This window comes from Sciurus vulgaris (genome assembly GCF_902686455.1).
Source record: "Sciurus vulgaris genome assembly, chromosome: 2".
Classification (NCBI taxonomy): domain Eukaryota; kingdom Metazoa; phylum Chordata; class Mammalia; order Rodentia; family Sciuridae; genus Sciurus; species Sciurus vulgaris.
Genome location: NC_136462.1, coordinates 9,991,606 through 10,107,713, shown reverse-complemented (window position 1 = coordinate 10,107,713; position 116,108 = coordinate 9,991,606). Strand labels below are relative to the sequence as shown.

Here is a 116,108-nt window from a genome sequence, read left to right as displayed (position 1 = left end):
GCACCCTACCACTGAGTTATCTCCCAATCCTGTAGCTAAGTATATTGCCATGTGCTTGTTGACCATTTGGATATCTTCCTTAGAAAAAATTAATATTCAAGTCCTTTGCCCACTTTATTTTGGGTTCTCTCTTTTTTTCCTGATACATATATTTGTAGTTGTTGATGGACCTTATTTTATTCATTTATTTATATGTGGTGCTTAGAATTGAATCCAGTACCTCACACATGTCAGACAAGTGCTCTACCACTGAGCCACCCCCCCAGCCCAGCCCACTGGGGTTGTCTTTTGTTGTAGTTGAACCATAAGTTGCTGGTTCAACTTTGAAAGCATACCCTAAATCTGTTTCTCATCCCCCCACCACTACCTCCCCTGGTGCAGGCAACATGGTTGGGGGTTCTTACCCAGATCACTGCTGTACCCCCTTCTCTTGCCCTGTTCCTTTCTGTGACTACTCGTAGCTTCTCAGTCAGAGGCATCTTGATAAAACAGAAAGCAGAGCAGCTCAAAGCCCTCCTGCCTTCCTGTCACACTTGGAGTAAGAGGCAAAGTCCTGTGTTGGGCCTGGGAGGTTCCATTCAACCTGACCCCTTTGACCTCAGTGTCCCCCTCACTTGGCTCCTCACTGCCACGCTCACTGGATTTGCTGCCCACACACATGCACTGCTTGGTGTCACTTCATCCAGGCTCAGCTCAAATGTCACCTGCTAGGAGATGTCTGCACAGAGCGACCTTTCAATGATGCCCCACTCAGTTCCTTTCTCTGCTCACATTGACAGGACTTTTATATCTATGTGTTTATTGTCCATCTCCTTCACTAAAATGTAAGCTCTCTGAAGGCAAGGATTTTGTTTTTCTGTATCTCTAGAAATTGGAAGAAAACATAGGGCAGGATAGGGTACAATAAATATTAATCAGTGAGTGAAAATTATGGAAGTGAAATGTAAATCATTGACACACACCTGTGTGTTTACAGATGTATCACTAATTCAAACCTCTAGTCATTCAACAAAGTTTCCATTCTCATTTCCAGAGGGCTGTAATGGGACACTTAAGTAACAGGGTCACCACGAAGCTACATTATGTGGCACTAATCCTGGCAAATTCACTATGGATTCTACCTCTCAGCCAAGTCATAGTGGCACCTGCCTGCCAACGTCCCAGCCACAGGGGTTCAAGGCCAGTCTGGGTAACACAGTAAGACCCACCTGAAAAGACAAAAAAGTGAAAGAAGAGAGACAGACAGACAGACAGACACTGGATGCTGACTTGTCTTCACTGATTGACCGAGAGCCCAGGAATGACGTCAGAGCACCGCTTTACTTACACCGAGAAACAACTGGGAAGAGGGCTGAGCTGACTCCAACACCCTCTTCACCGGTACCTTCTCTTCCAGAAAGCACATTCTTTGAGAAGCCAAATGGCCAGAGTTGCTTGGGAACGCACAACCAGGACAAGGCAGGTCCCCCTCTAGCTTGATACACACGTCCTGGCCACACCTGCCGTGGGGTCCCAGCCCTCCTGACAAAGTGTACTTTCCCTGCCTTTGTTTGGATAGGCAGTGATCATTTACCTGCGTGGCTCTTCTTGACATATTCCCTCTCCATATTAATATATTCACTCTTGCAGGCCTTGTAACTGAGGGGGCTTTTCATGTTTCTGGTCTGTTCCCTTAAATGTCATTTTACAATAGCCCCCTGAAGGCAATCTATATGTTCTTCGTCTACCGAGCAGACCCACCTGTCACTGCCAAGCATCCTCTCTCTATGCCTAAAGTTTGGATAGGCATACTCCCATATTACTTAAAAGAGCTGGTGTCACAATAAATAGCTAGGGACAAGCTAAGGAATGTGTATAAGATCTCTACACTGAAAACTGCAAAACATTGCCGAGAGTAATTAAAAGTGAAATAAATAGAAAATGGAAGGATAAACCAGGTTGATGATTTGTAAGCTCAGTTTCAACTCTTCCCCCGAATGTCAATGCAATCCTAATCAAAATTCTAGCATTCATCTTTCTTTCTGCCTATCTCCCCTCCCTCCTTCCTTCTTTGTTTCCTTCCTTCCATTTATTCAGTATTAGGGATTGAACCCCGGGGTGCTCTGCCACTGAGCTGCATCCCCAGCCTTTTTTATTTTTGTTTTGAGAGAGGGTCTCACTAAGTTGCTGAGGCTGGTCTGGAACTTGCAATTCTCCTGCCTCAGTTTCCCCAATTGCTGGGATTACAGGCATGCGCCACTGTGCTCAGCTATTCCTTCCTTTTTCATGCTGTGTATGGAAATTTCTAATCTGACTCTAATATGCATATGGCAATGCAAAAGATCTAGCATACTCAAGACGATCTTCAGGGCTTTTTTTTGTTTGTTTTTCTGCAGGGGTGGGGATAGAACCCAGGGCCTGGTGCATGCTAGGCAAGCACTCTACCACCAAGCAACCTTAAACAACACACCTGGAGGGCTTACATTCTCCAAGTGTCATGTCTGATCATAGAGCAATAGTAATTAAATTAGGACAGACACATGAATCAATGGAACAGGAGTCCAGATATGGATCTACACATTTATGATCACTGGATTTGCTTACACCTGATTTACAGCAAAGGTACCTTGTCGATTCAATGGGGGAAAGTGTGGTATTTTTCATTAATGGTGCAGGTGGTTTGCAGGTCCACATGGTAGAGCTCAGTGATAGAGCACGTGCTTAGCATGTTCGAGATCCTGGGTTCAATCCCCAGTACCCCCCAAAACAAAAACAAGCAGCACCTTGACCTCTACTGTACGCAAGTTGCTTGTTTGAGACGGAATCTCCCTATGTTGCCCAGGGTGGTTTCAAACTCAGGGACTCTAGTGATTCTCCAGCCTCAGCCTTCCAAGTAGCCAAGATGACAGGCATATGTCACCATGCCTGGCTCACAATTTGCTTTGAAATGGATCATATAACTGAGTAGGAAAATCAAAGTAAGGAAGTTTCTAGAATAGAATAAAACATAAGGGAAGTTTTTCATAACCCTGGGGTGGGCAGAGAGTTCTTTTTCTTTTTTCTTTTTTTGAGGTGGGGTCTCACTGTGTTGCCAAGGCTGGTCTCAAACTCCTGGGGTCCAGCAATCCTCCTGCTTCCACCTGCCCAGTAGCTGGGACTATAGGTGCACACCAGGACCCACAGGTAAAGGTTTCTTAAAGGCAATTTTAAAAGACTGAAGGCCAGACATGGTGTTGTATACCTGTAATCCAAGCTACTCAGGAGGCTGAGGCAAGGATTCCGAGTTCGAGGCCAGCCTCAGCAATTTAGTAAGAACCTATATCAAAATAAAAAAAATAAAAAGGACTGGGGATATAGCTCAGTGGTTCCAACTCCCAGAACCAGCAGAGCAAAAAGGAAGGAAGGAAGGAAAGAAGGAAGGAAGAAAGGAAGGAAGGAAGGAAGGAAGGAAGGAAGGAAGGGAGAGAGACTGAAATGGTAGGCTGAGAATGTACCTCAGTGATAGAGCTTGCCTAGCATATGTGAGGCCTTCGGTTCCATCCCCAGCACCAAAACAGAAAAATAAAAAGAAGACTGAAAAGTCAAGTCTCAGAATGGGAGATGATATTTGCAACACATATATGTGACAGACGTCTTATAATCAGAGTATAAAACAATTCCTACAAGTCTATAAGATAACCCAACTTAAAAATGGAAAATTTGAATAACAACTTCATAAAAGAGGATATCTAAATGAACCATCAGCCTATTAAAAATTATTCAAAACCATTAATCAGCAGAGAAATGCAAATTTAAACCACAATGAGCAGCCACTATAACCCCAGCCAGATAGATAAAATCAAAAGGACTGATATTACCAAGGTTTGGCCAGATGTGGAGTCAGTGAAACCCGAATACCTTGCTGGTGAGGATTTAGATTAGTATTATCACTTTGGAAAACCATTTGGGAGTACTCCCTAACCCTTAATATGGGCATACCTCGCCATTCCACTTGCGGGCATGTAGTAGTCTCCCTGGGTTGTGGTTTCATTTTCTGTGGTTTCAATTACTATGGTCAACTGTGGTCTGAAAATATTAAATGGAAAATTCTGGAAATAAATAATCTATAAGTTTTAAATGGTGCACTCTGCTGAGTAGGTTGGTGGAATCTTGTGCTGTCCCCCGTCTGGCCTGGGATGTGAATCATTCCTTGGTCTGGTTTCTAAGCTGTTTATGCTAGGTGCCCATTAGTCACCCAGTAGCTGTCTCAGACGTCAGACTGACTGCCATGGTATCATGGTGCTCATGTTCCAGTAACCCCCTTTTTTACTTAATAATGGTCCTAAAACACTAGAGTAGCATTAGTCAGCTTTGTGTCACTGGGACAAAATTCCTGAGAGAAATCAACTTAAAGAAGGAAAGGTTTATTTTAGTTTCAGAGTTTTCAGTCCATGGTCACTTGGCATTGTTGCTTTGGACCTGTGTTGAGGAAAACATCATTGCTAGCCAGGAGCGATGGTGCATGACTGTAATCTTAGCAACGAGGGAGACTGAGGCAGGAGGATCATAAATTAGAGACCAGCCTCAATAACTTAGGCCCTGTCTCAAAACAAAAATAACAACAACAACAACAACAAAAAGGGCAGGAATGTAGCTTGGTGGTCAAGCACCCCTGGTTTCAATCCCTGGTACCCACTTCCCCCCAAAAAGTCAAGGCCGGCCTTGGCAATTGAGGCCCTAGGCAACTTAGTGAGATCCCGTCTCAAAATAAAAAGGGTTGGGGGTGTGGCTCAGTGGTTAAGTGCCCCTGGGTTCAATCCCCAGTATGGGGGTGTCGTGGGGGGGGGAGGTGTCAAATGATTAATTGCAACAAATACGAGCTCATTTTAGAATCGGGCACTTCATTTACAAAAATACGTGTTTTCATGGGCTTGTCACTAGAGAAGAGATATCACCAGAAGAAGGTGCATCTTAACTCAGGTCAAGTGGGTTCTTAAATCACACATGACGGAAATTACTTTCAGCATGCGTCAGTGGACATGGAGATTTGTTTCGGAAAACAGGGAACACACATTCAAGGGAGACTGTGGCCATCTCCAGAGGGACTCTCTAGGGTTCCTCAGCGTGCTGTTTTAATATGTGTCTTTATAATCACTTGGTTCTTTTTAGCTAAACATGACAGTGGAGTATGTTTTGACATATCCTATATACATGGAGTATACTTCCCATTCTTATGGCTGAACATGATACGGAGTTTCCCTGGTTGTGTGTTCCTATACGAACATAGGAAAGTCATGTCCAACTCATTCCACTGTCTTTCCTATTCCCATCCCCCTTCCTTTTCCTTCTCCCCCCCTTTGTCTAATCCAATGAATTTCTATTCTTCCCTCCACCTCTCTTATCGTGTGTTAGCAATCTCATATCAGAAAGAACATTTGGCCTGTGGTTTTTTTGGGACTGGCTTATTTCACTTAGTCTGATAGTCTCCAGTTCCATCCATTTACTGGCAAATGCCATAATTTCATTCTTATTTATGGCTGAGTAACATTCCATTGTGTATATATGCCACGTTTTCTTTATCCAAGTTGTGGGGTGCAACTTAAGAACAGATCAATCATAACCAAGGAGTCTGAATTTGAGAGTCTTTATTAAGCCAGCTGGCTGGCTGTCTCACACAATGCCCTAAAAATGGCTACTGGGAGAACAGCCCTGACCATAGGGTTGAAGGGATTCTTATACCAAAAACCACATCAATCATAAGCATCTGTTGCTATGATTCAAAATTACAAACTAACATCATGAAATCATCAGTGGAGGGGGAAGGGGGTCAAAACGGCCCTTACCTACGTACAAACTAAAGAATGGTTACTAACATCCACACAATCATTGTTGGCATCACTGTTCACATGGTACATTGTTTAGGAGAAACAGGAATCAAAAGAGAACAATTTGCATCATAAAGAATTGTCATTTTGTATTGCTAAACATGTCACGCTAAGTAACTGATGATGGGTACAGAGGCAGGCATTCCCATGGCAGAAGCTCATTTCCTACATAACATGGAGTCTTAGAGCAAAATGGAGTCTGTGTAGTCATTGCCCATATAGCCTGACCTGTAACGTTTCCATGGAGCTGAATCTGTCAGCCCGTCACAATCCATTCATCTGCTGACGGGAACCTAGGTTGTTTCCACAGCTTAGCTATTGTGAACTGAGCTGCTTTAAACATTGTTGTGGCCTCTACTATGCTGATTTTAAGTCCTCTGGGTACATACCGAGGAGTGGAATAACAGGGTCCAATGATGACTCCATTCCATGTTTTTATCTCCATACTGTTTTCCAGAGTGGTTGCACCAATTTGCAGTCCCACCAACAACGTATGTGTGTACCCTTTTCCTACATCTTTACCAACATTTATTGTTACTTGTATTCTTGATAATTGCCATTCTGATTGGAGTGAGATGGAAGCTCAGTGTAGTTTTGATTTGCATTTCTCTAATTGTTAGAAATGTTGAACATATATTTTTTCCATATATTTGTTGATCATTCATGTTTCTTCTTCTGTGAAGTGCTTGTTCAGTTCCTTTACTCATTTATTGATTTGGTTATTTGTTTTTTGTTGTTGTTAAGTTTTTTGAGTTCTTTATATATCCTGGAGATTAGTGCTCTACTTGAGGTGCAGGTGGTAAAGATTTTCTCCCATTCTGTAGGTTCCCTCTTCACATTCTTGATTGTTTCCTTTGCTGTGAAGAAGTTTTTTAGTTTGATGCCATCCCATTTATTGATTATTGATTTTACTTCTTGTGCTTTAGGAGTCTTGTTGAGGATGTCAATTCCTAACCCGACATGATGAAGAGTTGGGTCTACATTTCCTTCTAGTAGGTGCAGGGTCTCTGGTCTTATGCCTAGGTCCTTGATCCACTTTGAGTTGAGTTTTGTGCAGGGTGAGATATAGGGGTTCAATTTCATTCTGCTATATATGGATTTCCAGTTTTGCCAGCGCCATTTGTTCAAGAGGCTATCTTTTCTTCATTATATGTTTTTGGTGCCTTCGTCTAGTATGAGATAATTGTATTTATGTGGGTTTGTCTCTGTGTCTTCTATTCTGTACCATTGGTCTTCGTATCTTTTGGTGCCAATACCATGTTTTTGTTACTATAGCTCTGTAGTATAATTTAAGGTCTGGTATTGTGATGCCCCCTGCTTCACTCTTCTTGCTAAGGATTGCTTTGGCTATTGTGGGCCTCTTATTTTTCCAAATGAATTTTATGACTGCTTTTCATAGTTCTACAAAGAACGTCACTGGAATTTTAATAGGAATTGTATTAAATCTGAATAGCTCTTTTGGTAGTATGAACATTTTGACAATATTAATTCTGCCTATCCAAGAGCATGAAGATCTTTCCATCTTCTAAGGTCTTCTTCAATTTCTTTCTTTAGTGTTCTGTAGTTTTCTTTGTAGAGGTCATTCATCTCTTTTTTAGATTGATTCCCAAGTATTTTATTATTTTTTTAGTCTATTGTGACTGGGATAGTTTTCCTAATTTCTCTTTCAGTTAATTCATCATTGGCATATGGGAGCACAATTGATTTACGTGTGTAGGCTGCTCTTTTAATGAAACATGGCGAGGGGTGGGCATGGTGAAGTATGTGAGGATGTCATCAGTCTGATTGGTCTCAGGATCCTTTGGCTTATCTGACTGATAGACAGCATTGGAAAATCCCCTAAATTAGGTTCCTTTAAATGTTGTATCCTCCCCCCAACTACCTTTTTTTTTTTTTTTTTTTTTTTTGGTGCTGGGGATTGAACCCAGGGCCTTGTGCTTGCAGTACTGGGAGACAGAGTGACTTGGGGAAAGACAGGCCTTGTATGATACGCAGAACCTCACATTAAAATTATATTCCTTTGTGTTTTTGTCTCCATTCTACCTGTTTTTCTCTATCTTGCCTCATGCTAAACAGTTTTTCTTTTTCGACATGCCCGGAATGGAACTCAGGGTCTCACCCACATTAGACAAGTGCTCTACCACTGAGTTACACCCTCAGTCCCTAGATGTTGGTTTAATAGAGAGAAAAGGGCTGAAAAAGCAAAAACAAGGACCAAAAGGGGATTGGTCATTTCAGAGTTACTTTCCTTTAAGTAAAGGACAAGGAGCCAGAACAATAGAAAACTGAGTGGTTAACCTCAGGTTACTTTAGGAGTTCTTGGTTTTTAGTTCATAAGGATGAAAGCGGAGGGAATTTTTCATTAGCACGCTGCTGGAACTGGCTTGTTGGTAATTTTGGCTTCTGTCTCGACTCCTGGGAAAGTCAGATAATTGTTTCTTCTGATGGAACTTTAGCAGCACTTTCATTCTAGTCTGTTGGGGCTACTGCAGGAGTTTAGTCTAGAACAATGACCTCCAATAATTTTTATTTAACGAAGGGGATGAGAATTTAATGAAAGGACAGCTCAAGAGTATAGTACTCATTAGATGAAAGTGCTTATGCTATTATTTTTATCTTAGTAACTAGATCTTTTAAAAAAATATTGAATACTTCATGAATTTGTGTCTCACCCTTGGGCAGGGGCCATGCTAATCTCTTTACTGTTCCAGTTTTAGTATATGTGTGGCCAAAGTGAGCACTGCTTTAGCAACTTCTAAACTCAATTTTTGATTAAATTCTTAAAGTATCAGCCAAATGAACTATCAAAGTTTATTATTAATAAAAATCTCCGAATCACAGAGTATCTCCCAACTATTACCTCCTAAATGATACCAGAACACAATCCAAGTAGTTCCCAATATATGAGGAGGTTCTACTCTCAAAAAGAGTTTTTTTTTTTTTTTTTTTTTTTTGGTTTCATACACTGTGGACTTTGTAAACCAGCTTTGGAATTCATCTCTATGACCTTGTTCTGTGTAAAATGCTACCTGAGGCAGGAGGATTTTAAGTTTGAGGCTAGCCTCAGTAACTGAGTCCCTAAGCAACTTAGCAAGACCCTGTCTCAAAACAGAAAATAAAAAGGGTGGGGGATGTGGTTCAGTGGCTATGCGTCCCTGGGTTCAATTTCTAGTGGGCTGGTGGTGGTGGGAAGCTACCTGAATAGCACTTAAGATACCAGTAGGACAACACCTTCTCAGTAGCCAGTCGGAAACACTGCCAGTGCAGCAAAGGGGCCCTGGCAGTGGACACCTGGGGCAGCTGGAGGGAAGTGAGGACAAGCAAGGCCCAGGTCACTGTATGGTGAGCGACTATTATGTACTGGTAACTGGCCCCATCACTCCTCACTTCCTTGGCTAAAGATATATTCTTAATTGAATCCTAATGTGATATGTGAACACCTCCTGCATTACTTACTTGTGAAATTTGAGTTGGAGTAGCGGGTGGGTGTGTTTAAGGTCCTTGCAGCACTGAAACATGATTCCAACGTATGATTCTTGCCTTTGGAGTTCATAATCTCTATTTTTGGCCCAGACTTCTCTACTCAGCTCCCAAAGCATATTTTAACCGCCTAAAAGCCATTTCCAAAGGCCCCACGTCACTTTCAAATCAATACTTAGTCAAACTGCTCTGGACCTCAGGCGCTCACCTGGTTCCCTTCCTGTTTCCTGATTCATTTGCTGGTAGCTGCATCCATGGCATCACCTTTCCTAGAATCTCTGAAGTCATCTTTGTCTTCTCCTCTCCGGGATGAACTGTGCCTCTCAAATCTCTCAAATTGTTCCCTTCTTCCTAATTTCAAGCTTCATCATCCCTCACCTGAACTGGGTAAGAGCTAACTTATACCTTCAAAACCTCTCCCAGTTCAAATTTTTTCCCTATACTTTAAAAAATACAACTTTAATTGTAACCTCTCGTTACAAAAACTTTCCAGAGCTCTCTTATTCACAAAAAGGCAAAATCTACATCTTTTAAGGTAGCTTCGAGTCTCGGCTCAAAGGTCAGCTCCTCCAAAAAGCCTTGACTTGTTTAACTTGTCGACCTCCCCTGCAATTCTATCACCTTGCTTATTTTTTAAGAATATTTTTATCTTAGTTGTAGGGGACACAAAACCTTTATTATTTTTCCTTGGTGCCGAGGTTCAAACCCAGGGCCTCACGCGTGCAGGCGAGTGCTCTACCACTGAACCACAACCCCAGCCCCACCTTGATTGTTTTATGGCTCTTAGCACAATCTGTAATTCCCTTGCCTGTTGATGGACTTATTTTCCCTCCCTCGCCCTTTTTATAAGGTCTATGAGGTCTGTGATTTTGTTTTTCATAGTGGAAAGTAACAACCTACTCTCCCAGCACAGTGATGGCCCAGGCCAAGCCCACAGTGACCAGCTGTTGAATGCAAGGCCCTCATCTTCCACCTCTCACTTAAGTTTCAGCTTTATTTTGGCTACTCCCCACAGCATTCCTTGTTTAGTTATTTCAAAAATCTCTTTCTCCAAATAAATGTAAAATTATTTGCCCTTTTCTATTTTTAAATTTCCTTTCCTTAACATGCCCTTCTTGTCTGGCTGTCCACTTACCAAACCCTAACTTTTTTTCTCCTGCCTTAGCCTGCCCAGTTGCTGGAATTACAGGTGTGAACCGCCCCCACCCAGTCCCAGTCTGGATATTTCTAGAGACATCTACTTTGATTCCATCCCCTTGGATAGTTCCTTATAAATGTCTTCAGCAAGTAGAATGGTACCCAGCACATTCTAGGAACTACATATTCATCAGTTTTGCTATATAGCTATCTTCCTCATTCTATGGAAGGCTGAACTAGCTTATTTGGAACTATTGTAGACCAAAAGAACAGGGGTTTATCCATCTTTCTTTTTCAATGTTTTCTGAGATGCCTGGCAGAGGTGAGCATGAGTTGAAGTTCCCATTCTTTTAATTCATAAAGCACACCTTCATACATACTGTTAAGGGCAACTTCAGTAACAAGGATTTAAGATTCTTTGCTTTTTGTCTGCAAATGTTGGATGGATGGCTAAAAGCAGTTTTAAGGACTTGGCAGCTCTGCTTCCATTTTGCATTCGTCTTCTTTGCTCCCAGTCACCTTGGATTCCAAGAAAAAAGGTCTGGTAGGATAATCATCCTATGCTGAGTCAAAGTTACCACCCTCTCCCCAACAGCAACTTTCTCCTCTGGTAGAGGGCTCTGCTTGCCCAATCCTGAGATGACAGACCTCACCTGATCAGTATCACCTGCTTTGGCAGCTGTGCAACTCCTCCAGGTATGTAGACCCCTCACTATTGCCCCTATTCCCCTATAAAACTTCAAAGTCATTTTCAGTCTCTGGGCTAAGGGCATGGGTCCCCTTTGTCTTCTCAGTGTAGCCATGCTTTAAAGATTAAAGTTCCTTTCATGTTTTTCAATGTTACCTTTTCATTTTTTGGGGGTGAGTGGTCCAACTGGATTTGATCGATGAGGACCCTGACCCAGGACTCCACTGAACACTTTTAAGAACACAGCCTTAATACAGTATCAGTTTCTCTGAATCTCAGATTTTCAACATTTTTTTTTTGAGATGCCAGCCCCCCAGGTGAGATTAATTTTTAATAACATTATCTTTAATGCAACAGAATCAAAAACATTATTTCAATAGGTAACAAATATAAAATAATTGATTGTGGTATTTCACATTATTCATTTGTGCTAAAATCTCTGAGATCCGTGTGTATTTTGCACTTATAGCACATATAAATGGAATAGCCTCATTTCAAGTGGTTTACAGCCAAACAGTTACACATTGGATGATAAGAGTGTAGAACCTGTGCTTTTACCATTCTCAAACCATTAGTCCTGAGAAGAAATCCTTTGTCAGATATGAGGATTTATAAGTGCGTATACAAATATTTAGTTTTTAACTCTGGTTAGCGCTTTCCTCAACGTATTTGATCCCCACCCCACCCCACCCCACCCCTATTAACATGTGTAACACTTTGGAATGTCCATTCCGATTTGCAGAGGGAAAGAGCATCACAGTGCAGGGTCTGCCTCAGGCACTTTTTCAAGCTTTTACTGGTGGCAGGAGGGCAGGTCGAATTCTAGGTTCCACCACAGAGAGATTAAGGGCTGGAAACACAGCCTGGGGGAAATTCTGGTCAAAACAGCCTTTGCTAAAATTCCAGTGGTTACTGACGCTTTATCAAGTAGTTTCTGTGCACTACTTAAATTAGCTCGTGTTGCAGAACTGGCTGTCATCACAGTCGGATCCTGAGAAATTTATTCATTCAATAAGTATCTGCGGAGAGCCTGCGTACAGACATCAGGACTATATCCGTGGACAAGTCAGACGAGGAGCTCCGACCCAGCGGAACGCAGTCCGGCGCGGAAAGAGCGAGCGCTAGCAACGCGGTGGCGCGCTCGGCCAGGCTCTGCGCTCAGCACCTCTCCTGCTTCATCGCATTAAAGCCCGGCAACCCTATGAAGTAGGCGCGACTCCCACCTTCGGTAACACGCGTAGAGCAAGTTGTCAAAACCCACCGGCAGCGACCCACCCGCGCCCCCAGCAGCACATGGTGCACGCGCCGGCGCCTCGGAGGCGAGAAGGGCGGGTTCACACGGTGCACCGGAAGCGGCGCCTCGCGGGCCGGGGTCGCTGCGGGCCCTTCCCGCGCCGTCGGAGCCGCGTCGCCCCTACTCGGTCACGAGGGTTTCCCCGCCGGAGGGCAGACGTGCCACCCGGAGCCTCCCAAATCGCGCCCACCTTTCCCCGACACCCGCCGCGGAAGCGTGAGAGGCTCTGGGTAGGAACTGCGGACCCGCCGCCGCCTCGCGAACTACGCTTCCCGTGAGGCGGCGCGGCGCCGGGGGGGCTGGTGCGCAGGCGCGCGCACAGCGTGCGTGGCGGCGTCAGCGGTTCTAGAACGTTGCTGTGGTAGCGCTCGGGCGCCATGTTAGGACGAAGGGGAAGGAGGAGAAGCGCTTAAAGCGGCGGGAGCGGGTGCGGGAGTGGGGTTGGACCCAGGGCTGAGGCAGGCCCCCCCCTCCCTCCCGCCTCAGTGGATCATGCCCAGGGCGGCAGCGGCGGCGGTTGCGGGGGGGAAGTGACTGGGCGGTGCCGGCGCAGGAGACGATGCCGTTGTAAGTGATTCGTGTTCTGTTCGCTCTCGCACGCCGGCCGGGCCTTGGGGGCGTCGGGGAGGGGGAGGGGCGGCGCGAGCCGGGCCCGCGCCGCTGCGGGCCGGACGGCGGGCCCGGGCCCGCCCGCCGCCGCCGGGAGCTCGCGTCCCCCACCCCTTCCTGGCCGGGCCGCGGCCGTCGGGCCGGGGGACTTTCCCTTCCGGAAGAGCCGGGCTGCTCCCGCTGCTCCGCCGGCGCCGGGCCCGGCAGGCCGGCTCCTCGTGGGCTCCGCGCTCGCGCCTCCTCGCCCTCGCCGCCGCGGGCGCGCCCGCCTCCGCTGGGTCCCTCGGTGCTTCCCGTTTTCTGGGCGCCCCTGTCGTGCGCCCGAGTTACCCACTTCCGCTTCCCCGTGCGAACCTGCCGTGAGCGCGGGGAGAGGCCGGGTCTGAGCGCCGGGCCCGGCTCTTCGGCCCCTCCTCGCGGCCCCGGTGCTCCGGGACGGGCGCTCCCCGGTGCGAGTGCTCGGTCCCGCCTGGATGGGTCACGGGGTTCCATCCGCGTCCTTCTCCCTCCCGCCCCGCCGAGGCCGCCCCCACCCGAGCGCAGTCCTGAAGCTAGTTGGGTTTTGCCTTCTGATCCCGCCAGGCCCTGTCTTGTGTTTACCTAGCCCTGCACGGTCTTAAAAAGTTTCCTCTCCCCCTCCGAGTGGGGTGCGGTCGGGAAACTCATTCCTGGGATCAGAAGGTAGATTTTTACAGCCTTTATTCTGCTTCTGTTCAGCTGTGGAAAGGCCTGAACTGTGAGACTGCATTTCTTCCATTTTTGAAGTGTAAGAGTCCCCCTTTTAAAAAGCCGAAAGGCTGAGATTTCTTCATCTTTGTAGTCCAAACAAAGCATGCCGTAGACATTTGAAGTTTTGTTGAAGTTAAATTCAAGGTAAAGGTTTTATGGTTTCTAGACATCCAGTGTTAAGTCAGCCTAACTCTGTGAAAGTAAAAAAAAAAAACAATTTATTTTTTGCAAATATAACTATAAAGGAGAGAGAAATTTATACACGTGTGTATGTGTGTGTCAAAATTAAGTAAATATGTCTGTCTTTACAGGTGAGACAATTTTGGCTCATGCCTTAATGACAGCTAACGAATTTTACATAATGATTTGAAAAAGGATCTCCTGACTCCTCGTGCCCCAGCCTCACTTACCCACCCCTGACATTTTGTTTGGAGCCTCTCAAATTATTTTTGTAATGAGAATATTTCTTAGATTTAACTACAGTATGTAGTTACAAAGCTTTAAAGTTTGAGAGGTTTCTGTTAATTAGTATTTTTATGGAATTGGAAAAAGAAGTACTAGGGAACCCAGATCAAAAACGATTTTTGTGGCATTTTTCAGTTTAGTAGAAATTCAGATAAATGTTAAAAGTGATATGCTGATGTCTTTGTGTTAACTTACGTTTCATTGCTGTTTTTGAAAAAGGTCTACTTTTTTTTATGATCATGTAAGTAATAAAGATGACAGGAAATGTACGTTCTAAAGAAAAGGCTTCCATGAAGACATTTCAAGGAAATCTCAATATACTTGCTTTTTTTCTAACATTATTTGAGGAAGGAAGGTGTGAATTTTCACTTCAGCAAAACAAGTTTATGAAAACTAGGATGATACAGGGGAGATTAACATGGTCCCTGCAGAAATGTAAAAGAGAAATCATGTGAGTGTGGCTGTCGTAACTTGAAATAAAATGACATAAAGGAGAACAGTGAACATCAGTGACCAAGCATTCATGCCACAAAGAATGTTGGAATTACTGGAAAAGATATCTATCAAGACTTAGGGGGAGACCAGTAGATTTTCTTTGAAACATTTGTGAAAGCTGTCTCAAGAAAGGGAATTGGGGTAGTTTCATGTAGTCATAAGAGGCAGAACTGGGATCTGCTGATTTGTAGTGATAGTGTATTGCAATGTTTCTCTGAGGGTGTGATCTGTGGATGCTTGGGGGAGTTGTCACTGAGACCCTTTTGGAGGGTACTCAAGATCTTTAATAATAATGAGATATTAGATCTTTGCACTGATGGTGTGAAAGCAATGGTGAGTAATGCTGCTTGTTCCTTAGGAACAATCAAGGCAGAGGGGGCTCCATATTGTACATAAGGCATATCTTTTCATGACACACAGTTCAGAAAGTCCTTGATGAAGCATTAAAAAATGTTAATTTGCTAGGTACAGGGTGCATGCCACTAGAGGTTAAGGCAGAAAGATCACAAATTCAAGATCAGCCTTGGCAGTTTTGCAAGACCCTGCCTATCTCAAAATTAAAAATAAAATAATAAAAAGGACTGGGACTGTAGCATAATGGAAAGTGTCCCTGGATTCATTTTCCAGTATCGCCTCCTCACCCCAAAGTTAATTTGAGCTAGGGGGTATAGCTTAGGGGGTGTAGATTAGTGGTAGAGTGCCCTGGATTTGATTCTCTAGCAGTGCAAAAATAAATAATTAAATTTTGATCCTTGAAGTGTCTTTTTAATATGCTTTAGTAATGGAAAGTAGTGATTTTGAGTGAGCACTTGTATGATTTCACTTGTATGATTTGTTGTCTAAGTTAATCTAACATGTTTTGTTTTGTTTCATTTTTTGGTACTGGGGACTGAACCCAGGGGTACTTAACCACTGAGCCCCATCCCCAGCCCTATTTATTTCTTATTTTGAGACAGGGTCTTGCTAAGTTGCTTAGGGCCTCATCAAGTTGCTAATACTGGCCTTGAATTTGGCAATCCTGTCTCAGTCGCTGCCTTCCATGTCAGGTGTCCACCCCGCCTTCCCCCTTTGCTGGGATTACAGATGTGGGCCACCCACCACATCCAGCTTAATCTAGCAGTTTTTCTCTGCTCCCTCCCCCATGGAGCTCCATGTTTATCTGAACAGGTGATGAACTGTTGATATTCACGTTAGAAAAATGAGAGGCAAGCCTGCCCTGTCACTTCAAGAAAACAACTGACAGTATTTGTGACCAGTAAAAAAAAAGAAAGAAAAAGAAAAACAACTTGAGCTTTCAAGCAAAAATTAGAATTTTGGAAAGCTTGTTCCTGCAATTGTGAATGTGACACCTTCCCAGTACTTAAAAGATGAGATAGGTGATAAACCTCCCCACAGTGGAGCTTGAACCCAGGTTGCTCTATGCCTGAGCTATATCCCCAGTTCTTTTTATTTTTTTTATTTTGAGACAGGGTCTTGCTAAGTTGCCCAGGCTGGCCTTGATCTTAGGATACTCTTGCTTCATCCTCCCAAGTAGATGAGATTAAAGGCATGTGCTCCTGTGTCCAGGTAGTAATGATATTAATGGATGTAGGTTTTTCAATGTTGAATAATGTGTGTTAATATTTGGAATTCAATGAATTCATTATTTTCCATATGACCTGTCATGATGCAGTAAAGTCATACCTGGGTAAAAGGTGCATTCAGAGTACAAAGTAGGTCAGTTTTTTTATTGGTACATAATTTTTTATTGGTACGTAATTATACAGAATGGTGGAATTCATTGTGGTATATTCATACATACATAGAAACATAATTTTATCATTTTACTTCCCAATATCTCCCCCACTCTCCTCTGCCTCTGCTCTAAGGATCTCCCTTCTACTTTCATTACATCTCTATTTCCCCCCTACCCCCCACCCCCCAGCTTCCACATATAAGAGAAAACATGATACTTTTCTTTCTGGGTTTTACTTGCTCAAAATGGTAGGGCCACATATTAGTGCAACAGAGTACAAAGGGTTTGGTGTAGTTTCAGTTTTCTTATTATAATTAGTGTTTTTGGCGGGTGGGGACAGTACTGGGGATAAACATAAGGCCTTGAAGACAACCACTCTTCTGTATCCTCAGCCTCTGACTCTTTGTTTTAAGATTGGGAGATTTTGTAGTGAATTGCTTGCTACTTGGTAAATGGTTTTGGAATGTGGTGTTTTTATCTTACGAGTGTTTTCAGTTCATATTTTTTGGTAGAGAAGTTGACAGGGAAGATGATAGATTAAGTTTATGAACTTATTCAGTTTGTATTCTTTGATTTTTTTTTTTTTTCCCCCTCCAAGGTAAAAGCCTTCTTATTTAATAACATAAATTTTAAAATCTTTTGGCTCATCAAAACATTCCATTCCTTGGTAAATAAGTCAACTTTATATAAATGTTATACTTAAATTTATCACCTTCATTTGCATTTAGGCAGGTTTATAAAAACTACTTTCCATTTGGATTCTTAGCTATTTCTCATTTCTTGTGTTTTTTTCATTCTGTATGTTTAGTATTCTAACTGTCCAGTAGCTGGGGTCTGTGCCCCGCCCCGTTTGGTACTGGGGATTGGACCCAAGGATGCTCTACCACCGAGCTACACCCCAGCCTCCCCGCCCCCTTCCTTTATATTTTGAAACAGCTTTAGGCTCAGTTGCCCAGTGTGGCCTCAAACTTGGAATTCTCCTGCCTCATCCTCCCTGGTTGCTGGGATTTAGGCATGTGTCACCATGCCCTGCTCAGTAGCTTTTAAATAATTGCACAATCTCGGTGTATGATTTACAAAGCAGCAGCAATTGCTGGAATTATTGGTTCCCCTTAAAGTTGGTTAAAGTGAGACTTGAAAGTATTTCCTTGACCAAGTTTTTGAAGGTGCTAAGTTGTAGATTGTGTTTAAATCAGCTCTGGATTCCATGTTCTATACCTTATCCCATCTCCTGTGGACCCTGTTGAGAACCATGTTTGATCAGTTCAATTGAAGTCAGTTTACATTTTAAGACCTAATTTCCCCAAGGTGCTATGGTGCTAGCTTGTCCTGATACCAGAGTCCTAGGTCAGAGAGGCCCGACTTTGGAATTCAAAAAATGAGGTCTGACCACTCACCCTAAAAACCAAACAGAAAATGAAACAATGAAAAACATGAAAGGAACTTTCATCAGCATGGCCTGTGCCCTTAGTCGTGTTTTCCAGAGACTTAGACTGACTGAAGTTTTATAGAAAGGGGAATAGAGGGGCAATGGTGAGGGGTCTGCATGACTGGAGGGATTGCATAACTGCTGAAGGAGGTGATCTTGGTCATTGTCTCAGGATTGGGCGGTCAGGGCCTTGTCCCAGATAAGAAAGTTGCTGCTAACACTGAGAAACTTGAACTCATCACAAGATATCATATCAGACTGCGTTCCTGGAATCCAAGGTGACTGGGAGCAAAGAAGATGAATACAAAATAAGGCAGAGCTGCCAAGTCCTTAATCTTGGTTTTGGCCATCCGTTAGACATTTTCAGGCAAAAGGAAGTTCTTTTTACAGTCCCAGTTGTTGGGGTGGCTGGAGGTGGGAGTGTAGCTTGAGACCAACCTGAACAACATAGTGACACCCATCTGAAAGCCCAAGTTTTTTTGGTATAGGAAAAATATTTAAATATCAATTTACTGATAACATATACTATATATTTACATACACACAGTATGACATATACTGTAGAACCTAAGATCTTAGTAGACAATCCCCTGCCCCCCTTTTCCTTTTCCCCTTTTGGATGACTCAGAACTTCTGGGTTCAAGAGAGCCTCCTGCCTCAACTTTTCAAGTAGCTGGGACTATGGATAGGTCACACTACCCAGCAGGTAGTTTTAGTGACTGGGTGTAGATGCTTATGCAGAAAGTTTGGGTTTTAGGCCAGCATTTTATAATATTCTTATTTGTGGAAATTTAAGGATATGATCCTATTTAGCTTTTTTTTTTGGTGGTGGTACTGGAAATTGAACCCAGGGCCTTACTTATGCCAAGCAAATACTCCCTCAGTGACCCACAGCCCCAGACTGGAAATTTAAGGATTTGGGAAAGAAAAAAATATAAGGGGTTTGTTAGATATAATTTATTTCTTCTATCAGTTATTTTTCAAATTTGTATTGTCTATATTTCATCCAGAAACAAGCTCATTGTGTTTTTTGACAGTTTTTACGTTAAGAATAGTGTCAGTCATTTTGGTTATCTGAAATGTTTAAATTGCATTTCCTGGCATTAATGTACATAATATTATGGTTTAATGTATTTTTTTTTATTGGTACATTTCAATATACAGAATGCCGGATTTCCTTGTGGTTGGTTTAATATATTTTTGACTCTTCTGATACACTTTAATATTTTTCCAGCTTCTCTTTATATTGCCTTCACTTTTAAGTTGTACTTGGCAGGTTGATACAGGAGTGCTGCATTTGAGGTTTTTTTGTTTCTTTTGTTAAATTTCTCCTAGCCAGTTAGGAGAAGGAAGGCAGAGAGACTTTTGGAGGGGAGGACAATAACCTGGCCATTGTAGTAACTGAATAGCAAGTACCCTTTGCCTACATAATCAACCTTGAATTTATAGTTTGACCTTGTGCTTCGTTCTACTTCATTCCTCTTGAGCATAAATTTCCCTGTTTAATCCTGTGTTGCTACCTACTAAATATTGGCTGGGTGGTCCACCCTGAATATATTTTCAAGAATGCAGTTGTGTTCTAAACATATTTTAGTACCATTTTACACAGAACAAGAGTGGCTGTTCAGTTAGCCATCCTAAGAATAACACCCTCCCCAACCCACCCCCTTTCTGGATATTGAAGCTAGGGCTCTTCTACCATGAGCCACTTCCCAGCCCTTTATTTTTTATTTTGAGACAGGGTTTTTCTGTGTTGCCCTGGCTGGTGAACTTGGGATCCTCATGCCTCAGTATCCCAAGTACATGGATTGCAGGCATCTGCCACGGTACCCAACCTTAGAATAATTCTTAGGAAATAAATTACCTTGGTTATATGCTTGACTCTGAGCTGCTGTCATTATCTGTTATACCCCTTGTGAAAGAGGACAATGTATTTTGTAAAGATTTAATATATAGGGACTGCGGTTGTAGCTCAGTGGTAGGGTGCTTGCCTAGCATGTGTGAGGCACTGGGTTTAATCCTCAGCATCACATTAAAAAAAATGTTTAAAAAAAAGAATTAATATATAATGTACGTTAAGATACTTTAGAGAAGTAATACTTTTCCTTCTGTCCAAATTCTTTTCCGGTGCTTAACCTGAATGGGCATATTATGTTTAAGGTTGGACCTCTAGACAGCAAATTACCTATACTATGAATTGTTACATTAAAGAAGTCATTTTAGTTTATCTGATTGCTTCCAAAGACTATTTAGCGAGTTAAGCTTTCAATTTTAGCTTTGTTAGAATTGATAAAATTGTTTTCTGTTGGATAGTGGCTATAAATTTTTAGACCATTGACCCTTATAATATAAAGCTGTTCCCACACACTTTACTCTGCAGCCATTTCTCCCCCTCCCATTTTACAGCCTAGATTGTCAGTCTGTGAACATCCAAGCTAGCTATTGGTCCATTAGTCAGCCTGGAAGTCTCCTTCTCAGTCATTGTTAGCCAACGAAATTCCAACATTTAGGAGAAGCTCCTGTGTCATTCTCATTTCTTTCTTTCCCATCCCCGAGAGGTCGTCCACCTAATAAAATCTGGTGTGAGTTCTCGTGTCCGGAGTGGCTTTCTGGGTGCTGTCGCTGGACCGCAACTCAGATGGGCACCCCAGAGTACTTGCTCCCCTGGATTCAAGGGCCTGAGCTTCCTTGAGACCCAAACTGAGCCACATTTTTCTTACAACCCTGTTGATAGCATGGACCCCAACTTGTTCCAGATGCCCAATATCAGAAGACAGGGATTCGTTCACCAGTAGTCTGAGCTTTGTATCAGTTGGGAAGCAAACTAATGCCACTGGGGTTGTGATATTGTCCTTTGTATGTTAGTTATCTTCCTAAACTGCCTATTTCTCTGCATAGCCATAATTTAATTTTTTCAGCTTTTATTTTGCATTTGTTGTTTAAGGATCTGAATCCTAGACTAAATTTTTGCTTGCCATCCAGTCAGAGACTATCTTAAGCATCCTTATATTTCTGATTTTAACATCGCCTTTCATACATAGTTAGCCTTATGAGTGCTATAATTTTCTGATAAAAATAAACGAGACAATGATGATTGTAGGGAAATTGAGTTGATTAAGTTTCCTGGAGCAGTAAAAGTGATTTGCTTTTTCTTCTTAAATTCTTTTGAGATATGCAGGACAGAAGAGTGTATTTTGACATTATGCGTACAGGGAGTATAACTTATTCTAATTAGGATCCCATTCTTGAGGTTGTACATGATGTGGAGTTACATGATGTGGTTGTGTTCATATATGAACATAGGAAGTTTATGTCCTATTCATTCTACTGCCATTCCTATTTCCATATCCCCTTCCTTGCCTTCATTCCCCTTTGTCTAGTCCAATGAACTTCTATTCTTCCCTCCCCATCCCTCTTTTTGTGAGTTAGCATCTGCATATTAGAGAACTTCCTGCCTTCAGTTTTTTGGGATTGGCTTATTTCACTTAGCATGAGTCTTCAGTTCCATCCGTTTACTGGCAAAGGTCAAAATTTTGTTCTTCAAGACTGTGTAATTGTTGTGTGTATATACCATGTTTTCGTTATCCTTTCCACTGTTGAAGGACACCTAGGTTGGTTCCATAGCTTAACTATTGTGGATTGAGGTGCTATAAACATTGCTTTGGCTGTGTCACTGTAGTATGCTGATTTTAAGTTCTTTGGTATATACTGAGGGAGGGGGATAGGATAACTGGGTCAAAATGGTTGCAGTCCAAGTTTTCTGAGTAATCTCCATACTGCTTTCCAGAGTGGTTGTACCAATATGCAGCAAGATTTGAGTATACCTTTTTCCCACATCCTCATCAGCATTTATTGTTTTGTTTCTTGCCCTTCTCACTGTAGTGAGATAGAATCTCAGTGTAGTTTTAATTTTTCTGCAGCTTTTTTAATCTGACATTTTGTGGGCATCTTCCATGCTACTGCATGCTACTCCTTTTATATGGCATAGTATTATTGTGTAAGTATGTACTGTAATTAATTAATCTTATATTGATGGGTTTTTAGGTGGTTTCCAGTTTGTTTTATTGTATTGCATACAGGGATCCCTTCAATGAAGAACCTTAAATATCTTTTTATGTTAGTCCTGTGAGAAAGGTCAGATTCCAGAACCTGTGGTGTCCAGAGAGATATTTGTAAATGAATTGTTTGGGTACCAAGCATACCCATTCTTTTGGTAATACCCTGGAATATACAATGCTTATTTCCAGTTTATTTTATTTTTGGACCAGGAATTGAAACTAGAGGCACGTAACCATTGAGGCACATCTCCAGTCTTTTTTTTTTCTTTTTTTTTTCTTTTTGAGAGACAGGGTCTTGCTAAGTTTCTTAGGACCTCACTAAATTGTTGCTGAGGCTGACCTTGAACTTGGGATCCTCCTGTCTCAGCCTCTAGAGCCACTGGGATTACAGGCATGTGCCACCAGGCCCGGCTTCCAGTTTATTGTTGTATAGGAATTTGCGCCTGTGTTTTGACCTGTCTTCTAATCCTTTGCACTCTTCTCTATCGCAGTAGTGGCTGGAAATTTGGATTTTTATGTAGTATTTTGTTTTAAAAGTACATTGTGATTAAAGAGAATATCTTCCAATTACAAAGCTTTCTGTGCTTTGGAGTCTTCTGTCATAGTATTGTGTTGTGGTGTTTTGTTTGTACTAGGGATTCAACCTCGGGCGCTTTACCACTGAGCTACAGCCCCAGCCCTAGTCTTGCTAAGTTGCCGAGGGTCTTGTTAGATTGCTGAGGCCGGCCTGAAAGACCTGTGATACTTCCCCCCTTGGCCTCTAGAGTTGCTAGGATTACAGGCATGCACTATAGTGCCCAAATTGTCCTAGTATTTTTGAAAGATAATTGTTAGAGGTGAGGTTGTTAGCCATAAACTTGTAAAATTGGCATATGCATTTTAATATTGATGGATATTGCCAGATTGTATTTTAAAATGATACACCAAGTTCACTTTGGAATGCATAAGTGCATATTGTTACACCATTACTAACATTGGAGGTTAATATAAATTAATAAGTCTCTTGTTTTTACCAAATGTTTTGTTTTTCTCTATTCTGGTGGCTTTAATTTGCTTCCCTGATTTGCAGGGAAAACTTCTAAAAAATTGATTTAACAATTCTGGTTTTCCTATTTTTTGCTGAACTTTCCTTATGATATTTTTTTTGTTGTTGTATAAAAGGGTTTTTTTTATATAAGGTAATCTGTTTTGGGGTGTGGCTTTTTTGTGTCTTGCTTAATTATGGCACTGAAAATATTCATTTTCTTTTAGTACTTACATACTTTTTTTCTTTTTTTGGGGGGAAGGGGTACTAGAGATTGAACCCAGGGTCATTTTCCCCAGCTCTTTTTATTTTGAGATAGGCTTTCACTAAATTGCTGTGACTGTCCTTGAGCTTGCAATACTCCTACCTCGGCCTTCCATATTGCTGGGATTACTGGCATGCACCACTGTGCCTGCCTATAATTCTTAAGTATTTTGAAATCATGGGGTAAGGAATTTAGATTTGACTTAAAATGGTTTCAGTATAGTATGTCCAAACATTGATCACATTTTGACTGTTTGAATGTATGGCCACTAAATTGCAATTACAAATCTTAGGAATTTGTATTATTTGAGTTAGCTTTATAAATACTCTACCAGGGGGTGTGTGTGTGTGTGTGCGTGCACGCCCGCTCCAGGGATTGAGTCCGAGGGGCCTTATTCCAGTGAGCCACATCCTCAATCCTTTTTTGTTTTTTATTTTGATACGGGGTCTCACGAAATTGCATAGGCCCTTGCTTAGTTGCTAAGGCTGGTTTTAAATTTTCGATCCTCCTGCTCCAGCCTCCCAAGCCCCTGGATTATAGGCGTGTGCCACCACAACCATTTCCTGGGTAGTTTTTGATAGTTCAGTGTGTGCATATTAGTTAAATTGGATGCTAAAACATTTGAAAGAAATATCTAGCCAAAATAAACAGCCAACAGTTATACGCTAATTTCACATAAATGTCAAGTAATTCTTAGTAGCTAAGTATAGTAATTAGGGTTAGGTCTTGAACAACCCATTATGGTGGAAAGGTGGAAAGGACCTTTTTTTTTTTTTTTTTTTTTTTTTTTTTTTTAAGCATTCATTGGATAACTTCTCATGTTTTGTTACAGCTCTTTGTTATAAATGCATTAGAGTTTTCAACTTCATAATTTGTTACTGAAAGAAGAAGTACAATAAATTCTAGGTAAATCCAAGTGTACATGGTGAACCACTGTAGCAAGGGAGGAGTGAAATACAGATAGCCAAGAGTAAGAACTAGAATAGTTGTAATGCATTAGTTACATAGGACGTTGTTACTATTAAAAGGATTGACATATGTCCTATATAAAGTGGGCCTTGAAGATATTTAAAATCTAAGGAGAACAACCCATAGGAAAAATTCTGAAAATATACATCGTGTCCTGAACCTGAAAGAAGAGGTGTGTGTGTGTGTGTGTGTGTGTGTGTGTGTGTATACGTATGTATGTATGTATGCAGTGCTTGGCTGTCTTGTGATTTTGAGAGGGGGCAAAATTGATAATGTGTAGGACTGGGTGCTGTGGTGCATGCCTGTAATCCCAGAGACTTGGGAGCTGAGGCAAGTTCCAGACCAGCTTAAGCAATTTAGTGAGACACTGTCTCAAAAAAACAAAACAAAACCAAAAAAACAAACCACCATATTAAGTGTATGTGTGTATTTTTATCTTACTCTGGTCCAGGAAGGATTAAGACTTAAGAATGCTTTAATTATATATTTAAAAACGAAGATGTTTGCATCAGAGGTGGATGAAAAGGTAAGGTAAGGATAGAGAAAGAAAACAGCAAGAAATTAGGGCACTACACATTTGTTATTGTGGAAATGTGATGATTTTTAGAGAGTAGAGAACTTACTGGATAGCCACGAGTGTCCTTCTTAGGTATTTATTAAGCAGTATCCTAGACATGAATACAAATCACATTCACAAGATGAAAATAAGTGATGCTCAGAAAAAGTTCATGCGTACTTGTTTGCTCTTTATGTTTTGTGATATTGGGGATTGAACCCAGGGGCACTGTACCAGTGAGCTATATACCCCCAGTCCTTCTCATTTTTTATTTAATTTAAGTAGATTAATTAACTTACTTTTGGTATGGGGATTGAATCCAGAGGTGCTTAACCACTGAGTCCATCCCCAGCCCCTTTTATATTTTATTTAGAGACAGGGTTTCGCTGAGTTGCCTAGGGCCTTGCCAAATTGCTGAGGCTGTCTTTGAGAACTTGGGATCCTCCTGCCTCAGCCTCCCAGGCCTCTGGGATTACAAGCATGTGCCACCACATCCAGCCTCTTATTTTTTATTTTGAGACAGTCTGGATCAATTGACCAGGCTGACCTGGAATGTGATCCTCCTCTTCAGCCTACCTGGCAACTGGGATTATAGGTGTGTGCCACTGAACCCAGCCACAGTAAGAAATTTTAATGCGTTGTAGGTTTATGTGTTGATTTTTTTTTTTTTTGTCGTTTTTACATATGTCATTGAAGGGTTTTTTTTTTTTTTTAAACAGCAATGTATGAAGAAAATTAAATGCTGCTAGAAATGTTTCTAGAAAGTGATAGATGTGGGCAGAAGTCTGATGTGTTCAGGAATGAAAGGAAGAGCTTTGCCTTCTTGGGGTTGGTAATGGTTTGGTGTGCGATTCTAAGAGACAAGTAAAATAATCCTTATTTTTCTGAGACTTATGTTCCCGGTTGTCCAGTGTTAAGTGTATATTTTTGTCGTTGTTAGAAACAGATCAGCAATAAAAATGATTCCTTAAATTGTTTTTATTACTTATTTAACATCTAGTCCCCCTCCCCCCATAGGTCCCAGGACCTCCCTATTGCTAATGCTCTGCCAGTGAACCATATTCAGCCCTGCTCTACCCTTTACTTAATTACTTTTCTTTCTTTCTTTTTCTGCTGCTGGTGATTGAATTCAGGGTCACTTTCCACTGAACTGTGTTCCCAGCCTTCCCAGCCTTTTCATATTTTATTTTGAGACAGGGTCTCTGTAAGTTGCTTAGAGTTTGCTCAGTTGCTGAGACTGACTTTGAACTTGATCTTTCTGTCTCGGCCTCCTGCGTCACTGGGATCACAGATGTCCACTGTGTCTGGATACCTACTCTCATTTCTGATGTTAGAATTAAATGGAAAAAACTTGACTTCTCCATTAGTACAATAATGGTTAATGTTTCTACTTAGACCACTCAAAGCATCTGGCAGCCATTTTTATTGGTGCCACAAATATCTTATTAGCTTCATTTCTTTTTTGGGGGGATTTATTTTTACTTCTTTTATGCATGTTTTTACTTGATTTAGATGTTCTACGTGTAGGTGTTATGTATGTTCTTTTTTGAATCAGATGGAACAAGTGGGTGTGGTCATACAACTCAAAATACCAAGGCTAGCTTATGTTACTACTTTTTAAATGAAGAAAAATTTCAACTTGCATATGCTTTTTTTCCCATCAAAATATTAAAATGTGGAGACTAATGTAGATACCATTAATTTTTTTCAAATTATGAAAAATAATTTTGTGTGAATTTATAAATCTGAACCTATATTCTGCTGTTCTAGTAAGATAGTTGAAGTAGACAGGAGCTTCCTGAACATTGGGGGATTTTTTTGGTATGTTTGAGTCAATGAAAAGTCTGAATATTTGGAAAAGTGGGGAAGAATAATCTTAATTCCACAGAGAATAATCGTTTTCATGTTTTGTTGATGGTCCAAACTGAACTAGCAAGGAATACAACCCCTTAGGATGGAGAAGAATGCAGAGAAATATGTTATTTGTACAAAACAGATTTATGTTTGAAGCTATTGAAACTTGACTTTAAAACTCTTTGCTTGAAAACCAGGTTTATCCTGGATAGAATGAACTTTATGCTTCCATTTCTTCCCTCTATGTTGAAATCATCTATAAAGTGCTCGTAATCCCAGCACAATCATGAAAACTGTGGTTTACTTGGAAAAAACTCCATGAACAATGCAAGAGAAAGCATTGTTGAGATTTGTGGTAAATGTACTTTGTAACAATGAAATACCTCAACAGTAACATGATGTGCATTTAAGAATTCAAGGATTTCATGTGTAGTACCCTTACTACAACAAAGCAGAATGAAACAAAGGGACACAGGGCAACTTGAGGTGGTGGCTAGGTTTATTACCTTGATTGTGGTGTTGATAGAAACACAGTGTGTGCATATTTTCAAACTCACCAAATGATATATATTATTTTGTTCATCCCCCCTTTTGTTTTATCTGGAATTATTAGTATATGTTGTGAGGAAGGGTGTTGTCAGGCAATTTTGAGGGCTACCATTATGGTTTCAGTTTTGAAGAATTCTGAAAATTGATTAATGAAAATATGTAGTAACCAAGATGTGAGTATGAGTTTACTTACATTTAAGTTAACATGTATACTTTGATCATAGTAGCATAAGTTTGGAAAATAAAACTTTTCTTCCATCTTCAGGAAATTCTTGGTGCTTGCTCATGTGGATCCCATACGAATTTGTGAATTAACCTCACAGCCTTTCATAACTAGGTAGTTTTGTTTAGAGGAATACAAGGCAGTAGTGTGACATGAATTAATTACTGCCAAAGGTAATAAATCAGGTTTATATTTATTCAGTAAATGTTACTGTAGTCTTTATGAATGTTGAAACATCATATAAAGAGAGCTGAAAATGTTGACTAGAAGGCATACCACATACAGCCCAATGGCTGGTTAGTAACAAGCAGTATGGGCTTCCTGGCATTCTTTGGTCTATGTTAATATCAGAAGATAGAAGTCACTGTTGGTCACAGCTTGGTCAGAACCTAGTGACTGTGTAGTTAATGTGTCATGCGATTTACCTGTGTAACATTCTCAGATTCTCAGTCTTTTTTCTTTTTTGGTACCAGGGATTAAACCAGGGATTAACCACTGAACCACATCCTTAGTCCTTTTTTTTTTTTATTATATATATATATATATATATATCTATTTAGAGACAGTCTCACTGAGTTACTTAGGGCCTTGCTGAGTTGCTGAGGTTAACTTTGAACTCGTGATCTTCCTGTCTCAACCTCCCAATTCTCTCTCTCTCTCCAGAAACGAGCAATAAGCTTAGTATGAATATGGTTTTCTCTCCACAAGTTTTGTTTATGCTGTTTGTTCTGCTGTGTGAGCTTTATTTGTTGAGTCACAGTGTTAAGTTCCATTTGGGTAGTCTCATGTTGGCAAAATATATTTTGTATCAAGTTTTATCAGTGATTTAGAAATAACATTGTAAAGGATTTTGGTTCCTTTCAATGTGTAGATTTTTTCAAAAGTTTATTGTATTCCGTATCACATTTTGTCCAGTAGTATATTTGGTCTGAATTCTTATTTAGGTTGTGAGAAAGTTAAACTCTGGGGGAGGAGAAATAATTTTTCTTATTTTTTCTCCCAATAATGGAGATGGAACCCAAAGCCTCCTGCATGCTAGGCAAGCACTCTAGTATTGAGCTGCATCCCAGCCCTTTTTTATTTTGAGACAATCTAGTTAAGTTGCCTAAGCTGCCCTTGAACTTGCCATTTTCCTTCCCGAACCTGTAACTGGAATTACAGGCTTGTACCACTGTGCCCTGCTGAAAAGTAGTTTCTTTTTGGTCACTTACTTTTGGTTACCTTTTGTTAACAAAACAATGTCTTTTGAACATAAAAATTTTAGATATGTGCAGGGAATAAAATATGTTTAGACATGTATTTTGCTAAAGTAGTTTTTCTAGTTATGTTGATTGGTTTCAAATTGTAGGATTTTTTTGCAGTAATTTTATCCCATTCCATTTTTAGTCCAGTTACAACGCAGGGATCACAACAAACACAGCCGCCACAGAAGCACTATGGCATTACTTCTCCTATCAGCTTAGCAGCCCCCAAGGAGACTGACTGCATACTTACACAGAAACTAATTGAGACTCTGAAGCCCTTTGGGGTTTTTGAAGAGGAAGAGGAGCTGCAGCGCAGGTAAGAGTGTGTGCGTGGATGCGTGCTTGCTTATGTGCATATTTGAATGTGTAATATTAACGTTGAAATGAGTTTTGAGGCATTCTCTGCTTAATCAGGGTTATCCTCATTTGTTTTCAGACGAGTGATACTTAGGAGAGAGAACTTTAATTTTTTCTACACACAGTTCTGTTCTCTTAATTTTGATTTTTGGTGCTTTTGTTTTTTATAGTACAAAATTTAGCAGGAGAGATGCTTTATCCAGTAATAGTAATAGTAATAGTAATAGTGCTTAGTATATGTTTCTGATCACTTAAAAACATAAATTAGGAAACCATGTATTTTAAATTTCTTTTCAGTTAATCAGTAATGATGTGCAATAGCAAATAGCTTGATACTTGATAATTGTTTTATCCACAGGATTTTAATTCTGGGAAAATTAAATAACTTGGTGAAAGAGTGGATACGAGAAATCAGTGAAAGTAAGGTAAGATTCTTTTTTGGATACAAATTAAATTTGTTCTGTATAGCTAACTGAGCATAGCAATTTGTCTTGTGTCACCTGATCTTACTTGAGAGAATTTAAAATCTTTAACTCGAGATTCTCCTGCCTCAGCCTCCCGAGCTGCTGGTATTACAGGTGTGCCCCACTGTGCCTGGCCCAATCCTTGCCATTTTTATGTTTTAAGATCTGGTTTCTCTGTTGAGGCTGGCCTCAGTCTTGGGATCCTCTTACCTCAGCTTCTCTAGTAGCTGGGATTACAGGTGTGTGTTACTGGGCACAATGATTTTACTGTAGATGATCACTTTGTTTGCTATGTATTTATTTACCACCAAAAAAAAAAAAAAAAGAAAATGTTTTTTCTATGACCTGAATTAAGAAATATCTTTTGTTAACAGTGATCATAATAGCTGTAAACATACTAATGTCTAGAAGTGTAGCAAAATAGTAGTCTCTAACCCACAGGTGACTATTAAATAAAAATTAACGAAAATTAGACATTGATATTCTTAACCACACTATCAATGTTTCTGTACTCAACAGTGGCTACTATATTGGTTGATACAAGAATAGAATGTTTATGTCCTTGCAAAAAGTTGTTTTGGAGAGGTGTTTGTCTAAAAGATTTGTGTTTCTTTACTGGAAAGATTCAAAGTTCAGTATTCTAAGGTTGTTTCTCCCTAACTTCTTTGTGGGCCTATTTCTATACACATCTTCCTGGCTTGTTTTATTTTAAAATTTAATTTTTTTAATTAAAATTTTTTGGTGGGTGTACCAGGTGCTTAACTACCAAGCCACATCCCCAACCCATTTTGTTTTTTTATTTTGAGTCAGAGTCTCACTAAGTTGCTTGGGGCCTCACTAAGTTTCTAAGGCTGACTTTGAACTTGGCAGTCCTCCTTCCTTAGACTTCAAGCCCCTGCAATTATAAGCATGAGCCACAGTGCCCAGTTTTTCTTTTCTTCTTTTTAAAAAAAATCTACCTTCCTTCCTCCCTCCCTCCCTCCCTTCCTCCCTTTCTCCCTTCCCTCCCTCCCTTTTTTGAGAACATGTCTCCCTAAATTTTCAGACAGGGTTGGTGAAACTAGTCTTGAACTTCTGATCCTCCTATCTTAGCCTCCCAAGTCACTGGGATTACAGACATGAGCTACTGTGACCAATTTGCTGGCTTATTTTAAATAATCAGGCCAGCATTGCAATTGGGTTTTCTCAGTATCTTAAGTATTTTATTTATATATATATATGTGTGTGTGTTTATATATACACACACACATACACGTATTTCTTAAAAATGTTAATAGTTGCTGGACATGTGGTGACACCATCCTGTAATCCCAGAGACTTGGAAGTCTGAGGGAACAGGATGGCAAGTTCAAGACCAGCCTGGGAAAAATGAATGAAACCTTGTCTCAAATTAAAAATGGCTGGGATGTAGTATGTGGCTGTGTTGTAGAGTACCCCTGGGTTCAGTCCCTAGTACTACAAAAAAAAAAAAAAAAAAAAAAAAAATCAATTCACATGTCTTTTTCTATATTGATGGTTAAAAATGCCCTCGAGAGGGCTGGGGAGATAGCTCAGTTGGTAGAGTGCTTGCCTAAGGCCCTGGGTTCAATCCCCAGCACAGCAAAAAAAAAAAAAAAAAAAAAAAAATGCCCTTGAGAAACAAAGACGTCCCTGAGTTTTTTTGTTTTTTTTTGTTTTTTTTTTGGGGGGGGTGGTCAATGGACCTTCATTCATATGTGGTGCTGAGAATTGAACGAAGTGCCTCGCACATGCTAGGCAAGCGGTCTACCACTGCACTAGGACCCCAGCGTGAATCTTTTTATTTTAAACTTTAATTGGCTTTATTTTTAGTTGTAGAATTATGTAATGCTTGATTCTATAAAATAAAATAAAAGTTCTTGAGTCATTAGAACTTCCTTTTAGGAAAAGCTTTTTTGAATGTAAGTAAACACTAGATCTGTGTTATTTATATTTTTTGAGGAGTGAGGGAGTCATTTCCTATTTTCTGGTTCTGAATAGAGACTCTATTACTAAGGAATTAGAAGTTAAAAAGAAGCTGGGTGCAGTGGCACACTTGTAATCCAAGTGGCTGGCGAGGCTGAGGCAGGAGGAGAGTGAATTCAAAGCCAAGCTTCAGCAACTTAGTGAGGCCCTAAGTAACTCAGTGAGATCCTATCTCTAAATAAAAAATGAAAAAGACTAGAGATGTGTAACGCAGTGGTTAAGTGCCCCTGGGTTCAATCCCAGGTACCAAAAAAAAAAAGGAATCCAGGGGTGTTTTACCCCTGAACTACACCCCTACCTCTGAGCTATATCCCCAGACCCACCTCTATTGGAAATTTAAAAACACTGAACTACTATTTAGCAATATTGGCTTTCAAGTCACTGTTGATATGGCAAAATTATACTCTAATCTGTTAATTTTTGCTTTATTCATTGAATAAAATAATCCTTTCCTTTGAGCAGTTATGTTTTTATATCCTAACATTACTGAATTATTTTATGTAGAATCCTTGTCGTGAATAAAAGTCCTGATTCTAACATTGTTCCTGTGGGACCACATGATCTCCTCTATTAATGTTTTTTTACAATGGTTTCTAGAAATGTGGCAAAATTCAAATAAAGCATGGGTCTTTACCAAAGCTCCTTACTATCTGGGTCTTATGTTCAAAGCTGGTTGAATTCCAAATCAGATCTGTGAAGGGCTGACTTTTTTTTTTTTTTTTTTTTTTAAAGAACCTATAAATAAGTAAGTTTGCACTGTAATTTTACTCGGATTTTGTTTTTGTTTTGCTTTTGATATGGAGTCTCTGAATGTACCCAAAACTGACCTTAAACTTTCAGACTCAAGTGATCTTCCTGCTTAAGCCTCCTGAGGAGCTGGGATTTTAGGCATGCATCACCGTTTTTTTTTTTCCTTAAAAGTACATTACATTTAAAGTAGTTTTCTTTGTATTCCACTGATTACTGTTTTTTGTTTCAACAGAATCTTCCACAATCTGTAATTGAAAATGTTGGAGGAAAAATTTTTACATTTGGATCTTACAGATTAGGAGTACATACAAAAGGTAAAAAATATTTTTATTTCTTAAAAATTATTTTCTTAAAAATTATAATGTTTTATTTTGTAAAAATTATGATACACTCAGTTACTTGAAGTGAATCATGTAAGCTTAGGTTTGCATGGAAGAAAGAGTATTTAAAGGAGTCAATTATTTAAAGACTAAAAATATATTGGGCTGGAGTTGTGGCTCAGTGGTAGAGCGCTTGCCTAGCATTTGTGAGGCACTGGGTTTGATTCTCAGCACTACATACAAATAAATGAACAAAATAAAGATCTATCAACATCTAAAAAATTAAAAAATGACTAACAATGGAAAATAATGCCTTCTTTCATACCTGTTGTGTCTAATGTACTAAAATTAAGTAAAATTAAAAAATACACTTCCATTTGAAATTAGCTACATTTTATATGTTGAATAGCCATATAAGGTCAGTGGCTGCTACTGCATTGGAGAGTGTAGACAGAGAACATTTTTTCTACTGCAGAATTTTTTTTGTGTGTCTATTGGGGGTTGAACCCAGGGGCACTTTACCATTGATCTACATCTCTAGTTCATTTTATTGATTTTGAGACGGGTTCTCACTGAGTTTGCTGAGGCTGACCTCAAACTTGTGATCCGACAGCTTCAGCCTCCTGAGAGGCTAGGATTATAGCATGAACCACTGCGCCCAGCTGCAGAATTCTTTTAGACAGTGCTGTTGTCTTTTATTTAGCAATATTGATCATGCATCTGTCTGTCTGTTATCATTTTTTCCCACTAAAGTATGTCACTCCACACATTGGAACAAAAATTAATTAAAGCTTTTAAGAAAACCTTGCGGGTTTTCTTTTCCTCATAGCTATATTGTAGATATATTACAAAATATAGCTTATCAGAAAGCATACTGATATGTATCCATGGCTTTTGATTGTTTTTAGTTACTGGGGATTGAACCCAGGGTGCCTTCTCGCTGAACTACATCCCCAGCTCTTTTAATTTTTTATTTTGAGATAGTGTCTCAAAATAAAAAGACCAGCTGAGGCTGGTCTTGAACTTGCAATCTTCCTGCTTTAGCCTCTCATGTCACTGGAATTACAGGCATGTGCTACTGTGCCTGGCATATCCATGTGTATTTTTTTAAAAAAATTTTAGTTGTAAATGGACACGGTGCTTTTATTTTACATATTTATTTTTTATGTGATGATGAGGATAGGATCCAGTGCCTCACATGTGCTAGGCAAGGGCTCTACTACTGAACCATAACTCTAACCCATATCCATATTTATTGATAATCACTGAATATTTTCTCATTTATACTTAGTTATTTCCTCTGTGCAAATAAATACTCAGTAAAAATGTTACCATGGCTAAGGGCATTTATTGATTTAAAAAATTGTTTTTTACCCAGGCACTGAGTTAAAGTGCTTAATAAGTCTCTGCCATTTCTTTGTATATCGGTATCCTTCTCTGTTCCCATTTTCCATGGTAATAATACATTTGTTTCTGATGGGTCCTGTGTATTACATACCTTTTCCCTCCTTAGTGAATGTGCTATAAACAAACAGCGATTCCCTCTCTTTACCATGAAAGTTCTGTCACTTTTCTTTGGACTCCTGGTTTATTTGGGCCCACTGTATATATTACACCATGCTTCAGGAACAGATGCATCCTATTAATTACAACTCATTTTTCCTCTAGTGACAATTTTTAGTAAGGGGTGATACTTTTTTTAGAGCTTACTAGTATAATGTTAAACAGATTCTATCCATCAAATACTGCCTCACAAAGGTGGGAAATATTTTCTTGTAGTGCTTATTAGTGGTCAATGTTTGATTTGTGTTTTTTTTATTTTTTTATTTTTTTAGGTGCTGATATTGATGCATTGTGTGTTGCACCAAGACATGTTGATCGAAGTGACTTTTTCACCTCATTCTATGATAAATTGAAATTACAAGAAGAAGTTAAAGATTTAAGAGTATGTAAATGTTTGGGGTGAGAGGAAGGAGTTCTAAAATTTTATTTAGTCAGTTGAGTGAGTTTTATGATATAGCCATCATGTATTGTGCTGTTACAATTTGCCAGACTATTTGAAGCACTGAAAATGTGTTTGCATTTTATTCTTTACAACAAGCCTAAAGTCTTATAAATATGTAACTCTACATATTAGAAAATAAATATTAAGTAATCAGGCTACAACCACACATCTGATGAATTAGCAGAAATCAAGGATTTAAACCCTGGAGCCTAGAATCTTAAAGCCAGTTGCTGAGAACTTACTTTGTGTCAGGAGTCATGCTTAAATTATGTTAAAGCAATTTTATTTAATTAGATTTAAATAATTAAGACTCATATTTTCAGTTTCTAGTAAATTCTCACATTTATTTAAAAGTACTAATGTAGTATAAGCCTCAAGTGCAGTTTTAGAGACTGATTTGTTTTCTTTCCTTACAGGCTGTTGAAGAGGCATTTGTACCAGTTATCAAACTCTGTTTTGATGGGATAGAGGTAAGGTGCAATTCAGATGGACAGTTCTTGCTATGTGGTATTACTGAATTTGATGCAGCGTTGGTTAAAAACTTGATATGGTTATTATTTAATTTTATTTTTGCAGTGCTGGGAATTATGGTGGGCACTCTACTACTGAGCTACATGCTGTGCCCTGGTTTAATTTTTAATTTTGGACAGGGTCTCATTAAGTTCCTGAGGCTAACTTTAAACTTGGGATCCTCTTGCCTCAGCCTCCCAAGTAGCTGGTATTAAGGTGTGTGCATCCATGCTTGGCCTATCTGGTTTATTTTAAAGTAATTCGTGAATTGGTTGAAGATTAATGCCAACGATGTTTTAAAAATGGAAATTATAGCTGGGCACTGTGGTTCACGCCTGTAATCCCAGCAACCTTGGAAGCTGGCACGGGAGAATTGTAAGTTTGAAGCCAGCCTCAGCAACTCGGTGAGGCTGTAAGCAATCTTGTGAGACCCTATCTCAAAAAATAAAAGGGCTATGGATGTTGCTTCATGGTTAGGCGCTCGTGTGTATACACACACACACACACACACACACACACACACACAAAGTGACTTGCCTATCCTTTGTAGTATACACTGTTTACATTGATTGATTAATTGTACCAGGGATTTAACCCCTAAGTTGCTGAGACTGACCTTGAATTTGCCATCCTCCTGCCTCAGCCTCCTAGGTCGCTGGGATTACAGTTCTGTACACCTAACCAAGATGACTAGTTCTCATTTAAATTCCAAGTGAAATTAGGAACTGAAACATAAGGAGACTTAAGACCAAATGCTACTACAAAATAATTTCTTGGTAGTTTTTCATATGCAAATTTTGTTGTTTTAGTTTTATTGAGGCAATAAAATAGTGTACATATGCAGATAGCACTTTGCCTTAACTTCCTTTAAATATTTAAAAAGTGGGGAGAAAAATAAATTGATAATGTATGTGTTGAAATATTTTCTGGTAGGATTTAGAACTCAAGTTGTCAAGATTGTGTGCATTTCTCCTTGCTGTTTTTTGGCAAATGCAGTGAAGATAATTGGAACAAAGCAGATGGTGAAACAAGTTTAGTTATTTATTATGGTACTTTTACTGTACAAATGGTGCTAGAATGTCCCTGATGTTAATGGCAAAGATGATAAAATTTTCTAAGTGGAGTAAATGATAACTTAATGGTTTTGCAAAAAAAAAAAAAAAAAAAGGTAGTTCTTCCGAATTGCATAAGATGTCAACTCTTAATCTTTTTAAAAAGTCAAACTAAGCTGAATAAGATTGAATGTGGGTGCTTTGCCTCTCTGGGTAAAGATGGCGGAGCACGGTTACAGCTTTTCACTGACTACAGTCAGTTGAGGTGAAACATCGTGCCCAGTGTAAGAAAATCATCACTGAAGAATTTTTAAAAATGACCAGGGAAGGAATCTGATTTGACCATTTTCTTAAGGATCGCCCATCTGGTAAACTTGTCCAGATTGAATATGCTTTGGCTGCTGTAGCTGGAGGAGCCCCTTCAATGGGAATTAAAGCTGCAAATGGTGTGGTATTAGCCACTGAGAAGAAACAGAAATCCATTCTGTATGATGAGCGAAGTGTACACAAAGTGGAACCAATTACCAAACATATAGGTTTGGTCTATAGTGGCATGGGCCCAGATTACAGAGTGCTTGTGCACAGAGCTCGAAAACTGGCTCAGCAATATTACCTTGTTTACCAAGAACCCATTCCCACAGCTCAGCTGGTACAGAGAGTAGCTTCTGTGATGCAAGAATACATCCAGTCAGGTGGTGTTCGTCCATTTGGAGTTTCTTTACTTATTTGTGGATGGAATGAGGGACGACCATATTTATTTCAGTCAGATCCATCTGGAGCTTACTTTGCCTGGAAGGCCACAGTCATGGGAAAGAACTATGTGAATGGGAAAACATTCCTTGAGAAAAGATACAGTGAAGATTTGGAACTTGAAGATGCCATTCATACAGCCGTCTTAACCCTAAAGGAAAGTTTTGAAGGGCAAATGACAGAAGATAACATTAAATCTGCAATGAAGCTGGATTTAGGCGACTTACTTCAACTGAAGTTAAGGATTACTTGGCTGCCATAGCATAATAATGAAGTGACTGAACAATCCAGAATTTCAGATAATCTATCTACTTAAACATGTTTAAAGAATGTTTTGTTTTGCAGACTTTTTGCTTACTTATTTCTGCATGGTTTAATGGACTGATGTTTTTAAAAATGACACTTATAAATCATAATAAACTGTTAAATCCAAAAAAAAAAAAAAAGATTGCATATGCTTATAATTGCATCATCTTGAGAGACTTAAGGCTTTAAGATCACAAGTTTAAGGCCAGCCTGAACAATTTAGCCTGGCCTGTCTCACATTTATTTTTTTTTAAATATTTTTAGTTATAGATGAACACAATATCTTTTATTTATTTTTATGTGGTGCTGAGGATTGAACAAGCGCTCTACCTCTGAGCCACAACCCTAGGCCCCTGGCTTACATTTGTTTAAAAGTGGTAATGTGCTGACCTTGGGTTTAATCTCTAGTACTATCAAAGAAAAAAGTCAGTTGAATTCTATAAGCTTTTCAAGATTAGATTTAACTCTGGCTATTTTAGGCTGGGCTATCTCTAGTGCTTTGATTTTGTTTCACTCAAAACTGAAATTTGGAGCTGGGTGCAGTGACATATACTTGTAAATTCCAGCTACTTGGGAGACTGAAACAGGAGGATTGAAAGTTCCAGGCCAGCGAAGACTGTCTCAAAATTTAAAGAGTACTGGGGTATAGCTCCCTTGGGGATTAATCCCCAATACAAATAAATAAATAATGAATAAATAGAAAGAAACAAAAAAGATATTGTAATATGGACATATAAATTCTTACATATAAGGTGCTCTATTTATTGGTAGGTATTTTTTAGATAAGAATAAAGATATTTGTCCTTTTTTATCACCTGTTAATCATTTGTGACAATTCATAAGAGATAGAGTTAATTAATTTCATTGTATGCATTTAGCAATCTTAGTAACTTAAGTATAATTAAATGATAATTTAAACAAGTTGCATTTCATATTTCCATGCTTTAGCATCTAGTTAAAATACCTGTGATATTCTGGGTACAGTAATGCATGTTTATAATCTCTTATAATGGGGCTGAGGCAGTAGGATCACAAGTTGGAAACCAGAATGGGCAACTTAGACCCTCTATCAAAATAAAAAAGACTAGGGATATAGTTTAGTAGTAGAGTATCCCTGGGTTCAGTCCCCAGTATTGCAGAAAACCTCATAAAAACAAAACAAAAAATAGAAACCCCAAAAAACCTATGACGTGAATTAATTATTACACATTTCTGTGGGTGGGCACTGTTAGGTTTGTTAATTGATGGCAAGTATTGACTTTCAGTAGGTTTTTTGTTTTGTTTTGTTTTTTAAATACAGAAATGCCTTTAAAAGCAGTTTGACAGATATGGAATGTTAAGTTTTGTTTTTGTTTTAGATTGATATTTTGTTTGCAAGATTAGCACTGCAGACTATTCCAGAAGATTTGGACCTACGAGATGACAGTCTGCTTAAAAATTTAGATATAAGATGCATAAGAAGTCTTAATGGTATGTCAAAAAGCCTACCTCCTTTTGCTTAGTTGGAGCTATTAACAAATGCTGTTGTTTTTAAAACTTGAATGGAACTTTTTATAGCCATTTTGTTAATTCCAAATGTGCTTTACTTAATGGATTGGAGAAGTGGCTGGTAGTTTTACTCATTGGTATTTTTTTCTTATGAGCTTTAAAAAGACTGATGTTTGTACTCTTGCTATAAATGTAAGTTTTACTCTGCAACCCTAATTAATTTTGATCCTTTTGTAATGGTATCAGTTAAGTTAAAAAAGGCAATTTTTTAAAAAAACAATTTTATATTTGCATAACATCAGACTCGGACAACAGCTTTTAAGAACTCAAGTAGACTGAATCCTTCTCAGTGTATCTGGATAGGAAAAACATGAGTTGCAGTTTGAGATTAGGCAAATTAGTTCAATTTCTTTGATTTGCAGCATTGCTTGTGGTAGGAGAGAAAGTTTCAGCATTTGTATTTTTTGCCTTTTTATTGAATTAAGTTACTGATTGTAACAAATGAAAGTTTCTGCTGGATTTGTTATCAGTGTCAGAAAATTAAGAAGTGGTGTTACCATTCAACCTTTGACGATTTCATGTTCTGTTTTTTTCACTCCTATTAATCAGGTTGCAGGGTAACCGATGAAATTTTACATCTAGTACCAAACATTGACAACTTCAGGTTAACACTGAGAGCTATCAAACTGTGGGCCAAACGTGAGTTCAGAATTTGTTGGCTAGCTTATTAAAAACATTTAAACATTTGTTCAGCACTAACTTCTCTTTTTGCTTTTCCCTTATCAACAGGCCACAACATCTATTCCAATATATTAGGTTTCCTCGGTGGTGTTTCCTGGGCTATGCTAGTAGCAAGAACTTGCCAGCTTTATCCAAATGCAATAGCATCAACTCTTGTACATAAATTTTTCTTGGTATTTTCTAAATGGTATGTGTTTAGATTATATTAAAATAAAATTGATTGTAGACACTGAAGTTTAGTCTTATTTCTATGACATTTCTGCAGCTGGTTTCAGATTCAAATTTTAGTTCATGAAATAGCCATTTAGGTAGCCTCGGAGATCACAATGAATATTATGGAAAACTTGAACTCCATTTCTTTTCCCTAGCTTTGCCAGGATAGTAAATCAGATTCTATTTGTACTTAACTTGCATAATCCTGCCCTCCAAATAAACTGAATTTTAGCTGTAACTTTTGCTAAAATCCAGTTTATCAGTAGGTTGGCATATATGTTACTTTTGGATAAAACTTCTACACACCACTTCTTTCACTTTTTGAATATTTTTGAATCCATACACCATTAATTTTTGTGATTATATTTTTTCTTTCAGCTGTTCATTAATCTTTGGTTAAATATTAAAGATATCAATATTTTTATAAAAACTTAATAATGTTATATATAATGTACAAATCAACATTATATATTAATGAATAAGTGCTTGGAAAAAAGCTGTTTCTGGACCCAGACATTAATATTGGGGAGTTTTGTTTTTTTTTAAATTCCCTTAAAAAATTTTTTTTCAGTATGTCCGGTATGAAACCATGGTTTCATTTAAGAAAAGAAAGATAATTACCATTTCAGAATAGTTGCTTTGGCCCCAGAGGTGAGGGTTGTTGGGTTTTAATCAGATTTCCTTCAGAGATTTAAATCTTCCCAGTTTCTGCCAGCTCATTCCCATCCTACATCTGCAAAAACATTGTTGTTTTCTTGTAATTTTATAAAAATCAGAGTTTTTGGAGACACTTTATAATTTATAACCATGCCACACATTCTAATACACATTCTGCTATTTTGGATTTGATAGCACATTTTAATTACATATAATAAGGTGTGATAAGATTAAAGAATATCAGAATGTCTTTTAAGGCTACACATATATAAATGTTTTCAAGAAGCTAACCTTGATATTAAGGAAGGGGGCAAATGTTTTCCACTTTTAAATTTCTTCCATAAGGACTGATGTGCTTATTTTATTAAAGATTGCATCCTGGAAACACTGTGTTCACACCACAGACTTTTACTACACTTACTCATGTTACAACTTTTAAGTCATAAGATGGAGAAAATTTGTCGTAATTTTTATCATTTTTCATACCATACGAAGATAGGATTTTTGTCTTTCAAGAGGGTTTATCCTGTTGAAGGTTTAGGTGAAAGCATCAAATATCTTGGTGGTGCTTTTTTATTTACATGGTGCTTTATCAGTTCTTTTAAGAGAGAAGATATTTGACTTCAATTTGAAAAAGCTACCAAATGGTTTAATTTTATAGTTACAGAACTATTTCAAGTAGTCTTACCATCAACAGAAAGGAGTGAAAGGTTGTATATACCAAAATGAATGAAGAAGGATCACATTCACAAATGCTGTATGTTTAACAAAATACTTTTAGATGATAATATCCAATAGTCTTATCAAGTGCTACAATCTTTTTAAACAGGGAATGGCCAAATCCAGTGCTATTGAAACAGCCTGAAGAATGCAATCTTAATTTGCCTGTATGGGACCCAAGGGTTAGTGTATTATTTTTTCCCCTACAAATTCACACTGTGCAATAACAAGTAAAAGTCATCTGCATAAACTTCAGGGAGACCTCCCAGCATTTTACGTATGAGTGGACATGTCCGTATTACACTTTCTTCTAGATTACCTCATCTATAATTGTCCTCTGATGTGAGAAGCATAATGATGTACCCTGTAAACTACATTTAATTGTACATAGTTTTTAATACAAATTTCACTAACATTTTAATTTATTCTATATAGAACTACCTTGTAAGCAAAGTTGTGTGGGCATTTGTGCTAAAAAAAAAAAAAAAAATAAAAGGATACTAAAAATCCCTGTATTTTTTTTATTTGATCTAAATATTTTGTTAAAATGGGGTTATTGTAGGAAAGCTGTTGCTTAATGTTTACATGTGGTAGATAACTTCTAAGCAGTATCATTCTAATTACAATGATGTAAAAATTGTTTTAGATATTTCAGATTATAAAAACATGGTTGGGCTGAAGAAAGCTTCCATTTTGGGAAGTTATGACATTACACATTTTAAATGTTAATAACATGAACTTTATTGACAAATTTAGGTTTGAATACAACTCTAGGTTTATGAAATTCTATTTTTCTGAATTAATTTGCCATCTTACTATTATATCAAAAATTTGTTTTTAATAAGTTCTGATGAATTACATGAAGCTATGTATTTTCAAGTTTTCCAGACCTCAAGGAATTTAATTTTGGAGGATGGGAATTTACAGTTTCCTTTGTGGAAATATGCTACTTACTATTATGTAGACTAGCAGTTATTAAATCATTCCTGTATCTTTTAAAATGATATCAACAAGGACTTGTAGTTTCACTATGTGTTAATCAGCCTTAAACTCCTTTTAACTTAAGGGTATATTAAAAACTTAAATTTCCGTCTTGTTTAAAATTAGTTTTATACAGAACATTTCATGAAAGTGTAATTGTGTGCACATCCCCATTTCTATTGAATAAAGAAAAACTAAGTATCAGTAGATTTTCAGGTAGAACTTTCTTTGCTTAAGCAGGCACACTATTTCTAATAAGGTTGCCCAAATAGTCATGCCCATATGATAGAAACAAACCATGATTTAGACCAACCCCTGATTCTATAAAGAATTCCTTAAAAAACAATGTCACCTTACATGGTTTTTCTTTCTCAACTCCAGCTGTGAATGAAATAAAATTTAATCATTGGTTCAGTTTAACAAGGGGTAAAAAGTCCAAGTATCTGTTGCATATGTACTTGAAGAAACTGATTGGCTGTTGTTGTATGTAGGTAAACCCCAGTGATAGGTACCATCTTATGCCTATAATTACACCAGCATACCCACAGCAGAACTCCACGTACAATGTGTCCGTTTCAACACGGATGGTCATGGTTGAGGAGTTTAAACAAGGTAAGTGTTTATCCTTATACTCTCCTTTATACGTGAAGGATTTACATACCATTGTAGAATCAGTAATTCGCTATAAAATTTAATTGAAGAAATGGTTCACAGAAATGGATCTTGGAGTTCAGTTTTGTTTATAGTATATATCAGAATTGACTGAAAAATTTAAATTTAGGTAATTTATTTTTGATTATATGTTGGAAGATTAAACAACACTTAAATTGCTGCCCATTTATCGGCTGACTTAGTGCTGTATTATTGCCTTGTAAAATTTAGGATTGCTAGAATGCTTTTGTCTCCAGTGGGACTTGAGGGATGCTTAGGAAGCTTCTTACTTTTGGCAAAGAGCTTTCAGAAGGATTAGGACCAAACCGCTCAGTTTTAGGGGAACTTGACTTTTTTGAACCCTACTTTCATTATAAATTTAAAGATACAGCTACTGCCCTCTGGCCTTTGAGAGAAGTAACTGGAATGGGATTGTTTGGATGACAAAGTAGTGAAAAAGCTCTTTGAGTATCAGCTTTAACTTTAGAAGTTCAGAATTCTTTCCTTTATGGGAAGATGCTTGTATTCCTTTAGAGATAGCAGCTAACTTGATTTTTAGAAATGTAAGGAAAAAAATATGTGGACAATTTTTTCTTTTCACATAACTATAGTGCTTCAGTTTTGTGAAAATCATGTGAACATGCCATTTTAGCATGTGAACATGCCATTTTAGAATAATGGTGCTTTACCAGAGAAATCAGGCTCTCTGAAAACACAACTTTTTTGAAAAATCTGTATATATGTAAGAATATGCTTATAAGCCATAAACTAAATATTTTTAAATTTGCAGTTATTGAATTGTAATGAATGCATGTGCTTATGTGTAAGATTATTTAAAATTCTAGATTGTTAGACTGAAGCGTGCAAATATTTTAATATGTTTTTAATTTAGGTCTTGCTATCACAGATGAAATTTTGCTGAGTAAGGCAGAATGGTCCAAACTTTTTGAAGCTCCAAACTTCTTTCAAAAGTACAAGTATGTATTTTAAGGCATGTTGAACATGTTCTTTTAAGTAATGGTTTAATGGTAGCATATATGTTACCTGTTCTTAATAGACTAATGTAGTTTTGGATTTCCCTTCCTCTCACCCAGGACATACCATTTTTAGTAAATAGTTCTTTCTCTTTGTCAGTGTAATATGTGGCCCCTCTAGTTTTGCTTCAGCAAGAGTGGTGATCCCTATATTAGTCTTGATCAAAACAGGATATCCATATACCCTGGCAAATGGGTGAACTGTTAAGAGTTGTAATTGCACTTCTATTAGAAAATGAAATATTTTCATCTAGTTCTGGAAACTTGTTTTAACACTAAAATTCTTTAGAACAGGGATGTAGCTAGTAAAATGCTAATATGTAGCATTACATTAGTAATGTCCTAGCATTTCACTCCTAATGTTAATAGCTACTTTCAAATATTTCTACAGTTAGTTTTTTTGGGATCTAAGCGGGTTTAATAATATTTAGTATTGGTTTTAATATAATGGTTCAATACCTTAGGTTAAAATCTTCATTTAGTTTGGGTTGGTTTGATAAAAAATGTGTCACAACATATTTTTTAAAACAAACACATATAAACAAACATGGACTTGCACTTTTATTTGCCAGAATCCCACAATTTTTTTGAATGCTCGAAAACTTTCCTGATCGTGTTGGATTGTGTTTTGTAATAATCAATAATCAAAGCAAGATTACTTTATGCTATTTCCCCAATTAAAAAGAATGATGACCTTTATGATGCCTCTGTGTTTTCTGTGTCTTTTGAATGAAAAAGTTTTAATGGAACCAGCTTAATTACTGTGTTCTGGGAGCACTATGTTCTCAGTAAAAATTTAAATAGTTTATTTAATATCTTGTTTTATTATTCACCTTAAATTATACTTTCCATATGGCAGATAATTTTTGTTTCATGTTGAGGAAGCCACCTTCAGACTTTTAATAAATGTATATATTGATAGTTTAAAAATTATGAGACATAAGTATGTGTAAGGAGAAAAACAAAGATCTCATAATATCAGCATCTCTTAATTCCTGAGAATCAAAAGTGAATTCTTTTCCTATGTAACTTATGTGAATAAGAGGGAGATGGAACAAGGTTCTTTGGAATATCTACTTAAGTGGTTTCTTTCATTTTAAGAAAGATTAACATCAAAATTGAACAAACCTTGCCAGTGTCATTTCATTTGAATAGCTATTACTAGAACTTTGGTGCTTGTTTTAAAAAGCTTAATATTTCATTTAATTTTTTAGACTTTATTTTTTGCCCAATAATATCTATAAGGTCTTTGATAAAGAGATTATATATTCCCATGGTGGTGCATACCTATATTCCTGCTGATTTGGGAGACTAAGGCAGGACAATGGAAAGTTTGAGGCCAGCCTCAGCAACTTACTCCTTAAGCAACTTAGTGAGACGCTGTCTCAAAAAACAAAAATGACTGCAGTATTGGCTCAGTGGTAAAGCCCCTCTCCATTCAATTCCTAGCACATCCCCCCACCAAAAAATTAGTGTGTCTTGAAGCAGACAAGTCCTTGTAGCATTTTTACAAAGACTTAAATAGGTAGGAGGAAATACCAAACTTTAAGGAAAATTTATTTCACCCGAGTATTCTGGGGAAATTAATACTTAGAAATATTAGATTGGGTTAATTTTATCCTTACCAAATTCTATGTATATTTTTATGTCTTTTCTGAAAATGTCCTCTTCAGGGTACAGTGATGGTTATCCTTAGGCTTTTGGAGGTATTCACAGGTTGAATTTAAAATATCTTTATTTGAAATGCCTCAAAGATTGGCTGTATGGCTGCATTGACATCCTTATTTTCCCCATGATTGAAAGTTGGTTAAGCATTATTTGAAGCATATCCTGAAGGTACTGCCATTTCGTATGTGTAGAGTTCTAATATACCTTCTTTCATGGGAGGTAGGGAACTAGAGAGGACATTTTATTTGTCTTAAAAAGCAGGCTAATATAGCAAAAGAACATAAGCCTATCTTGAGACAAAGGCGTAATATTGTTCTGCAAAAATTTAAAGAGTTCTAAGAGAATATTTTTTGTATTTCTCCTTTAAGATATAAACTTAGCTATTAAGTAAGCTAGCAGGGAAGTAAATAACATTAGGAAGTGCTGGTACTTAACAGGCATTATGTTTCACTAGGATGCAAGGAAGGAAAAGCCAGAATTTTTAATGACGTTTGTATGTACAAAATGATTTAGATTTAAAATTTGTTTAAAAAATTTAGAATGACGAAATACAACTCTTGGTTCTGAATACCTAAATATAAAGTCATTTAAGGATTTTCTATTAAGATTTTTGTCCGTGTTCATATCTGAACTGTCTTCTATTTAAGTAAAATAGAGATGAAATAGCAAGGAAACCTTAAAAAAGGCTTTTGTAAGTAACTGTTTAGATAACATGACTAAATTTAAGTGTTCATGGGCTTTTTACAAGGATTTTAATTCATTCAGGGTACATTTTCATAGTTAAATTTTTATTAGAAGCCATGTGTCTAAATTTTGGGAAAAAGTAATGACTGCTGCCTTGACTTTAAAGTGTGTCATGAAGGCATTTGAGACTATTGACACATGGTGATTGTGAAAACGGGATCAAAAAATATGCTAGATTAGAATTGCTTTTTCTTGCTTTCTATTGAATGTCAGCTCTGGTTTAGGCTTTAGAGAATGAATTTGGGATTTGGTTTATTGCTTGGGTGAGTGTTTTTCTAATGACTAAAGTATTTGCAATTTATTTCTATTAAACTTAATTATTGCATTTCATACCAATTCAAATTTTGCTTAAATTTGAGTAGATAACACTTAACTTCATTATTAATTCTTGAGTATTAATCTTTTACCTTTGGTAAATGTGGGCATTTGTGCAGAAACCTTGTACAGAGATGGAAAAGACTTCCCCTATTTCAATAAGAATTAAAATTGAGGTTGTAACCTTCAAAACTTTAAATTTGAATTGCCAACAAAATTATGATCAAATGGATTATCTACTATGCCTTCTAAATAGAGAACATGGTGCTGTATCATTTAGAAACTGGGTGATTTGACTGTCCTGCTGGGTGAAGCCAGATAATTTATGCCTGATTTTTATACTTTGTTTTCTGCTCTTCAGAGTTGCTACACTTGTGCAGAGTTCTTTCTTCATCTGCCCTCCACCCTCCTCTTTTTTTATTTTATTTTAATCAATTCACTCTTTTTTCTTTTTCTTTCTTTTTTTTTCTTTGAGGGAGAAAGGGAGGTAAGTGGGGATTGAACCCAGAGACATTCTATCAGTGAGCCACATCCCTGGCCCTTTTTATTTTTTATTTTGAGACAGGACTTTGCTAAGTTTTTCAGGACTTTGCTAAATTGCTGAGACTGGACTCAAACTTTGCAGTCTTCACTACCTCAGCCTCCTGAGTTGCTGGGAAGGTTTGTGCCACTGTGCCCCCAGCTCAGTTGAGTCTTTTTAATAGAAACCTAGATGACCTAGAAATTAGGTTCCTGAGATTGTTAGGATTTTGTTTGATTTGAGTATGGGTTTCTCTACATAAAGTGCACAGATTTTAGTGTTTTTGTGTTACTTTATTGACTTGGTCTACATACTTGGCTTGTTCCCAAATAACCCTAAACAAATAGGAAAGGAAGTACTAAGTTTCTGTGGATTTGAACTGTATTTTTACATAGCTGTATTCACATTTTCATGTGTTTATATCACAGATCTTATTTTTATATGTTTACATATGTACACTTCACTTTTTAATTACCTGTTACTTTTAAGTTTACTTCAAATTAACTCACTTGAAATTTACAATACTTCTGCCACTAAGATAGGTACTGTTATCTCACTTGATACATGATGTATGCAAAGTCTTAGAACAGTTTAGGGTTACAACTATTTTTCAAATATATTGTGAGCATAATTAATAAAATAACTTATTGGGATGTTTTATGGAGGTATTATTTAAAAAATGCTTAAATTTGTCAGGTTTTGTTTAACCGTGGTTAAAATGTCCTGAGAGTGACCTGTTTCTTTGAAACTGGTTGATAGTGTTTTTCTGGGGGAAGGAAGGGAGTCAAAACAAAATGTGAGAGAACACGTCAAAAGGATTTTAGACTTTTTAGAAAATAAAATAAGAATTTTGGTTGCACTTTTATTTTCCTAACTAGTATTTATATTAGCTGTGAGATTTAGCTTCTAGCACTTACTAGATAGATATTGGGGAAGGACTTATTTGACTGAACTTCTTTAGTTGGAGGAAAATGGATTATATACTTTAATCATAAGTAGTTTTGAAAAGATTAAAAAAGACATTTGTTAGTGATGGTATTTTCTGAAGTAAAGTATTTTCTTTATTTTCAATGAGACTGAATTCTGAGTAGAAATCAGATTTCTTTTTTGTGGTTCTCAGGATAATGATATCTGTTTCTTTGTCATAGAAATTTACACTATTAAAAAAGCCTTGGAGTCTGACTTAAATTAAGCATTCAGTTTAATATTAACTCCCATTTACTCTTAACTAAAAAGCCTGATATATTTGTTATTTTGAAGTTACTATTGTATTGTGTGTATTTGGTGATTGTTTTTATGGTGAAAGCCTTGCTGCTGTTTCTATTAAAACATTTCCTTCTAGTAGTGTATTTCAGTGAGCAGCTCTTTTATAGATTGAGCACTCCACTGGAATTATTGAGCAAAACTATCATTTAATGTTTATTTAGCTTCCTTGAATTCAGCTGCTCTTTTTACAGTTATTCATAAAATCACTGATTTTTTTCAGAAAAATTAAGCTCATTTGTACTTAGAAACGTGTGAAGTTAGTTTCTATGATTTTATGTGCTTATTGAAATTGCAGCCCCCTTTGGTAAATTGATGTTGATCTATAAATATAATGAAACTTACTACATTTACTACATTATTGTTTTAATGTCCAGCACAAAGTATGTAAATAAAATAAAAAGCATGTTGTCTTTATCTTCAAAGGCATTATATTGTACTTCTAGCAAGTGCACCAACGGAAAAACAGCGCCTAGAATGGTGAGTAGTGAGATTAGACTTCACAGAAAAATTAAGCTTCCAAATGAATCAGATAGTCCCAGAACACAGTAGGAGTTGGGAAAGCCTTAAAAACATCAAGTTTGGTTTGACTTGTTCACATATGGAGCTTTACTACTTCTGGTGGACGTGCAAGAATTAGGGAATCCATATGCAAATTATTTTTATTTTATAAAGATTCACATATAATTTTTTAACTGTAGATTTAAAGGTTTTTATCTTTTAAGCTTTCTCGTTTTTCTTTAAATATTTGTTGGAATCTTTTGAACCTTCTTGATGTGGATGAAATGGGACTTATTTCTCTTTCATCCCCAGTTCAGCATTTTTGGGCAGAGCCTAAGGCTTTTGCTTTGTGTGTAGGGGGATAATTCATTCAGTTGAATTGCCTTGGTATGTGCTTTAAATCGTGTGATCTTCATATTCCTGTTTTACATAAGCATTTAATTTGTGCATTTGATATTTTAAAGTCAACCAAAATTTTCATTAATACTAAGTGACATTTGTTCAGGGTGGGCTTGGTGGAATCAAAAATTCGAATCTTGGTTGGAAGTTTGGAGAAGAATGAATTTATTACACTGGCTCATGTGAATCCCCAGTCATTTCCAGCACCCAAAGAAAATCCTGACAAGTAAGCACTCTTTATAAAAGTATTCCATCCCTGCTTTACCTTTATTCATAGAAGCTTGACCTTGCAAATATCTGATTTGTGGTGGATTCTGGACCATTGGAAGGCATATAAATATAAGCAGGCTCACTTTTTCATTTAAGGTTCTTAAATAGGTCGGTTGTTGGTTTGATTCTTGCTGTTATGAGATTATATCTGTATTTTGTACATTTGGAGGATTATGGGAGTATTAATAACAAGCTTTCAAAAAAATGAGCTTTAAGAAGAAAGTCTTTAGATTACGTAGAGGGAAATGAGAGGGAGGAGGGGGCGGGGGTATGAAAGATGGTGTAATGAGACAGACATCATTTCCTTGTGTACAAGTATGATTACACGAGTGGTATGAATCTACATTGTGTACAACCATAGAAACAAAAAATTGTACCCCATTTTTGTACAGTGAATCAAAATGCAGTCTGTAAAAATAAAAAAAAAAAGAAGAAGAAAGATTCTTGGGAGGCTGGAGGAAAGCCAAACTTAGCAGTTTACAAGGCCTTAAGCACCGTAGTAAGACTGTCTCAAAATAAGAAATAAAAAAGACTAGGGATGTGGTTCCGTGGTTGAGTGCCCCTGGATTCAATTCCCAGTACCAAAAAGAAGGAGAAAAAGGAAGACAAAAGATTGAAAAGTATGGGTGAAAGGATGAGGTAAGATTGTGGTAATGTAGGATAATTATTCCGATGAATTGAACAGATTATTTTTCTTTTTGAAATCATGTAAAGAAATTATTTGAACATTTTACAAGTTTTTGGTTACTGCAGTCTTATTTAAAGATTGCAAGTTTCAGCAGATAAATCATTCGTTCATTGTTCAAAAGAAGCTGAACCAACAACTTTCTCACTAATTATGCTGTAGTCAAATTTGCTTATGGCCTTTTATGTTGAATTATAAAGTTTAAGAAATACGTATTTCAGGTTAAATTTTCATATTCAGAAAATCCTTTTTTTGTTGCAAACTTTTCTAAAAAGCAGTATTCTTTCCTCCTCATTAATTAGAACATAGTATTTCTTTGAGACCAGTGCCTTTGGTCATCATCATTAAGAACATCATATAGGTCAGGCAAGGTGGTACGTGCTTGTTATCCCAGCTACTCCAGAGTCTGAGGCAGGAGGAATGCAAATTAGAGGTGAGCATGAGAAACTTAGCAAGACTCTGTTAGAAAATTAAAAATTAAAAAGCTCAGTGGTTGAGTGCCCCTTAGTTTTTTCATTCATACATACATACTCTGATAAGAGTATATTTGTCCTTGAAGTCTGATTGTTTGCGTAGTTATAAGAACAGAGAAGATAGGTATGGGATAGGACTCTGAGGTTATACTCAGTTTGCTTGTACATTTGTGTTATAAATTTTCCTTGTGTTCTCCAGGGTGTCAACCCAGTGATAGCTATATTTTCATGAATACTGATAAACAGTGGTAATGTTCTTTTTTGCAGGGAAGAATTTCGCACGATGTGGGTGATTGGGTTAGTGTTTAAAAAAACAGAAAACTCTGAAAATCTCAGTGTTGATCTTACCTATGACATTCAGTCTTTCACAGATACAGGTATGTCTATTTGGATAATCAAGCATTCAGGTTGCTTGCATTTTAAATTTATTGATGTACATGGCAATTAGTGATATTTGTAATAACTTGAAATTGAGAAAATTGAACAATGATCATTTAATGATCTTAATGGTTTTGGATAACATTCATTAATGTCTGATATATAACTAATTTTTCTTGTGATAGACTTTTGAGTTAAATGAAGCCATTTAATTTGATTTCTCCATAATTCCTTATGGAATTAGAAACAACCTGGATATTAGTTTTGTCTACAAAACTGACTCTATGTCTGACTACTTTAATCATCTCGAACCTTAGAGATTGATGCAGCCGAACTTCTTAGTAATTTTAAGACATTTCTTCTCATGTGTTAAATGTAAATTTAAGTATTAATTCATAGGCAGGGAGTAGAGTTGATTATGTGTACATTTCAGATTGATTTGTATCCCAAAATAAAAGATGGTTTTTTTTTTTTTTAACTCAAGACCAAATGATGGATGTGCGGCTATTATGTAGATGTATAACTTTTTACAGGAATGGTGAGTGTGCACAGGGACAACTATACATCTTCCCTAAGGACTATTTCTGTTCTCTTTCAAGTATCCTTCCACCTCTGTTTTAAATTAGTAAGTGGCATTTTCACTTCTCCACTGTGAGTTTTCCCTTGTGAACATTTAGGTTTAACATTAAAAATTTTTTGCCTACTTACCAAAGGAAAGATATCGGTGGCAGGTGGCTAAAACATCATTATCATACACTTATTGTAACATAAGAGGGAAATAAAAGAACATAGTATAGAAATCCCTTCATTTGTGGTTTCAGTTTTATCACTCAAGGTCAGTTGTGGTTCATAAATATGAAATGGGAAATTCCAGAAATGAACAGTTCACAAGTTTCAGAGTACATGTTGCTGAGAAGCATGACATTTTGTGCCCTCCTACTTTTTTTCTTCTGGAGAGGCAAATCATCCCTTTGTCTAGCATAGCGACTTTGTATACACTAGCCATCTGTTAGTCAATTTAGTAGCCACCTAAGTTATCAGACAATTGCCATATCGAAATGCTTATACTCAAGTAACCTTTACATGGTAGCCTGATGCTACATCACAGTGCCTGATTCATTTATGTTTGACATCTCACCATAGGCATTATTTAATCTTATTCCTCATAAGAAAAAAAGGCAAGTACAGTAAATTAAGATACTCTGATAGACCATAGTCACATAACTTTTATTACAGTATGTTGTAATTGTTCTTTTTGTTAGCCTCTAATTGGGTCTAATTTATAAATTAAACTTCATCTTAAGTATGTGTGTATGGGAAAAAAACAGACTATATGTTGGGTTCAGTACTGTGTGGTTTTAGGCATCCACTGGGGGTTTTGTAACACACCTGCCTGTGGATAAAGGTTGACTGTTGTGTCACGCATTTCATTGTGAAAATGCTCAGATACAGTGATGCTAGAAGACATTTAAGAGAAGTCAAATGGTTGTACTTTATATAAAATCAATGGCAGTGCTGTTTGGGAATTCTGACTGACAGGTGTTGTCTGTAGTTATTCTGATGTTCAGTGTTGACATTTGTAACATGATAGAAGTGAATGATAATCTATGTTTTTTGATTTTGTATTTTTTTGTGCTGGGGTTGAACCCAGGGCCTTGTGCATGCTAGTCATGCACTCTTCCACTGAGCTATCCTCGTAGCCCAGTGACCTAATTTTTGGTGTACATGGTGGTTGTGCTCTAAGTAATTAACACATTAAAATACCTTTTTTTTTTTTTTTTTTTTTTTTTTTAAAGTAAAACTGAATTGTTTTTGGTTTAAATAATTGGTTAGTAGTTTTTCATCTTTAGGAATGGCGATGGACCATGGTATAGTTCTCTGGTGGAAGTCTCCACATGGAATGATATAACTTAATCATGTGACAATGAAAACATCCATCTGTACACAGTGTTGAGGCATTTTCTGTAGGGCATTATTCTTCCTCCTGCCACAGATATGTTTTTTTTTTTTTTCTGAAGGAAAAGTTTTGATGCCAACCTAATATGTTTGTGAAAAACCAAGTCATGGACAGATGCTTGAATTAGAGAGTTTATTTTGTACTTTGCATCCAAATTGAGCTGTTTATTAAAGCTCTCAATGAATCATCTAGATACTCAAGGATCTTGGGCATTTGTGGAAGGAAATACTTAGTTCTGTTATCTTGAAAATTTTCAATGTAGTACATTGTTTTTTTAAAAATAAAGCAAATTAACATGTTCACAACAGATTTTAATCCTCAATTCCTCCTAGCTTCTTTTTAAGAAAGCTTGGAGACATTCGATGCCTATTTTTCCTCTACTAAGTTTTTTGCTTCTGCTTTGAATATATTGAGAATCCTGCTACTACTTTTTCTACTACTGCTAGTTCAAGCTGATGATTTCTCTATTGGATTACTGTCTTTGCCTCAGCTTTTTTGTTCTGCCTTGCCCAGCTTACTATTTTCATTTAGCATCCAAATGGTATTTTTAAGACAAAATCATGTACTGCCTGTTAAAAATATGTAATGGCCACCCATGTCATGCACAATGAAAGTCTTCAGTCCTAAATTGAGGTTTGCAAGTGTGTCTTGTGTGATCTTCTCATTATTCCTATCTTTTCTGATCTCATCTCTTAGTATAAGTTCACAATTCTTTGTCCATATGTCTGGGCCCATAAATGTAATAAAATTAGTGAGTAAAATACCCAGCAGCCTGAAGCAACATTTTGCAGGGAACTATTTCTATTCACAGTAGCAAAAGTAAAGGCCAAGTGGATATAGTTTAAGATCAGGGTTTGATGCTAGATGAGTTTTGATGTCAGTCTTGGGAAAGAAAGCCTTATGTGTGGGGAGTTTTGGGGCCTTTGTATTTGCAGATGAGGGATTATGGAGTTCTCCTTTTTCCTCTTTCTCCTGTTGGCCTTTTTTGTTGTTCCTCAAATATTCTAAGTATACTCTTCTGCTCAGGACGTCTGGGTCTTGATGTTTGCTTTCTCTGAAATGCCATTCTACTAGGTACTCTTCCGTCAGTGTTAACTAGGTTTCCAGGCGGAGTGTCCTATCCTGTTCCCTGTTTAGTTTTTCTGAATAGTATTCACCACCATCTGGCACAAAATGTATTTTACTTATTTCCTATTTATTCTCTAAATCTATAGGATGTTGACTCTGTGATGCTCTTTTGGTCTCCTTTCTTCACTGCTATATCTTCAGTGTGTACACCATTGTGAGTGAGGTCTCAATATAGGTGCTTAATCAGTATTTGTCTTGTGACTTAGTAAATATTTTGGTTTTTTTGTGGCCCTGGGACCTCAATAATTTGGTTTTATTTCTTTGTAGCATTTTTTTCATATCTGTGACCTGTTCTTTGAATTATTTTTATAATTAAAAACATGTCAGTACTTAAAATTTTATCTTGCAGATTCTTATAAAGTACCTTTAGGTATAGTTTAATAAGTTTTGTTTATTTTGTTACCTGTGTTACATTCTGAGGGTAAAAGTTTTAATTATACTGGTAGCAAAAGGTTATGAGTTTAAGAAACCCCTTACTTTCAATTCTGGTGTTTCTTAAAAGAGTTACTATGCTGGAAGATATAATATACTTAGTGCTTTTATTCATTATTTGCACCTAACAGTAAAAAGTTTGCCTGGACAATGAATTTTATCAGATTATGGACAGGTCTTGATCTGATAATTTTATAGCTATGCAGTATTGGTGGAAAAAGGATTCCTACTTAGAATACTTTCTCCTCAGCGAGTTTAAACCTGACTTTTAAAAAAATGTTTCTGTTTCTTGTAACAATTTCTAATTGTGTAGTTTATAGGCAAGCAATAAACAGCAAGATGTTTGAGGTGGATATGAAAATTGCTGCAATGCATGTAAAAAGAAAGCAACTCCATCAACTACTACCTAATCATGTGCTTCAGAAAAAGAAAAAGGTAAATTTAGAAAGTACTTACAACAGCATTACTAACATAATGTTTTGTGCATCCAGCCTGCCAGTATTTCAGAATTTAGGTTTAGTTAATAGATCATATTTGAAATAGTTGACAGCATTTAAAAAGTCTGTTATGTAGAGTAACTCCATTCATGTGAAATCTCACTCAAATCAGTTTTCTTGGACACACTTGCCTCAGACTTCAGAGAGATTAGTGGTGGTGCTTCAAATTCTTATTTTGTGTACACCTAGATTCTCTTCTTTTATAAAGTCTTTTATTCTTATCCATTTGAAGTCCTCCATTAGTGTCTCAATTCCTTTTCTTTTAAAGTAAACCATGTTAAATTAGTCAAGTTATGAGGATCAAGAAACTTTTTTTTAACAATAAAAACAGCTTTTGTTTTGGTACATTTGGGACAATAAAAATACATGTGTATTACTTTAAAATTATCATATAGATCATATAGAAGCCACCAAAGGTCAAATTTTGCAGTATATATGGAGTTAATTCTTTTTGATTTACTTAGAGCCATTTTTTCCTTCTTCTTTGGATTCATAGCAGGCGTTTTAGAATTTTAGATAACAAGCACGATGACAATTTTATTTTTTCTTTAAGTGGTTCCAAAAATAGATGGCTTGATAGGCACAGTGGTGCAGCCTATAATCCCAGCAGTTCAGGAGGCTGAGGCAGGAAGGAGGATCAAGAGGTCAAAGCCAGCCTCAGCAACTTTTCAAGGCTCTAAACAATTTAGTGAGACTTTGTCTTTAAATAAAAAGTATAAAAACGGGCTGGGGATGTGGCATAGTGGTTAAGTGCTCTTGGGTTCAATGCCTAGTACCAAAAAAACCAAAAAAGATGGCTTATTCCTGTAGTGGAATCACTTATAAAACATAGCAATGACAATAAATGATCTTGAGTTGCACATGTTAAGAAAAAAGTTGCAGATGAATATATACCATATAATATGGTGATGCAAGTTTGTTTGCAAGTTGAAGAATTTGTAAAGCAACATATTTAGGAGATAACATAAAACAAAAGTATATTTTAGAGAATGATGACCAATATTCAGGGTAATAGTTGTTTATCTGGGGTTTGGAGGAGAACAATGAAATTAATACACAAAAGGCTTCAACTTTAAAATATTTTGTTTCTTAAAACAGACTAAGCTGAGGCATGGTGGCTTTTGCCTGTAATTCCAACTTGGAGGGCAGAGACAGGAGGATCAAAAGTTTAAGGCTCTGTCTCAAAAAAATAGAAGGACTGGGTACTTGGCTCTGTGGTTCATTGCTCTTGGTTTCAATCCCCAGTACAGAAAAAAGAAAACCATTAAAACAAAAAACCCAGAGCACATTATGATAAGAAGCATTCATTGGATTTAAGCCCAAGGAGTGTGGAGTAGACTCCCTGGTTCAGATTCAGGCTGTGTTGCTTCCCATCTGTGACACTTCAGCAAGTTATATAATATGCACCTGTTCTTGATTTCTCTCATTACTAAAATCAGGATAATACTTTTACCTGTCTCATTGGGTATTTTATGAGGATTAAATCATTCAATTTGTGTAAAGAGTGGCTTAAACTAGTGCCTGACACATAGTAAGTACTCATATTGACTTGTTATTATCATCACCATCATCATTTACAATCTAGCGATAGGCACATAGATTTTTGGGGGGAAAGTAAGAAGTATAAAATTTTGAATTAAAATATGATTTTACCTTTTCTTTATTTTCTTCTCTGTGATAGGGATCAACCCAGGGTCCCCTGTGTACCACACATGCACACTGTGACTGAACTATACTCCCAGTCTTTGATGTTACTTTGGAAAACTGCTTTTCTCTCCCCAGCATTACAAACATTCTTGTGTTAACCTATTTGTCCCAAGAATTACCTAATTTGGAAAGTGACAAAATATGCTATTTGTTTTAGAATATACATACATATACGTGCTAACATAATTTACTGCTAAACAATTTTATTTTTATATTGTCAGGATAAATATTTGTCTTCTAATTGTTCTTTGACATTGTATTTTTTTTTTTCTTTTATAGTGCTGGGGATCAAACCCAGGGCCTCATGTGCTCTACCCAGCTTTGCTATTATATAATTAATGAATTAAATTGTACTTAAATGTAAATTTACTGTGTTTGAAAATATACACTTTGTTTTCAGAAGTGAATATAGCCATTTGTTTTATTGTTTATTTATAATAGGGGTAATTAGATTGTCCAGAATCCTAGATTTGTACTATTTTTAAACTTACTGTTAAATGATAACAGTATTGATATTTGGAATAACTAGTATATAGTTTAAGTGAATTTTACATTTTATTTTTATTGTGTTTGTTAGGTAGTATTTCTCTAGATAGACCTGTTTAACATAAAGAAAATTATTAATCATCAGGAAATTATTTTATTTACAAATGAACTACAATTTATCTTGTACTAACTGCTCTTAACAATTTTATTTCCAAAGATACTATTCATTACACATGTTATCCTGTGTAATGTGTATTTTTCAAAGTTTGTTTTTTGTTTTTGGATGAAATTTACCATTTTATGATCTGCCTTGTTTTGAGCTTACTATATTATGACCATCCATCCAGGTTACTTTTTAGTGCCTCCTTAACATTTCTTTGTATGACTATAATTTGATTAAATCCATTCTGTCTTTAAATTTATTTAGATCTTTTACTAATTTCCTTTATTAAAGTAGCACTTTCTTGTTTTATAAGTACCTGGGAGTTTAAATTCATTAATGTTTGCATTGGAGTTTTACGAATGGCTTCCTTTTATTAACCTCTGTTTAAAAAACACTGTACCAGCCTCTTTCTGTATTTACTCTTCCAGCAACCTTAGGTATTGTCTCTTGTAGAAGAAACAGTGGTTAAGAAACTTGGCCAAAGTCATGATGTATAAAATGTGAATTGAATCTAGGTCTGACTGAAATGTATATGAGTATTTATTTCTGTAGTATGCTCTTTGTCTTATTTATCTTTTATTAGAAAATTTTGATGGAATATGAGTATTTGGTTTTGAGGTATTCTGCTACCAAACTTGATGTAGACACAGAAGCAATGCAAAGTAACTTAATACAGTTTTCTGTCATCCCAGAAAATATTAAAATATTCACATTCACAGATGATCCCCAGTGGTTTACCACACACATGTATGGTCACCTAGCCAGGCAGGTAACTACATAGAATTGAATATAATTTATTTACTGAACAGATCCTTCTCATGTCTGGTGAAGAGTAAGGTTGGGAATGTCTTTGAATAGAAATATACTCATTTAGGATATTGGATACTTTTGTTTTACAATTGATGTCATAAATAAATGACATTACTCTCTTCTCCCTATTACAAGATCTCATGTTCCCCATTTGATCCATTTTTATGTACGTGGTTTCTTAGAGATAAAGATTAGAATGTCTTGTCATTTGGGGAACTGGGGAGGAGAGCACAGATACACACAAACATATATTTGGTTTGCGTCTTTATCAACTGTGTAAATTATTTCCATTAAAATGTTTCTTTTGGGGCAGGGTGTATAGCTCACTGGTAGAGCACTTGGCTGATGTGCAGGAAGCATTGAGTTTGATCCCAGCACTTCAAAAGCAAGAAATTTTTTTCTGTAGATAAGTGAACACTCAGATTTAATATATCTGAAGGGGGAATAAATGAAACTGAATGAATCAGCATAAGGTAGCACTTTGTTAGCAACACTTCAAACTTTTCTACTAAGAAATCAACTTTAATCCCATAAAACCATTCTTAGTTTTGGTTTTTCCTACATTATTTCTTTGGAGTACTTTCTTTTCTTTTTTTTCAAGAAGCAGAAACAACATTGGGGTTCTATATGTGGATATTGGGTTTAATTTTCAGAAAGTTTTGCTTTTATTTTTCTCAGGACAGTTTACATACATAAGTAAATATCCCATATCAAAATTTAAAATGCATTTAGAGCAGTTGAACTTTTGTTTTTGAGAGAGGTTCATTTTTTTAAAAAATAGTAATGAATGGCAGTGAATTGTACTGGATTTTTATTGTTGTTTGGAATTGCATACTTTTTATATTCATTATGGAATAATTAGAATCAATACATAGTGCCATGTGAGGTTAGTTATGGCTATAGTCCCAGTTACTGAGGAGGCTGAAGCAGGAGGATCTTTTGATTCCAGGAGTTCAAGGCCAACCTGAGCAGCATAGTGAAACCCTATCTTAAAAAACCAAAAAAACAGTACCTCTAGCCAGCCTGGTGGTGTTTTCCTGTAATTCTGGCCATCCTGGAGGCTGAGGCAGGATGATTGATAGATCAGGGCTAGCCTGGGCAGCTTAGTGAGACCCTGTCTCAAAATAGAACAGAAGGGCTGTGGGTATAGCTCAGTGGCTCAGCTCTTGCCTGTCATGCCAGAGATCCTGGATTCACTCTCCAGTACTGCAAAACAAAAAAAGAAAAAGAAATAAGAAAAATCTGTTCAAATCCCACTAGCCAGATAGCCATTGCTAATACCATGTTTATTAAAACATTGTTTTCCTCTTATGTGTGTGTAGTGTGTATTTATCGTTCCTGATCAGAATTTATGTGTTTTCATAAAAGGTTTTTAAGTTGCATTAGGTCTTAGTGTACATGCTTAATGTAGCATTCCTTTCTCCTTTTTCCTCACACGGAGCTATCCTTAAGTCAAGGAATACATAAGTCCCACGTCTTTGCCTTTTATATTCAGCATGGCATTTATGATTTTTATAGACTTAGCTGCTTTATGCTTTTTAGTAGAAATCCATATGTTGGTTAAGAGTTTTCATGTTTCAAAGATCTGGGTGAAATAAAGATAAATTTAATTAAATATTTTGTTGATTGCAGCATTCAACAGAAGGAGTCAAATTAACAGCTCTGAATGACAGCAGCCTTGACTTGTCTATGGACAGTGATAACAGCATGTCTGTGCCTTCACCTACTAGTGCTATGAAGACCAGTCCATTGAACAGTTCTGGCAGCTCTCAGGGGTAAGGAAATGAGGGAAGCAGAAGTGGAACATGAGCTGTTTGAGGAACATATTAAAATATATTCTATTGTTGATATTAGAGTAATCTGTTAATGTTGCCCTAATTTTTTAAAAATAGCAGTTGAACTCCTAGTTGTGGGAACAGTTAATTTTATTATTATTATTTTTTTGACCTAACACATATACTTGTATTTCATTTTTGGGACTGGTGTGTCTTTGATTTATGGATGAATATTGGCACCTTCATCCTTCCAGATTTATGTATTTAGACAGCTGCTGATAGAGCAAGCTATGTGGTATGCTGAAGAGAAGAGACCAAAGGGACGCTGCTGCCTTTCTGTCCTAGAGCTGCTTGGAATAGGAGAGCTTACCTGCGAATCCCTTTGTGGACTTCTAAAGAGGGCAAAGGTCTGCCTAGAGTGGTTTCAGATAGAAAAAACTTAAGGACTACTTCTTTAAAAACAGTTTAAATATTTTGAAAGAAGTAAATATCTATGGTAGTAAAAATTAGAACACTAGAAAGCCATATTTATATTTAATTTATACATCTTTTGGTGCATTTTTAAAGATTTTTTTTTAATCATACTGAAATGTGAAATAGAAAATGCCTGTGCACAGTGGATGAGTTCATTTTTTTTTTTTTTCATTTTGACTTGCTATACATGTTTTTTAAAGCTAATGTAATCATACATAATCTGAAGACTTCAACCCTGTACATGTCTTCTAAATCTTGGAGTTATAAAAAAAAAATTACATTTTGTAGAGCATTAACTTTCATCCTTTTTTTTTTTTAATTTGGATGAAGGTGAGGGGTGAAGAAACAAATATTTAAAATAAGAATGTGGAGTGCCAAGCATGATGGCTCATTCTTGTAATTCCAGACACTCAGGAGGCTGAGGCAGGAGGATCTCAATTTTAAACCCAGCCTCAGCAACTTAGTGAGGCCATAAGCAACTCAGTGAGACACCCTGTCTCGAATAATGTATAAAAAGGCTGGGGATGTGGTTTGGTGGTTAAGTACCCCTGGGTTCAATCCCTGGTACCAGTTGTCGTCGTCGTCATCATCATCATCATCATCATCATCATCTGGAAAATTTAAAAATCCTTTGTGTAATTTGATTTAGTGCGTGTCAATGCAAAATTTCACAAATCCAGTCTTGCAGTTTAGTTTCTTAAAGTGATACTAAATACCTTCTGAAAGTAAAATTTTATTTTTGGTAGGTGATACTGGGGCTTGAACTTCAGGGCCTTGAACATCCCCAGGCCTGAAAATCAGACTGTTTAGTCAGGGCTTTCTCTTCAATCAGTCCTTTTTCTTCTTTTCTTTAGTCCATTATCCCTGTAAGTGGTTTTTACCTTTCTGTTGACTCCATTTACTTCCATATGCTCATAAGTATCAAAACTCTTTGGTTTCTTCAGTGCTGTGGATCAAACCCCAGGCTTTGTGCACGCTAGGCAAGTGTTATGTTGCTGAAAACATCCCCAGCCCTTTCTTAAAATAGGGTCTTGCTAAGTTGCCTAGGCTGGCCTGAACTAGGGATCCTCCTGCTTTATCCTCCAGAGTAGCTATGGGATTATAGTTGTGTGCCATCACATGCCTCTGTAAGTTGCATAGCTTTAAAAAGTGGACTGCTCTATGGTTCTGTGTAAATCCCAGAAACCCACCCTGTCTTCATGGCTCTGTAGTCCCCCAGCTTCAGGGTGTGAGCTATAGCTGAGGGAGAGTAGGTAACCAGAGCACTTTTTGCTTTTATTTTTCTTTCAGGAGAGAGTAAAAACTTGAGCTTATTTAAATGTCAATATGATAATTACTAGAGACAGAAAAGTGGAGATAGGAGAGTAAAGGAGTGGTAAGTTTCCTTTACTTCTAAGAGGTACTGGGGTCTAGAATGAATGTAGAAGGATGGGTTGGACTTTAATAAATAATGAGATGATGAATATAATCTCATAGGAAAGAAAAGAGGGGTTAATGATAAAAGCAGGTATGTCTCATTTGTACTTGAAATTTTGGATAATTCATTCTTGTTGATGGCTTTGGTTGCAAATTCAAAAATAGGTCGTTGTCAAGACTGGGATGTGAAAGCAGAAGAAATAGTAAGAGAATTTTGAGGGGGAGCAAAGAGGGTTTAAAATAATTTATTTCTAAAATAAAATATTAAAATAACATCTTGTCACTTGAGAGTCTGTTGTTAACCTGGCACAGGATGGGCTTTTAGGGTTTTGTGTACCCTTAGATTTTATGTGCAGAAATTTATTTCTACTTCTTAGACCGTTTGCCTGTTTCTTTTTAATAGCATCTGTTGCACCCCACATTAGTTAACAGATCTCTTAAAACCATTCTGTCCACTGTGGTAGTTACTAACTTTATGTGGCAGTTTTAAATTTAATTAATATTAAATGAAATCAAGTATTCAGTTTTTCACTAACCATATTTCAAGTGTAAATGGCCACATGTTTGTAGTGGCAATGGTGTTAAATAGTACAAATAAAAGAACATTTCTATTGCCCCACAAAAGTCTGTTGGTCAGTGTTGCTTTATAGAATATTTGTGTTTTTAATTGTTAATATTTTATCAATTAAAATCAGCTACTGAAGCATATTATGAGAAGTAAAACAGAAGTCATTTACTTTAGATCTGTACACATTGTTCTGTTTTATACTAATTTTTCTATTTCTTTTAAAATGTTAATTCGTTTTTCGGTTTGTTTGTTTAGCAGAAACAGTCCTGCTCCAGCTGTGACGGCAGCATCTGTGACCAACATACAGGCTACTGAAGTTTCTACACCACAAGTAAATTCCAGTGAAAGCTCAGGGGGTAAGGAGATTGATTTGACACGTTTGAGAATTTTTACCTTATAATTAGTTTTAGTCTTCATTTTGAAAAATGGGCTTGTCGATTAAGTAGTTTGAATTCAGTTTTTAAATGCTGTTTTATTATTTATAGGCAAAGTTATTCATGAAATAAAATTCTGAGAAATGAAAATTTTACTTGAACTTGATGTTGATGTGGTTATTTTGATTTGTATGTATTCATATATTTACTGTTTAGGTACATCGAGTGAAAGCATTCCTCAAACTGCCACACAACCAGCCATTTCTCCACCACCAAAGCCTACGGTCTCCAGAGTTGTTTCCTCAATACGTCTGGTAAACCCACCACCTAGACCTTCAGGAAATGTAACAACAAAAATACCTAACCCTATAGTAGGAGTCAAGAGGACGTCATCACCTCATAAAGAAGAGAGTCCCAAGAAAACCAAAACAGAAGAGGTATATATGTGTCTATCTATCTATACACATACAGACACACCCACACACATAAATCCATACACATGCAAACATGTACACGTTAGCTGTGGCAACACAAGTTTGCCTGTTCTTAAATCCAGTGGAAGAAAATCATTTGTTAGCCCCAAACAAGGACCAAAACTTTAAAAAAATGGTGTGTCTTTAGTGGTTTAGTTCCACACTTTCTCTATACCTTTCCTGTTCTCCTTAGTAACTAACGACCTCTTCTATGTAACCCTGGACTGTCAGTAAAGCCTGTGTGTGTGTGTGTGTGTGTGTGTGTGTGTGTGTGTGTGTGTGTGTCAGCGTGTCAGCAGGGGCTGGGGGAGGCCATGGTTTGGATTGCATTTAGGGCCTCTCTCACAAATGATAGGAAAGCCGTCTATCACTGAGCTATAATCCCTAGTTCATGAAAAAACTTAAGCCTGTATGTAGTCTATAACATGAAATTACATGTTCTTAATTTATTATTCTCTTTTATTTGTACTGATTTTTTTTAATGGCCCCTGAGAGTTTGTATGGAGTTTGGAACCTTGGTCTTGTGCATGCTCTACCATTATTAGGCTACACCACCAGTCCTCAGGTGATTCTTACTTAATAATAGAAAAAAGTTGCATCAGATTAGTTTTGCAACCTTGAATGATTAGTTCCTCCAACCCTTCAGGAAGCTTTCTAATATTAAATTTTTTTTCCCTGAAATAACACAACTGTAGCTGGCTTACCTTATTACATTTTCAAAAGTGCATATTGATTTAGTGAGTCTTTGTCATGCAGGGTCTCTGACCCAGGAAACAGATTCAGGGTTCAGCATGTGAAAGAAGATGCAAAACACAGTTAGGATAGTAGACCTGCTTTATTCAGTAGTGGCCACAGCCATGAGCCAGCTCCCAGCTTCAGCTTCAGCCTCCAGCCAGTTAGTTTTAGCCCCTTTCTAGCCGATTTCCATAGTTCTTTTTTAAGTGCAGGTCAAATACCAGCAGCTTATGTAAAGGGTGGAGGGTCCATGCTCCTGAGTTAATGTTTATAACCTTGATTTTGTCCAGGGAATCACAGTGTTTCTGGCCTTGACTAACTATAACACAGCTGGTTCCCAGACCTGGCTGCACACTTGAAAACAACAGCCTGCTGGAAGTCTCTGAGAAGGAGTCTAACTTTGGCCATTTTTGGGCCTGCCCCAGTAGTGTTTTATTTCTATTTTTATTTTTTACATTGGTGGCTAACCCTAGGACCTTGGTTTTGCTAGGCAAGCCCTTTACGACCGAGCTTCACCCTCAGCCCCATGGTGTGAACCTTAAAAATAGAAGTTGTATTGTTGAACAACTTCATTCTCTCGTGTTACTCTCATGTTGTTTTCATATTTAGTGAGGCATTCACCGTTGCCGTGGAGATGATAGTATGAAACTGTCAATTTCATTGTGATATCTATCTTATCTATCTATCCCCTTTTTTTTAATTGAAAGAATTTGTTTAGAATGGAATAAAGAATCTAGGTTTCTTAGGGGTTCTATTGTGTTTTGATTGGTAATGGTGAAAATATAATTGCTCTTAATCACTTATTTTTGATTATTTTTGGAAATAGTCACTACTAACTAAAAATCAGTAGTAAATTTTGTCACTATTGACAGTGATTTTCATCCTTGGTTGAATTACTTTTTCAGGTCCCCCCACCCCCACCCCCAACCAAATACGCACACACACACATCTGTTTTTTTTGTTTTTTAAGTGGAGATTTTAGGACCTCTTCCAGATAACATTGAATGAGAACCCTTTAGGAATGAGGCCTGGAAATCTTATTAAAGCCTCTCTACTACATGATTGTGTTGTGAAGCAACCCAAGAATGTACTAGTGTGGTGTAAATTACACATTCTGCCTGTTCATGCTGTTTTGAGTTATCAGAGCATTTCAGAATGCAAATTTCTTTATATCCTAGTAAAGGATATGTAAGCATAACTCTAAACTGAACATTTGGTTTCCTTAATGTTATAAATGGCACCCATAGAGCTGTTAGTAAATAAATGTATACTATCACAATGTTTGTAATTTTGTTTGTACTTCTATTGGTAGAATAATGCTCAATGTTTCTTGTATATAGAAGCAGTAGGAATATAAAAATTTTAAATTTAGTGTGGAAAATTAAAAATATATATGAAAGTAAAGAGTCATTTTATGTACCTATGACATAGTTGCAGTTAAAGTGAATGCTTAGCCATTCTTTGTACCCTCAATTCTGTAGACATTTACATTTTCCCTTTGTCCTTGAATTATTTAGAATCTAAAGCCTGACATCATATCATTCAGTAGAATTTTAAAAATCATGCATTTGTAAAAGAATACATAGACAAAATGAATCCCCCTTCCAAAAATTAATAGTTCATTAATATCAAGTTTCTATTTGGTGACTGTTCATATGTCCTTGATTATCTTAAATTTTTTTTTTTTTTTTTAATAGTCTCTGTTAAATACGGAACTAAATAAGATCCCTATGTTAAAATTATTTGATGTTGGGGCTGGGAATGTGGCTCAGTGGTGGAGCGCTTGCCTAGCTTGTGTGAGGCGCTGGGTTTGATCTTCAGCACCACATACAAAACTAAATAAAATTGTTATTTTAAAAAATCCACTTTAAAAAAAAAATCATCATCAAAAAAAAAAATCATCAATGTTTTTTAAGTTACCCTTTAAAATACAGATTCTCCCTTTTCCTCCATGTAATGTTTTTTGATAAATAAATTTTCTTAGGATTTTGCTTATAGTATGTCCATGGAGTTGATTAACAAAAAGTATAGAATTTTAAGGTAAAGAAGTGATCTTAGTTTATTTCATAAGCTTATTGCATTTCCCAGCAGAGGAACTTGAGGCTCATTGGATTTTCCAGAAATAAAGCCAATTTTAGTCAGAGACAGGATTAGATTTGAGACCTAAATCTTACGGTGCCAAAGTTGAAGAAATTTGCTATAGTGTAAATATCCTAATTTTAAAACCTTCCTGAACTGGGTCTTTTGTTCTCTGTTCTTGAGTACTGGTATTAGAAATTTTAGCATATTAGAAGGAAATAACCTAGTCTATTAAAATGGGTACAGATAGGAGGGTTTTAAATATTGTGAGATGGTTTAGTTCTGCTTAGCATATATCCTGAAGTTTTTTCAGTACATAGAAATAGCAGTGTAAAGTAAAATTAGAAGAAAAGTTTGTTCTTTCTGGATTATATGGGTAAATTAAACTGTCTATATTATAAAAAGTTTTTCGTGGGGGGAAATTTCAAACATGTACAAAAGTATGATGAACTTTGCTGTTTGCATCGCCTAGCTTCAGCAGTCAGCTCCCTGCTAGCCCTTTTGGTCTATGCAGCCTCTCACTCTGCTCTCCATTGTTTTGAAGCAAACTCTAGGCATATTATTTCAACCTGAAATATTTCAGTGTGTGTATAAAAATGAAAGACTTACAAAAAACGTAACCACAATACCTTTATCACCAATTTTATTAATTTCATAGTGTCACATATTCTTACAGTGTTCACATTTGTAGAGTTCATGACACAAGTCTGTGTTTTTTAAATTATTTGCAGAATACAAATAAGGTTCTTATTGAAATTAGTTTTTATTGTATTAAATGTCTTTAATCTATAATTTGGCCTATGCTTTCTATGTCTTTTTTAAAAAACTTCTTTAAATTAAATTTTAGTTTTGTTTAGAAAATAAAGCTGAGAAAATAGTTTTAATATAGTTTTTGAGACTCAGGGAGGCCATGTTTAACTTAAACCTCACATTCTTTATGATGTTCATAGTCCTTTCTAGGAAAGGGGGAAGAGGTTGTGATTCTGTGGCTTATAAAGGAAAGTTGATGTGGAATTCTTTTGGATTTCTTAAACATTTCATGTGGTAATACATGTGAGTTTCTTCTAACTGGAAGGACAGTACTCCAACTTCCTAAACTTGTTTGATGGAAATTGTTTTCTTCCCTTAAAAAAATATTTTATAAACTTAGTGGTTTGGGGAATATACTTTAGATGGTGGTTTTCTGCAACAACAGTTTTCCTCATACTTTTAAAAAATTTAGTGTTTACTAAAGCCACATTCAATTAATTAATCTCAAAGCACCCTTTTCAGAGGGAGTCCTCAGTCTATTCTAAGGCTATAATTGATCTTACATGTTTGATTATTTTATAGTTTTGGGAAACTTTAATACATTGAAGCATTGATTGGCAAATAATCTAAATTTTTTCATTTTAGAGAATAAAGCTTTTTTTTTTTAAAAACAGGATGAAACAAGCGAAGATGCTAACTGTCTTGCTTTGAGTGGACATGATAAAACAGAAACAAAGGTATATTAATTTAGCCTTTAGAATGCAAACACAATTAAGAGTACAGAAGATGTGATAGAAATGTCTGTAGAATATTGTACTATATTTTGTGCTAGTTTTTTTCCCCTCAATATTGTTTTTAGTGAAGTATTTGTTCCTTTTTAATGTTAATTAATGCCTAAAGCTGAAGGTGAATATAGTGGTGAGAAATGTCTCATACTTTTAATGGACCTTATAGTTAAGTGGAGAAGATAACAGGTAGATGTAAGTAATTATATTATTAAAGAAAATTAATTGAGGGCTGGGGGCCAAGGGGCAAGAGGAGTAAGGTAGTGACTTTGGACTGTAGAAATAGTAAAAGGCTTCATGGGAGAATTTGAGGTGGTCCTTGAGTGATGTATAGGATTTGGGGCAGTCTTTGATTAGAAGGCCATCTCACTGTTGGTTTGAGAGTGTAGTACAGAGGACTTGTTTTTAACAGAAGATTTTGGCCAGAACCTGGTGTGCATGGGACTTGGATGAGATAGGTGGGGTGGAAAGTTATTTTCCCAAACATTAAAGACTTAAAGTGTTATTTCTTCAGAAATTGAGAAATGCTGAAGGTGGTTAATGTTACTCCCATTTGTTGCAGAAAAATTAGAAAACATCCTCCTTTCCTCAACTAATCCAGATTCCCATGATGAGTATTTTAACAAGTATTCTTTTGGCATCTTTCTAGATTTGCATGTGCCCTCACATACGCATATACCAATGCCTTTTGCTTTCTGAGTTTAATTCACTTTGTAAATCAAGAAAGTATATTCATGTCATTACGTTATTAAAACTTACAAAGTTATCATTAGTGACTGCATGGAAGTCTATTGCCTTATTTTATTTAACCAGTTTCCTGTCATTAGCAATTGTTTCCATTAAAAAAAAATTGAACTTTCTTGCTATATATAGCATTGACTGCAGCTAAATAAATACCTACCACCTATTCCCATTTATTTATGAAAGATTTATTATTATGGTAAATAGCATCCTTGATTTTTAGGTCTCAGTACACATTGCCAGGTTGTGCCCAGAGAAACTGCATATTTTCCATTGTTACTCTTTTTTTTTTTTTTTTTTTTTTTTTTTGCGGTGCTGGGGATTGAACCCTGGGCCTTGTGCTTGTGAGGCAAGCACTGTACCAACTGAGCTATCCCCCAGCCCCCATTGTTACTCTTAACATCCTCTGTACCTTTTGCAGATTCTTGGGAGAAAACTGATATCATTTCATGGTTTTATATTTGCCTACGTTTTAAAATTTTGTTTATTTTCATTTATATGTACACACATATTTTCTTTTGTGCACTGCTTTGAAAAAGTTTGCCCTGTTTGGAATGGTTTGCCCTGTTTTCTGATTTTGATTATACTTAGGTAGAATCAGTGTACTAATTATTTGGGAGAAGAGGAAAGACCATAAGGAGGGAGAAGTCATTTAGTGACATTTTCTACTTTTAAGTAAAGATGTGGAACAATTTTTGTTCTTCTGGATAATTTTATTTAATAATACTGAATCAATTTTTTTTTTTTTTTTTTTTTTTTTTTTTGCATATAGCTAAGAGCTTTCTTTGGGGTTATATGCTGGTACTTATTGATTGTCTGGGCGACATTTCTTAATAGGCCTGTGTCTTTAATTATTGCTTGCTTAAAATTGTCCAGGTTGGAACTATTTGAAAAGTCATGAGATACTTTGACCATGCCTCAGAAGATTTAAGTAGGCAAATAGAAATTTATGAATATCTGAAATGGTGAAATAACCTATAACAAGGCTTAATAAATGATTTTGTAATATAGTCACATTTCTCTCTTGATCCCTCCTGTTTTCCAGTTTGTCTTCTTTATTAGCCACCAAACCCAGTTATGTTCTTTTATTCTTTGTTAAGTCTCTTTTCCCCCCCTCCCTATCCTCTTTGTCTCACAGGAACAACTTGATACAGAGACAAGTACAACTCAATCAGAAACTATTCAGACAGCGGCTTCTCTGTTGGCCTCTCAGGTACTAAGTGTAACAAGCAAGGAGAATTTTGTCAGTGTTCTTAAGATTAGTTGGTATATTGAATTAAAATGAGCATTCGTATTAGACTATTAAAATTCTTTGTGAAAATAATTACTTGCAAGTCTGTGGGTGTGTTTATTATAGTTTAAAGACAGAGCACTGGATTTGATGAAACAGAGCTTTTGTGCTGCCAAGATGTTATAACTAGCTGGGCATAGTGGCATGCACCTCTAGTCCCGCTTCTCAGGAGGCTGAGTGGGGAGAATGTCTTCACATTGAGCCCTCAGGTTGAGACCAGCCTGGGCAATATAGCAAGAGGTAGATCCCATCTCATTTGGGGGAGAAAAAAAAAAGGATACTGTAGCTCTGCTCTTACAAATCACTTAAATCCTCACTACTCATATTCATACGGTTTGTGTAAAAGAGTGAAATTTAAGCCAGAAAAGAACTAAAAATATAGATTTTTTTGCAAGGCTAATAATGATTGTTTATTTTTAAAATGTGTTTCTGTGTTCAGTACTGATTTTCAGTTACTTGGTATTTAATTTGTATTTCTTTAGAATTAATTTTTCAGTTGTACTAGTAATTCTCCTTGTGACAGTATGTTACGTACTGTAGGCATCTGGGATCTTTTTCATTGATTTGCAAACCTTCGTTTTGCCTGCAAAATAACTGTTCTCTTGAATTCTTTTAAATTGAATAAATCCCAGTTAGGTCAAACGCTGACACAAAGTAAATATTTTCTTTAAGTAGATACTAAACTGAATAACTTCTACAAGATAAAAGAACAACTGCTGCCAAGGGATGTTGCTGTTCTGATCCATGATGATGCTTTGCTGCTTTGTGGTTCAGTTGTTTTAATGTGGTCATTTAAAAATGTACTTTTACAGGATGTTAATTTCCATAGTCACTGAAGATGTATACATACTTAGTTTTTTGAATTTTAGTTCCATAATCATCTAATAAAACTTTTGGGAGAGGTAAACAAAAATAACCTGAGAAGGTATGCTTAATATTGATACATAGACTTGTTTAACCTGAACAGCGATTGTGATTGCATGCCTTTTGGTTTGCCACATTACTTTCTATGGAAATATTTTCATAGTTTGTCTAATTGAGTTCACTTCTATAGAATTAGGAGCCATTTTAAAGTATTTTTCAGAGTAGAATTTTGTTTCTAATGAAAGAGTTTGTAAAGCCAATAAAAGAAAAAACACTTAGAAAAAGAATGATGATGTTAACTTTAAAAAAGAAACACATTCTTGTATTTTGTGATAGTAGGGACATACTTATTTCTGGGGAGGTGGTCACATCTAATCAATGAGTCTTTTATTCTTTTGAGGTAAATCTTAAAATATTTACAGATAAAGGATAGGATCTCTGAGATTTGCTTGAGAATAATCCAGGACTGACAGTGGGAGGATGGTAGATTGGCTTTCTCTGACACTAGATGAAGCTGGGTAATGAATACATGGAGCTTTATTATGTAGTGCTCTCTGTTTTTGTATATGTTTAGAATTTTCCATAATAAAATATTTAATAATTTGTTCTCAAATGTTAAAGGCTTGTGACTTAATCTGTTTAAAGTAATAAGTAAAACACTTCCCTAAAATATAGGATAAATTTTTGCTCATTTGTGTGCATTTCGTGTTTTAACTTAGTGTCAGAAAATAGTAAGTTCATGGAGGAATGCTGTCATCTGTGTATAAGGTGAACTTTAAGTGTTCTCCCACATGGGGGTGCTCCAGCACCAGTTAATATTACAGCTGTATGTGCTATAAGTAAATACAGTTTAACATTACCTTATAATTGTATGGTAGGTGATTTTTTAGAAGAATATACTTTTAAGAGCTTCATTTGAAATTTACCTTAGAAGTTGCTTGTGTATTGATACAATTTTTAAAAATATTACTTGAAAATTTCTAGAAGTATAGAACAAATAATGTGATCATAATAGTTGTGTTTATTTGTGTTGCATTTTGATGACATTTCAGAGCATTACATTTTTAATACTTTCTTATGATAAGGTTCCGTCATTTCTTAGGAAGTAAATCAGTGGAAAGTACATCTCATTGCTAAATTGTAGTGCTTTGAACGATGATGTGTTCTTTGCTTTCGTTCTCAGAAAACATCCAGTACAGACCTTTCTGATATCCCTGCTCTCCCTGCAAATCCTATTCCTGTTATCAAGAATTCAATAAAACTGAGATTGAATCGGTAAAAACAACCTCAGGGGTCCATAAACAATATCTGCCAACTCAACCTGTTGTCTTCAAATGCTAAAAAAGGAGAATGGAGGGTACAAGACTAGACATGACTGAAAATGGATTTAGGTTTTTTTGGTGACCTCCCTTACTGGGCTAATCAGCACTTGATCCGAAGTCCAGGTTAGTATGTGAAGCCAGGAGTACTATTATTATTGTGTTAGCAACAGTTGCATTAACTATTTCCAAAAAAAAAAAAAAAAAAAAAAAAAAAAAAAAAAAATTACTGCCTTTAAATAAGAAAAAAAAAAAAAAGAAGAAAACAAAACAAAAAAACAAAAACCTCAAGCTATATTTGTATTCATAATTGACATCTGGATTGGGTTTATGTTTGATGCATTGTTTGGAAAATTTGCAATACAAACTGGCATAAGAACTCCTTATTCTGATGATGCACTTTTATGTATTTTTTATTAGAAAGTAGAACTAATTTTAGATTTTTCAGCTTGATGGATTTTCGTTTTTTTCCTGAAGAATTTCCTTTAACATTAATCTTCAAATTGGATACCATCGTGCAGTGGTGTATTGTTATACTTCAGAGAAAGAACAAGAGTACATCTAGTTCAGTCCCTATGAGGTAGCTGTAACCCTTAACAATGAAATGTCACCTTGAGGGTATACATTTGACTTTGAAAGAATAATTAGGAAATACTTGGTTTTGATGGGGTTATGATTAAGAAATGATATATTGGTTTTATTTATAGAATTGTTTTATAGTGCATACAAATCAGCGATCAGCCAGCAAATGCATTTCTTTGAGCTTACTGAAGCTCCGTATTCTTTTGCCTTCAATCTGTTTTCTTCAAAACAAATTTAAAAAGCTTTTGAACCTCCCCTCTTTTCTTTTTTTCCTTTTGCTTGTATGCACAAAGTAGGGCTTAATTCACAGAAACCAAAATGCCAGTATTTTCTTAAGCCATGATGTGAAACCAGTGACCCTGTGACTACGTGGCACAGAACACTAAATTTTGGTCCCATGGCTAAAACTTTAGGTTGACTAAAAGTAATGCCTGTGAAACATGATATCTATCTTGGATGGCTGTTTGATCTCAAAAGAGGAATTTTGTACACTCCACAGAACTCTCTTCTTCCTGTCTATGGTAAATTGATTTTCAATTTTAAAGCATGTGGGCAAAAAGGCATTTTCTTCAAGATTTTTAACTGATTTTTATTTTTAACTGGTTTACCAAAATTTGTCAGTAAATTTTACATACAGAAACATTTTGAAAATCATTTCTAGCAAGCACATGACATCTAGTCAGTCAGTTCTGTACTCCTTTTTTATTTTGATTTATTCTTATCAAACGATTAGGAACTTCCTTTCTTTAAAGAAAATAATTTTTCATAATTGAGCAGCAAAACATCCATCTTTATGAAGAATGAGGGATGCCGGATGTTGATAAGCTTACGGTTTCTTAATCTGGACAGAGCAGTCCTAGCAGATTTTTCTGATGAGCATGTTTCATGAATCCGCCATCGTGCTCCATCCTATCACATGTGCATTTTCCATGTTAAACCGCAATTACTTAAACTCTTCCCCTGTCCTTCTAAATTAATTTTTCGAAGTTGGAGTGTAGTCTTTGCCCCTTAGGCTATGCATTAATTGAGGCTTTCTTTTCACCATGACTTTATAATGTCTAGTATACAATATTTCTACTTCCCACATCTTTGCTCTACACAGTCACCTTGCCCTTCCTCCTACCACCTAAGGAATAAAGATGGTCAACTAACAGGTGAAGTGTACAAGGTGTCTGTGTGTTTTGTGTAGCTTCAGAGTTAGATTGATATTGCCAGGCACAGATTTAGTCTTGTCATTTTGTTTACACATTGGGGAAAAAAATTCAGTTTATTAAGCGTTTCATGTAACTGCTTCCAAGTTTTGCCAGGCTGGAAACTTGGGCCTTTTCTGTGTAGTGACTTTTTAATTCTAGTTTTCATAACCTGGAGATCAAAGACTGTTGCTTTCGCATGATGTATGTAGTGTCTCATGACTGGAGTTTGCTTTGTTTTATAGTATCTGTACTCCTTGTATTTTTCAAGAGCTATTTTGTAAACAGATGATGTATTTCTCCATTGAAAACACAATAAAATTAAAAAAAACAGCACAATCCCACAGTTGGCTGATTTCTTTTGCTTCTTCGTTTTTATTTCACAATCAGCTTTGTTTTTTTCTTTTTCCATGTAATTGATTTTTAGAGGGGAATGCATGAATGTAGTTACTAATAATTCACTTTCAGCTATCCTGTCCTCTAAAATATTTACTGTGTAGACACCATACATTACCTGTGTATTTATTCTGTGCAGGTAGACAGTGTTCTGTGTGCTGCCTTTTCACAGCTGTTGGTTTTCAAAGCACTTTATCTCTAATGTCAGAAGGTGGCACTGTTGTTTTTCAGTAAATTTAGAGTTGTAGACTACAACCAGCCAGCATGCTGTTTCTTATTTTACTAAATCCGAATCAGATACTGCTTTTCTCAAACCCCCAATTGCTTAATGTTGCAGATGTAACTGATGCATCAGGAGGGAGCTGCCCCATGTGTTTGTGATGGCCAGCTCTTGGGTGTGGTTGTCTTCAGTGTTGAGTGAAGAGATGGACCTCTTAATGTAAAAGCCATTATTCTAAGGGACACACTGCTGTCTGTGTTCATTCTATTCTTTAAATTCTGATTTCTAATGCCTTCAATAAATATGTGACTGCAGTGTGCGATTGTTTTTTATTCAAGTGAAAATTCAACTTTTGGGCTTATTCAGCAAGAGGGAAAACATTGTAAAAATGACATTTGACACCTTCAGAACTGAGTGTGCTGTACTTTTGCCTTGATAGACAACTAGCCAGGGGATTGAATGTTATACTTTGTGAATTTTGTCACCTTTACTGCCTTTTTGTATTTCATGCATCTCGTTGAATTAGTAAAATGCCTATTGAAAGTTTGTGTGTTTTGTGACTGGCTAGATTCTGGAATAGTTTTTATTTTTCTAATTAACACTTTTTTTTTCTGCACATGGAAAAATGTTTTAAAACTCAATGTAATATTAATCCCAGCTGCATTCAAAGTAGCAATAAATGATCAGCAGCTCCAAGGAGTAATTGATACATGAATTAATACACGCAATTTGTAGACTGAGCCTTGGAAATAGTGTTAGTGCACTTTAATGCATTTAAATAGAAAGACAAGCTGTTTTCTAGAAAGGCATTGAATAATCCTTTGGATCTTTTGCCCATTTTAATTCTAATAAAAATGAAGAATATAAGGAAAATTAGTTAACTTTTAGCCTGAATTGCATGTTTTGTTTTGTTTTTTAGTTCTCCACATTATTCCTCTTCTGTTAGCTTTTCTTCAAGCCAAAATCACAAATGGATGCTGAACTTGGTAAATGAAGTATTACGTATGTTCTGTAATAAACACGACCTTCTGTTATACAGAGAAGTGGACTGTTTAATTCTGTGTAATCATGTTTCTCATGTTTGTAAAATCAGTTCGTCCTTCCTCTATTTTTACCAGTTTAAAAATTTTTGTTATATTCCATATAGCTTTATTGGTACCAAGTAAGAAAGATGGCATAAATATTTCTGACCCATATATTTCAGAAGTGACTGCCTTCATTCTGGAAGTGATTTCATGTGTGGGAAATCATTTCAGCCTCTGCTTTTCTTCCTCAGAGACATGCTTTTGTCTCAGTATTCTGGGAACATTCTAGGAGCTGATCAAACCACACAAGTATTTTGTTGAAAGGCATGGAATTTAAAGTACATTTTTTCTTCACTCATTCCCTCCCAATTCACAGTCCTTTCTTTAAAAGATAGAATTAAGGCTCTGCTCAAGTTTGCTGTTCAGAAACCTCATAGGTGGGTGGAAGGTCTTGACTGTGATTATTATTCTTTTTTCTCCAATTATCCTTCCTTACGCTTCATATTTTCACCTAGCTAAAAATCATATCTACCAAGGACACGGGACTTAGTGTTTATGGAGTTTAGCCATCTACCATTAAAATGTTAACTCTCAAAATACTCATTTTTAATGTAAATAGGGCTGTGTTCACTTTCCCTCTGATTGGGGTGTCTTTAAATCCCATCTCACCAGTAGGATGGGAACTGTATTCAAATAAAGACAAGTACAGAGAATATGTGTGCTTTAATCAAAGCATTGTTTTCTTTTACTTTTCCATTTCTAAGATACTGAAAAATGCTTTTTGCCACCTTGCTTAGTGATTTGCTTGTTTTTTTTTAGTGGTGAGAATGGATTTATGCTAAACCCTGCAGACTCTTCACCGGTCCCAAAGTGGTATTGGTTTTATTTGGCTTCATGGAATGGACAATGTGTCTGACAGCCAGAGTGCTGATTCTTCCTGGCCTGGAGCTGGTCACTGCCACGGTGGTCCAAGCAGCAGGGCATTCCACCTGAATACAGGCATCACAGTCCACACAACCGCAGCAAAGTGCAGTCGTGGAACAGTGTGAATCCAGCATATCAGAGTCCTCGGCATGTGTTCTATCTGTAGTCATTGAGTCATACCACTGAGCTACAACCCAGCTTTTTTTTATTTTTTGAGACAGGATCTCCCTAAATTGCTGAAGCTGGCTTTGAACTTGGCATTCCTGCCTCAGCTCCCCAAGTCGCTGTGATTATAGGTGTGCACCACCTTGCCTGGCTGAATAATGCACTGTTGATTCATGTCTTTTTTAAACAGTAGATTGAAATATGAAACAGACTAAAGGAAAAGTATTAAGGGTAAATTCTGACTCTTACACTAGGTTTTAGTTAGGGCTGGTCATGTAGCCAACAAGGTGATGACGTCTAACCTAGGCTAAGCCTCATGCCTCCCGATACTTGGAACTGTCCATAATATGCTCCCTCTCAACTTAGTGTGGGTGGGTTTTATTTCATATTGTTTATGACCGATTTTTATAAAGATCAGTTTCTTAAAAATATTTCACAAGACTTTAGAAACATTTCCTTTAATTAATTTATAAGCTGTTATTTTTGATCCAACAGATTTCTTGCTGAAAATATGTATCTTGAATAATTCAAACATTTCAATTTTTTGGGTTTCTTAATGCTCGCAGACATTTATCTCAGTCTTGGGTGTTTTCTAATAATGTCGTGTAGTCCTAAAATAGTTAAAGCTTGGAATTTTTGGAAGGAGGAATCTAATACAATTTTTGCTCTAAGATGATTACTCTTAAGTGCAAAATAACAAAAGTTATTTCCAGAGAGTAAAGTGATCTCTGCCTCTGCTGTGCCTTTCTCACAGCTCCACATTCAAAGGACTGGGCACTTGGTTTCTCAAATTTTAGGCATAAGGAAGTAGGTATATGTATTTTAACATAATAATGTAAAATGTCCCAACTGTATGCTTGTTCCTTGTGGATGCCATCTCTCTCTTGGCACAACACCCTCTTCACAAACTTTCACACTGTGTAGTGCCTGGTGCTGTGTGATTTCCAGAAATCTGGCATGAGAATTGGTCCTTGTTTGCGTTTTGTGACTGCAGTGGAGCTGTTAATAAAGAGATTGATGATAAAGTTGTCGAAAAGAGACAGTTGGGCAGAACTGCTCCCCATGAGTGACAGAGGGCATGATCTGCCTTCACAGCCAAGAAAGCCACCCCCAGCCGAGAACCGGCCGTGCCGGGACACTGTGCCAAGACTATTAGAAGCTTCACTGCGCTATTAGACGACTACAACTCCCTCTAATTTGAGCTTGCTTCAAATTCTCATTTTTATCCTAAGTTCACGAGATGCTTAGAACAAATATATTTGCAAATATGACACACACTTCCCAACTGTAAAATAATTACTTTTGCAAATTCTTATAAGCACTCATAATTCGTCCTAATTTGGCTTAAAGTTTTATTTTAAAAATATGCCTACAGTTTTTATAGAAAGCCAGCATTTCTTTCAGACAGTAGCTGCCTGAAAGTCTTAAGGAGTCAAATCCGACAGCTCAAGAGTATCTACTACAGCAAGCACTGGTGGTGGGATGTGAAGTACCCCGGGGCACTGGGGACTGACTGGGCACGGAAGGCTTGTACCCTGAGGCCTGGTGCAGGTTCTCAGCCCTCCAGGAGAGGTGTCCCTTGGCACAGGAGCACTTCCTCAGCCACGCTTCCAGAATTGGCTTTCAAAATGGGGTGTTCTCATCACAGACTACAAACCATAATCTACACATGGGTGAGTTGGAAGGAAGGTGAGTTGGCAGGAACTCACTGTTTTTAAAGCCCCAGTTTGACCTTGTGGTACTTGTGTGAAGAACTTTGAACTTGGCTGATGTTACTTCAAAAGGTGGGAAATAGGAAAGGGTAAAAGTCATTCATCTCACAAGGGTTTGCAACGGCTTAGAATTCGGAAGTGCTGGTTCAGAAGTTTTAGACGGGAATGTGACTGAGATGGAGGTGAAATGAGCACTGTACGGTAAGCTGAGGGCAGAATCCCGGAGAAAGTAACGTTTATTCAGCAAATGTTTCCAGGTTCTCCCTGCCTACACACTTCTCGTAGCTGACATTGTGCAAGTTAGATTCCAGTGGGACCATGGAAGTTGAGTTTTTGGCTGTCATGCCCCCCCCACCTTTGTGGTACTGGGGGTGTAGCTGAGGAGCACTCTACTACCGAGCAACATCTGCAGCGCCCCTGCCCCCTGCGCCCTTTTTTTTTTTTGTAGACACTTGCTGAGTTGCCCAGGCTGGCCTCAAACTTGGAATCCTCCTGCCTCAGCCTCCTAAGTCACTGGGATTACAGGTGTGTTCTACTGTGTCTGGCTTTTTTGCATGCTTTTATTGGTGTTTAGTGAGTAGCTAAACCGTACGACTTAGGAAAATTTAATTCAGAATACAAGGAGGAGGCCATCCTTGGCATTTGAAGCCTGACCAGACGCTAGTGCTTGTTGGAAGAAAAGAGGATTATCTAAGCTTGATTACGTGAGCATGTGCACTTATGGTGCAAATGGTGGTGTGGTGAGGGGCCTAGTTTCCGGTGTAAGGATTGAGTTCTTTAGGGTACTCCATTGTCCCTGTCAGGTTTGGCACACATTAGAAATAGTTTTCAGCAAAGTTGCCCTTCAAGCATCCATCTTAACACGTTGACTGAATTAAAACATTGTGCCAACAACTGTGAAGTGGAAAGAATGTCTCTAAGTCAGAGCTCTTGGTGTTTGTGCCCACTAGCTGATAATCTCATGCAGCTTCCACCTGGAGGTTCTTATTGCTTTGCGCTGGGGATGAGTCGTGTCTCAGAGGTAGTTGTATGGCCCAAATGTGAGCAAGGAGCTTCATGGAAGCTCTGTTGCTACTGTTAAGTGATGCGCTCTGTGTTCACCCTGCAACACTGAATGGTCGTAGGAGTGGTAGAAGTTTTAGTTCTTCAGTTCAGTTAGAATGATCTGTGGCAATTTGAGCTTGAGAAGTTTGTGTCAGGACAACCTGATGGTGGATCTTATTTGTAAACAATCTCAGCCAAATACTGTCACCAGCTAGTGACATTTTGTATCTAGTTGGAGTGAGTTCCCCACTTGAAGGTTTCTAGGTAATAGTGAAAGTGGGGGGCGGGTGGGGAGACAGCCAAGGAGCAAAAGATGTGACAATGTGAGAAAATTCCTTTCCTTCAGGATGTCAGAAAGGGGAGGGAGAGGGAAGAAGGAACACAACGATCAGCCAGCTCTGCGGCATGGGGTGGTGTGCATCTCACCCGGAGATTGAAATCCCGTTGATCGACATGATGGCTGTGTTCTAGGACTGAGTCCCGTTCAGTAACTTCTGGTTTATGAGTTGAGTATTGGATAACGTTAGCGGTTTCACTTGTACTCCCGTTTTCATGAAGCCTTGAGCCTTGACTTCTGAGGCCACTGCCAGTTTTGATTAGTGATAAGGTCTAGTCCAGCAGAATGAAGAAATAGCGCTGGTCTTAAGAAAGGACAAATCCCCCCGCCCCTCCCATCAGGGGACCACAGGCAAGTTGTTCAATTCCTCCCTACCCTATACAGAGCTCTCTTGCTGGATTAGCAAGTAGACAATGTGTTTAGAGAATGAGATTTTTTAAGTGCGAGAATAAACCTAGTCTGAACTTTTCAGGGACAGGCAGAAGTGGCAAGTTGCCAACTGCAAAGGAACATCTTTCTGGGGGCCCTGCTAGTTCTCAGAGCTATCTTCGTGCTGTGAAATTTGTGCAGAACAAGAGTAGAAGTTCAGGTGAAGTCCTCTTTTCTTTTTAAAATTTAAGATGGTATGGAAGCATGCTAACCCCTCTACAGTAAACTTTCTCTGCCTTATTGCCCAAGACACACAACTCGCACTACTTCTGGATGAGCAAAACCACTTGTGGGCTTGGGCAAAAATGCAGTGAAGGACCTAGAAGAACCCCAGCAGAGTTGTCTTACGGAGTGTGCTGTTAGGTGTCTAGCAGTAGGTCTAACTGATGTCGTAAATGCTGTCTCCATTTACAGATGAGGAAGCAGGTTTAGTTTGGCAAAGTACCTTGCCCAAGGTCTCTCAGTAAACTGGGTTTTAGCCAGGTTCTGTTTTATTCTAATAAAGCTTGATGCTGAACTGTCCTTGTGTTTTCCACTGGTGAGGCACCTTCATGTCTCTTCAAATGCTGTCATTGCGAGGCCAGGATAGTTGTTTGTATGTGCTTGTAGTTTGGCAGCAGCTAAAATGGAGTCTTCCTGTCTGGATGCCTTTACAGGTGGTAGGTTGCTAGAGCTGCAGAGGAGAGGCTTGCAAAAATGTTGTGAATGGCTTTGGGGAGCTGGGCTTGGGGAGTACTGTGTTAGCACTGGGAGGCTCAGGCCTCTGCTGGTTTGGAGTGATCCAACCTCACATCCAATGCAACAGAGGTGCCAAAAATTTAGATTTTTAAAAAATATAGTTTTACATAGTGGTTTGAGTGGTTTCTCCTCGAGAATTTTTGCATCATCTTAGAAATGATTTTTTAAAATGAATTAAAACAATAAATAGTGCCTTCAAAATTGCCAAAAGTTTTAAACTGCTAAAGGTAGAGAAATAGGAACAAAAAAGTCTTAGAGGCTGCTCTGCTCTGGAGGGCTCCACCTGCTCTATCACATCTGAAAGTGGTGGGTGGGTTTTTGGGTTTTGGGTTTTTGTTTTTGTTTTTTTTTTTTATTTTGTACCAGGAATTGAACCCAGGGGCACTTAACCACTGAACCACATGCCCAGCCCCTTTTTGTATTTTATTAGAGACAGGATCTCGCTAAGTTGCTTAGGGACTTGCTAAGTTGCGGAGGCTGGCTTTGAACTTGTTATCCTCCTGCCTCAGCCTTTTGAGTTACTGGTATTACAGGCATGCACCACCACGTCAGGCTGAAGGTATTGTTTTTGATAAGTTTTCATTAAAAACAAATTAAGGCAGAAATGCTTTAGGAATTGAATGAAAACCATACTTCAGGTTTAAAAATCAAAGTATCAAACAATATTTGGGGGAGACCTTCATTATATATAAAACATCATGCAAGCGGTAGATATTGTTTAAGATGTGACTTGTTGGTGAATGCTATTTTGTAAATCATTATTTGAATTATTTTAAACAAATATGATAACTACCTTAAATTTGTTGATTTTTTTTTTCTGATTGTAGAAGAAACACTCATTTTAGTGCTTGAAAACCAGAAGTATAAATAGAAGGAAATGAGAATCATTTCTATTTCTTTCATATACCTTTTTAAATAAACACATAGCTGAGGTCGTACTAAGTAGTTTTATATCAAGCATTTTCCCCAGAAATTGTCAGGACTATGGAACAGGAAAAGCGAATAATAACTAGAATATCCTAGTGGACCTCCATAAGCCAACGACTGCCCTCTGGAGGGCAGTTGGGGCCTTGAGGAAAGAGGTGGAGCCGCCTGGCCCCAGGGGTGTGGGAGGAGGGCAGGCTGTGTGGTGGAGTCCCCGGATCGAGGCAGGCATGGCGTCATGGAAGCTTACTGCAGCAATTGGCTTTAGGTTGAAATTATAGCTCCTCAGAAAAAACAGACATTCAGGAAGTCTTGTAATTCTAGCAGCCCATTCTGCTTCCTGTGAGGATTCACCCATTCAACAAATGGGTATTGATCTCCTGCCACGCACTTGGCTGCTGTGTGAGGAAAAACGCAAACAAGGTGCTTCGGTGGACCAAGGGTCTACTGTGCTCAGCATCCGGGGCACCCGGAGCCCATCACTTAGCTGCTATGAGGACTGGTGGAGAAGAAGCAGTGGGTCCAGCTGTAAGGTGGACCTGTCCAGGCTCCTTCAGGTGTGAGATGCTGCATTCAAGGACGAGCAGTCATGGTGAGGCCTGGTACCTGTGGGGGCCAAACTGGCAATAGCACCTTGTGCAAGCCCAGGGTTCCCAGGGGATGAGGTTGGCTGGCGAACCGATTACCAATCACTGGAAGGATTCGAGGCCTCCAGAGGCTCAGCAGCCACCGTTTTTTGTTTGTTTGTTTGTTTTTTAAAACAGAACAGGCTTTGACCTGAAGAAAGTGTCCACAGATTAGAGAGAGAGGAATGGCATTTCCTGAAGCAGGAGGAACAGAGCAACAGGCAGGTGCAGTTTCTGGAGTCTAGCAGCTGGGAGCTGGGGTTGTGGTAGCAGCAACCCAGAAGGGCTGAGGGAGCTTGCAGCTTCCTGGTGGCCTTGAAACTGCCGGAAGTCTGTTGGTGGTGGTCATGAAACAGCTGGGGCATTGGAGGAGCTGGGGAGAGCACTCCAGGGATGTGCTGGGTTCCTGTGAAGACAGCTGGGGACATGGAAAGCCTGAGAGCAGAGCAGCAGCCAGGCTAGCACAAGGGGTAGTTGGAAGTGGCAGTGATAGGTCGACCAGAAAGCGTCACACCTCCACTCGATGGAGCCCTGGCCCACTTAGTGGTGTTACAAGCCCACGGAGGAAAGGGAGACCAGCAGGACGTGGCTGGGTCACTTCTGCTTCTCCCTGATCCTGCTCAGGATGTGCGCAGCCAACAGAAGCTGTCCTTCACCGGCCACACAGGGCTGGCTTTGCCCATCACTACCTCGCTCACTCTTGCCTTTGTTCCAGATCAGCTGCGGGCCCCTCGGCATGCTCCTCACACTTACATGTCACTCCGCAGTGACAGGTTCGGCACTCGGGGTTTCTCCTGTCCTCGCCGCCTCCCGTGATCCAGATGTCTGGAAACAAAACACCCTGCTCTGTAATATGGAATAAGCCAATCTTGAGTGCCAGTTTAGTACCAAGTGCTCACAGCTCTCCTCCCCGTCCCTTGAGGCTGGATGCCACCGATCCCGAGGTCCTAGTAGAGCAGGACCTGCCGGAGCTCTTGCCCTTGCCCCATTGTGGGCGTTAGCACGTGTCATCGGGGCCTGTGCTTCACTCCTCGGCCCTGCTACCCCAGCCACTTACCTGGCCACTTGGCTGGGGCCCCTGGACTGTGCTAGTAGCTCTTCAGTCCTGGCTGCTGTGGGCCCAGGTCCCTGATGCACAAGTACTTTTGGGTTTGAAGGTGGATGAGAGGGAACACGAAGTCACTAGAGCCGGGAGAGGCTGTGAGAAGTGCACCTTCCTACTCTGACATGTGGGGGCTGCCACACAACCTGTTAGGATAGGGGCCGTGTTGGCAGAGTCCGTCCACAGAAAGCCGTCCAGCCACGATGCCCGCGGCACGGGGCTCAGCATCATGGAGCTGAATGTGTGCAAGTCCTTACTTCACTAAGGCCAGAAGCCTCTTCATACTGTCGTCACACAGTTACCCCTACATGGCCTCACTGCCACCTCCCCACCCCCTACTCCACTGTCGGCCTCAGGCTCCGCACGATCAACCCCTGGCACCTGCTGACTCCCCAACCCCACCACCCATCATGCAGAAGCCCAGGCTGGGATTCTGCTCAATGCTCAAGCCTTGGAGGCAAAGAGAGGCGTGTGGCTTCACCGTGGCTGAGAAGCTATCATTTTACCAACAGGCACCGCGGTCTCACGGTAGCCCAAATGGAAGCCTCTGGAAAGAACCCTGCAGGCTTTGGGGAAGTAGCCACTCCTGACTATGCTGGTTCTGCTTATGGCCCCATGGAAGGTGGAAGAGGCGGCCCGAACTCCACAATAGCACCAGCTGCTCAGCGGGGAGCAGAGAGGAGCAGGCAGGAGCAGGGCGTCTGAGAAAACACGAGGAAATTCTGGGAAGAGGCTAGGGGCGTGTGGCCCGCATTCCTCCTGGCCCTGCAACCCACAGCACAGGGGTGGGGGCCCTGTCCTCTCCTGCTAAGCCTAAACACTCCGCTGCCCCTCACCCTGTGCTAGTTAGGATGTGCTTTGGCTTCTGAGCTAGAGGGCGCGGACATCTGTTCCCAGGAAGTTGGAACTGCAGGTGGCCATGCATGCTTTCGGGTTGCTTGGCAGCCCTTGCCCAGTTCCTCACTACCCATCCCTCGACCGGCTGGTGCTACTCCTGAGACATCTAATGGTCCCGCGGGCTGGTGGGAGCCCCTCTGCTCTGAGTACTCTGGCTCCATCTCTAAGCAAAAGCCCAACAGCTCTTGGAAAGCCGGAGCTGTGCTTGAAGCTCCGTAGCCACAGTGCAGGGTGTGGTAGCCACTTGGCAGTGCGCGTTCACAGAGTGAAGGAAGGCCCAAGCTCCGCCCCAGGAGCTCTCTACTTTCCACAGGAATGTCAGTACACATTTTAGACTTGCGTGCCAGGCACGTGCCAGGCATGGACCCTCTCATTGGATCCTCCTTTGAAACAGCTGGTTCCCATTTTTGAGATGGTGGACACTGGCTGAAGCCCACACCTCCAGGCCCGGGTGCCAGCTGCTCTGATAGGCTGTGGAAGGGTGACTTGTCTCAGGCACAGCTTGGCATTTTCCACATTGCTATGTAGTTCTCTAATAGCCCTGAGGGGGCGGTGGCATTACCTGGCACCTGAGAATTCAGAGAAAGTCAGTGGCCTGTGCAAAGGCACCAGCCAGGGAGCAGTGGAGCCAGAATTCGAACCTCTGACCAGTTCCCAGCAAACAGGAAGGGAGGACTCAGGTCTTGCTGATTGAACACCGAGGGGCCCCAAGACGGGAGCTGCCTGCCTGTGGTCTGTCCCACCTTACTGGGAAGAGACGCTGATGTGCCAGTTCTCATTGTTGTTGATAAACCATGACAGGAGTCCAGCTATCAGGGATGTACTGGTAGCTAGAAGGTCCATATCGATCTCAGGGGTCACGGTCAAAGCCCTTCCCTTAGGTTAGGAGTCGGAGTCGCTGCTGCTTACCCAGCGTCTTCCAGTGCCTTGCTTCTCTGGCCAGTGTTGTGGGATAAAATGCACAGAGGCCGGGCACACTTGGGAGTGTGGCCAAGGCACATGCAGCATTAGGCTGGGCCAGGCGACGGAGCTGTGGCTCACGGGATTTCAAGAAACCAGTCTTGGCCTGCAATCCATTTTGATAAAAAATGAATATGGTTTACTGCCCCGATTCTCATTTCTTCAGCTGGTTGCTAAGAGAATTCAAGGGAGAGCAGTGCCAAATTCACGTTCAGCCTTAACAGTTTGTCCTTCCGAGCATAGACCGACTTGAGAGTAACTCCTGTGATCGGTACAAATAGCGCTGGCGCTTGAGAGGGTGAAGGGAAGACGCAGGAAGGAGGACAGACAGGCTAGTCCCCAGGCGGAAGCATGTTATCTGGGGGTCTGGCTTGCAGAGTCTCTCCCTCTGGAACCCAGCCCCAAGTCAGAATGGAGCAGGAAGAGCAAGGGCTACCTCCCTGGGAAGCAATGTCACGTGGCCCATGTGCCAAGGTCAAGTCTGCCCTCTCCGGGTGCACGGCCAGGGTCTCTGGGGTCTCACGTGCACTGAGCTTATGCACGTTTCAGTTCACAGCAGATTACCCTACATGCCTTTGGCTCCGCCAGCTTCATGTATGCAGCACAAAGCTGAATGAAGTCCTCACCCATCTGATCCCATTTAGTCTTCCCCCAAAATGGGCCTCGTTCACTGTATTTTACAAATTAGAACCTAGTTCAGATAAGAGGGGTCTAGCTTGAAGGTTGCATGTGTCTAGCATGGATAGTGTTTTGCTGAGCGATTTGCTAATTACGGTGGGGTGGAAGGAGAACTGCTTTTTGGCCTCTGTTGACTGTGTGTGAGTGAGTGCTGGGGATGGAACCCAGGGCCTTGTGAGACTGGACAAGCACTCGACCTGAGCTGCACCCCTGCTCTCAGCTGACTTTTCAAGAGCCACACACTTTGATCCACTGGAACTGCGTCCAGTCTGAAAAATGGCATCCATCCAGATGAACTGCGGGGTTTTGCATTGAGTTTCTCCCAGATCCTAAGGAAGGGGATCCGGGTAGTGGAACCAGGAGCAGGGCTCAGAGTAGAGCTGAAAGAAGATGCAAGCCGACATAGGCTGTTCTCCCTGGTCTCTCAGAGAATGCTGCCCACACCTGATTCCTGCCTCCAATTTGGCTCCCCGTGCATTCATCTCCTGTGCCGCTCTCCTCTGACGTGAGGTGTGTCGTGTCCTTTAGTTTCTTATTCCATGTTGTGTTGTGCTATTGGCCGAGTGCTAGGGTAGGAACTGTAGGAGCTGGTCTTTGCACATATCTTGAAGGCCAGGCTATGCCACAGACCGCCTTTAGGTACATTCCCCATGCACTATGACCCCAGCACACACAACCTGGCCATGACTGGACGCCTAAGGATCTCCCGGGCCTGTCTGCACCTGTGTGAACAAAAATCAAACACAATTATGTTTACAAGAAGTTACACGTGGGGTGTATGGCTTTTAGATTTCTCCTCTTGGCCTCCGTTTTTCCATCAATAAAATGAGGCCGTTAGACTGGACTCCTGGAGGAACTTGTGGCTCCAAGCCCCTTTGGGGTCCATGTCTTCCCTGTTTAGAATGTTTCTCCCCCTGGAAACTGATGTGACAAAGACTTGGTCTCTCCTCCCATCCAGTGGCCTCTTCCCCGTCCAGCCCTGGCCTACCAGCCAGACCCCCTGGCATACTCCACCCACCTGTCTTTGTTTGCTGGTTCTGGAAGAGAAAGATCCTGGTCCCTCCTGCCTTCCCAGGGTCCTGATGAATACAGATACTGCCTCATTTGCATACTAGCACTGGTGCCAGTCTGAACCCAGCTGTGTGCAACGTAAGGTGAAATATAGATTCCCCCAGCCTGGCCCAGCTTCTCCACGCGGCTGATGGAAAGCCTTGGGGTGGCCCCTCTTGCATATGCATGTGCTCTCCTTCGACTGGGTGGGTGAAGAGCTCACTTCTTTTCAACTGGGTCTCTTTGTGCTTCTTGGGGTTCCTTCAAGATCAGGGGGCCACCAGGGTTAAACAGCTGCTTGAAGTGATGAGACCTTGGAGACTTGAACCTTGAACCCAAAGGCACCTCAGCATGGCAGTGGGAGCCTCTATGTGTCAGCAGCCACCTGCAGGGACAGGTGAGGGTACCCTTCATCTCCTGCAGGACAGAGGTGATGCCCCCTGTGTCAGGCCTCCATCGCCCCGGACCTGCCTCCTGGCTCCTCAGCACTGCTCTTCCATCTACCTTCTCTTGGTACTCCCGGAGGGGGAAGCATGGAGAGGAGGGTCCAGCGTCCCCTCTGCTTGCTTGCTGGGCAGTGTATCTGCCTCTGGCGCACACCTGCCTTGGAGGTCACTTCTGCCCCGCTGGGCCTGGGGCATTGTGCACAGTGGCTGCTGAGTGCAGAAGGCCCAGAGCCATTGCTCTCTTACCCTCTTTATCAAAAACTTTGGTTTTTAAATCTTGCTGCATCTTGCCACATGTTTTTGCAGAGACTGGGCTTGGGAAGAAAGGCCAAGGTTAGGGGCCACCGAGGCTATTTTAAGGGAAACCAGCAAACAGGGAGGGAGATCACTGGTGTAGGATTTTGTTGCTGCTGTGGACACTGAAAGCTGTCCCAGGAGGAAGTCCTTCAGATCCTCTGGTGGAAATGGATAGGAAGATAGGCACCGGCTGGCTGTCCCAGCGGCCACTGCCTCCTTCCCCCTGCCGGACATCCTAGGCACCCCCTCTCTCCCTTCTCTCCTGAATCCCAAGAACTGGAAGAGCAGAGGGACTAAAATGAGTTTATATAGCTTTTCCTGTATATATTTAGAGATGAGAAGTTCATTTAGGGATTAGAGGCTGCTTCTTGTCTATGCATCATTAAGCATACCACATCTGCTACTGAGCTAGCAATCAGCAGAATATTGAGAAAAGTTATAAAGAAATCTTTGCATCGGTTCGTTTTCCTTCCCATCTCCCTGTGTCCTGGCTCGCAGACATTTGCAAGTGACTGTATGCGAGGAAACAGCCCAGTCTCCAGTATCAGAGCTGGATTCAGAGGAGTCAAAGTAACTCAGCTTTGACCCGTGTCTTCTGGGAGTGCACTGTCCCGCCCGTGTCCATCTGTGCCATTGGGCACATGCATGTATTTGTGCTGAGTAGGGGTAGTGTCAAGGAGATGATCTGTGGAGAAGCCTCTTGTGTTCTCCCAGGAAGGACAGGTCTCCTGGTCAGGAGCTGAGGGGCCCATGGCAGTCCTGAGCACTGGGGACCAACCGCCCTTTCCATCTCCATGGGTGACCTTGACCAAGTGCCTCCCCTCTGTGATTCTGTCTCCTGGTCTGTGAAATGAGGCACTGGACTAGGTGGCCTCGCCTCACTGAATGTTGGACAGGACCAGGGGAAGGAGAAGAAGCATAGGGTCTCACTGGACAGTTGTGTGGTTGCTGCTGCTGTGGCATCTGGCCCTCTGGTCCCTGCTGCTTCCCGACCTTGGCTTTGCCAGGTTGGTGGCTGAGCAGGTAGGCGCACAGGTGCCGGCACTCGGTGCCGGAGGTCCAGACCGTGGCCCTGCACACCCTTCACAGGGCAGCAGTTGAGTCCTCTGCCTCTCTCGCTTCTGCAGCAGTCCCCAAGAAGGGACTGTCCTCGTCCTACTGCTGGGGACCACCACAGCCTGGCCCTTTTGCTGCAGTGGGCTGGTGGCTGGGTGACCCGCGGTGGTCCTGCAGAGTGACATGTGTTGGGTTGACTGCAGGTGTCACTGTTAGCCCTGGAGTGGGGGCGCCTTGATGGCCCCTGGGTGGACTACAAAGGAGGCTGCCCAGCTCGGCAGGCCTCTGGGCTCAGGGGCGCTCCACCACCTTCTCTCCCTCCATCCCCCGTCCCACCCGCAGCCCCAAGGTGGTCGCCTGTCCCTAAAGAGCCACTGTTTTCACCAGGAGAGCAAATGCCTGCAATTACCAGGAATGCTCAAAACTGGGGTGTTGGTGGGCTCCACATTTAACTGGTGACCTCCCAGGTGGGAGCGGGTGGCACTGATCTCAGGGCCCCCAGGGAGGGCCAGGGAGGCCCTCACGGGACACACGTGGCAGAGTTGGGCATGGGGGTGCTGGGACCCTGGGCAGGAGCCTCCAGGCCGGAAGGAGGAGAAACCCAAATAAACACAATAAGCTCGGGACGGGGCGCCCCATAGACGCTGCTGGCAATGTGAGGGTTCGGGAGCCGGAGATGAAAAAGGCCCCCTTAGAATGTTTTTGAAAAAGTACAGTCTCGGTGCTGTTCTAACCCCAGAAACTACAGCCCCAGGCCCTCTTGTCCTGCTGCGGGAAACACCAACCACAGGGGACGGCCCTGGTCACCCTGGGCACAGCCCCCGGCCCTGGGCCGGGGGATTCCTGCAGATGCCACCCGGCTCCCTTCCTGACTACTGGTGCAGGGGCCAGTTAGCGGCATTTGCTCCCCTTCTTTCAAATTCTGCATTTCATTCTGGGCCAGGCAACCTGCTGGGTGTGAGCAGAACACTCTGCTGAGCACAGGTTCGGGTGGGGTCCCTCTTGTCCCCAAGCTGCCAGTCCCGCCCGGGTCCCGCCGCTGCAGGGCAAGGGCTCCCTGAGATCTGAGCTTTCTTCTCCTAATTTCTGTTTAAAGAGAACATAGCAAGGTGTGTGTGTGTGTGTGTGTGTGTGTGTGTGTGTGTGTGTGTGTATGCGGAGTGGGGGGGGGGGTAGGAACTATTTCCAGACCTCAAAAAAAGAAGAAGAAAAATAAATTTTTGAATAAGAATGGTCCATGTACTGTGACCGCAGGGCAAATGCAAATGTCTGTTTTCAAACACAGATTCGTGCATTCTTATTAGGAGTCTGCGCCTCGCTGCAGCCTCCAAGCAGGACGTTACATATTCATAAGTGCGGGGGACCCTGGCACCCACTTCAGGTGCGGCTCTCCGCCACACGAAGCACCCAGGGCCGCTTCATCTTGGGGGAGGAAGAGGACGGGGACAAAACCCCCAGAAAACCCCACCATGACCAGCCACACTGGTGTGCTCTCTTCAGTTGCTCAAGTGTTAAGGGAACAGGAGATAAAAAGATGCATGTGGAAAGCAGTCGCCACAGATCCTCCACAAAGATCTTTTTAGTGTCAACTTAAATGTACACAAATAGCGGATGATGATCTCTTTTATTGGACTAACATTTATCCAGTAATATCCACACACTTTTAAAACCATTGAGGCCTCCTCTTCAGGTGTTCATTTGAATAGAAATCGCTGAATGAGTGTTTTTATAATTGATCCCCTGAGAACGGAATGTCTAGTGCTGCATAGCCAACATTTTCCCATTGCCGGGTTTTTTCCCCCCAAATTGCCACTCTGCAAAATTAGGATTTTGTACAGTTTTGATAAGAGAATTAACCTCCCACATGCCAAACTCCCTGAGTGTGGGCCTCCGAGGAGCCGGCCTGTGTAGGTCGGCTGGGACACCCGGCCGCCTCCGGGGGCTTTGCTTGTTCTTGGTCTCAGTGACAAAACCCCAGAGATTTGCTGGGAGGTGGAGCTGACGGAGTTGACCGAGGCAGAGGGAGGTGGGCGGCCGTGTGGCGCTGAGTCCAGAGTCCTCTGCCTCTGGCACTTCCTCCTGCGCCTGCCAGGAGCACCTGAGCTGTCCACCCCGCTGCCCCTGCGTGCTGGGCTCCTGACCTTGGGGGGAACGTGGGTGATCCCTTTCCTCCCCTGTGTCCCTGAGAGGGGACACGCTGCCAAGTGCTTCCTTTTGGCCTTTGCTCTAGTTCTGGGGTTACAATCACAGTGTGTGTTCATTGCAGAAAATATGGAGTATTTGGAGTGAAACTAAGCATCACCCCAAACTCCAGCACCCAGAGTGTGTGCTGCTGTGCTGTTCCATTGTTTTCGCTATTTATTTCCTTCCCGTCTTTCTGTGTGTGCGCGTGCGTGTGAGCATCTTTGGCTGGAGGGAGACAGGATGTATATATGTGGCGTTGGGACGCTCCTCTGTGCTTAGTTTTGCAGCCCATAATTTTTTTCTTTTTTCGCTTTTCACTTGATGGTACCTACAGGGCGTCTCCCCCGTGGTCCAGCATCAGTCCAGCAGTTGTGCACGCAGCCATCAAATGGCCGTAGCTGAATGAATTTAATGACCCCCCGTTGATGGACACTTAGGTGGGGAGCTTTCTTTTTTGACTGTAAAGAGGAGATGATGTCAGTTTCTGGTCATTTTAAAGCTACATTTATTTAAAGTTATCAATTTTCCCTTCATGGCAGGGGTGATGGGAAAAGCAGTTTCTTACAGCAGAAACAGACCAGTGAATGCACAACAGGAGCACCCAAGATGGTCAGTGTCCCCAGTCACACAGAGCTACACTGTCCTCTGCCTCTACAGGTCCTGGTGTGTGGTCAGCTGCTTCCAGCTGCAGGCAACAGAAACCTCAAACCGACTAGCTTCAAAAAGCAGGGACAGTGTGTCTCAGGATGGCTAATTTAGTGCCTCTGCAACATCTTTAAGGACCTGACTCCTTGGCTCTCCCTGGCTGGTGTGAGCATATCCGTTCATCCACTGGCTGCCTCCCCTCATGGTGTCAAAGTGGTTGCCTCTGCTCAGGCATGCTCTCCAGTCACAATGAAGTCCACATGTAGAGAGGGACTATTTCTTCAAATAAGTTAACTTTCTCCCCTCCATCCCTCTCTCCTTTTCCTTTTTCCTCTCTAGTTTTTATTTTTATTCTTTTAATCATCCAGGACAACCTTTTCCAAAAGGCCAGCCTCTTGCCTTTCCAACTCCCTTCCCTTTTGGTTGACAGGAAACCATTCACACGCCAGGGCTGCGCCAGTCACTGGCAAGGGGTGTGGGATCCAGTTCCTCCCTGGGAACGACACTCTGAGGCCCACTTCTGGGTCCAGAGCCCCTGGGCTCCCGCCCAGCCTGCCTCTGGCTGTGGGTGCTGACCCTCTGAACTGCAGGCTCCAGCCTCTCATGAGGCCCCTACCGAGTGACCAGATTGTTAACTGTCCCAGGGCCACCCATTAGTGGGAGTCCTGGGTCCCGAGGTCCAGCGTGAGGCCTGGCCAGCCTCTGGTAGCCAGGGACTCAGGGAGCGCCTGCCTGGTTGTGTCGTGGGTGAGGCTCGGTCCCTGCGGAGTCCTGCAGCCCTCTCAGCCCCCACCCGCCCACTTCTGGAGATAGTGTGCTCATTTCCCTGGGGAAAGTCCCTCCTGAACTGGCAGCTCTCTTGGCCTGCGTGTCCCGGGTGGGCCCAGGATGCTGGCGGCCAGTCACAGATCACAGCCTGGATCAATGTGTTCGGCTAGGATGGGGTGGTGTGTAGTCCGGAACGGGTCCCTAAGGAGCTGGTCTCTGAATCTACTGGGGTCTGTCTTCTTCCCCGGGTCTCCAGGACGTGAGCCTGGGGCTGGCGGCCACCTCCTCGCCACCACGCGGGAGGGTCTGCCTCAGAGCGAAGCCGAAGCGGCAGGAAGCAGAGTAAGAAGGTGGAGAAAGACCAGGTCCTGGTGGCATCAGCAACACACCTGGATCCAGCCGTGCCTGCAGCAGCACTGCACCTAAAACGCTCACTTGCAGACACCACAGCCATCCTTGTCACAGGCCCCAGTTGGAGCTGGATTGTTATTGCAAATAAGGGTCCTGACCGAAACACCCACCGAGAGTTGGCCCTTCCAAAAACTGGCTCTCGGGGGCCACAGAGCCCTCTGCAAGGCCGATCCGTCATCCCTGATGTCAGGGCACGTCTGGCCCCAAGGAACCTGATTTTGCTCTGAAGACTCAACAGCTGGCGACTGGGCCCCGCCGGGGCCACTTTCTCCAGGCCCCAAGAGCATCCGTGTGGCAGGTGCCCGAGGATGACCCGGGCCCTTCAGAGAGTCAGGCAGACACAGGAGAGGTGTCGGGCCCCTCCCTCTCTGCCTGGCTTCCCCAACCGCGATGTCCTTTCCTGGCAGTTCAGCTGAAATTTTCCAGGGCTCAGTTTCTGCTTCTCGGAGTCGCCCCTCGGGCTCCTCTCATGACTCTGCTCCTCGCTGCGGGTGGGACCGTGTGCATCCCTGTGGTGCCCCTGCAGCCAAGCTGGACGTGTGTCCTGTGTTCGCTCTTCCGCGTACATCGCTTTTCGGCTGCTGGTCACCGACTCCAGGGGTGCGCCGGGGTGGCATGGAGCAGGCCCTGCACCTTCCAGACAGCAGAGGCTGTCCCCTCCCCAAGGTGGTAGGTCCTGCGGCCGAGTGCTCCTAGGGCCAGCTGGGGGGGAAGCAGGTGGCACAGGCCCCCGTAAGTTGGGGTGGGACCCAGGACACGTGGCCTGCCCTGAGGCCAGCACGGCTGCCCCGCGGATCAGGCCTAGTGTAAGCAGAGGCCATGAGGTCTCAAGGGGAGCCTGAGATCCGCCATTCCAGGTGACTCTTCCCGTCGAAAAAAGATTCAGACCATTGAAATGCTGCAAAAACTGATACTCTCTGTCCTTCTTCTACGTCCCAGAGCGACAGGGTTGGGCCACGAAGAGAGGGAGGCCCAGGGACAGACACCACACTGGCAACCTGGAGGCCCGAGGTCCGGGCCCAGCCAGGCCACTCTGTGACCTTGGGCAAATCACGAGTCTCTGAGAATTCCTCTTGGTTTCCTTACATGTTCCGAACCCTCTGTACCATAGGCTACCGCACGAGTCCCGTTTTGCAGAAGGCCGGGCCTGGGGAGCCAGGGGGACAGGGGCGGCCACTGGCGGCTTCCAGTCCCCACACGTGCCGGGGTGCTGGGGAAGAGGCTGTCGAGGGAGGAGAGCCTGACCCCAGGCCAGGTGGCTCCTCTTCCTCCCCGCCCGTCCCGCTGTCCCTCTCTTTGCCCATCTTGGTTCTGGGTGACATTGAAGCACTGTGGACGCCGTTGGTGATCCCGCTGTCTGCTCCAGGAGGAACTGCGTGTGAGCACCGTCCCTCCCCCGCTCGGCCCTGCCGGGACTGGAAGGGTAAGGGGTCTTCCTCGCCACTTCCCACCCTTCGACGCTTTCCTCACCTCGGGAAATGGCTTCTGAGAGGAGCTGCAGGAGCTCCCACCTGCAGACGGCTGAGCTCTCGAGGCGGGACACTTAGTTTATTTCTGTTGGGTTCGTGGACGACAGGGATACCTGGTAGTGTCTCCTCGCTTGTCCAAGGCGGCATGTTCTGAGACCACCACGATTTACAAGATGCTTTGAGATTATACGGAAAATCGCAGATCATTTTTATGATCCCATTGTACAGAGGGGACAACAGAGGCTAAGTCCACCCCTGACCTCAGGTTCCTGTGTGGTGACCCCTGGTTTTCAGCCCCACGATTCTTGAAACTTTCCACGCCCCCTGGGCTGGCAGGGCTCCTGGGTGGTGTCAGAGGGACAGCAGACCAGCCCTGGTGGGACCGCAGGGAGCCCCTTGCGTGAGTCCTTCGCCCCGGGCCAGGGCAGGCGGAGCGCTGAGCGGGAGGCGGTGGGGCGAAGGCCCGCGCTGCCCTGAGGAAGCAGCAGGCGTCCTGGGTCTCTGCAGAGCTGGAGCAGAGGCAGAGGGGCAGAGAGCCCTCCACGGCGGGGACTTCGGCCAGAACAGGCGGGCACAAGCATGGGGTGCGGAATTTAAGGGGGCGCCAGAGACCTCAGTCAACAAGACAAATGGTATTTTCGTGACATTGTTTAAAACTCAAAATTGATGGGAAAAAACACAATGAACAAAATCTCCACATTTTTAAATAAGGACGGGATAGTGACGCCAAGCCGTAGTGGACCTGAGGCAAAGGGGGAAAGAGCGAGGCCCATCCCGTCTTGCTTTCAACCGTGAAGCTCCTGCGCGCTGGGCTTGCCCCATTCTTTCTTTTTTCCTTTTTTGCATTAAAATTTTACTTTTCTTGCGTTTGACCGCTTTCCCACCCCGTGCCAGGGTGAGCGTGCCTCTCCCGCGGCCCCTCCCTGGAGGACCACCGGCTTGGAGCTGTTTCACTGCTACAGCAGGTCCCCGCGGACCCCTGGCTGCAGGAAGAGCCCTGCCCTGAACAGAGGCCCCAGCCCACGCTTCCTCGCAGAGATGGAGGGTCAGCGCTGCTTCTGGAATCCGCCACATGAGCAGAACTCACAAAGGCTTGGCTGTGAGGTGACCCCCACCTGGCAGGGCAGGCCCCTGGCTTCCCTCCAGGGAGGTGATGCCAACTCCCTGGCTGTCCAGGGCGTCCTCCCTTCTGTGGCCTGGGCTGTCCCAGCTCCCGTGTCATCTGTGGCAGGAGGACCTGCTCCTGGACGGCGCAGGGCTCTTCAGTCTAGTCACCTCCCCCACCCCCCACTCATCTTGTGGCCCTGGGCCGTCCTTCCGGCTCAGCTCTGCTCTTCCGGGGACTGACGAACGCTTGCTGGCAAAGCTGCCTTCCTCCTCCATGTCTGCTGCAGACATTACTAATGGGTCACAGCTGCCCAGCCCAGAGGCCCCTTCACACCAGACGTCAGGGAGCGGCTGCTAACCTATCCAAGTTGGCGCCAGAGTAGTGACATTGTCATCTGGCTGCGTCAGCTCTCTCTTCTCTCCGCGACAGTGGTGGTTTGGTCTAGAAAGCCCCCTAAAGTGAGGATTTGTGGATGAAGAACCTGCAAGATTAAGTCTGCAAGATCATATGTGAAACCATATTTATTAATGTATTGTATTTTTGCTGTGCGGGGAATCAAACCCAGGGCCTCATTCATGAGAAACATCACTTCCACACCGTTGAGCTCCACGCAGCCCCCAGAAACGGGATTTATTGGTATAAATACATTTGTATATGTTCCCTTTAAAAAAAACTACACAACCACAGAAACGAAATGATGTACCCCATTTGTGAACAATGAATCAAAATGCAGTCTGTAAAATTAAAATAAAAGAAATGCAAAAAAACCAAACCTAAAACAGCCATCTAACTAAAGAGACTACCGAAGGCATTTCAAATGTAAACAAGTAGCGAAAGGTATCACTCAGTTGATTTCCGTATTTCATGAATTTGAGACATGTTCAGCAAAATCCTCAGAATGCTTACACGTATGATGGCTTGTCCCATAAGCCTGTCGTAAGAGGAAGCTCTAAAGTGGGAATGGCTTCAGCAACCTGGCTCACGCAAGGTCCCAGCTTCGCCTCTCAGACCGCTGTGGTGTGGGTGGTGTCCCCTCGGGATGGCGGGCTGACTGGGAGCTATGACCCTCTGCCATGGCCCCCCTTCATGAAGGGGATCAGGATGATGTCACCAGGCTCAGAGAAGACCCGGATTCAAAATCTGAAACTGGCTTTCTCCTGAATGCAAATTGCTTGCACACTGTTGTAAAGTGGAAAAACTGTGAATTGAACTGTCATAAGACAGAGACCATCTGCAGAGTCACTGCCGGCCCCCAGCTCCTGCGTACATTGGGGCCCACCCTGAGCAGGAGGCAGTGAGACCCCGGAAGCCCGGGGACCCGAATGTGAACCCCAGCTCCACTCCAGGGACAGTTACTTCTTTGAATTCTTTTCATCTGCAAAACTGGGGAAATGAAATGAGGTCGAGGCTTAACCTGGTGCACGGCAGGCACCTCCTGCCCCTCCCCACCTCGCCCGCGATCATCTCCCGGTGGGTCCTGCCACAGGCCACATCTTCCCGGTCAGGATGCAGTGTGTCTCTTGATCTGAGCAAACGCAGGCTGACCCCGGTGCAGATGCGAGCTTTGAGCCAAACATTGATGCCAGGTCCAGATCCCAATTGTGGGGTGCCTGGAGCTTGTAGGATTCGGACACCTCTTACAAAACTACACGTTCCAGTGAGGCTCAGGGTCTTGCAAGGGGCCCAGGCAGTGAAAGGGACGGAAGCTTGGTGGCACCTCCTCTTTGATCCGGGGGTCAGAATCACCCTTGCAGCCAGAAGGCGTGGGAGTCCAGACGATCCCCACTCCATGGAACGCTCCTGGATGGCTTTCTGTGAGCACCAAGAGCAGGGCCTGGGGAAGCATGGTGGAGAGAGGGTGCCCTGCGCTCCAGGGCCCTTGCCTGCGTCTGCCAGTCAGGACAGAGGAGCTGCTCCCAAACTCTGGTCAGTGCCTCCCTGTGCATCTTCTGCCCATGGCTGAGAGGACACCTGGCTCACAGCTGACCAGCCCCTGTGGAGTGGGGTCCAGGTGGGCCTGGCAGGCCCTCCTGGGCACGGGCAGCTCTGAGGTGAGGCTCACGCTCCAGGGCCTGCCTACGCCTCCTCCGTCCTGCCTCCCTGGCCCCTTCCTCTTTCCACTTGGTAGGCTCCCCCATTCCCTCTGCTCTGGCTCCTTCCTCCTCTCCCCTCACTTTCCCTTCCTGAAGGTCTCCTGTCCCTCTGGAGGTGTCTGCTAGAGCCCACCCCATCTCATGCAGCCCACCCCCCATCACATAGGGAACCGCCAGCCCCCTCATCTCTCCAAGCTCACATAGCCCCCTAGGTCTCCCTGATGTTAACACAGGCCCCAGGTTACCAGGTAACAGCCCCACACCACCCCCCATGGTAACAGCCCCACATCACCCCCTATGGTAACACCCCCCACGCCACCCCCCATGGTAACATCCCCATATCACCCCCTATGGTAACACCCCCACACCACCCCCTACGGTAACACCCCCACACCACCCCCCATGGTAACAGCCCCACATCACCCCCTATGGTAACACCCCACACCACCCCCCATGGTAACATCCCCATATCACCCCCTATGGTAACACCCCCACACCACCCCCTATGGTAACATCCCCATATCACCCCCTATGGTAACACCCCCACACCACCCCCTATGGTAACACCCCCCACGCCACCCCCCATGGTAACAGCCCCACACCACCCCCCATGGTAACACCCCCCCCCATGGTAACATCCCCCACACCACCCCCCATGGTAACACCCACCACCCCCCCCATGGTACCATCCCCACATCACCCCCCATGGTAACAGCCCCACACCACCCCCTATGGTAACATCCCCCACACCACCCCCCATGGTAACAGCCCCACACCACCCCCTATGGTAACATCCCCACATCACCCCCCATGGTAACAACCCCCACACCACCCCCCATGGTAACAGGCCCACACCACCCCCCATGGTAACACCCCCACACCACCCCCTATGGTCACAGCCCCACACCACCCCCTATGGTAACACCCCCCATACCACCCCCCATGGTAACAGCCCCACACCACCCCCCATGGTAACAGGCCCACACCACCCCCCATGGTAACATCCCCACACCACCTCCTATGGTCACAGCCCCACACCACCCCCCATGGTAACATCCCCACACCACCCCCCATGGTAACAGCCCCACACCACCCCCCATGGTAACAGGCCCACACCACCCCCCATGGTAACATCCCCACATCACCCCCCATGGTAACATCCCCACACCACCCCCTATGGTAACAGCCCCACACCACCCCCCATGGTAACAGCCCACACCACCCCCCATGGTCACAGCCCCACACCACCCCCCATGGTCACAGCCCCACACCACCCCCTATGGTAACACCCCCCACACCACCCCCCATGGTAACAGCCTCACACCACCCCCCATGGTCACAGCCCCACACCACCCCCTATGGTAACACCCCCCACACCACCCCCCGTGGTAACAGGCCCACACCACCCCCCATGGTAACATCCCCACATCACCCCCCATGGTAACATCCCCCACACCACCCCCTATGGTAACAGCCCCACACCACCCCCCATGGTAACAGCCCACACCACCCCCCATGGTAACATCCCCCACACCACCCCCTATGGTAACAGCCCCACACCACCCCCCATGGCAACAGCCCACACCACCCCCCATGGTAACAGCCCCACACCACCCCCCCGTGGTAACAGGCCCACACCACCCCCCATGGTAACATCCCCACATCACCCCCTATGGTAACACCCCCCACACCACCCCCCATGGTAACAGCCCCACACCACCCCCCATGGTAACAGGCCCACACCACCCCCCATGGTAACAGGCCCACACCACCCCCCATGGTAACATCCCCACATCACCCCCCATGGTAACATCCCCCACACCACCCCCTATGGTAACAGCCCACACCACCCCCCATGGTAACAGCCCCACATCACCCCCTATGGTAACAGGCCCACACCACCCCCCATGGTAACAGGCCCACACCCCCCCCCATGGTAACATCCCCATATCACCCCCCATGGTAACATCCCCCACACCACCCCCTATGGTAACATCCCCACATCACCCCCTATGGTAACACCCCCATATCACCCCCTATGGTAACACCCCCATATCACCCCCTATGGTAACACCCCCCACACCACCCCTCATGGTAACAGCCCCACACCACCCCCTATGGTAACACCCCCACACCACCCCCTATGGTAACAGCCCCACACCACCCCCCATGGTAACATCCCCACATCACCCCCTATGGTAACACCCCCCACACCACCCCCCATGGTAACACCCCCACACCACCCCCTATGGTAACATCCCCCACACCACCCCCCCATGGTACCCCCCCCCCCCATGGTAACATCCCCACACCACCCCCCATGGTAACATCCCCCACACCACCCCCCATGGTAACACCCACCACCCCCCCCCATAGTAACATCCCCATATCACCCCCTATGGTAACACCCCCACACCACCCCCTATGGTAACAGCCCCACACCACCCCCTATGGTAACACCCCCACACCACCCCCTATGGTAACAGCCCCACACCACCCCCTATGGTAACACCCCCACACCACCCCCTATGGTAACATCCCCATATCAGCCCCCATGGTAACAGCCCCACACCACCCCCCATGGTAACATCCCCACACCACCCCCCATGGTAACAGCCCCACATCACCCCCTATGGTAACAGCCCCCACACCACCCCCTATGGTAACAGCCCCACATCACCCCCTATGGTAACAGCCCCCACACCACCCCCTATGGTAACAGCCCCACATCACCCCCTATGGTAACAGCCCCACACCACCCCCTATGGTAACATCCCCATATCACCCCCTATGTCAACAGCCCACACCACCCCCCATGGTAACAGCCCACACCACCCCCTATGGTAACATCCCCACACCACCCCCTATGGTAACAGCCCCACATCACCCCCTATGGTAACATCCCCACATCACCCCCTATGGTAACATCCCCATATCACCCCCTATGGTAACAGCCCCACACCACCCCCTATGGTAACAGCCCCACACCACCCCCTATGGTAACAGCCCTCCTGCCTACTCCCATGCTAAAACAGCTCCCTCATCTCACCAAGCTAACACAGTCCCCTATATCACCCCTTCCACTAACTGGGCCCCCCGTGTTACCCCTCTATATAACACCGCCCCCTCTCCCCCGATGCTAGCACAGCCCCCGTCTTCCTCCCACCATGCTAACACAGGCCCGCTGGGACATCCTGGTGACGATGGAGCTGTCCAGTTGCCTGGAAAGGGCTGACAGCAGACACAGCCCTGGTCGGGCAGAGCAGGTCCCCGGCCAGCTGGTGAGGGGATGGGCCCGAGCCAGGTAATCATTGCCTGGTGCAGAGGTCGGAAGCCGCAGAGCGGCTGATGTACTAATGAAACAAATGGGACATCTGTGTTCAGGAGTTCAGCAAACCATGGAGAAGCCAACTTTGCCAGGAGTTTATGTACTACCCAAGGCAGAACCGCTCCTCCGCGCGGGAGCAGCCCACGGGCCAGGAGCCACTGCCCGCTTCTCCTCGCGCTCTTCATCTGGGGGTGGCTTCCCTGGTTCACAGTAAGCTGTCAGAGCTGAAGCCTGGCGGATGCGGAAGCCCCCGGGCCTGGGTCCTCGCACATGCCCAGGGCAGGAGTCGTGACCCCCCACAGGCCTGCGTCCCACCCCACTTGCTAGGAGCACATGCCTGTGTGTTCTCCAGGGGTGTCTGTCACTGTGCATGGGAACCCCCGTGAAGCCAGAGTCCAGGTCACGGGAAGGGGGAGTCCCATGTGTCCAGGCAGCACCAGGGAGGTTGCCGGAAAGAGGATGAGGGTGATGCCCAAGAGCAGCTCTCTCGGTCCACCCGGTTCTTTCCCTGGGCTAGGTTGGCTGCCTGGCGACCTCAGGGCTTCACGTACAGGCCTGTAGTGAGGTGTGGCTGAGGCCCCCGTCCTCAGGTTCTTGTAGTGCAAGCAACAGAAAGTGACTGTCTATCCGACAACGGAGCATGTCCTGGCGGGACATGAGGGTGTTTTGTGGGTGGAGGAGGTGCTGGCACAGGAGCAGGTCACCATGGGGACCGTGTGGCAGGAGCTGCTGGCTGTCTCCTGGTCCTGCCCTTCTTTGGCTCAACTCCAGGACCCCCGCCCAGAGTCCTGGTAACACCACATGTCGACTTCCACGATCTGGGTGCCGAGTCTGAGGCCTGACCAATGGAGTCTTTCCTGGGACAGGGTCCTCAAGGTCTGGCCCTGCATGGGGGCTGCTTGTGGAGGAGGGCAAGTCCTAGAAAGTCAGCCGCCACATGTGCCCACAGCGGGTTGTGATGAGCAATTACAAGTAGTGTGCCCCTGTCCCCACAGGGCCTGAGGCCAGGACAGCCCCCAACTGCTGACCAGGCTGCTCTCTGCCCACTCCCCTGTGCCTCACCCCCAGTGCTAATGCAGGGGACCAGTGATTTGGGAAGCCCACCCTGAGCGCAGTCGACATTTCTGTAACCATGGTGACCAGCATGTCCTGGGCCCTTACGGGGTGCCCAGTCCTGGAGCCCCTCAGATTGTTCGCTGGGTGCCGATTGCAGAATTGGAGCTTGGGCAGTGACCTGGGGGCTGTCCGGGCTCACCCGACAGGGTTGAGGATGCATTTCCCGAGGCGAAGGCTGGGCTGTGCATTCCTACCCACCCCACTGGGCCCCAGCCACACCATGTTGACAGCTGTCCTGGGACAGGTCGGGATTCCAGCAAGTCCTGGTGAGTGCAGGTCTTAGGGGGACCTCGGGGACAGACTCAGTCAGAATCTTGGGGCCAAGAGGATGCTGTGGGGCAGGGATCAGAGCAGGAGCAGACGGGTGTGAGGAGCGAGGGATGGGGCCCGACCTGGCGACCTGCCCTCCTGGGTGCCCCATGCTCCTGCCATGCTCCACGCCTTTGCCAGTCAGCTGCAATCCCCAGGCTGGTGTTTTCCAGAGTGTCTTTGCCAGACTGAGTGATGGATGCTGGGACAATGGGGCACCAGTGGCTGCTGCTTTTTGAGCTGATTTAAGCCTGTGGGTCTGGGGTGAACTGCCGAAGTCAGGACTGCTTCGTAACCAAGGTTTCTCTCAAAGCTCTTGTACCGTCTGCTCACTCCAGGTCCATCCCTCTCCCCTTCCCAGAGTGCCATCTCACCCACATGGCCAAGGCTTGTGGGCAGCTGGCTCTACCTCCAGCTCTGAAGAGTGAGTCGTGGCGGGTCTCGGCTTCCCTTGGCCTTGATGCGGGGCTTGTGTGAAAGAGGTCGTGGACACCCTCGGGGTTTCAATCTTCCCAGTTGGTGTTTCTGTTGCTCGCAGCCCACGGCATCAGGTGGAGTCTGGCTGGGTGCTCTCGTTGGGACCTTGAAGCAGCTCTGAAGCTGCGAGGAGGGAACCCGCTCCAGGCTTCCGAGGGCAACCTGGGGACAGAGCATCTGATTGGAATTTGGTTCTAATCTTTATTCTGAATTAAAAGTTAAGCCCTCTCCATCCAGAAGGGAACTAACAAAGAACAGAGTTCTTGCCCAGCCCAGGACAGAGGCAGCATGTCCTCCTGCAGCTGAGCAGGAGCCTTGTCCAGGTGCTGGTTCAGGCCGTGGACTACTAGCGGCTGGTGGTGGGACCTTGCCTCAGTCTCTCCAGCAGCCCAAAGCCAGCTCAGTCAGTGCCACACTGGAGTTTGTTGAATGACTGAGTGGATGTGTGTATTTGCACCTGGAGTCCCCTGAGCAATTGTTCAGAAAGAGATTCATCATGGACCAACAGGGGCCCTGGAGTGGAGGCCGCACGAATTACAGCTGAAGGAACAGAAGGTCTGAGGAGGCACAGTGAGCTGGGGAACTCAGGATGAGACCTGGGCTTCCTGACAGTGCAGGTCAGGCACAGGGACCTTTGTGCTTCATTTGCAGGAGCCCCACGTGGTTGGAAGCCCCACGTGGTCAGAAGCCATGTGATCGGGGGAGAAGTGCTGGGTGTGTGTTGGGGGGAAGGGACAAGAAAGGGAGAGTGAGAATTCCATCTGGGAGGGGAGCGTCCCAGAGCTGTGTCCTCTCAGGGGGACAGGTCCTTGGACAATCTGCTGGTGATCCTGTACCCCTTCTCTGGACCAGAGCAAGAGGGGGGCCATACTGAACAAGGAGATGCTATGGGGAGCCAGCTTCTTGGGCTCGTGTGCTGAGATGTCAGGAAGGAGGGGCACTTATTAAACTTGGAGTCCCAGGCTGCCAAACTTTAGAGGTCCTGGGGCCATATCCAGAGCACAGAGATGTCACCCCAAGTCCTGCCCTGTGGGTGAGAGAACATGGTGGGGACAGTGGCCTGTGGGGTTTCTTTGCCCTGGAGCCCCCAGCACCCATCTGGGCTGGCCGGACCAGGGCAGAAGGTTCTGGGGTCTTGACTTTGTCCTTCCAGTGTTGACCTTTGCTCAAAAGTGCTCTGTAGGCAGAAGGAGGCGGCAGCAGAAAGGGTTTCCTGGCTATTCAGGGCTGCTGGCCGGATGTTTACCACTCACTGATCCCTCTAATGGGCCTGATGACTCAGTTTCATATATCTTAGTTTCCAAAATAAACAGCCTTTGCATATTTCCTGCAAATGGAGGTTCTATTTAATAACCTCTGGGTAGGAGGGTGGGTGCAGGGAATGGGAAGTCCGAGACAGGCAGAGGATTCTGGGCAGCGTGGGCATAGTGGTCTGGGCTCTTGACACGGGCTTAGAATTTGGGTAGCAGGAGGCTTCAGCCTGCAAGGCCTGGGGGAGGAGGTGCAGAGGCTGGCGCGAGGACCAGGTTGGTTCCCGAGGTGGTTGGATTGAGAGAATACGGGCTTCGGCGCCTGCTTTTGAGGTCCAGGTGGACTGAGCATCAGGGTGGAGCACCCGGACTTTCGGCCAAGGCAGAGAGCTCACCTGCTGTGCACGCATTCCCACCTGCCCAGCCAGGCTTTATGTTAGCCCTGGTCACCAGTAGGTGATGTGTCCCCACCATCCTGTCCTCGGAGGCACTTAGAACCTAGGAGATAGTACCAAAGCCTGAAGACAAAATTCTTGGAACCACCGGGCAAACGTGTGTTCTGGTTTCAGGTGGGACAATGGAGAGAGCTTCACCTTTTTGAATCTTGGTAGTAACATTTCCCTCAGAGCTTCTCAAAGGCTGGATGGTGTAGGCTGGGATGGTGTTGTGGGTGTAAAAACACCCGGCCCAATGCCTGGCGCACAGTAGGTGTTTGATAGATGCCTGTCCCCCAGAAGGTGTGCTGGATACTCAGGGTGGTTAAGAGTCTGTGCCGCGGGTTTCTATCCTGAAGCAGCGTCCGTAGTGGAGGAGGTGAAGCACCCTGGGGGAGTCAGGCTGTTCTTCGTGGTATTTGTCAGGACTCTCTGGGTGGCCAGAGACAGAACACAACTCAAATGGCTTGAGCAGATTTTTTTTTTTTGAGTAGATTTTTATAACCAAACAGATCAAGGGACCAAGGGTATCTGATTTCTGCATCACTGACTACAGGGGCCAAGCGATGTCTTGAGGCCTTGGCCTTGGGCTTGCTGTCTCTGGGAGGGCTCTGTCTCCTCATGGTGCCAAGACAGCTGCTGGAGGTTTCAGGCTCACATCCACCTTCTCAGAAGCAGCAGTGGGTACACATGCTTCTCTTTCCTTAGCCTAAGTGGAAGGGTCAGAAATGAATCTCATCTGCTCAGTTGGCCTGGCTTGGATCATATGCAGATCCTTGGACTAAAACCAGTAGCAGTGGCAAAGGGTTCCCAGGGGTGTAGATTGGGCACTGCTCTAACGCCCCATCTCCTTCCCCTGGGAGGACCCCACCCCTCCTCCCCTGCCGCGTGACTGGCAGGGCCACTGACCCTGAGCTTGGCATGAGACTTGTGACGTGCGCTGTGTCTGAGATCAGGCTTTGGTGTCGGAGGTACTGGCAGCTCTCTTCCTCTTTCCCTTCTGCCTCCAGGAGGCACGGTCCCAAATAGAGGCCACACTTTCAGCCTGGACCCAAATATAAAGTCACTTGGAGCGGAGCTGCAGCTAACCTGAAGTCAGCCTGAAATGTGTGCCAGAGGTGTGTTTGCTGCTGTCCCCTGTGGGGACTGTCACTCCCACCCCACTGACACACTGGCTGATGCAAAGGGAGTGGTAGCTGGTACGCAGAAATGACATTCATGTCCCAGAGAGGCAGACAGGTATAAGGTCCCAAAGCTCTTGAATTCCAACCCCGCCCCTTCCTGGCTCAGCGCATAGCCCCTTGCTTTTGGTGAATTTCCTGCCCTTGCTGCGGCAGCGCAATGGTGGTCCGATTCCCTGGGGCGTTATTGTTCAGGTCAGACTGTGGGTCTTGTCCCAAATTCAGTATTTTTTGAGGGTTTCCTTTGGAACAGAGTCCTGATCATATGATTTCCTTCCTTAGAAGTCCTCAGAGGGTGCCCCCAGCCCAGGACAAAGTCGAGAGCCCCAAGCATGCCCCACAGGCCCACTGGCAGGTCCCAGAGTTGGCCATTGTATCTGCTCCTTAGCCAAAAGGAGCATCTCCTGGTGCGCCTGCTACTGCTGTGCAGGGGCAAGTCTCCCCCCCCCCCCCCCCGTCACCCTCAGCTAAACTGCATCCTCCTATATGCTTCCACCGTCCCCCCCACCCCCCACCCAGCCACTCGTGGGGTAGCCTCTAATGTCCCTGAAGCCACGTCACCCTCCACGGAACACCGCCACCTGCGGAGCAAAGTCCAGATGTTCGGGATGAACGTCTTCGTGCCTGTGCTCTTCTCGCTGTGTGACCCTGACGCTCCTCCCATGCAGCAGTCTGTGTCCCCTCCCCTTGAATGTGGGTGTGACTCTGGTGGAAAAGCCATTCCTTCCGAGCTGCACCCTGGCAGGGAATAAAGCTTCTGTCTGGCTCTCCTGGGATGCTCACTCCTGGAACCTGGGCCCTGGGAGCTTTAGCTGCCAGAAGAAAGGGATACAGGGCCTTGGCCACAGTGGAAGCCAAGCATGGTGAGCCCTCATGCCCAGGGGCCACCACCCCAGCTGACACCACCTTCAGGAGGCAAGGGGGAGGGGATGGAGACGGCTGGGGACAGGAGCGACATGGCCGTGTGCTCACTATGCACTGGAACTTGAACACAGGCTGGCTATCTTATGGGGGAAACTGAGGCTCCAAGAAGAAAAGATGACAGTTCTTTTATTTGTGTCACCTCTGTGTCATCACAGAGACTGTGATGAAAGAGAGAGACACCAGGGGTGAGGCCAGCATCCCCAGGAGGCCCACCTCTCTTCCTGCCCCTCCCTTCCTCTGCAGACCCTGGGCCCAGGGAGCCCCTCAGCCATCTTCTCAGGAAGGAAGAGGGTCTCCTCCAACCCTCTACTCCAGTACCTAAGGGGCTCTTCTCCCTGAGCATCTGTGCTAGGATTTCAAGGGAGAGGGCACTGTGGTGAGCTGGGAGATGTGGGCCTGGCCATCTTCCGACTCTGCCCTGTCTCCAGATTTCCATGTGTGTGTAGTCCACTTGGGAATGGGCTCTGGTTTGCTAGATAGAGCCAGCAGTGTCAAGTGGAAGACAATCCCGGGGTCCAAGTGTCTCTATGGCAGTGAGACTAGTGAGGAGGCTTTGGGAATCCAGCGGAAGCAAGAGCCACCGTGTCCTCACTGGGGACATGGTGGTGAGGATGTGCGTCCCTCGGAGGTGCTGGGAGAGCTGAAGAGTGGACGGCCGGCGTGCAGGGCACAGCAACAGACACAGCTTATCATCACCATCACTTATCACCTGACTGTGTCTTCCTCAGGCCCTTGTTACTCAAGGTGATCATGGTCACCCTGTCCTGCCTTTGTAGTCTTTTCAAAATACCTGTCACCAGAGAATCGTCCGTGACACTGGAGCCCCTCCAACCCCTTCACGGATCCGTGGGGATGGATGTGGGGGCTGGGGCAGGTCTGACCCAGCGCTCTGCTCTTAGTGAGGGGCCCGTCCTGTGCCGGCAAGGCCTGGCCCAGGGGAGGGGCCTCGCTGATCCTGTGGCCTGAAATCTTCCCCAGTGCGGGAGATGTCACCACGCTCTGCTGCATGACGGGACCACCCCCTGGTCCACCCCCTCGGTGGCTCCCAGGTGGATAGTGGGTCTTCTCCGGTTTGGTCCTTTGTGAACCTGAAGGAAAAGGACCTCATCTTCGTCCAGGCTGCTGTTCCCCTCCAGGCCTGCCCGTGGGCACGGTCCCAGCCAGGGCCCGATCCATGGCGTGTCTATCCCAGAGGTCTGGAAGGTCCCCACCCCTGCCAAGAGTCTGGTACCTGTGGGGAGCGGGCCCCAGCTTACCCAAGCTCCCAGCGACGCAGGTCCTGACTGTGACATCCATATATATATATATATTTTTTTTTTTTTTCTCTTTTGACTATAAAATCAATATGGGTCCAATGTGGGAAATTCGGGGAACACAAAGGGACAAAGAAGAGAGCAACAGCCCCTGCTACCACCAGGCACGCTGACCGCTGACCAGGAGCTCTCGGGGCTCCTCCTGGCTGGGTTTGAGGTCTCCTCGCTTGGCCCTCTTCTCTGTTGTCTGGAAATCCCTTTGCTCACATTTTGAAAGACTTCTCAGGCCCTTTTCTTGTTTCCGGGTTTTCCTTTCCTGGTTGCCACTGTCTTGCCAGCATTTACCAGCTATTTAACAAGCACCTGTTTCACATCATTCCTACTGCTGTTTCCTTAGAATCGTTCTCCTTTAAAACCTTTCCCTGCTTTCCTCCCTCCCTCCCTCCTGTGGCCACCCTTTCTCTCTTCTTTCTTCTCTCTCTCTTTCCTTCCTTCTTTTCTTTTTCTTTTGGTACTGCAGAGTGAACTCAGGGGTGCTTTACCACTAGACATAGCCACAGTCCCTTTTTTCCTTTTTATTTTTATTTTGAGACAGGGTCTCTCTAAGTTGCTCAGGCTGACCTCGAACTTGTGATCCTCCTACTTCAGCCTCCTGAGTCACTGGGTTAGACGTGGGTGCACCATGCCCAGCTTCTTTCCCGTATTCTTTACTGGTGCATTATAATTATACACAATGGTGGGATTCCTCATTACATATTTGCACATGCACGTGATCTAAAAATATACTTTGGTCAATATCATTCCTCTTCTTTTTCTACTTTTCTACAAAACGCTTCTCTCCAAATCTGAGGATCATCTCTGGCCATCCTGGGCTGCCCCCCATATTGAAGAGTGAGACACCGAAACGTGGAGAAGAAGCTTTCTATTTCACGGGCAGGGCTTGTGAATAGACCTTTTCATAGTGGGGTGACTTGGTGGTTGTTCTCTTGGGGGTCCTCCAAATGTCAGCACCTATAATTGTTTCTCTTGGAAATTCTCCTTGGAAACTCCTCGTTTCCTCCAAGGAAAGTCCCCAAATCTCCTACTGGGGCTGGGATGATGGGGAGAGGAGGGTGAGGTGTCCTGAGCCGAGGGAGGAAGGGCTGGGGGCTCCGCCGTGTTCTTTGTGCAGACTCTCTTCACCCTTTGTCTTTGGCAGGGTCTTCCCTGTGCCTGGGCTCGTTGGACATACGCTTGACTTCGTTTTCACCACAAAGTGAACTTTATTCCACTCTTCCATTGGGGCGGGAGGTGTGATTTCCTAGGAGAGCAGAAATGGGGTCAGGGAGAAAGCCTGTTGAAGGGTGACCAGCTCCTCCTGCTTGGTCCTGTGGGACTGCCCTGGTTCTAGCACCTCAAGTCCTGCTTCCCCAGCAGCCCTCGGCCCTGGGCATCCCTAGTCGGCTGGTCTTCCTAGCCGGTGGTCTTACTGCTCCGCCTGCCAACTTTCCACCAATCCCATCTCCAGCCCTATGCTGACCTCCAGCTTTCTGATGTCCTTGGTCCTGGCTCCTCAGCCTTTCTGTGGCTGGGGGGAGCAGGGAGTGCTGGCTTGCTTCCTGTTACCCTCCCTCCTCGGCACCCCTTGAAATCAATTAAGTTTTAGCTGTCTGCTCTGCCAAGTCAATTACCACTGATCCGTTAACTGCCCATCTCCCAAAATTTTGTTGACATCTCTCATCTGCTGGGTTATCTTCCCTGAGCTCCGTGTCTCCTGGGCTGATAGCTCTTTTGTTCTGTTCCCATCACTCAGGTGGGCTTCCGGAGCCCAGAGGAAGGGCGTGTGTTCCTCCTCTCCTGCTTCCTGTAAGCCCTTTGCGTTGCTGCTTGCTGATGGACCCCTGACTCTGAGGCTGGCTCCCTCCCACCCTCACCTCCTGGATCCGAGTACCTGATGATACTAAGTCACTTCTCCAACCACAGTTCCACAGCGGCTGAATTTTGGTTCTACATGCAAAAGGCCCAAGTGCCTGCTCTGTGATCTCCTCTTCCTTTGGTGGCTCTCCATGGGAACTGACTGATTCCAGGGACAGTCGTTTATTTCAGTGGGCCTGGGTGCTGTGTTCCTGGGTTTATCTCATGTCTGAGGACTTCTCCTGTTACCATGGTCCTTGGGTGGCATCTTCTGGGGTTCCAATGCTCTTGGTCACACTTTTCTTACTCTGGAACTCCGAAGCTGTTTCCCGGGTGCTTCCCGTCACTAAACAGCGCTGCAGAGACGTCTTGGGCCAACTGCAGATTTTTCTTCTTGTGAGTGATTTGCTTTTTCTGTCTTGACCTCCCCAGAATTCATTTTGATGGTCGGTGTCCTCTGATCTAACCGGGCAGCGTCTCAGTGCCGACGGCTGAGTTCCCTTTCCCTGAAACACAGCATTCGTCCACTTTTGACCGGTCGGGAGAGTCGTCCACTGAAGAGAAGACTGCTGAGGTCTCCTCACGCTCTCCCATCCGCTTGTAGGACTCTTCGCGCCTCAGGGAGCTTGTTTCTTAGGCCGCGTCCTCCCCGCGCCCGGCTCCCTCTGTGGTCATCTGTGGCGCTCACCTGCCCAGGCTTCCCGGGTCGACGATATCAGCCTGAGCAGTGTCCCCGGCCCTTCACCCCGGGCTGCTCCCCAGCTTCCTTCCCGTCTTTCTATCGATGGCGCCCTGTCTCTGCGCTCTCGTTTAGTTGTTGGTACAGAGGAGGCTCCTCTCTGGGTGGGTCCAGTTGCCCTGACTGGCCCCGCAGGCCGGGCCCTCCTGTTGCTCTTGATGTCTGCCTCGCCCCGCCACCTTGCTCCGGTGTGGCACTCTGCCCAGGCGTGCCATGCTGTTGGGATGGACAGCACCCACCTGTGGGTGTGTGACTGAGTCCCTGGCTCCTTGCCCGCTGGACCTGGGACCAGTTTGTTTTCTTTCCGAGGCGCGTGGAATTCTGCCCACTTTTCTGTACCCAGGGGTGGCCGGGGCACGTGGGGGACACTTCAGCGGGTCTTGGTCAGCGGGTCTTCAGCGGGTCTTGGCCCCACCTCGCCTGTCCCCTGCCGGAGCTGGCCCTTGGCTGTGGGCTACAGCCCTTTCCGCGATGGACTCCGGCTGGCTCCATGGTGAGGGGCAGCTCTGGGGACGCCCTCCTCAGGCTTCGGGTGGGCTGTTCAGGACCAGGGCAGAAGCAGGTGTCACGCCAGCTCTTGGGGCAGGTGGGGACCTGAAGAGGGACCTGGGCAGGGATGGGAAAGGGGCTGGGGAAGGGCAGTTGATTTCTGGGCCCAGTGAGAGGGCAGCTGATGGGAAGCACTAGGCATCGCCCACTCTGATTGTTAGAGGGCTCAGTATCTCACTGCTCGGGACTCTCGTTGGGAACAAGTGGGTGTCAGTGAGCAGCGGTCCAGCCCAAGCCGGGTCTAGAGGAGAGCTCCCGGGAGGACATGGTCTGCATGGGAGAGGGAGAGGGAGCCAAGCCCGCGTGCAGTGCAGTGAACTGCAGGGGAAGGCCGAGCTTCAAGACCATGGCACGAGGCCTATCCACTCCCTGGGCCCAGACCTCATGGGCCACAGCTCCCGTCCACCTACGGGGTTCCTCCTGGGAACCCTCAGGCTCTGTAAGTCCAAGGGGGTCCAATGGCCACTGCAGGGAAGGGACTGTCCATCCTGGGTCATTGGGCTAGACAGAGGAACAAAGGGAGTGGCCTCCAGGTGTGCCCCTCATGGACCGCACTGCCCACGGTAAAGAGGGTTGGCACTGTATCCGCGTCTCGGACTCCTCTGCAGGCAGACCCCGGGCTTCGGTGCTTCTCTTGGAGCCTCTCACCGAGGTCAGGGTGCCCCCTGCTTTGTCCCCATCACAGCACTGGCTGCCCTGGGCTGGCGTTGGATCTGCACTGCCCACGAGCATCCTCTGTGCAAGCCCACCTCTCACTGTCCCAGTACCTCGCACACAGTAGGTGCTCAGTAAGCGTCTCTGAGGGATGGATGGTTCCGCTGAACATAAACGGGCCTCCTCACTTGGCCGGCGCCTTGCCACACCCCGTACCCGAGGACCACGTGCCCAGGCACACCTTTCCCGAGCCACCACACTCAGGCCGACAGGGCTCCTTCATAATTACATAGTTAAGTAAAATTTACGTTTGGTGGAATTAGCTGGGCTCCCTGAGGGCAGCATAAACCAGAGAGACGCTCCGTTTCAGAGTCCCGTCTCCCCGTTTAAAATAGTTTGTCATTCTTCGGTGGCAATGGCTAAGCGCTCCTGGAGGCACACGGATGCTTATTTACTGATCCACAGATGACGGATGGTGTATCCCTGCTTTGTTTGGAAGGGAAAACTCGAACAGCTTGTCTGCACCTCTCCGCTCGGACATTAAATCAACATGGCTCTATTAGTGGCCTTGGGATGCCAGCTGAGCTGTCTCTGAGCCTGTCACCGTGATGTCTTCATCTGTAACCAGAGCAGACGTGAGCTCCTGGCAGCTTCAGGAGGTGACAACAAATCCAATTAGCTCCTCTCCACGGCGCCGCAGCACTACTGCGAAACGGCCTGACAGGGAGGTGGCTGCAGTACCCCACACAGCAGGACGTGGCATTTGCAGGAAGCAGAGAGAGAGAGAGAAGGGGAGGGGAAACAAAGGGACTGAGCTTAATTGTTGGAGTGACTTTCTGCGTGAGTGGAGAGTCCTCGTGCCAGAGCGGCCTGAAACGGGCCAGCCCCCTGGCTCTCGGTGGCTGACGAGGCCACCGAGAGCCAGCTGATAGTCAGTCCGTGCTTTGAAACCTTGTTTGACTTTGATGCTGTTCATCTTGGGGGACAATTAAATACCACCTTCCCTTCCTTCTCGGCCTTTCCCGGCTTCCTTCCTTGTTCCTGCCTCCTTGTACAGCCCGGAAAAACCCTGTGACTTGTGGGTGCTGGTGTGGGGGTGGACATGTGGCATTCTTCTGGGTCAAGGTGGGGCCAAAAGACAGACGCTCCTCCTGGGAAGAGAGGCGGAGCTGGGACTGGGCGGGTGGGGCGGGGTGGCCAGGGCAGGGGTGCATCTTCAGGTGTCACGTGAGAGTGGAGAGGAGGGGGCTGCAGGGGGCTGAGATGTGGCCGTTTGGTCTGTGTGGAGATACAGGAGGGTCAGGAGAGAAAAAAGAAAGGGAAGAACCCGAGACAGCCCCTGTGCAAACCCTCTCCGGGAGTGAGTTCATTGCTGTTTCCGAGTTCCCCAGAGGACCGCCACATTAAGTTTCTTGGGCCATTTATTTCCTAAGAACGACTCCCCTGCAAGCTACGGGACACTGACAGCCGCCCATCAGGCCCGGAAGGCCTTTCTGGAGTCAGACATCTCTGCTCCGAGAACAGTCAAGGAATGGATGAGCAGAGGGAGGCGGGAACTGGGACAGTCCCATAGAAGGGGACCCTGAGATCTCAGGGAGGGGGACGTGGGGCTTGGAGCAGAGGGGACAAGAAATTGGGAGGCGGAGGAAGCAGGTCCCGACCACACCACAGAGGTCTGGTCTGCCCAGTGGTGAAGGGACAGGGTAATGGGAGCCCCGAGGAAGCAGGCAGGAAGGTGCGCTGGAGTCGGGCCCTCACCTGAATTCTGGTGGCCTTGTACACCTGCTCGCCTCCTCTGGTATGCCGTGTGTCCCTCTATGAAACAGAACAAGGAACGGAGTCCCCGCGAGGCTACTGTGGGGAATCCAGTGAAAACCTGGACTCAGGGACCTCTTCCCGCCTCCGTCCCCTCTAGTAGCTTCTGGGCACCTTTGGACTCCCACTTGCTGGGTCTTTGGGGAGCATGGCGGAGGGCAGGAGCGGGTCCCTGCCTGCAGAAGCCGGGCCTGGAGAATGCCGCATGAAGGGCCGCAGTTCCATCCGCATGAAGTGGGCCAAAGTCACATTCCAGGGAAGGCTCAGTGAGTGGCCTCCTCCCGAGAGAGGCAGCGGGCAGGAATCTGCAGCTCTGGCTGCCGGAGCCAGCGGGACTACAGTCAGCGGCCAACGGCTGGCAGTGCAGGGGTCTCGGCTGCCAGCTCGCCGTGGGGCTGTCACTTGCTGCCACAAGCTGGTACCTCTACCTGTAGGGGCTGGTGGCAGCAGGGCCCTTGGGGTGAGCGATGGAAAGGGGAGAGGCGGCAGAGGGGAGGGCCCCGGGAGCAGCTTTGCAGGCCTCTCTGGGAAGCAGGTTGCTGTGAGTGCGCATTATCACACTCAGCTCACCCCAGATTAATCGGGCAGGATATAGAGGCATCTGGCTGCTGCATAGAGCGACGGAAGATGCAGCGGGCGCCGGGCCACCGCGCGGCCTTTGGAACCGGCCCCAGTGCTGCCAGGCACAATTATTTTCAGCAATGTCTTTCTGCCACCGAAACTTAGGATTGTGGACTTTGGCACGCGAGCTAAGCGCCGATTTGCGAGCTCACAAATTGACACGATCCTTGATGCAAGATGTTGTATCAGGGCCGAATGGGAGGGAGATGGACCCCTGCCCTCGGCCACGTGGTGCTGGGCACAGTTGGAGGGAGCTCTTTGTGTGTGTTAGGGGGTAGAATGAGGGGGTCCTAAGAACCGACTCATAGGCTGGAGTTTAGCCTTGACCGGGAGGGGGAACTCTCTCTTCTCCATCGTCAGTCCCTCCCAAAAGTATCTCATGACCCCGAGGAGTGTCGAGTGGACTCGCGCGCCCTTGCTAGGCCGTGCCCTGCCTGCTTGTGATCTGATTCCCCTGACACCCATGCAGCAGGTACAGGTCACACGCTCGGCCAGGGCTCGTGGGCTAGGCTGGGGAGGAACACGCTGGATCTTCAGCCACTGGCTGGGAGGGTAGCAGAGGTAGGGGGCTCAGGGCCAGAAAGGACGTGGGATCGAAATTCAGCTGTCCGGGCCGGAGACGAGGTGGCTTGAGCGTCGAGTTGAAAAAAGGGAGACAAGGTGGCGGATGGAAATGGTATCAAGGAAGAAGGGTCAGTGGACTGGGCTACTCTTCTGTGAGACAAAAGCAAAAAAGCTTCCAGGATGGTTCTGGATTTCTGTTTTGGGGTGGGCAAGGGTGGGGACATGGGTGGAGGGGGAGCATGTGTGGCTAGGATACCATGGGGCATGCTGGAGAGGTGCCAAGTCTGCCGTGACGTGGTCACGGGCAGCAGACCTGGGGAGCATGGTCAAGAACGTCCGGATAGAGGCTGTGGCGCACAAAGAGGGAGGTGGATGGACGGACAGGCGGCACTTCAGGCCGGAGGAGGTGACAGGAACCGGAGGAGGTATCTGGAGAGCTGCAGGAACAGCAGGTGCGTGTCACGGTAACTCAGGAGCCGAGGGGCGGCGGGTTAAGGCGGCAGGCGATGGGAGAGGCTGAGCAACAGGCTTTGGGTTGCCCTCGGCTGGTCCCGGGAGGCCCAAGTGTGTGCTATGGTTTGGGGCTGGGGTGGAGCATAGCCAGAGGGCAGTAGGTGGGGAGCACAGGGGACCCCTTGGTTACCAACACTTAGAGTGGCTGGTCACAGTAGTGACCAGAAAGATGACTGCACTTGCAGGGCAGTCTGCCTAGGAGGCAAGGAGAACCAGCACTTCCTGCTTCCTGGGGCGCCTCCTCTCCCCAGAGCTGCACAGAAGATGGGGACAGATCCTGGCTCTTAAGGGATAAAACAGCTCCTCTGACATGGGCTTCTATTGATCCTCAGCGCAACCAGCGGGGAGGGCCCTCGTATTCCTCTGGCCTTCCAGATGGGAAACTGAGGCTCAGAGAAGCTAGGAAACTTGTCTACAGTCACACAGCCAGGACATAGCCAGATATTTAGGCAGCCTATCTCCAGCCCCAGCACTGAACTGCAGGAAGGAACCCATCCAGGATCCTGGCTCTACAGCTGTTAGTACATGAATAGCCCATCAGCAAATGCACAGGAAGGAAGATGGATAACGTCCTCCAGGGAGAGCTGGAGCGTTGGCCCTGCCACAGGGTCTAGATAGACTCCCTTCTCTGCTGCAGGCCCCTTCCATCCTTGGGGTGGTTTCCTGTGGTTTGTCCTCCAAGAGAGCAGGCATTGGGAGCAGTGTAGTGGTGGGACATTGGAGAGTGGGGTCTGCGGGGTGTGGTGAGGTCACTGGGGGCTCCACTCTCAGAAGAGACGAAGGTAGTTCTTGCAGGACCTTGGTTAGTTCCTGTGACGGTGAGTTACAAAAGACTGAGCCCGAGCCCTGAATTGCTCTCTGGCTTCCTGTCTCACCATGTGATCTCTCACACATGCTCCTGCCATTGTGATGCCATCTGCCATGAGATCTGGAGCCATGCTGTTTGGATATCCAGCCTTCCAAACTGTGAGCTAAATAAATTTCTTTTCTTTATAAAGTTCCCAGTCTCTGGAGACTTGTTATAGTAACAGAACACAGACCAAGACAGTCCTGCAGATAATCACAGAGTCTGCTGCTCTGGTGGACCTTCTTGGTGTGAGCATGGTCATGGGGTTCCTCATGTTTCCTGACATGTGAGGGCCCAGCAGAGCCACATCTTTCCCTGAGGGTCTTGCACTGAGTGACCAGTGTCACCTCCTCTTCTCATTCTCCCCACTTCCCTTCTCCTTCCTCCATTGTGAACCAGCACTTAAGGCTGCCCTTCCTCCTTCCATCTGTGTGGTGGCACAGGGCGCAGTGACCCCTCCAGAGGCTCGTGGGGTGGAAGGGAACAAAAGGCCCATC

The 116,108-nt window shown here is 43.1% G+C and overlaps 2 protein-coding genes across 8 annotated transcripts; both read left to right on the top strand.

Moving 5' to 3' along the window:
- Positions 1–11,853: 11,853 nt before the first annotated feature.
- PAPOLA (poly(A) polymerase alpha) lies at positions 11,854–71,953 on the top strand. Of its 7 annotated transcripts, none has more exons than XM_079128957.1 (22): positions 11,854–13,009; positions 28,789–28,962; positions 29,362–29,428; positions 32,433–32,514; positions 34,356–34,465; positions 34,942–34,995; positions 38,502–38,613; positions 39,241–39,330; positions 39,421–39,559; positions 41,072–41,144; positions 42,435–42,555; positions 43,502–43,571; positions 48,565–48,618; positions 49,145–49,264; positions 50,734–50,843; positions 54,675–54,796; positions 59,657–59,799; positions 62,513–62,613; positions 62,848–63,068; positions 67,343–67,405; positions 69,333–69,407; positions 71,533–71,953. In XM_079128957.1, exons 1-22 carry the CDS (start codon positions 13,002–13,004, stop codon positions 71,626–71,628), a joined length of 2,205 nt encoding a protein of 734 aa, XP_078985083.1. In that variant the 5' UTR covers positions 11,854–13,001; the 3' UTR covers positions 71,629–71,953. The 7 variants fall into 7 exon arrangements, with proteins under 7 accessions (XP_078985083.1, XP_078985082.1, XP_078985081.1 ...); XM_079128956.1 differs by having other exon boundaries at positions 43,487–43,571; positions 62,516–62,613; XM_079128955.1 differs by having other exon boundaries at positions 43,487–43,571.
- On the top strand, positions 36,307–37,283 carry LOC306654923 (proteasome subunit alpha type-2-like; the record flags this gene model as incomplete). The annotated part of the gene is made up of 2 exons (XM_079128964.1): positions 36,307–36,342; positions 36,443–37,283. 2 exons carry the CDS (start codon positions 36,307–36,309, stop codon positions 37,097–37,099), a joined length of 693 nt encoding a protein of 230 aa, XP_078985090.1. The 3' UTR covers positions 37,100–37,283.
- Positions 71,954–116,108: the final 44,155 nt, after the last annotated feature.

What these genes read in the sequence shown, in the direction of transcription:
- PAPOLA (XM_079128955.1), top strand. An exon ending in ATGATAAAACAGAAACAAAG is followed by an intron (nt 67,406 to 69,332) that starts GTATATTAATTT and finishes TTTGTCTCACAG; the next exon opens with GAACAACTTGATACAGAGAC. An exon ending in CTTCTCTGTTGGCCTCTCAG is followed by an intron (nt 69,408 to 71,532) that starts GTACTAAGTGTA and finishes TTTCGTTCTCAG; the next exon opens with AAAACATCCAGTACAGACCT.